This window comes from Melospiza melodia, chromosome 1 (genome assembly GCF_035770615.1).
Source record: "Melospiza melodia melodia isolate bMelMel2 chromosome 1, bMelMel2.pri, whole genome shotgun sequence".
Lineage (NCBI taxonomy): Eukaryota > Metazoa > Chordata > Aves > Passeriformes > Passerellidae > Melospiza > Melospiza melodia.
In genome coordinates, this window is record NC_086194.1 from 116,298,422 (window position 1) to 116,442,600 (window position 144,179).

The window sequence follows — 144,179 nt, forward strand, 5'->3', positions numbered from 1 at the left end:
AGTATGTCTTGGTCAAGCCAGAAACCTTTTGCATCATTCTGTACTGCTTGACATTATTATGTTTGAGTGACTGAAATGAAATATGAACTCTATTGTAGCTAAAATTAAAAATTAAAAACTAATTAATATTTGAAATAAACCTTGCTTCACAATCATAGCATTGTTCCTAACTGATAGCATGTTGTACTCTTTCAGTATAACTTTCTAGTTTATTGAAATACAAGGAATAATTATTTATTCATGGAAAAGGATACAGACTGTTAAACAAATTTAGCTAATTCTACTTAAACACATAAACCACTCATTATTCCAAATTAACACAATCCTTGAAATGTGTATAAGATTGAAAACAGTTAAAGAAAACTGAAAATATGAGTTTGCAAAAGAAGAACTGACTCTTCAGAGTGAAAGGTAACAAATTATGAAAATGAAAAGGATGTTCTGCAGAGGGAGCAACCATATGGATGAGGAATTTTTTAGATGGTCAAATCCAGAGGGAGTGGTCGATATCTCAATGTCCAGATGAAGATCAGTGCTGAGGGATATCCCACATGGGTTTGTATGGGGACCAATACTGCTCAATGTTTTCATCAATGTTCTAAACAGAGGGATGGAGCGCACCTTCGGCAAGTTTGCAGATGACGCTGAGTGAGTGCTGGTGTTGACACCCCTGGGAAATACGACATCATCCAGACAATAACTTGAAAAAGTGAACTACATGAGTTTCAACAAAGCCAAGTGCAAGTGCTGCGCCTGGGTCTGTGCAACCCCACGTATCAACATAAGCTGGAGGATGAAGGGACTGAGGGCAACCCTGCTGAAAAAGATTTGGGGGTCTGGTAGATGAGAGGCGGGGCACGAGCTGGCAGGGTGCACTTACAGCCCAGAAGGGCTGCACCAAAACAAGTATGGCAGCAGGGAGACCACTCTGCTCCTCTGCTCTGCTCTCATGGGGCTCCACTTGGAGCATTGCATACAGGTCTGTGGCTGTCCATCTATTGGAGACAGTCCAGAGAAGGGCCATAAAAATAATCAGAATAATAGAACACACCTCCTGTGAGGAAAGGCTGAGAGAGTTGAGATTGTTCAGCCTGGAGACCAAAAGGCTCCAGGGAGATCTTACTGAAATGCTGGCATACCTAAAGGGGTCTTATAAGAATGATGGGGACAAACTGTTTGGCAACACTTGTTGCAATATGAGAAGTGATAATGTTTTTAAACTGAAGGATGGCAGATTAGATAGGAATAGATTTGATTTTAAGAAGAAATTTTTTGTGATGAGGGTGGTGAAACACTGGAACAACTTGCCCAGAAGATGGTATATGTCTCATCTCTGTAAATATTGAAGGTCAGGCTTGAGGCAGCCATGAGGCAGCCTGATCCAGTTGAAGATGCTGCTGGTCATGGCAGGAAAGACTGGACTAGCTGACCTTTAAAAATCCATTCCAACCCAAGTTAGTCTAAGAATCTGATGCTATGCTTTGAAGTAAAAGAATAGGTGGAGAAACTTCTTATATTGGTAAATTCATTCACTGAAATCAGTGAAAGGGCTGAAGGACTGATAGAAAATCCCCAACAATCCAGTGAACTGAGGACCTGAAATATCATAAATGGCAAAAGTTTAGAAAGTCAATGATAATAAAGTGCTATGAGTAATACTCTTTACTGTCTGTCTGAGAGAATCTGATTTGATTTCTGCATTTGCTCCTCTTCCTTATCAGGCCACCAGGATTCCAGCCAAGATCTCCTCTTGCTAAAACAAGCCTATCTTTGGATGCTGTCCAAGCTTTGCTGAAAGCATAGTGACTGCTTTATTTTTCCATGTGGTTGTTGCCCCTTCAGTATTTAACCCACACTTGGTAAAACACATCTGAGTATCATGAGTGTGAGAAGAGCTGCTTAAGAATCAAGCTACTCCCTTTAGGTGACTTGCAGAAAAAGACACTGGAAGGAGAGGTGTAATTCCAGGGTGTGAACACTCAATCAAATTCACTCCAGGAAATCACAACCCAATTTTAATAAGAACAGGAGAAGTCAAGTCTTCTTAATGGACATTAAGATAGCAAGTTGTGAGGTTGCTATGAGAATACTGTGTACCCTGCAGCTGAGCTAGTTTGCCAAGCTTTGCTGTGAGTACAAATTAGCTAATTAACCAAGTAAGATCATACTTTCCTTAGCCCCTCATCTCACTCTGTTTCTTTGACAGTCCAACGCTGCAATCCCAGCCCAGACAAACATTCTTTGTACTTAACTCCATCCTGTGCAATGACTATCAGACATAGAACAATAATTTATGTGAGTGGAGTACAGAAAGATTTAAATATATCATTTGAGAAGTAGCTGCTCAAACTGGGCTGAAAAAGCATAGAAATACTTAAATAGGAGTATTTCAATATGTAAAACATGCTCACAGAGAGGTAGATGAGTCAGTTAAAAGAAAATCTTTGCAAGTTCTTAGAGACTTCTTGAGTAGTTTAACCTCTTTAAGGATGAGCCATCTCCTTGAAGTGAAATAAATCAGTGGCTACAAATATGCAGGAGTCTGAGTTATTTCAGTTATACTATAACAGCCTTTGTTTATGTGTACCAGACTCTTTTAATATGTTGCAATTAAGAGTTACCAAACTGAACTCTAACTTGATTAGAATATCAGTCTAGTTTTAATCTAATTTCTATTTGAAATGTGTAATTGTATTCGAATCTAATCTTGAGATTAGGTAGTGGCAGACTGAAGTCTTTCATTTGCCACTTGATTTTTTTGTCAGTACATGCCACAGAAGTGCTGGGAGAGAACAGATTGTTTAGGAGGAAATGCCATGTATGCTGATATGAAGCAGTAGCTCAGACTTGTTGCCTCCAGCCCTGCATGTAAATGTCTAGAGAACCACTGTTCTCCAATGTAGTGCTGAAGAGATGTAGTTTGCACAAGGATAAGAATTGCTTCAATTTCCACAAATTCTGAACCAGAAATATTTTTTTTTTATGACTTCAATATGTTCTCCTTGAGGAATAATTGTTTAAATCATACGATTGTTGTACTTGCTGGTTAATTTTAAGGAAAAAAAAGAACCCAGCACACTCTAAAAAGCCTAGGAGAATCTCTCATCTGATTATCTTTTCATTTGAAGAGCAACAAACCAAAGTCACTTGTACAAATATTTGGCAGTGATATCAAGTAAGATCATTAGGAGCTTTAAAATCCCAATGAATTCTTGAGGATTGGCAAGCTGCCAATGTGACTTTCTGAACTCTCAAGCCTAATGCAGGTTATGTAAGACAAGCTACAGAGAGAAGACTAGATAATTCCAACTATTTGACACAATTTACTTATACACTATTTGACTATACTGTATAAGAGCCAGTGTCTGGGATGCATTTAGTATGCTGCAGGTGCTTCAGTGCTAAACCACAACCTTCAAGTAATGACAGATATGATGCAATCTGGGATGCAGAAGCCATTTATTAGTATTAATACTGCATGGGAAAAGCAATTGTTTTTCTGGGCCCATCAGGCTGGCTTTGATTAGAGGAATACAGAAAAAATATAAAATTAAACAGTACTTTCAGAAAAATGGCCTGTGCATCTTATTATTTGAGTATTTCCAGTGTGTAACTGGACCTGTATAATTTCCTGTCAGACTTGCCAACTCCTGTTGAGTTTTAGCTTCTGCCTTGCTTTCTTTAAATATATTTCATTTCCAGGCTTTTTAACAAGCTGAATTAATGTGTCATTGCAATCATTACTGAGTGAATAGCACAGCCTCACCACAAGGACCACAGCAGAAGGTAAGGAGACTGAACCAGCAGCTACTGCAGGGATCTACATCATTTAAGTTAAATCAGTCTTGTCTATAGATTGTGTAGGTGTCTTTCAATGTTGTGTATTTTTATAAGCAGCAAATGAAATGCCTTGTTATATTTAAGAAGTAGCAATGAAGACATAAAAATGTCCTCTCATCAAACTTTCACTATAGGCCTGGATTGCATTTCCTATAAGATGGGGAGATCTTTTCTAAGGCTCTGAGACATCACTGACCTTAGGAGTCCAGACTCCTAGTCCAGACACTGCAGCTGCTTTCAGGCACAATAAGCTGTGCTTTGTCAGCCCCTGCTTGCCAGCTCACTTGGGAAGATATTTGAAAGCACAAGTCAGAGCGACCATACTTCAGCAATTTCTGTTAGAAGGGCTTGTGAGTCTGAGGAACTGATGAGGAACCTGTCATCTCAGATGTTTTTTATACATTTAACTCTCAGCTGAGTGTCCTGGCTGTAGGAAGGTTTTGGGTCAGACACAAAAAAATCCTCAAATCCTTTCTCTGTTATATTTATCACATTTCTTGCCAAATGTTAACTACAGATAAAAAAAGGGAGCTGATATTTGGGCTGTGTGATCCCTCATCATAGTTTGTCCCTCCTTTGAAAATGTCCTTATTAGGGGAAACACTTTGCAAGTGGACAAAGAACATGAATATTCTTCCTTGACTTTGGGGTGAGGCACCTCCAAGTTATAACTCCATTTATTGACAGGCTGGCACTGATCTAGTCTGCTTAACTGTGAAACCAAAGACATAAGTTTGTAGGAGTGAATGTTTTCAACAAGTTATACAAATAATTGACTGATTTCCTTCCCACCCGGAATGAGTAACTAGTGCGTGCTAGAGTTACAGGAATGAGCAGAAGTGTGCGAGTGCATCACTGTGTATTTGCAATGGATAACAACTGAATTTCTTGAAATAATTTATTTCTTTTGTCAGTCCCTCAGATTTGTTTTTTTCTTAGTATTTACCTTCTCATAGCCATCCTACTCATAACTGTGATAATACTGCAATAATCTCTGTGAAGAAGTATGTCTTTTCCAAGATAAAAGACAGCAGCTGTCAAAGTGAAAAGAGCTCCCATTTCTGACATTTAAAAAAAAAATCCCCTGCCAGTTAGAATGGGTATTCCTTCCAAAAACAGATTTTCTATAATATGTGCATATATCTAGTTTGTTTCCCAAATAATATCTTTATCAAAATCACATGAATTGTGGAAACATTCAGATAAGTTTTGTTCAGCTTTGCTAGCTTTGTTGAGTGTGACAGGGTGGAGGATGTTAATTTTAGCAGAGATCAGCTGACGTACATTGTTATTCCTGGAGAAATTTGGTCATGTGCCCAAGTCCTTTCAAAGTATAAAGTAGGATCGGAGATGGTAGAAAACCTCCTATTCTTTGAGATTTTGTGACAGTATATATATTATTTTGGTTCACTGTAGCCTGAGTATTCCAAATATTTTTTCTGATTCCTTCGCTTTCCCTTCCTCTCAGTCAGAAATAAAATTAAAAATTAACTAAGTATTTATGTGTAGTGCATAAGTGCCTCCCATATTCAACTCAAAAGGAACATTATCCTGTTCAAAGCACTGCAAAAATATACATAGCATTGTGCATATGGGATAGGCAGAACCAACTGAAGATTCTCACTTTTGCTTCTCTTTTAATTTAAAAATGCCAACTAGAACTCAGGGTTTTGGGCACCAATTTCTCATACCTTTCCTAGCAAATATTGTATAAAATTTAATAACATTTCAATTTTCAGTGGCTCAGTTACCTGTAGCAGGGCAAGGCAGTAACACAGAGTGAATCCTTTAGACAGGAGTATACCCTAAAGGGACATTGGAGATTTGATGTCTTGCTGTGAAAATTTTGGTACAAAGTCCAAATTCCTTTCTTTAACATAAAATGAAAAAAGAAAAAGAAAAGAAAAAAAAAACAACAACCAAAAAAAAAAAAAAAAAAAACAAAAAACAACAACAAAAAAAAAAAACCACAAAGAAGAAAGCTGTCCTTCCTTAAACCTTTTAAACACAGTGGTCTGTCATGAGATTCATTTGCTGCTAAAATTGGAATCACTTTGTGCCTGAACAGGTACCCAGGATGCTCTTTCCCTCAAATGGTCTCTGTAGAGTCCTTAACTGTAGATCAATGTTTCTGAATTTTTATAAAGGCTTTAAAGGGAGTACTGAAAGGAGATTCTCTGTTCCTAGATATAGTAATGTACTGTTGTATTTGGAGAGATTTTACAAAACATTTTCCTTGCTGGTTTACCTGAAGGACCTGTTGGGAAAAGCTTGATATACCTCATTCTTTCCAGCCTATTCATACTACTAGACACAGATAAAATCCTCAAAGTCTTTGTAAATATGAAAAGAACTTCCAGTGCTGGAAAGACTGCTGGAGACAGCAAGGTGAGCAGATAGAGGTCACCAAAAAATGAAGGTATTCCTAATAATGTATGAAAAGTCATACGGAATCAGTGTTCTTTTACTTAGTGCCTTGTACAGTGTGCTTTCTTGCACTCCTATTATGTATGGGATTTTTGTTTAAAATTTCATCCTAATTTTTCTTCAGGCCTGACAATTTCAAGGAAACCTGAACAAAGTGAATAGGACAAAATACTTTAGATTTTTCAAGAATTCCAAAAGTCCTTTTACTTCAAATTCCTAGTTCGTTCACAGTCTTATTAAGCTGACTGTCAGTAGGTTTGTTTTCTCTTCCAGCCCAAAGGAATAAACCCTATTTTTTTAATTTTCTTTGATGTTCTTTGAATGCTAGCATTCCAAAATATTAGTCTTGTTGCACCTTGCACCTGTTCTCAATGATACAATAAACTGGTTTTGTGAAAATATTTATGTAGGAAATCCATAGGGTTTACACTGATAACTTTGAAACCACACATATTCCTGCAGGCTTATGATAGCAACAGAAATCACTGACAAAGTTGTGCAGAACTAAAAATGAGAACCTTGGTTGATGCAGATTTTAAAGAGTATTCTGGTTCTTGAATATGCAAAAGTTAATTCAACGATTCATGCCCACTGACAGCTCAGCGTAAACTTTGTCTGTGTGCTCCCTGATTATTTGTATTAAATTTTACAACTAAATATATATGAAATCATGCTGACAACAACCTGTCTCTAATTTACTGTACCTGGGATTTTTGGTGAGCATTGGTTTTGGTTTTGGTGGGCATTTTGTGGTTTTTGAGTTGTGTTTGGTTCGGTTGTGGGTTTGGGATAGTTTTTCTGGGTTTATTTTGTTGGTTTTTATGTTTTTTAATGTCTAAAATCTATCTGAACACAGACAGAGCAGCTTTATATTTACAATGTGTTGAAGTGTAAGTCTATAATCAGATCTTTCTGAATTTCAATCTTTTACACCCTGACAGCTCTGGGTGTGGATGTAGCTACTCATGTAGATGTCTACAGTGTTGGAATTTGTGAACTAGTAGAAACATTTAACTTGTTCCAATTTTCTTCCCATTTCCTCTTTTTTCCCTCCATCTCTCACAGGGGAAATAAAAAGTGTAGAAAACTAAAACTAAAACCTTGTACCTCTTTTTGACAGAGTTTTGCACAGTTTAAACTTTAAAATAAGGAATCATCAGGATCCAGACCAGAAACCTACATCAAACAGGAATATAATGATATGTAATATAACGTATAATGAAATAATACATCCCAAACAGGATGAAATATGATAAAATCATTAATAATGTTATGAGCATGTAATCTGCTTTGTTGTATGATACTCCCTACCAATCTTCAGTGAGTTCCTTAGGAATAAAGATGTCCTACCTCTCACAAGATTCAGGATTAGCAAAGCTATACTTATATAAAGGGATAACACACTTATACTTAATAAAGGAACCATACACAGTGCTTGTTGCTAAGGGAGCAAGAGAAAACCTAATGTGTCGTGCTGTATTGTCACAACTGAAATCTTCATAAATGATTGCATTTGATCATTAAGAGAAATTATCTCTGGGACAAGATCAGAGAATTACAAAGTGTTTAACTTGTGCTTTGAACAGAAGCAGAAATCAGTCAGTTGATGTTTGCTCATGCAGGAAGCTCAGCGCTGGCAGTTTTGTTCTGTATGACAAATATAACTGCAGGCATATGACCTTGAGTGCCACAGTTCAGCTCAGGAGCTTTTGAGCAAATTAAACTGCAATTAGAGGAGAACAAAATGAGGAAGTGTCGATCACTGCTCTCTGTCCATTTTTAGTGATTGATCTAAATAACCACTACCACTGTATCATTTCCACTGATTCAGTAAGATTTCTGTAGCTGCAATACACATGTATGCACACACACAAGAGGGTGGCTCAGCTACTTGTCACATTGTTTAAGCCAGTGATTTTCAAGGGATTTGATCAAATATAATGAAGAAAGAAATCTCAAAGTTACATCAGACAAACAGATGCACTCAAAGGGATGGCTAAAATGGAAATTGTTTTGTCAGAAATTTTAGGGAGGAAAAAAGCCTCACAATTAGATTTATTTATTTTTTTAAAATGTCCATGAAAAATCTTGATGGGTATGTCCAATACAGTAATGGGCTCCTGAAATTCTGTTGTGGTTAGACTCAGACAATAAACTTATGAAGATGTTTCCTCTTAAATATCTTTAGAGAGCCAAAATCTGTACTCTGCAAATAAGAGATTCTAGTTATTCTTCTGCACCCTTGTATGCCTGAGGCTATTCTACTTCCCTCATCAAGCAATTTAATTAGGCCATTGACCATTACAATATAGCCTTAATCCAAGAAAACCTTCTCTGGCTGCTAGCATGCTAGCATGTTTCCAAAGCAACACAGAAGTATCTTGGATAAGAAAGGCCTCTACGTGTCTGAGATATTTACTTGAAAAAGTGGAAACTGTTCAGTAAACCTGACCTATTGAGAATGAGATATTAATTTATTTCAATTCAGAAATCAATTCAACTTTCAGTCAAATCAATTTTAAATCAACTTGATTTTTTTTTCAGTTTTGAGTTTCACTTAGACCTTGGCAGTCCCTCTCTAAATGAAACCAATTTTTACCATGAGCTGGTAACTGGTGAAATGAATCAAGAATAAAAATTAAAAAAAATAAAGCCAGATCAGTTCCTACATCTGGTTCAGTGTCACACAAAAGCAGAAGTGAGTTGCTAGGCTGAAGGAAAAACAAGACTTCTCATAGACAGTGATGTCTCATTCTGTCAGATGTTTCAATGAAGATTTGAATTAATTCTTGTTGCTTCCCTCTGGCAAATTTTTCCTCTTTGACTTTTTTGTTGCACTCCCAACAACCACTTCAAAATGCAGATTCCTCAAAACCAGCCACTTACTACATTAGGCACTATTTGTCTCAACATTCTCAGTGTCAAATGTATGCCTTCCCTGTCTAATCATTACCAAAGACCAGAATATTTTCTCATGGATTAAAAAGTTGAAAACTATAGCACTGCTAACAATATCTGATCAAGAAGTGAGAGCAAGTAATAAGTAAAGTATGAGAGAAAAGATGCGCTGGGAAGAAAGAAACTCGGGGGGTTTCAGGATAGTTGAAAATGTCAGAAGAAGAAATCAGACCCAGAATTGGCTTAAACCTCACCCTTAAATTAAATCACCTAAAGCTGGCATTTTCATATTAAAAGGTGTAGGATAATTAAAATTAAATTTGGGAGAAATTAAATTTTGACCCACTAGTCACAGATTATCTGAATGAAATGTCAGGGCATGTTGCCTCAGTTGTTGCATGTCACTACTAGACAAACCTAAAATATCACACATCATTAATTTAGTGTGGCTATTGGTTGATAAAAACCATGCAGGATATCCTAGATTACTATCTTTATCAAGAGAAACAATTCCAGATTTTCTTAATATCCTTTCTACACTTATGTAGTCTATGTAAACATATTTTTGATTTTTTTATAGTTGGTTAAGTTCTCCAATCATGACTATTTTATTTCAAATTATGGAATATATATACTTAATTTAAGTTGTTCTTTTGTTTTAATTTCACTGCATGATCATGAATTCAATATAATCAGAGCTAGAATAACTGCACTAAAGGCATTTGCAGAAGCAGTTTTAAAATAAAAACCCTTCTTGCCCTTCTCAGTGAGTGACTACTGCTTTGCAGGGCAGCAGTCAAAGATGGGTTGCCAATGAAAACTTCCCACATGTGAAGGAAACTTCAAGTACCATTATGCAGATCATCATTTAGGAGCCACTCATATCTGAACAGATGGTGAAATCTATTCAAATGAGTATGTAAACATATTTTCAAAGATCACAGCACCCTAAATAAGAGTGCTAGAATTTATTTATCTTGAACAGTTTTTGTTCTTAAAATAAGACAGAGATAAGATTACTGACACAAAGATTTGTCAGGGATAAATGCCATTTCAGATGTCAAAATCCAAAATTAAGATATTTAAAATTTTCTCATGGCTACAGATGTTCCAGAATTACTAAAGTACCAACTTTTAATGCCAAAAGGATCTTTACAAGCCAGTATTTCTGAAATGTGTCATATTTCTGCCTGACAAAATTTAACCATGTCTTGATGCTACTACATTTTATCTCATTAAGTGCTTTGCAGGTTCAAACTAATGAGCATAGAGAAAGCTGAAAACCTTATAACTTTGATGAAATCTACTATATATATAATGAGACATTGCATTTAGGATATTAATTTATACAGAATGAATGACAGATCTTCCTGTTTTCAGTGAGTTTGAATGGCCATTAAGTATTTAAAGGAACGGAATCATTGCTCATATTTAACTGACTATATAATGAAAAAATTTTAATCTTGTTATTTTCACTGAGATCTATTGTTACCCTTGAAGAACAAAGTAAGGGCACTTCTTGCAGATAACTATCCTGTTACATGCCTTTGTTGAATTATGACTTTTTGTTTTAACTAGTATACCAAGATGCTTGAATCAGAAATTATGCCATTTATGGTGCAAATAAATTATTTAAAGCCTCAAAGACACTAAAGATTCTATCTAACAAATAAGGAGTCCATTCTGCTTCCCTATCTTCACTGATTTATACCCTGGAACTACCAGAGTGCTCCTGAGAAGAAAGCAAGGACTAGCTTTTATACGTATTTCGCAAAAAGCATTTTGAATCATGCACAATCCTTATGTGTGACACTAACACTTGGAACAGACAATTTAGTCATTGTGAAAATCTTTTGAAGTGTAAATGACTAACATCTCTTTTTATCTTCTCCATGATTTCAGTTTTATCTGAAACATGTGGTTAACAGGAAAAAAGAGCATCCTTAAAGCCATCTTGTCATATTCTTTTCAGCTCTTGCTGAACCAAGAGTTCCCATCTCAGTTCAGAATATCTTTTTCTATTTCATGTGGTTCTTTTCCTTACTACTCTACAGTTGCAAGTACAGCAATTTAGAAGAAGTTGGCCAAGTGTTTGCATTTGGAGAGACAATATTAGACAAAGAAAGTCACTTGCATTTAAGTCAGTTAAGTAATTTTTCCTCTTGGCAGTGGTCTGTGTCCACCTGTGTTTAAAAGTAGTTTCCCTGTGCAAAAGGAAATCAGACTTATTGATGTGAAAAGCAAACTTTATTTTTGTGTGTATTTATGAACACATATTTTTATTTATATAAATAGATAGTAAAGACAAATCTTATCTTACAGTGAAGGAATAATTGCAAATTTGTCATCAACTATGAAAGACTTTTATTTATATGGTAGGTTAGAAAATTTTCTGTTAAAATATATTGTATAATAGTTAATTGGAAAGAAAGGTATACAAAAAAATATGTTTTTCTTATTACTCCAGTTTAATCAAAATTTTAATCAAAAGATGCATTTTTATAATTTCATTTATCATAATATATGTCTATTGCAGTCCTTTCAGTAGACAGTTACCAGTGTTCTGCTAATAACATAATGGTGATTGTCTGGGTTTAAGAAATCTCGTGTTCAAATTACTAAGAAATATTACTAAGACTGAATAATTTTAGTATTCTAGAAAAGTGGTAACAGCAACCTGAGGGAATAAATAAAAAGTCCCCTTAGTTTTAAATATTAGTAATATTGAAAAATATAATGACAGTATTTTGAAGCATACTTTTCTACTCACTTTTACCTAAAGTTTCCAGCTTTCTTTTGCATTGAAAAAGAAAGGCAAATCTCTCATAACTCATACATTTGCTGTAGCTTTAACAAAGTTTTATTGCAACTCATCCAGTAACAGTAAAATATGAAAGAAAACGCATGTAATAAAAAGAAGAGCACTTTGCTGCCTGATATTGTGGACAATTAACACTCTGTATCATGTGATTATTCTACCAAAAATGTTTTGTTGTCACATGAAACCATCTGATAAAAAAATTATCAAAGTATTGTCGTGAGAAAAAAAAAAAAAAAAAGAAATAATCTTTTTGCAAATAAAAGCCAGAGATATTTAAATTTCAGTTTGATTTGCCTGTAATAATCAAGGTAAAGGCCTTGATTTTACACTCCTTGTCAAGTGCTGAAGAGAATTAAGAACAACAACTGTAAGGCTGTTTTCCACAATATCTGCTTTTTAGATTTAGGTTTTATTGGTTTGATAAATCGCTTTCCTGAAATCAGATTGTGAAAAGATGTGGTGAGGTCTTTGCAACCAAAGGCTACCACTTCACACTGAAATAGGACTAATAATCTAAATTGGAGAAGATGCAGATTCCTTGAGACAGTCTCCTCACTTATTGTCAGTAAGAACTGAACCATGACATCAGTCACGGAAAGAGAAATTTTTTTAGATGGCCAAACCACCATACAGTAGCTCATGAACAGCAGATGTTAAAGGACTTATTTTGTGTTTCAGCTCACCTTGCACAATATGATGAAATAATTTTTTGCAATTACTGCAGTGCATCTGGAAATAGGATACAGAATTCTTACAGACTGAAAATCTTCTAAAACAAAATGCATTGAAATTGCAGTGAAACTAAGCAATAAATCCAATATATATTTGGGTAATTGAACTTTGAATGTTCACGGCAGATGATTTGTCTGAATATTAGAAACCTGTGCCACATAGCACTGAGACAATTTTTCTCATTTCCCTTTGCAATCAAGAAATTCCTGCCTGCCTACAATTTAAGGAATTGACTTGTCTATCTTGTCTATTTAAGTATGCTCTCTGGAAAATCTTAACAAAAGGTTTATTCTTTCTATATATTTAATGGCTTCTGAGTAATTTTTCAGGCGTTTGCATGCAGTTGTTGGGAAGATACTAGTTCTGCTTTTCTAAAACCATAATTCGGACATCCCTAACTGGAGACAGTAAGGTCACAAATGTACTTGGAATTTTGAAGAAAATGGTCGCTGTGCCTAAAACATGCAAGATGTAGAAATTAGGATAATGAGGTGAAGAAAGTCTTTTTCTTAGTGTATTTTTGTATATTTTTGTTCATGTGAGAACCTCTTTCATTCACATCTCTGAACATGTGATGTCGAGACCTGTTGATAAGTTTAGAAATCCACTTTGTCACTAAAAAATTACTGGAAATTGTCTTGGACATAATCCCTATTCATTCTTCCAGTCTGTCATGGAAGAGAGATAGTAAGACAGCTCAATAATTTCTTTTAGGGCCTTAACATGAATATTTGCACAACCTTCTATCTTTCTGAAGCTAGAAAAACTGCTATAAAATGTTAGACAACTTCTAGAGAATTATTTCTTTAGCAGGATAATCATCTGCCTTGAATTAATACTGATTTTACCTTGAGAATTCAATTATCCAGATGGTAAATACAGAATGGTCTCCTTAGTTATAACTCAGCTTAAATGTATCAAGATTCTTCCAAATGGTCTGCGATTCTTCCCAGGTCTGAGAAAACAGAAGAGCAGTTTAGGAATATCAGAGAAACGATAACTCCTAATGTATCCAACTGTTATCTCTCAAAGTGTTTCAAAATAGAACCTCATGCATGGGTAATAATTCTTATACGAGTGCAAATGGTTCACAGAGCAATGCAAGGCGGGTGTGCTGGTATTGCCTGGTCGCTTGAGCTCCTGCAGGAAATTTTGGAGTTCAGATTTGCTGCGCTATAATTTGCACATGTAAGACATTTTTCTGGTCATAAGCACATATGATCATAAATGTTTCAGAAAATGTTTTGAGAATATGAGTAAAGTAGGTTAGGTAGCTGTTTCTTGGATCATAACAAGTTTAATTTATGTACTTATGCAATTCAGTGTACTGATTGTCTAAAATTGAAATGAATGGAAATGTAACACCCTGCTGACAGTAAATATGATCAGAATTTTTTCTCTATGGAATATTAAACCATATGACAAAGAACACTTTCTTTAATGCATTTGAAAGAAAAAAGGTCTGGCTGTAACTTTTAGAGGTCTTCTGAAAGTGTTTGATAAAAATAGATCAGAGTGGAGACTGAGACAAAAATGTGCTCAGAAAGAAGTAACTGTGACCTCATCTTATGTCAGAACATTTTTGTTGTATTGCATTGTTTCCCTGTGTTGGTGAAAACATTATCACAGGCTGATTGCTCAAGGTCATGACCTGAAGTTATAAGGTATTTTGAGTGAGATTTTTTCAGTGCAGACAAAAAACAGTTTTGAATCTTACCATCCAAGTGAATATCCTAAACTTTATTCTTAAAAGCACACACTTAAAGTGAACAAAGGTTTCTATTTTATTTCCATCAAAAAATAAAATAAATTGTAATAAAAATCAGATTATTATCTTCTGCTGTTCTATTTACAGATCTTGTAGCTTAAGGCAAGGATCTATGTCAGCTTTACAGAGGATTACAGCAGTCACTTGGTAGTTCATAAGACACCAGAAATTCAAGTGGTTGCTTATTTTCAACTTTCAACAAGAAAAGGGCCAAGGACCTGCTATTAATATCACTTTATCATTCATGTCACTATTACTAGGCTGCCTTTATCAATATTCTGAGTGCCATTTACCCATGAACTGGTACTTGAACAGCTTGTGTAGTGAATCTCTCAAAAATAAATCACTATCAAAGCTTTCATGTCCCCAGACAGGTGACCATACCCTTAGGAATATCTGTTTTCCTTCATGATATTTTTCCATATTTTCAGAATTGTCTTATTATTCTCTGCCATCAGCACTTGACACCATTTGAAAACCCCCAAAATGAGTGTATGCAGGTGTAAATGCCAAATGAAATCTTGTTTGACTTTTCATTACCTTCTGAAGGAGCTATATTCCCTTTTTGCTATGACTATCCTCTGGAAATAGTAGAGTATCTGTTCAAGGGTATTTTGCAGAGAGAAAGGCATTTTTTGCACAGAGTACTTTTACATTATGGAATACCCTGCTGATTTTGAAATGTAATATTAATTTATCTGACAATGTAAGACACACTTGTGACCACATGAACACTAGTCAAAACCCTAAATATATCTGATCATCTCATTTTTTCAAGCTACTAAAGATTGCAGACATGAATTGTCACACATTGCCACAAGGACAGTCAAAGGTAGGTGCCAAAGCAGAGAAGACTAATTAGTCACCTTTCAGCACTTCAGGGCCAGAAGAACAGGTTTTTGTAGCTTGCATAAAGTGATCATCTACACTTTCTTATGTCACACTGTCCCTCTCTGTTCTCCCCACCCATTAACCTTTTTAAGGGAACCCATGGGGAAAAGACTGAGATACAGGGAACTTATTTTTGCAAAGTGCTTTGTTCATCATCACATCTTTGTGTAATACATTATTTTCTTCATGGGGTCAATTGACCTTGGCTGTATTTTGGTAAGTGTGTAGCCTGCTATTTAAGTCTGTTTATCCTCACATGTATAGACATGTATTTTGAATCTTTTTTATGCATGTCAGGATTCTGAAATTTTAAAGCTTAAAACCATCTTGTACTTTTATATGTTTAGTGTACATGTGTTGTAAATGACTGTCCGTCCTTGTTATAACTTTCTTCTTATGTTGTCTTTGAAATAGCTTAATGCTACATGAACGCAGAAGATAAATTCTTCATAGTTTCTAACACAGCAAGTTGGTTGTTCATTAATAGCTGTTCGGAATTTCACTGAGTGTAAGCCAGTCAAAATTATTTTCTATAAAGTATCCTATCACATTTTTAATCATTCATTATTTATTTAGCCATTACTATTACTCAAGTAAAAAATTCACAATTTAATAAATTTTGAAAAATCTCACTATACTCTTGTAGCTGTTAACACGCAATTGCAATGCAGAGGCATAAATTCTTTTCTAAATAAGTTTATTTTATTTTTGAAAGTAACACAATTCTTCAAGCCTGGCCATTCAAATCAGATTGTTCACATCCATATTATACTTTGAAAAGGGCATATTATATGGATATGATAGATTTTCAAGAGAGTTTTTCTTTTGTGTTGTAGGAGAATGAAAGCAAAGTTGTGACAGATGCTTCAGAAAGACTTCTGCTTATTCTAAAATATGGTCAAATCTTATTAATGCAGTTCTTAAAAATGTTGAGTTCATCAAGAAGCAAACACTCTCTTTCATCTATGACATCTATAGGGCATATAATAGAATAAGCTTATGAGCTGATGTCCTCATCATGCTTTTATTTTGATTTTCATTATAATCTCTCTTCATTTAGTCAGTCATAAAAAATCAGAACTGCAGTTTCCAAACCTAAACCTGATTATAAGATGAATCCATGAAGATGAATAGAGTTAGTCTGTAATTAAACATGGGGGAAAATATTAAAATCAGTGATGGATCCATGTTAAATTAGGAAAATAAAGGAAATTCTGAGTGTGCTTAAGGATGAGAGAGGACTTGGAAATGAAGAATTTAAACAGGTTTTTTTTTTTTCCTTACATATAGCTTAGAGTATTGGATTGTATGTTGTAGCTATAGCAAGATTTTGGGAATAGCATTCATTCAATGCATTCAAAATACATTTAAATGCAGAGTACATTGAGGACTAAGGAACAGCAAAACTTATGAATGATTTGCATTTCTTTCCTTTCACACATTGAGTCATACCAAGCAAGAGAGCTTCATTCTTTCTCCTTTAAATGTGCTATTAAATGTGACATTATGAAAAAAAGACAAAAAAAAAAAGCAAGCTCTAGTTTACTTAGAATTATGAAATGCAGAAAAGATTTTACTCAAGGCACAACTTTTATTATATCCAATCTGCTAACTTTTCTGTAAAGTTCTGTTAAGTGAATGTTGATCTGTTGGGTTCTATGGGTTCTGTTTGGTTGGCTAAGGTCTCTTTGTTCTTCACAACAGTATGTAGCGCACCTGAGTTGTTGAACTGAGTTTGATCTCTATATTGATGAAATTTAAACTGAGATTTTGTCCCTGGGAATGTAAATGAATCAGAACAAATAACAGAGTGTATATTTCAAGGACTGAAGCTGTGTATCCCACTGCAGGCTTTTACTCAAACTGTAGAACAAGCACAGGCTGTGGGATGTTACTGGTGCATTGACAGTTAGTCTGGAGGTCAGGATTTCCAGACTCTGAAGATACTCAGTGGCAAAACAGGGACTCCAGAAATCCCAGGAAGGGTGTTTGGCCAAGAAAAAGCCTTCCTGCTAACTCTGGAGGAAGAAGAACCTGAAAACTCCAGACTCTTGAGCTCACTCCAGGAAGACAAGGAGCCCTCGGGACTCAAGAAGGCGAAGAGCCCTTGAGACTCCGAAGAGTCTCAGGGAGCCTTGAACATTGTAAGGGCTCTTTGGTCACCAAGGTAGGAAATTGCTTGTCAAGACTCCCTTGGAGCTTAAGAATCTGAGGATCTTCAAGCCCTTTTGAGCTTGTTGAGGGAACAGAGAAGAAAAAAGAATCATTTGGGTCTTTTGTATGAGCTTGTTTAACTTAACAGACAGACAAACAGCTTTGAAAGAGCCAGGATCACCCAAGGGAAGCGCAGTACTTGGCCAGTGATATATAGTATGAACAGGTCCAGATAAAAATTTCCTTCTCTTTAGGTTTTTTTATAGAGATTCCAAATAATATTTTGGTGTTCTTTATTTTTTTTAAACAGCACATGAAAAGCATGCTAATAGGAAAATTTTAAACTATTATGCATTGCATCAAATCAACATCTCATTCAATGTCTTGTCCCTCACAATCATCAAGAGCACATTACTAAAAAAAAGAAATAGGAATTGTACTCTAGATTTCCCAATTCACCCACTTCATTTCACTAATAATTCTGTGGGCCTTCCATCTTCTGTCAGTAGCCTCTCTCCAAATCTATAGAAGGTATTCCATTTCTCTCAACACACTTCTTGTATTTTGATCCATATTTTTTTTAAAGTTATTTTTTTTAAATGGGATGAACAGGAATGCAGGCAGCATGGAAGAATATGCATTCTAACCAAGTTCTTATTTGTTGCTTTTTTATATTCCCGAATGGTTAACATTTATTTTACCTTTTTGACTGCTGAAAATTCTATATGATATTTTAAAGAGCTACCTGCAGCTATATTAGAAGCGCTTTCACATCATAATAAAGCAGAATCTTTTATTATGAGTATGTGACTGGTTGACTTTTAAAAAATTAATTACCTTGTATTATTTAATTTGAGTTAATTTGCCACTTTATCTTCCATTATTTTGATGCTTCATTCAAATATGATAAGGTCCTTTTGTTATACTTCACATTCAGCTTTGACCCTTCTTCCTGATTTTGTATTCTTAGAGAGCTGTATCACATCATTGCTCCAATAATTTTCAGATTTATTTGTAAACATATTTGACAACAGAGAATAACCAAAAAGGTCTCTCTGACAAGTCCCTGTAGTTGTGAAAACTGACCATTAATTCCCACGTTTTCCTTATTACCGTGGCTGAATCTTCCCTTGTATTTCTGACAGTTTATTTAGGAACTTTAGTTCAGAATGTACTGAAAAGCCAAGAACACTTTATTAACCAAATTGCCTTTTATTTTCTCATTTATTGCTGTCTTGGAGAACTCTTGTGGATGTGTCAGACATGGTTTTTCTCTACAAAAGCTGTGTTGATTCTTTGCACCAGTATTTATCCTCTTGTTTCTACCATTTGTCCACTGTGGATAATAGTGGTGATCTATAGTTGTCCAGATCATTATCCAGCTTTCTTTCACAAGCTGGAATTGCTACAGTCACAATTTATTCTCCTAAAACCAACTCCAGTTTAAGCAGTACTTTGAACTCACCCATAAAAAACAGTTCCAGAGAGAAAAAAATATTCATCTCCTTTGTAAGCAAAACCAATAAATGGGATTCGTCTTCTTTTTCTGATAAAACTTTAGTGTTCTCACGTATTCTATTTATTGTCTGTATCTGCCTTATATATCTGATTTTTCAGGTTTTCATTAAACTATGAAGCAATGAAAACTGAATTAACATATTCCCTTTTCCTCTACATCATGTATTTCAGATTTTGAAAGCAGTATGAAATCCAATATTAATCCTATTAAAATTTTCATCTTGTAACTCAGAATGTGAATGTGACTCGTGGTGGCTTATTTTGGGAAATGCAGCATTTCATTAAATGAAATGAGTGAGATTATGATTTCATTCAGACCTACTGTGGAAATTAAACCTCTTCAGTAGGACTTTTAAAATTGAAATAATTTATTTTGCAAGGGTAGAGACAAGGTAGGGATGAATTTAGGTTAATGTTTTAAAATATATTTCCAAGAGCATTTAAGAGCAGAATACAGATATAGTGTGGGAAAAAAAAAACCCAAACCACCAAAAAAAAAAAAAAAAAGCAAACAAAAAAACCCACCAGCACTCTATGACTTAGATGATTCTTAAATTAACTTCTAAATCATCTCAGAAATTGTATCACCTGTAATATCCCATCTGCAAACAGCATTAATGGTGTAACTTAGCTAAAACTAAAATATTTTTCATAGACCACTGATAAATCACTTAGAGCATCCCACACAGAAGCTTGCAGAGGCAGCAGTTTGACAAACTGTTCCTCTGCAGGTGATTTAGAGGGAACAACTCTTGAGTTTAAACCTGCAGTTGATGTTTGGGGATATCTCTGTTTTTGTACTCTGTTTTTCGTGATCTCAGAGCCAAATACTAGACTGATCATAATGTTAAAGTGCAAAATCCAGTTCCCTTAATGGAGAAGTAAGCTTCAACTGATCAGCATCACTACACCCTGAGTAATGTGAACCTGGAGTCTCTTGTTGCTTAAACATGCCCAGCTGACCTGTGTCATTTTGACAGTATATGGTGGATTTGCATCCAGAAAGATTCAGTCAAATATTAGCAAAAACAGGGTTACTGAAGCATGGAAAGAAACTTCCCATTGAGATTTTGTTGCCTCCTTCAGTGGAGATTTTAAGGGCAGGCTACATAAACATGTATCAGGAATGACAAATATATAGCTCATCGAGCCTTGTGCCAGAGAACTCAGTGACCTCTTAAAGGCTCTTTCATTTTTATTTCCCTATGATTCCATGAAGATTTGAAAATAAATACAATAAAAGCTTTGAGATGCAGTAAAGGAGCAATATAATGTTTTGAATAGATGACACCAATGCTGTCTTCCTGGGACTTTTGCCAGGTAAGTGATTTTGAACAACAGCTTTTCTGAACACTTATACTGCTGAATCCCTCAATTTATTTTCATTGAAGTCTTCATTCTTAAATCCATATAAAGAAATTAGGCACCTGAACAGAGGGGAAACACATTCTGATATTTAGGAATTGAGCAATATGCTACAAATATTAATAAAAGTAAATACCTCCATAAAGAACATTTCTGTAATAAAAATCTTTTCCTATTTGACCACTCTCAATTTGGACTGGTGGGCAGGTCATCTGATTAGTAGTATGTGCTTGCAAATCCCAGGGGGTTTTATGAGTCTTTCAAGCCTTTTAGTACTGCCAGCAGAAAAAATGGTCATTTTCTGTGGGTAAATCCTCATTTTGTATAAATGTTAAAGATAAAATCAAGTGACAGTGTTAATTGATGCAGGGTAATTTAGATATGACAATATATATGAAATTGAAAATTACCTTGTAAAATACTTGAAAACATAAATATAACATACACTTAAAAGTTAGGTATGCTATGTGTGAGATTATTTTATATCCTGATAATATCTCTCATTTGTATAACAATAATTTAGATCTTAATTAATTTATCAAAATCTATTTTCTTCTAAAAAGATTTTTTCACACAAGAGCAAAGCAATAGCACCATCTAGAAGAATCCTACTTTCAGTTATTTGTTAGTCCTTTCATATCTAACTTTTTTCCTCTTTCTTTTTTTTGGCTAGAAGAGAGCCCTTTTGTGTTTTCAATTTGGTCAAATTTGTATAGAGTTTTACTACTGTAATTATTTGCATGAAATATTAAAAATTTAAATAAATTCATATTCTTCTATGCAAAGAAAGGTCTCTAAAACATTTCAGATAAAGAATTAATTAGAAGAATTTTATTTCATTATATGATTCAACCATTCTTGACATTTTTACAAAGTATAAAGACAGAACCAGAAACTTGACAGAAAAAAAGCTTACACAGGTGGATAAAGCTTATAAAAGTATAAGAAACTGAGAATAGACCTTAAAACCAAAAATTCTAAAACATTTGAGATAAGCCTTAATACTTGATACTCCTTCCAGGATTTTTTCTCATATTGGTAATACTGGACCAATATTAATGTGCCATAGGGCCATAGTGCAAATGAAAAAAGATTGTCTCATATAACACCATGATAATTCAGATTAAATTTTCTGCCAGAAGAAAAAACACAACAACACCACCAACAAAAACAACAACAACAAAAAACAAACAAACAAACAAACAAATGAACAAAAAAATTAAACTGACATGAAATTTTGTCTGGAGGCAGCAAAGAACAGTGGCTCAAGTGTCCAGAATACCAAAAGAATTCTGATGTCCAACACTAGATTTTCCAGGAAATTTAAATATATAATACAAAACCCCATGGTTAGATTCTTGATAGTTATTTAGAATGCAGCACCTCTAATTTAAATCTGTAGTCTAAATCAGGAGAAGAAAAACCAAAAACCCTTGAATCAGAATTTCACAGGTTTCAGATCCAGCTTTTCTGTCCAAATCTTTAAAAGTTTAAGAGAAGGTAAGGTCAAAGTGCTGAACCATGTAGCTGGGAAGAAAGGGGAATATTTTTCTGTCATTTCCTTCACAGTAATGAAAAAATTTTGCATCAGTTACTTAAATTTTGCAAGATGTTCTTGCAGGTTAGACATATAATCTGTGATAAAATTTTTGTGATAATCTGTGATAAAGGTTTTGTTTTGGGTAGGTTTTTTCTGTTTTGTTTCGTGGAGATTTATTTTTGTTTGTTTTGCTTTTTTGTTTTGTTTTGTTTTGTTTTGTTTTTAACTAGATGATTAAGCTTGTTGTCTGTGTCTTCCTTACCAAAATTTGAATTGACCTTTTAGTTTCCCTGGGTTCCTGGCCATAAAGTAGCAACTGATTAAGACATTATAGAAAAAGTCAAGTATTGTGGAGAGGGAAGGACAAACATAGTCTTTGTCGGTCATCTTGCACAAGCTGGAATTTTCTCCACAAGTCATTGTGGGAACATGTATTGCATCACTGCAGTTCAGCTCTGAGGTGAGATAAGCATCACAGACAGGAGCAGTGAGGCAGAACTGTGTTGTGCAAACATCTGTACATGGACACCTGAGCTAGCCCCAGGCCGTGCAGGCACCACCATGCGGTACAGACAGCACTCATGTGGAACTCTTCCAGAAAATCAACCCTGGGTGCCTTGTAGCTCAAGCTTCTTCAGGCCATGGTGATGATGATCCTGATGCAGATTTCTGTCAGGCTGTGAAGGAATCAGCGCTAGTTTAGAACCAGACCCACCAAAGATGTGAGACTGTAAAGTTGTACTAAATACCAAACTGCCTAAAAGTCTTGTTTCACAGAATCATAGAATTATGAGGGGTGGAAGGGACCTCTGAAGGTCATCTAACCCCACTGCTAAAGCAGGTTCACCTGCAGCACATTGCAGGATCACGTCCAGGAGGGATTTGAATATCTCCAGAGGAGGAGACCTCACCACCTCTGTGCAGCCTGTTCTAGTGCTCTGAACAGCGCTTCTTCACATGTGAAGTGCCTTCCTTGTGTATAATTTAAGGTCTGCACAAGATGGAAATTGTAAATCTGCAAAGTATGGAAAGCACTTCATAGCTTCAAAAGAGAACCTCATATCTTCTGCGTTTTGGACCTCACATCTTCTGTGGGCTTATAGGTGGCAATAGTCACAGCTGCACTGCTGAGGTCTGGCATCCTACACTGTGCAATTATGGTGCAACTGTTGATATTCCTACTCAGAACAGACTGGAAGAAAATCAATAAAAGAAATGGCACAACATAACAAATAAATATGGCATATAATCTTCTACTTTTTTTTGAGTCAGCTTATAAGGAGCAGGAGCAGGAGATGTGCCTTTCATGTATTTCAGCTTGCATTTAAAATGTATTAAATGTAAGTGATTTAGACTTTTTTATTTCGTGTTCTAAGTACAAAGAATCAGGACAGTAGTATTTAGTGTTCTTTTAATTAAAATAGCAGTTTACTCTAAGCCCTGGAATTAATTACTTTTTGAACTGCTTCTCTGCTCTGCTAATAATGTTTGACAGTTTTAAAATAGAGTAGCTAAACTTGAGGCTATTCAGTTTAGTAGGCTGATGCAGAATGCAGTGAGAAAGATGAACTTTAATTTAAAAAACTGTCATGTGCAAGATCATACTAATCATTTAATGATGGAGACCTCTGTCAAAATTTGCATATGCACACTGTGAATAAAAGGCAATTCAGAAGATGGAAACTGAAAGTAATTTTAGCATTATTGACTTAATGATACTAAATTTTGTCCTAGCTATGACTTTAAAAAGAGCTATGATGTTAAAATACTGGGTTCAGCACATTTTTGTTAATTATGAAAAAGTGTTACAGGACTTAAATGACAGGACATGCATTTTAAACTAGAAACAGAAAAGTTTTCATGTGTAACAACTTGTTCATGTAAATAATAGTCAAAGAAGGACTCCATATTTTGAGTTGCCTTCTTGTAAAAAATGCAACTTTAATGCATACTAACATATTTCCCCAAAGCATAATGCAATAATTTTGTCTAATTTAGAATATTTTGATGCCAGTTCCCTAAAAACACCCCATGTACAGAGATTCTTAGGTCTGCTAGTATTTGTAATCAATCAATTTTACCTGAGAAAATTCTTCAGTGTTATCCATTAATATCCAAGTATCTCCATTAAGACTGTGCTTACTTGCCTTATATGTGTACTCTTTGCATCTTCTGCCAACCTTCCCCTTTGTCCCCCATCTCAAGATTAAGAAAAGGAAAATGCAATAAATGTCTAGATTATGTGTTAGTCCAGTCTTTTAAAATAAGACTTCACTTGGACTGACAAATGTGTATCCAGCAACTTCAGTGAAATTTTGTTGATTTACAACTGCCGATCAAGCCAGGCTTTTCCTTCTAATTCAGTGCTCCCAAATAACTCTTCCCACTCTGCCTTCATCTCAGTCTAGTTTGGAGTCCATCATTTATTTACTTGTAGCTTTGCTGCTTGCACAATGTGTATAAATCATGTGCTGGATATAGCAAAGATGCTGACTTGGAAGGTAGAAACTTGCATGCAGCTTTCAAACTCCTTTCCCACAAGAGACTATAAATAAATGCTTTTTTTGAACCAGGTCTACAGTAATTAGTAATTTCATAAGTCCAAATATATGATTTGCCACCACCTCTGCTACTCTCTTGCAAGAATGAAATGTTTGGCAAGACAGCAAGATTCATCCACTTCTTTCCATGGCAAAATATTATAAGTATTCCACTTAAATAATAAATATGACTCACCCTGCCCCCCTACTGTAAAAAAGACTATTTGTCTTAAATGGTAAATTGAGCCCTATTAACAATTCCCTGGAAAAATACATTTAATTACAGCATTCCACTGGAACATTAATGAAAGAAGAATTAGTTGAACTTTCCAATTAACCCTTCTAAGATTCCTCACTACTATGTAGGAGGAATGGTGCTGCTTTGTCTTATCAAGGAGGTAATTTCTTTTGTCAGTACTAAAGAGAATATTTCAGGAAAAAATCTAAACATCTATATAACTGAATTATACTTTCTCTTAAGTACTCTTCTTCATTCTTACAATGAAGAACAGATTCATACAGTCCACATACATGTCACATTATTTCTAAATACAGTTTTCAAGTGGGATCCCCACTGAGTATTTGTGTTTATTTACCCTAAATAGAGATATAGGAAAAAAGAGTGCAGTAAAAGCTGGAATAGAATGGCTCAGAAGAAAGTGCAGATGAATCAGCTAATTAAAACTAGTAATTTTTGGGTATTTTTTTTATTATGTAGTAATCCTAGTAGTTTTGTAAGGAACTAATTATCTATTTTTAAACTAATTTTAACTTCAGACATTTCAGGTTTTAATTTTAAATTATGCATAATTCCCATGATTTATCATCTACTGCTATCTTCAAATTCTTAACCTGTGATAGATGATTCAGAATACAATCTTGGGAAGATTTGCCATGAGTTTCATGTGCTATTACAGTTGTTTCTTTGAAAACTGATTATTTATCATTTTTTCTTGTTCTTTTTCTTATTTTCAGGGGGTTTTATTTGATGTTAGTTATTTTAGAGTAGTAATCACAAAATTCTTACTAGATGACTTGCAGAAGTGAAAATTTTTTGTGTCTTCCTGTTCAACAGTTTTCTTCCAGGTTTTGCCAATAACAGGTATGGAATTTCTTGAGCTCTTTCAGATAGGAGCATGTCTGTGTTTAATTCATAAACAAAATCAGCAACATGTGAATGAAAAAAACCAAAACAACTAACCAAACAAACCAAAACAACCCCACCTTTTGAATTGCCCTTGTTCTTGGAATGGTAGAATTAAAGGTTCTTGAAAGCTTTAATTTAAGTGACAAATTTATCTCTGTCCTAAATGTGGAATCTGAGCTAGCAGATTCCATTGTTTCAGAGGGGATAGCTGGCATTCAATGCCATTTGCTTCAGAGGGGATAGCTGGCAGAACTTTAGTGGTTTTCAAACTCTTTTGGTAGCAAACCCTTGTTAGTAAGAGATTTTAAGTATGTGGCCCAATATATGTTTATTTATTTATTTAAAAAATACATACACTCACTACTGTACTAATTCATTGTATTTATAAACCACATACAAAAAAGAGAAATTAAGAAGGATGAGCTAAGGATGAGCTAACAAACTTTTTTTAAAAAATAGTTTTGTTTTGTTTTGTTTTATTTCGTTTATTAATGGTGTAAAAAAAAAAGTTCTTTCTACACTAACAGGTTGTATTATACACTCTACTAGTCCACAATTTCCCTCCGTTTTGGAGACCACTGTTCTAAATAAAGAAAGAAAACTGAGTACAGTAAGCAACCTTGCCAATTCCTGTATGACCTCAAATAATTACTTTTAGATTCACTCCATTTCAGAGTGACACTAATCAAACAAGAAAAAAAGAATAAAAGAGAAGAAGAAATAAAAGCGTCCTGTAGAAGAGAAGTCTTTTATCCATTGAAATTGTGTGGCGTCATGTAATCCAAGTTGCACTTATTAAATACAAGACTAATTATGAAAAATTGCAGTTGAAAAGGGTCAGATTTTTCTTCATTCCTTGTTTAAACTGCTTTCTTCTCATATTTAAGGGTTATCCCCCAGACTGGTTTGAAAGAACAGAAATGCACTTTAATTTTCAAGAAAACTGTGTCAGAAGAGATGTTCTAAATATGTTGTATTCAGGAACACATTTGTTCAAAGAGTGCAGACCCAAAGTCCTCCTGCACTCACAAGAGACAGTCTGTGAATGACCAGAAAATGGATAAGAGGAAAGATGTTATTTTAAGGGACTAAAATGTTCCATTATCCGGATATCACACAGGAAGGTATATGTTATGCCTCTCTGTAAGTGTTTCATCACAAAAGAATGGAATATATTTCAGTTTTTCATGTTTCAGCTACTGGCACTGTTGAAAGCAATACTGAATAAGTCCATATTAATGTGCAATTCAGGGCAAAAGGAGCCTGTCTGGAAGGTGAAATTGTTGGTACTGAGCTCTCCATGCCTGCTCTGTCCCTGTATTTATTTAGCACTAGTTTTACTCTGCTCCTGTGGGGCTGCATGCCCTCTAGAAGTTGGAAAACAGACTGCTCTAGGAACACATCTCTCAGCTCAGTTTCATCTGTAAGGAAAACAGTTCACACACTCAGAGTCTGCTCCAATTTGCAATCCAAAATGCAGTAAGTGAGGGCAATTGGGAGATTCATTTTAGAACCACACTTTTTATCTGAACTAAACCATGAATGTAGATGTGCTGATCAGCTTGATGATTCATTTCAGTGTTTCCAAATGTCACACTGTGTATGTGTTATACTGAGCCTGTAGTTTGGATTTTCTACATTCTAGCAAAAAAAAAAAAAAATCATTCACAAAGTAATTGTGTCAAACAGTGCATCTGTGATTACACATGACAGCATAGAATCCAAAATGTTTTTAAAGAAGGCATAAAGAAGAGAAATACTACTCTTGTATGTCTTCCTTCCCACACTCAGAAGCATAGACTGTTTTCCATAAATAAGGAAGACGGTGCCTTCTCCATTTCATAACTGTGCTGTTTCTTCCAGTTCAAGGAATGTTTGGTTGAAAATGTGGGAGAAACTGGTAGCAATTTTGAATCCTTTCAGTGTTTTATCTATACAAAGAGGAATTAAATCACTGAGTTTTTATAGGCTATAGTTAGAACAGTTGTCAATGGCAGAGTTGGGATAAGACAAGACTATTCAAAGCAGCCAAGAAAGGATGGACAAATGCTGGACAGATTTTGTTTTCACAAGAAAGAATTTAATTGAGAAAGGTATGGAGTAATTTACCTAAGGTTCCTCCATGCTGGAGAATTTTAAATTGTGAGTAACTTACCATTTTAACAGAGACTGAATAATCTCCTCTGGTTCAAGGAGAAAATAATTGAGATATATTATCTTCTTACACACTAAACTGAAAGCAAGCCAAGTCTGCGCTGAATGTTAAGGAGTTTCTTTTTCTCACTGAAACCCTTCCCCCACTTTATGATCCATTGTCACCCACTGTTTACAGACTCAAAGCATCACAGAGTGTTTGAAGTGGGAAGATACTTTTGGAGATTGTCTTTTCCTGGACAGGGTCACTTACAGCCAGTTGCCCAGGACTTTTGCTTTTGACATACAAATATATAGGCTAAGCACAGAAGAGGGATACAGCAAAGCAGAATTTTTATTTTCTTTTCCTGACATTGAAACACCAGCATAATGCAATTCAGAGGCAAAAGCTTTTTCTTCTATCTATTGAAGAAAACTGTCCAGTGCTTCCTATAGATCTCAACAAGAGATTGTACACTACTGTTTTGAACAAAACTGTTAGATATTTTCATGCTTATTTATCTTTTTTCATCTTGTAATCTCAATTTGGAACTGTTTCACAGTGCTTAAACTGGTCTATAAATGAGTGATGTCCTTTCTGCCAAACCGACCATGCTCAAGCTGATCAGTGTCTTAGGTTTGCCCAAAGATGTTAGACAACAGGAAGGAAGTGCTTCATGTCTTGCTGAATAAAATATTCTGGGTTCAAACATATTGCTCTAAAAATCAATGGAAAAATTCAGCTGTGAATGTGAAAGAGAGAGGCCGACAAAATGCTCCATATAAAGAGATTGTAATGTAATGGATGGTTTAAAACTACAAAGAATAGCATTGTATGTACTGAATCAAGGAACATAATTGTGTTGGGTTTTCTTGCTTATTTTTAAAAACAAGATTCAGCTGACAACCAATATAGAACTAATAAAAGTACATTTCTAATCTAAAAGTGTAGTTGTCATTCCATATAATAAAATAAGCCAATGTTGTTACTCTAAGAAAAATCTAAAAAAACCCTTAAACTCATTTAAAAATCGATAGTCCAAGTAAATCCAAAGACTTCCTAACACTACTAAGATGCCATTTGACACAATCATTTATGGTTGTTAGGTTTTCCCATTTTTTCAAAACATTTCATGTTTTATTAAATGTCAGTCCTTTTCTTCCTTTTTAAATTTACTGCCTAGTAGAAGTTTAAGGTTCTGGCAATTGTCTAGTTAGGGGTGTAGAAATACACACTAAGTTTATAAAAATTTAGCTATAGAATTCCAGGGTAATGGAAGATGTGCCCACCTAAGAGCATGAGAGCTGCTAGTTTACTAGAAGGAGCATTTACCAAAACTCACATAAAGAGATTTTGCGACAAAATGAGACATACAGCCAAAAAAGATGGTGGTGAACATTTCAGTAGTTGCATGAAGTTCAAAATTTCAAACTCTCTACAGAAGTGATATCTACTGAGGCAGAAAGCAATTTTGAACAGTCTCTAAATTGCAAGCCCTGGGTACTTGCTTATAAACACTTGCATAAGCTTTTAGCATTCAATGGTGTAGATCCTGAGATATCTCCTTAAGGTCTCATTGCTAATGAGAACACTCAGTGGCCATTGTGGTCATGCCTCATTTATTTTGTGGATGTCTCCCTCCATAATGATGGTTACTGATTACATTTTGGCATAAACACACTTGGTATGTACTACTTTCTGTTTCTCCATACCATTGCAATGGTGTACTTAAAATTATGAGTGACAATGAAAGATCTAGGAATTTTAAAACTGGAAACATCCTATTTCAGAAAAGGCAAAATGTGAAGCTCGCTGTTGTATTATGTGACACAGCACATTTCCCAGAACAGCAAAATCAGCTGTTTTGTGCCTACTTGTTCTATTACCTTTTTTTTAAGTAACTATAACTTGAAACTTAGCCATATGGATGTCTGCATCATCCTGCAGAAGAAACATCTGACTGTCTATAAACATTTGTATGACTATTTTCAACACAACCCTTTTTCTGTTACTCTACTGTTCCCTAAGATAGACTGCACATCTGTATAGAAGTTTATCCTATGGATAAATCAGCTGTCTTTCAATTACTCTACAAATAAAGTTCTGTAACTCATTGTGGATGAGAATAAGGAAGGTCAGAGAAAGTGCTGAGAGGGTTAGAAAGCAGAGTAGGACAGTTTATTGAGATTAACAGCTGCAAACTTGATGTTGCTAATGGCAAGACGGATTACACAAAACACGTGAATGCCTTCACAAAGTCTTACATCTTCCATATTCCTTATTATAAGGAGCTTACTCACAGCCCTGTAGCAAAACCCTGCGCCCTGCTCACCCTGCAGGATTTTTAAGAGCTCAGTCAGGTTGAGTGGGTGAATCCTGCTAGCCAAGATCACCTCTGCCTTACCCTAATGTGCACGCTGTTATTGCTGACTGCCTGCAATCCTAAGCATTGATAAGAGATGCAGTCTTCATTCCAGAGTATGGGGCAGACCATCCACATGCTGAAAAAAAACCCGCTAGGGTTTTTTATTAAAACATGGCTTTTTACTGAGAAAAACAAACAAATAAATAAATAAATCATAAATAAATATCCAGGCTTCCTCATCATGCAGCTTCCAGAATAGCTGCTGTGCTGCTCAGTGCTGTCCCAAAGGCAGCAAGGGTACCCACCTCATTAAAAGGTTCCCTGAAGACAATGTGCCTCCCGCCTAGGCTAACGCAGCCCCCAGCCCGCCGGCAGAGCTCGGGATGCGGGACAGACCCGTCCAGGATGCGGGACAGACTCGCCCGGGATGAGGGACAGACTCGCCCGGGATGCGGGACAGACTCGCCCGGGATGCGGGACAGACTCGCCCGGGATGCGGGACAGACCCGTCCAGGATGCGGGACAGACTCGCCCGGGATGAGGGACAGACTCGCCCGGGATGCGGGACAGACTCGCCCGGGATGCGGGACAGACCCGTCCGGGATGCGGGACAGACCCGTCCGGCCCCGCGGGCACGCAGCCAGCGCCTCCCTCCGACCTGCGCTCGCCCCCCCGCGCTCTCCGCACCCGCGCCAAGCAGGATGCCGGGCTGCATTTCATTTTTAGTTGACTTACAGCCTCCTTCCCAGCACCCCCCTCCTCTCCCCTGCCCCGGCCGCGCTTCCAGACACACTTTTCTTGTTGCAAACGGCGTGAGCAGCAGGTGCGGGCAGGGAGGAGCGGCGCCGACCCCGCCTCCGAGATGCTGCTGCGGCGCGGGGAGCCCGGGCAAGGGCTGCGGGAATCCCGGGTATCCCGGCTCTGCTCCCATCCCGCGGGGGTCGGAGGCTTTCCCGCAGCCCGGCCGCCGCAACAGCGGTGCAGAGGAGCCGGGGGATCCCATCCTGTTCCCCCTGCACTCCTGTGACACAAATCTTCCTTTCTCCGCGTCCCTCCCCGCCGCCCCAGCCGTGCGCTTCGCTCCCTGTCCTTTCCTGGCGCCCTCCCCTCTCCCCGACCGGGAGCGCCGGGGCCGCGGCGCTGCGGGAGTCGGAGGTGTCGCGGCTCTGCAGGGCTGGGGACACAGCCCCTTCTGCTCATCCCTTCTTCCTGCCCTCTTGTTAGCCATTGAGACCATTTCAGGCCCTCTCAATACTCTTATTATCAATATGTTTTCTCTACTAGATTCATCCCCCGTCCCTCCCGCCCTGACCACTAGCCCTCCGCAATCTTGTCCAAGGGATGGGTGTTTGGGATGGGTTGTAGCTCGGGTGGAAGATAAGTCCTAGACGCGGGGGGAGGGCGGGAGAGAAAGGGAGAGATTTTGCAGTCGTCTCTGGGCTGATTGGGAGAGGTAATCATTGTATCTGCGGCCGGAGGATTAGCAGATAAACTTTTATTGCTCCCTTTAGTGCGTGTGTGTGCGTGTCTTTGTGCGTGCATGGGTGTGGGTGTGTAGAGGAAGAAGTCGTCTCTCAAGGCGGAAAATCTTTTCAATTTCCCTTTGGCAGGTGCAGGTCAAGGAGGAACTCATGAGCATTCTGTCTGATCCATGAACTGATTAGGAGAGGGGAAGCCATCCCTCTCCTCTTACCCTTCCTTTCCCAGTTTTGAAATCATTCCTTCCCCACCGCTGCCGCCCTCCGTCCTTCCCCTCCTCTTTCCCTTCCCCTTCCCCTCCACTGAATGAATGGAAGAGTCTCCACGGTTTTCTTCTGCTTCTCGCCCTGGACTGGAGAAGTGAGGGGGCATCTCTCTGTCCTCATCCATCTCTTTCTCGCTCCGTCCATTCTCAAGGGGATTTCAGACCGTGCAATGTATTTTCAGCCTCCTGCCGCTGCTACCACTTGATACTGTGTTATGCGCAGGGAGAAGGTTTTGCAAAAATGGATTTTTTCTGTTTTAAAGGATTTCTTCTCTAATAAGGTTCTCATTGCACACAAATATGACTAAATCCCCTATTTGGTAAATCTTTCTCTACCCCACCCCTCCTCTTTGGGTTCCCTCCCGCCCGCCCCCACCCCTTCAGAGGAGCAAGCACAGGGAGCTGATGACGGACCCATTAATCCCTTCTTCAATGCATCAAAAGAAGCCGAAGGGCTGGAAGTCGCTGGGCTCGGAGTCCTGCAGGAAATGCTTCGATCTGCTTTTGGTTCTGTATGAAACTGGTGACTAGGGGCTCGGCTCGCTCCGCCGCCGCCCGCCGGCACCTGGATGCGCGGGCCGCCGCCGCCGCCTTACCCGCCGCCGCCGCCGCCGCGATGCACCGCTCGTGGCGGTGCTGGTGATCGCTCGGCTGTGATGGGATTGAGCCGGCGGTGATCATTTGAAGGCGGCGAGGGAGAGCGAGGGAGAGGAAAGGCTGCTCGGCTCTGCTGTGTGTGTGTGGGCTTTTTTTTTTTTTTTTCTTTTTTTTTTTCTTCTTCTTCTTCTTTTCCTACTTCCATCCTCTCCCCGCCACTGGAAGTCCTCCCGTATCTAAATGGAATTAGTGGAGACCGAAGCCCCTTGTGTAAGGAACAGACATGACCCATGGGCGCAGCTTCTTTCACAGTGAGTATCAATCTCCCCCTTCCCACCCCCGACCGAGCTCCGCCGCCGCGCACGGGCTCCTGCCCTCCGCTGCCTCCGCACCGGCGTGGCTAACGGGACGCCCAGGCTCCCTGGGCCGGGGGGCAACTCCCCCACACCCACACCGCATCCTCTCCCGCACAGCGCTGCGGAGCTCCGGAGGGGAGCCGGTGTCTGCCAGCGCCGTGGGGCGGGCGGCGGGGCACGCTCCGGGGCTGGAGCTTTCACCTGGGCACCGCGGCAGCTCCGGCGGCTTTGGCCGCGCCGGGAGAGAGCGGAGGGAGCGAGCTGCCCCCGCTGGGGCCCGGAGCGGTGCCGAGGGTGAGGGGGCGCGGGGCGGCCGCACCGGGCACGGATCCCGGAGAGCCGCGGGGCGGGGGCGGTGCTCTCGGCTGAAATCCACCAGGATTAGCAAGGAGGCACCGAAATATATCACCCGCTCTTCCAAGACCTTAGGGGCCTCAAGGTGCGAGGTGGGACTCCCTCTCCCGCCTGCGTTTTGCGGAGGGTCCGCTGTTCTGGTTTGAGTGGCCCCAGTTCCTCCCAGCACTTCTCTGCGCGCCCACACCTGTACAATAGCGCTATGACCAGGTATTGCTTCTCCAACAACTCTTCGCCAGGCTAAGCCACGTCTGTGCCAAATCACAGCCTCCTAAAAGCCTGGCCAAGAGATAAATCACTTAATGTACAGCTTGTAATGAAAAAAGAATGCACCGATCCAAAAAAGATGGAAAGATGCGTAATCAGAGTGGCACTAGAAAGCACGATTATAATTACACCCGTGATTAGGAGGGAAAGGGGGAGGAGGCAGACAGTGAGAATGCAACAAGAAATTTTGTGGAAACTTCTTTAAAATAATTCCCAAACCGAGATAATGACAATAATGTTGCTATGCTGCCAACACCTCCCAAGTGACAGTTTTCAGCAAGTGAAGGTTGGTCCCTTTGGGCTCTTGTTTTATTCCCCCCCCTCTCTGAAAAGCACTGTTATTTTTCTGTGGCTTGAGAAAGAAAAAGGCATGAGAAATTCAAACCTCAAATTGGGTATCAGGGGTGCGTTTGTGCAGTGGGATCATAGAATAAAATGGTCTGCCTTGTCTACTTGAATAATATGTATTTGTGTTGGCTTTTCCCAAGAAGACCACAATTTTAATTACTTTCTGGCAACTTGCGTATTTTGGTGCTGTTGTTAATAACACTAAAGCAAGAGCCTTTTTTTTTTTTTTTTTTTTTTTTTTTTTTTTTTTAACATGGGAGAAGTGTTTCACTTCATCTATCCAAATGTTAGGTATTATGTGTCTAGAATAAAACCAAAACCCTCAAACACTTAGTTTCTAAGTCTCTGCTTGTCTATTAGACTTTATTATCAAGATTATTTTGACTACTTATTACTAACAAATACTGATATAATGACATTTAAGTAAAGCTCTATGCTTTATGAAAACGGCTCTGTGGTTTGGAAACCTCTTTTCTAGCAGTTACAGCTGGAACTGAAAAGACCTGTGGGGCTTTTGTCATCTTGGTAATAACATATCTGTGGCTTGGACCAACTCTCTTTACTTCTCTGAACTTCCCTTTTTTTCTGTATAGAAAATGAGGGCACACCTAATAGATAAAGATGCTTAAAATGAATCAGATATGCATTGGTTTTGTTATTAATTGCCTAAAAGAAACACTTGTCACATGGAGTTTGTTTGGTTATCGTGCGTTCTATTCTAGCTTCCACAAATTTATGGGCAGACAGAACACCAGCAGCTGATTCCACATTTGAGCACCAATCCATTTTACACTATTGAGAAATTAGGTGTAGGCTGCGGAAGATTACAGGCATAGATGCATTATGATCACTGCATGAAACGCAGCTAAAGGAAATGAGCAACTCAGTAAAGGGGTGACTCCTGCCTTGCCTTTGGATTTTGACAGAGTTGGCAGGCAGAGTCCCAGCAGCCTGTATTTCCAGAATTCATCCCTGAGGAGAGTAAAGGCATGAATGGCTAGGTAGCATTCAGATCCAAGCAGAAGGTGTAGTGTTCTCACTGAATGCCCATGACACGCAAGAGTTTTAACTATCAGTGCTGCCAACATCCATCTCTAGAGGCTGTGAGCCTGAACAAGAAATAGTGAATTTGTTGCCAAGCCTTCATTTTCCCAGAATTTCAATCTTACCCTGCTTAATAGGGCAGCCATCATCCATGCCTCAAACACTCTGTCACATGGGAAAGATCAAAGACATAGAAATAAGGATCTCAATGCCATCAGAATGCTGGAAATATGGAGAATGGCTTCCTTTGGAGTGAAAATTACACATAAATTGTGATAAAAATGGTGAAAATGTTGAAAGCACCATCTTGTAAAGGATCATAGCTACTAGCCAATGGTGACTTTTAGTGTCTCTTAGGGAAAATAAGAAGAAAGTATGTAATTTTATTAATTGATCCGTTCCTCGTCATAGTCATCAACAGAATGGTAGCTGACTGATCCAAAATGCTCTGAATAAGCATGCAGCTTCATTTCCACCTTAAGGTCAGTGCACCCTGGGCACTGTGATTGGGCCTGATGCCAGACTAGCTGGGGCAAAGCCCTAAGCACTCCAAGAACTGATGGATCTGTTCTCTTCTGCACTTGCTATTCCACTTTCTCTGAGAGCCAAAGAAGATATGAATGATGGCAAGAAAAGCAGTGTGTGATTTCTTCATCAGGTAGCTAGCTAGTGACTTTGATCTGCCAAATTAGTCTCATTATGACTCTACTAAGTGTTTGCCTCTTAGCCTTTTCTAGTCAAGCAATTACATTTGGAAATTCCCAGAAACCCAGTCATTATCTCCAGGTCAAAGTCCATTTCAGAAAGGTTGTATCTGTTTCCAAGAGGCCCAGTTGTCCTATCACAGTTGGAGTCAGCAGATACCTGTTTGCAAAGTGGGCTGCAGATTCACTGCAGCAAAGAAGCAACACCCTCTCGACAAGTCAAAATAGATTAATGAGATTGTTAAGCACACACAATAATTTACTTCACTAGAGATTTGCAAATGCTTTGATGGATGTGAAGAACCCAACCTCTCACTTCTTTCCTACTCCCAGTACTCATTTTCAAATTTTATTATGCCATAGTGAGAGACATTAGTACATACAGTGGCACTGAAATTTTGTCTCCTCTGTTAAAAGCAGTCACTTTTCTACTACTGACATGAACTATTATTATATAAATAGGTTTTGGTAAAAATGTTTTTTCTCAAAAAAAGGATGAGAACATCAGTGCCTGTGGGTTTTGTTTTAAACTCAAAAGATTTCCTCTTTATTTGCCTACATTTGCAAAGATAAGTACTTAAAAGAACAGGCCATGAAGAAACTTGCTTGTACAATATGTGCAATTAAAAGATGCAAGTAAAATGAAACTTTTTCTTTACAGCAATGCTATTTCATTTGTATACTTGTGAGATATATGAGTGCAAGTCATTTTACTGCAGAAACTATCACTCTGTGATATTTAATGAATATTTCTCTTTCAGTTGTAGCAAGTCTAATCATCCTACATTTTTCTGGGGCAACCAAAAAAGGAACAGGTATGTAAACATCAAACATTTTTGTTAGAAAATTTATTAGAGACCAAAATATGGATTTGAGTTTTTAGTTTAGTTTTTGAAATTTTTAGCAGCTCATTGACTTCCAGTGTCTACCCTTTGTCCATTTGTTTGGAGTATTCACATGACTGTATACACACAAAAAATCCAGGGGTGCTCATCAGGCTCAGCTTGACTCTAACTAAGGACTATAAAATACTCCTACTTTCAAATTGGGAAGTCCAGTTTGGGCACTCAGCTACCTACACTTAAAACCTTTTTTCTTGCTGAAGTATAATTAATTAAAAATCTGAAATTTGGTATCATGAGTGCACTTGTGCAGGGGGAGTAGTGAAAGAGATTCTTTAGAGGCTTGGATGCTCAGTGTGAGGAGAGCCTAGCAGGGAATGTGCTAAGCACAGTGTGTGTCTGAACCTGTGTCTGAGTGCACAGTCCCTGCAGGCTGGAGTTTATTGCAGGAAATTAGGCTCCATGTCATACTCTGCCTGGATATGGACCAGGGTGAAAAAGAAATGTAAAGAAAATACATAGTATATAAGGAAAAACATAGTATAAGTCAGATCTCAGATGGTTGTTACCATCCTTGGAAAGTGCTTGTTTTCATCCATTGATCCTAAGAGGGAGCCTCAAACACCTTTACTCTACACACTGGGGACTTAAGTTATATGGGACAGCTCTCTGATTGTTGAAAACCTCATTCAGAGCAACATCTGTCTAGAACCTACTATCCTTGCCTTTAATAGCAGCCCAGATATATTTCCTTCTGAAGAATCCATCTCATTTTAGCCTACTTGTCAAAGCAAGATGCTTAGGAAGGGATCCCTGATCTTCTTCAGCTTGAGCTGGCCCAAACCAGAAAGAAATGCAGGAGATTCAGGGCTAGGAAGAAAGCAGACAAGACTCTTGCTCTCTGAGGATGCACTGAGACAGAGGAGAGTTCTGGGCCGTGATTTCTGGCCTCAGAGCTATTTATTAATTTTACAGCAAACAGTGAGATAAAAATAATCTATGAACCACATTCCAGGAATCCCCCTGTCTACCTCTGTCCAGTGAATATAGACTAAATATGCTGCAGATTTAAAACAACTTCTATATATGATCATAATTCTCTGGGTTATTTCCTCAATTTTGTGGCTGATGTATTCCTGTATTATGGCATGAAGATTGCTGATAGAGCACATGCTTGAGCTTTTTGAGAGGTATGAGTGGGAAATTCATGCCTTCCAATTCTCAAGCACGTGCTTTCCTTAGACGGTTATTATTTTAAAAGCAATGCAAATTTATTTTCCCCTGGACACTCAAACCTCTCCTCTACTTTGAAAACCATATTTTGAGTAAGAATTATATGTTTGTACCCCTAAAAAACAGCCTTCTTTTCCCCTAGATCAATTATCATACTCAGTCTCAAGAGATAAAAGTTTGAGGTGACTGACAGAAAAGGGGCTGTTGTATTTATCCTGTTAGAGTTCTAAGTGTCATGTGTAAATGATAATTTTTGGGCTAATTATATAATGCTTAATGTCATCATTTCACAGAAAAGCAAAGTGTTTCCGAAGGACAGAGACCAGTGCAGTGTGGAACTTGGACAAAATATGCAGAAGGAGGCATCTTCACTTCTCCAAATTACCCCAACAAATATCCTCCAGACAGAGAGTGTGTCTACATTATAGAAGGTGACCAAAAGAAGAATATTTATATTTTACCATCAACTGTATTAAAAATAATATGTTTTATTATATGTGAAGAGTAGGTAAAGTCATGATAACAAATATTTTCCAGACAGAAAAAGATTTAGAGAAACCTCTTGATTTCTGTTTTGATATAGCTAATAAATTAGTTAAGGTGGTATGGATGTAAGACTCAGTAGTTCAGGAATTTATTCCAGGATGTTTAGAAAATGAATAGAACCTAAAATGCTATGTGACAGAAGAAAGGATATTTTAAAATGAGTAGTAAAAGTGAACATGGGAAACAAAAATGCTTTTGTCTTTCATGCAGACATTTTAAACTTATTGTAACTGAACCAGGGATGACAAGCTTAGTACAGTAAAAGAAGTCATACAGAAAATATCCATGTAGTGAGTGTTAAAATTATTTTCCATCCAGTTGTTCATAAGAAATGAAAATGTAATAAACCCAACCTACAAAATAAAACTAGAGGAGACAAAGCATCTCTAAAACTTAGTTTTTAAAGAGTATACAATTGCAAGCATGGAAGTGATGTAGGAAAGGCTAAAGGCGTATTACAAACAAACTATGGGGCTTCTTTTCATCAGTCTTAGTACAATACATGTTGGAGAGATTTTTGTGATAATGAATCTGTGGAAAGTAATAGAGGTTAGATCCTCTCAGAGCTCAGAAAAGATGAATCATGTACTGTATAGCAAATCCCTGGAATCAAAAAACTTCTTTCGTGAGTTGTGAATACATGTAGAATAAAACAGTGATAGTCTTCTATCCATGCTTCATTTAGAGAATTATTAATGAATTAATGATGGAGTGAGGAACTACAGAAATCATTATTTTACAAAAGATGCAGGTAGCACCAAGATATATTTCCAAAGATATATAGCTGATTTAAATTGAATGAACTCTTCTGGACCCACACACACTCTGTACTTTTAGAAAGTCAAAAGTCACAACAAAATGATTGAATTTCACTTTGGTGCTAGATAATTTGACTAAAGTCAGAAGAGGTGATTATAAATAATGTAGCCAAATAAACTCTTAAAGTAAAATTTAAGCTAGTCTGTATATGTCTGGAATTTAAACAGATATATGGTAAATATTTAAATTCCAGCATAGTTTAGTAATTGGTTTAAAATAATAATTTTTTTAAGAAGATAAATGCATAAGTTCGAAAAGGACAACTTAGGATTATTTTTTTTCCAATTACACTTATGTTGCTAGATCTGGGTCTTTTTGCATCTATTGACCAAATTATCTAACACTCCTGTGAGACTAGGAAGAACCAAGGCTGTTTTATCTTCAAAGATATGAAACACAGGATGTTTTGTCATTAAAGTGAAATGGTGTTGGAAATAACCCACAATTTTGTAAAATTTAGTCCCACTAAATTTAGTCCCACTATTAGTCCCATCTCATGACTTACTGTTCTTCCTCACAGTAAGAAAGTGCTTGAAAGCCTAATATAGTAAAGACTTTTATCTTTACAATAGTAATTAATTACTTACAAAAATATAATATGCTGAAAAATTGCAAAAATACACTGTTGAAATAATGTGATCTAAAATATCTAAAAATGCCAAAGAACAATTTAAGAAGGAAAGATTTAATCAACAAACTTCTATGAAAAAGATGAAATTCCACATGGACAAGTTTAGAGCAATGTATAAGGAAAAGAGTAAACTCAACAGACATCTTGTTATAATTTATCAGAAAGTTCAATCTTGTAAAATCCAGTTGAACACAATTTTTCTATGGCATGGGTATTTTCTTCTTCTCATCCAGCCTAATAACAGCTTAGATTGCAGCTGGTCATTTTAAAACCCACAATGAACCATAGGCATTGCACAACATTTTCAGCTCTGATCTCCCCATGTCTATTTCTGTCTTCTATAAAAATCAGAAATAGCCATGTCTGTCTGGAAAATGTCAACAAAATAAGCAGAGATATAGGAAGATGTCTGAACAATAATACTTTTAAATGTGTCAGATTTCAAAAAAAAAGCAAAAGAACTACTGAAGGTCAACAAAAAATTTTTTGTAATTAGAATAAATCATTTGTCCATATTTATTCCTTTTGCAACATGCAAAATAACAGAAAATGATAAAGAAGTCTAGCAAGTATCAAATTTTCCCACATCTTTTATATTCTGTGAAACTCATTGTCATAAGACACTGATATTAAAGGATTTATAAAATACTTATAGCAATGTATTTGAAATCAGATAACAATCTACAGAAATTGTGGACAGCCTTGACTAATGGAGGAAATAAATATTTTAGAGTAAGACGGAAACATCTCTTTATGCACTTCATTTCTATATTTAGAATTGAAATTTCCATATGCTTGAACAGCTTCTGAATCTTGTTGAATGGCAAGTACCAAACTAGAGGGACTGTTGATATTGTCTATAATATCATCACCCTCATCACTATCTCCCTGTTGTATGCCTTGGGGAGTTCAGCCAGGACTGTATACAACATACTGAAAGCTGTATGATGTGAGCATGAATGCATAAATTAATCACTATGTTCTTTCCTAGCTGCTTGCATTCATTCCTTCATTTATTCGCTATCAAACATAGTCTTGGGGCAAATTCAAACACAGTTCCTAGTGACTTTAATGGTCTTTATTGAGCACTCCAGCTTTGTAGTGTGTTGCAAACAGTTGAATTTCATCTCAATTTTTTTCCTCCCCATTGTAGCTCAATGGGGAGGAAAAAACTCCTTTTGTCATGTCAGAATTATTTTGGTGACATAAAGGAGCTGGCAAAAGTTGCCATGATCATAGACTGTGAATTTCTTAAAGAAAAGGAGATTCCTGACTGCAGAGGCTTTTATCCTAGCAAAGACATAAGCAAGTCTAACAGTTGGAACTTTCTTAGGTTATTCTGCTTTTTTTCCTTTTTTTTTTTTTATTCTGATTTAGTAGTAGTGATAATGAACTCTTGGAACGACGAAGAGTTGTTCTAAGAGTTCATTATCACTGGAATTTTAAAGTCCAGGTTGAATGCCTTTTTAAAGGAAATCCTTTAAGTCCTCTAGAAATGATGGCCTCTGTACAAAAATTGTCATGCTACAGAGAAGTGTCATAAGTGAGGCTTGGAGGAAGGCTGATACAACTCCCCAAGGAGCTTCTGATGAATCCCATCTGCTTTTCAAAATGCAGTGAGAATTTTTCCTTTTTGATTGTTTGTTTGGTGTTTTCTTTTTTTTCATTTTTTTTTTCTATTTTTTTTTTTTTTTGTTTCAGTCTTAGTTGGTGTATAGAAAACATAGAAAATGAGCTGAGAAAAATTGGCCAAATTTCACCCTTATTTTGCATATTCATGACTCTAACCTGACAAAATTCACAGCTGCCCAGAACAATCACAGCAGTGACAGCAATAACCTTTGCCAGACTGCAGAACATTTGGCATGTGCGCCATAAAAGGAAATTTGCACAGGAGATTTTGCAGGAGAAAAGGCTTTTATTTGTATTAAAATATTTGGGGAGTGGGATACTAATACTATTTACACTATAACTTGAGAATGGGTTTAACAATCCTATCAGAGGTAAACCTGTAAAATTGTAACCACTCTTCTTTTAATAACTGCTTGTTTATAAATACAGGGATGGACTAGAATTGATATATGGAGATGTAAAATATATCTTCCACTTTACAAGTTTGTGAACATACAGAGTTATCAATCTTGAAAATCTCATGTTCTCACAAAAGACCATTAAACTCTTTCATGATATTTCACAAGTGTTAGAAAATTGTAATGTTATCACCAAGTGAAAAACCTCTGCTCAAAGTCTTTTTGTATTTCACAGTGATTTTTGTGTTGAAAAAAATTTCATCAACACAATGAAAGAACCCTATTTTCAAATGAAGAAAAATATGGTTTCCTTATCAATAATAGCAGGATAACCAGAAGGAATGAGGATTATTGAAACTATTGGTAGGGTAACAGCTCATAGAGATGGCAGTAGGTGTTGAGCTGTTTCTCATTTCCATGCAGTGTGGCAAATTGAAACAGATTTTTGCACTTAACTTCAGCTGTCACTACACAGACTTAGAGGTTGATCAGAATTAAAACCTTAATTGTGCAGTTTTGCTGCAACTGTTCTACTGCAAGCTGGAACACAATGACTCCTTTATTTTTTCCATTGGATTTAAAATCTTAAGACAGCACTTGTATAAGATAATTAGATGAAAAATATGACAAGACATGCAAGCATTAAGTAGGCCTTTCCATGGTTCTAAACATTTTTTGAAAAAAGGAAATTGGAAATTAAATATGGAAGTTGTGGCATTTGAAATCAAGTCATTTTATGAGACATTATTCAATATATTTCATTTGGAGAGGGCAACAACTTTGCCTGACATCATAGCCACAGAAGAAGGTCTGAAGATGTGAATGGACTTTACCTGTTAATTAGGATACCAGAAATAACCACTCCATCCCTCCTTTTTGATTAGACGGCCAGATGCGAATACAGTCTGGAAGATTTGCATATTCTGGATTTTTTTTGTTTTGTTTTATTTTTCTATAGGAACACATACACTATTATTAGTGGCTATTCTGCACTTCTCCCCAGTTTATTTCTGTGACCTCATTTACACACACTTTGTTGCAAAAGGTGTGGCACAAGGTGTGTGTTTAAACAATAGCTGCTTCTTCTACCTTGTGTCGGGTAAAGAAACCCCTCATTAAAGCCAGAGCATAAGTGTGAAATTATATCATTTTTACTTAAAGGAACTTAAAGTTGAGAATTTGAATTATGTGTTTGCATCACTTATGGTCATATCAAGGAAGTTTTGATTAAATTTGTGTCTTACGTAGATTATTGTAAACAAAACATTTAACCATTAACTAAATATGAAGCACAAGAAGAAAAACAGAAGTGCTTTTAAAAGATCCCGATGAAAAGGTCATGGATGCTTGTGCTGCACCCTGGAGTTGCTGAACTGTTCCTAGTGTCATGGCCAAAATGATGCCAGAACATGACTTTACATTTAAGGATGTGAACGGGCAGTGGTCCAGGCCTCAAACTCAATCCCCAGCCTTGTTCTATCCCCAGTGGAGAAGTGCTGCTAATGAATATTCAATGCTCCATTCTTAAAGTGAAGTAGCCTCTACTCACAGGGCCTTCAGGGAAAAGTGGAAACTTGAGCTCTCCTTGAGCTGATGTGATTCTCTCTGATCCTATAGCAAGATCTGAGCTTCACTAGGAAAAGCCTCATCTTGACTTTGTCAAAAAACAAATAAAAGCAGAATAGTGTGAGCTATAGCAATATTCTGGTCATAAAACTGGTTGGCAGTGTTAGATTCAGAGAGAGACATGGAGATTAGGGTTGTGGAAATTTTGTTTTTTATCAGGTCGTTCATTCACATAGCCAATAGCTCTCATGTGTAACTCAGTAGGCCTGATTTTTATTTATCCACAATCTTTCCCTTTACTTCAGAGCCTCCTAGACCAAACCTATAGTTGGGTCTAGGGTTCCTTTTCAACACCAAAAATGATGTCAAATGACTGAATTTTAAGGGAGCCTCGTGGCCTTTTTTGACATTACATGAGTCTTGGATACAGAGAAGACTTGTTAAGGATTTAACTATGGGCCAGCCCTTGTAACCTTCTTCTTGGTATCAAACAAGGCAGCAGAAAAGAAAGATTTTAAAGGATAAATGTGTTATGATAATGGCATGAGCCGTTTTTGAAGCAATCACTTTGTGGCTATGGGAAGCACAGCAGCTATGCTGCTGTATGTCAGCGTAGCTGGCAGTCAGTAGTAGGAGAATCGATCTTCATATCTAGTTTGTGACATTAAAACATAATAATAAAGCTCTAGACAGGTTAATAGCATAACATTGGAGTCATGAATGTGTAAGATTTTCAAGCCATGGTGAGCATTCTTAAGATTACCTAAAATGTTGTCAGGATAGAGTTTCTGATACCTGACTCTGCAGTCCCTTAGGTGGATGATGAAGAGCTCTCAACAAATCTCCTTAAATGGAATAGAGAATGCAGAATATGATCCCAAATTGAAAGTCACTGATTGCTCTCTTCTGTAGTAGTATTGCTTAGTTGAGTTTGAATCAATAATTTTTATAAAAGTGTAAAGTCAAGGATTGAAACTTCTGAATAAAATAAATCTATAATGTCTTCCATGTATTTAATCTTTTACTATAATCTAAAAAGATTTACTTTGGTTTTCAAACCTCACCAAGGATAACATCATTATGATCTCCTTTACAGGCTTTATTACCTGACCTTACTTTTGTAAGTTTTTTTGTATTTTCAAAGTAGCTTCATTTCCATAGACTGTGAATTTCATGCAATTATATGTAAAACATAGACCTCTGTTTTTTCTATTGAATTTGAAAGGGCATGAAGATCAAAAATTTCCCATAAATTGGTTTAAATAATGAAAAGTCACTACTATTTTCCTGAATGTGAATGTCTTCAGATTGAGAACAGTAGAAAAAGTTTCTTTCTTATGTTAAATTAAATGTTTCAGTAAATATCAATCATCCAATTATATTACCATTGTAAGTAAATCTGTTAAAATAATTTTCCTTTTCAAATAAGATGTTTTAATAACTTACTTCTTAAATGCTTCTTATAAAATGAGGCTGTATGTATCTACATGAAATAGTTGTAAGAGGGATCTGACTATGTGCTTTTATGTAAAGATTTCAAAATTTATCTGATATCTTCTTACTCAGTTAATTTTAAATAATCTCTCTTCTTATGTGAGTAACAAGTTCATATCAAAAGCTTAAAATTTTAAAACATTTCAACACAGAATCCAAACAAGATCTTTGTTCTTGTAACACTGACAGTTTTGTTATTATTCTTGAGGAAATAAATGTAGAGATACTGACTCCTGGAGTGGCATCAGTTTCTGTGCTAAGCAGTTTCCATGCTAATAACTAAGCATGCAGTTTGATCTTGCATATTTTCATGTGAAAAGAATGGTAACTCTGGCAAAGCTCATGGTAATACAAACCTCTTTTGATATGTGTAAAGTGTAGGACATGATCCCATGAGAGGCACAGCAGGCACTGACACAACAAATCCTTGTCTTAGCAGAAGGCTTTGTCAGCAAAAGGCTCCAATGCACCATGCTCCAGACACTGAAGGCGCACAGTGTTTGCTATGGCCAGGATTGAGTGTAGAAAACAGTGCACCTATAAAAAGTTGCCTCTCATAAAATGTATCAATCAAAGCATGATTTTCCCCCTCCTTGTAAGAATATACTATATTTCTACGTGTTATTTTTTTTTTTTTTTTGCTTTATACAGGAGATCCCAGGAAATATTTGTTTTAGAAATAATTCTGAACGTCTCAAGACTTAAGACCTATCATTAAAGATAGATTTTTTAAAAATGTCTAATTAAATTGCCACTATGAACTTCCTCCAAGTTTTTCAGTATATCATTTGCTCTTCTAATATAATCCTTATCCAGGATCCTTATCCTTCTTTCTTAAGTGAAAATTCACTGCGTTTTTTCCTATGTTTCCAATGAGAAGTAATTCTGTGTATAAGCAATTACACTCCAGTTTGTCATTGACTGCAATACATGCAGGAAGATAATCTGTCCTTACGGTAGCACAGTTCTGATCAGCCTTTCCTTCATCATCTTTCTCAGTACTAGGTACAAAAAAAAGTATTCTGATTAACACCCCTCCCCAAAATATAAGAGAAAAAATAAATTCTTCTAAATATGTACATTTCTTAGAAACATTTTATATTTTATATTTGAAGAAATTGTTCCTGGCTATATTTTTCTGTTCATCATTGGTATTTCTCTCTTACTTTTACTAAGTATTGCTGTCAAAACAACTTTTATAAAAGGAGAACAGCAGACAAATAATCTGACAGTGTGAAATCTATAAAAAATATAGATGTACTAATTTTTAATAAAAAATATAGATGTTCCAATTTTTGTACAAGTTTTTAAACAAAACTTTAGAATCCATACGAAATGATAAATTTGATTTTCTTCAGTTTTGCTTTAGTTTTGAAAGGGTCTTGTGTTATAAAATAATAAGACAATTTTCTTTTTTTTCTCTAGCTGCTCCTAGACAATGCATTGAACTACACTTTGATGAAAAATATTCTATAGAGCCTTCTTGGGAGTGTAAATTTGACCACATAGAAGTAAGAGATGGACCTTTTGGCTTTTCCCCAATCCTTGGACGTTTCTGTGGACAGCAAAATCCACCTATGATAAAATCCAGTGGCAGATTCCTGTGGATTAAATTTTTTGCTGATGCTGAACTGGAATCCATTGGGTTTTCTGCTCGGTATAATTTTACACCTGGTAAGTCCAAATCATCACATTTTTAATAGAAAAAGCTTATAACTGTAACTTTTCTAATGATGTATAATCTTGCTGTTGAATATTATCTTTAGCTGGGGCTTAGTTTATTGTCAAGGAAGGTATTAATAGATAGGAAATTGATAAAAGTCATATGTATATTTTGCATAACAAGTAAGGCTTATTCAAGGGAGAGATTTTCAGATTCTACAGTTTTTAAGAGTATTATTTTCAAGTGAATGCTATTACAGAAGGTCATTCAAAATGTTTCATGAGAAGTTTAGTGTTTTATGCTTGGCTGTTACACTGTACAGCTTTTCTTTCAAAAAGATCATTGATAAAGTATTCTAATAAAAAATGTAATCATCTCAGAAAATTCCATCATTGCTTTTCCACTTCACCAATCATTTCTCCAGCTGAAAAGTGAAATAGTTCTCCTTCCTCAATAAAGCAAACTATTACAAGTATTACCAGAGGATGTGTGAGGTTCAAATAGTAACATGTATTAAATATTTTTCTTAAAAGGCTGTAAATCTTAATTGCAGTTGTTCAAATATTCCTTGCCACTGTTTAATTCATTACAGTAAAACAAAAATCATAGTCATACTTTCCATTAAATCCCCTGTTCCCCCACTTGTTAACAGAAGATTGAGGATTTTAAATTTCTTCTTTGGCTGCAGCTCCACTGTACTGCACTGCAACTGCACTGCTGGATGTGACGTAGTTCTGTGGCTTCTTATGTATTGAGTGATGAGTCATGCTTTAGTATAGCTGACTCTAAAGCACTGTAATTATTGTGCAATTTTGTCAATTATGTCACTGTTTTTTCAGCTAAATTGTTGTATTAGGTTGAACAATGTTCTCTAGAATGCTGCCTAAAATTAGCAGACCCAAAATTCTTCCTTAATTATTCCAGTAGCATCATAGAAGATGGCAGGTCTATAGGCTCTGTGTTGTTCTTCTTTCTGGTTTTCTTTCATTAATTAAGGAAAATACTTATAAAACTAACCAGCACAGTAAAATTTTCTTTCAAGTCCATGATACTGTTTTTCACTGGCTAAAAATATATAGAAGGTTCAAACAGGAACAGTATGGAGAATTTCTGTAGCAAATAATATGATAGCCAGGTATATATATCTGCTGTAATTTCAAAGACAATAGACAAAATTTTGTTATAACCATGCATATCCACTCCGAAAAGAGAGTTAAATTTTTATCTCTCATTTAACATGGGCCTGTGGGCTTTTGCCATTTCCTCCCCCTGTGCTATAAGTCCTTTTCTTTAGATTTTTTTACTTTTCTTTTTCAAAGGTTTGTGCATCCTGGTTGAAAAGATATTAATAGCAAAATCTGCAAGTTAGTCTGTCTAAAAACTCTGATGAAAAATACAATTTCATGGACCATGTTTTATCCTCATTCCTTTTCTACTGATGTAAGGAGAATTTCTACACAAAGATCAATGCTGGTAAACTAGTACAGCAGCATAAATTATTCTAGACTTCAGATGGAATAGTTATATCTTTTTTCTTCCTTGATTCTTTCCTTTACCCCCCTCCATACATTTCAATAGCAGCTCTGCAAGTAGTCAAGAGTTTCTAGGAATATTGGCCAAAATGAGAATATGATTAATCTGACAAGTGCAAAACAGCGCTGCTGCCTCCTTGATCACCAATAAGAAAGAGGAAGAACTTCACATTCCACATTATTACTTGGACAGTCTTTTATTATGCAGGCATGGATAAGGCATGACATTTTGAGATCTATTGTCCATAGGTGTGCACTGGGAGGGGCTCCTGCCAACTCATAAAACAGAATTATGGCTTTTGAGATTGTATAAGAGAGTAACAGAGAGAGGATTCCACTCCAGAGTATAACAGAGTAGCATAGACAGGACTCCAACACAGAAATTATCACCTGAACCACCTGGAATCAGCTTAGGTAGTGACAGCTTAAAACATTTATTTATGACAAGCGGAGGGATCAGAAGAAAATTTTTGGCTAACCTCTCTTTAAAGAACTTGAAGAAAATGATCCATAGCAAAGACTCATTTGGAAGCTGTTGCTGTGTCAAGCAGCTGAACGCTCAGGGGAGATGTGGTTTTTGTTGCCACTCATCCCACTTGTCGAGAGCAGGACATTCTTCCTAACTGCAAACCTGCAGAGGAGGCTTTTTCCATCCAGAGACAACGCAGTTATTTCTTGAGTATCAGCAATCTTTGAGAGCCCCCACCTGCCCCCGACGTGTCTCTCATCTGCCTCTTTTGCATTTGAGATCTTAATGGAGAATAAAGAGACATGATGTTAATCGTGTGGGTGTGTGCCAAGATTTAAAAAATAAAAAGTAAATTTGGCTAAATTGAAGCTGCAACTGTTTATTGTTATTTGAATGGTACCTGGAGAAACAGGGAAAGGAATTATTTACTATGTCTCCAGGGTGTATAAAAACAGATAACTGGATGAATTTGAAAAAAAGATCAGTTAGGATATAATGAAAAAGTCTGAAATGAATATCTATTAGTTTGTGCAAATGGAAAGAGTCCTGCACCTAAGGCATTTAAAATCTAGTTTGGACTAAGTCCTATAAAAAGAAATTATATCTAAAAATCCTAAGGGATAGACTAATAATTTGCAATTATGACAGCTTTTCAGTTCAATAATTTCTTTGACTCCTTGGTACTGCAATGATTGGAAATCCATCCCCCAAGACAAAAGTCTGGTGGGAACTGTGGTTTCAGAAACAAACGTAACTCTTTTGCCATACATTCTTTTCCTTTTAAATAAACCTTTTTTCAGAGGTCTTTTTAGTACTCTAAAAAGAGAGATCTTGCAGAAGAAAAGCTTTAGCAACAAAACCAGAACTACACACATAGCCAACACAAACACACCCAGAAACTGGTAAAACTACTAAAGGTTTTGCAAAAAGTTCCTTATTAAGAGAATAATTTAGGCTTTTGTTTTTGTCATTCCTAAATTATAATGTTAAGTGACACTATAATGAAGTGGATGAATGAAGTTGTACGTATGGTATAATAGACTATTTTTAATGTCAAAACTCTGTGCTAAGGGAAAAAGTAATAATCTTTTGCATAATTACAGCTAATATCAGTAATGAGATGCATTTTAATGTAAATTTTTAGCCATTTTGCATACATGGGAGTTTATAAACAAATGAAAACTTATTTAATTTTGATATACTATTATAATTTATTTTTTATGTTAAAATTCTGATTAATCATGTTCATTTCAAAATGGATCTATCTGAACCTATTGAACCTTCATAAATGTATACAAACTTTTTTGTTGGGTTACTTTTTTTTAAGGAAATCTAGTGTATGAGAGAAACACATATCAGGCTGCAATATTTTCAGGTCCTGCTGGTTCATTTTGAATACCATATTGATTGGCTAGAGCAAAAAACATGACACAAGGATATTTCATCCTTGCTCTTGTTTTGTCATTCTTTGGGCCACTGAAAGGCCTACACCTGAAATTTCATTTCACAGCTCTGGGTTCTTCGAATCAATCTAATGCACTCTTTTTTCCTAAAAAGTTTCATCTCAAGACTGTCTTCCAAAGTGGTGTTGAATCACTGTTTTGTGTAGAAAAATTTGAGTACTACTTCAAACTATTGACGGTTCTTCTTTAAAAAGAATCTTTTTATTTTTCTTTTTTTTAGTACAGACAAGAATTCAGGCAGAGAGAGGCTGTGTTTATCTGGGCTTTCTTGCTCAGCTAGAATAATCAGATTTCTGTTTATCCTGGTCCCTGATTTTGCAGGACAGTGGCTTAAGATAGCACATCATTACTTTCAGTTCCTTCACTTAGTAGAAGCCATCTGTGTTTTTTATTTAGCCTCATTAATATAAACGTCAGTCAGTTTTCTATTCAACCGCCTGATGATGGAAAATGAAAAAAGATTTATACTCTTGTGTCCCAAAAAGTGGAATATGAAACACTTTCTAACTGGAGTAAAAGTAATTTTACATTCCCATAGCAGTGAATGTCAGAGTAATAGAATAATTATGTCAGCTATCTTGAGGGAAAAAAATAAAAAACAACCCAAATTCCTCCTAGTTGGGGAATTTGTATATTTTAGAACTCATGAAAAATTTAATGAGAATTTATTAAATTCAATCACTATTCTAAAAAAAACTTAGCTAAAATATTATCAAATTATTTTGTCATCTAACATCCATCTTCTACCTTGAATTGCAAGGGATATTTCCCAGACATCTGGAATAGCTGAATATCCATGTGAACTAGGTCATTTATGCTTTTTTGTTTACACTTCTGAACCTGGTCTGATTACTTCTAATTTTGTACCAGCAATGACGATCACTTTTTAGCAACTTGAAATCCAGTTAAACTTTTTGAGAATGAACAAACAATGCCAGAGCCATGTAACTTTAAAACAGACAATGTTCTTCTTTTGGATTCAGAGTTGGTTTGGAAGATGAGAAATGACTCATTACAACTTCATTTAAATTTTTGAGACAGAACCACATGATGTCAAAAGAGCCTGGAAAGTATGAATCTGTTTTATTTATTGAGATATAACTTCCCAGCACTTCAAATTGCAATATGCAGCTTCCTGGTGTTATGAACTTTTATTGTGTTTCTACAAGTGCACTTTGTAAGAGTCAGGCACTTCATTGCTGTTTACAAGGCATTAGGGCATCTGGTCTTGGGAAAGGGAATTTCTCTCAAGTAGGATGATGCATTACATGGAAAATCATGATCACAGGTTTCTATTAAATTTTGAGTGGAAAATAATTCCTTTTGTGGAGCAAATGAGTATCCAAAATGTCTCATGGTGTTCTTAGATCCCGTAATATTTCTTGCCATCACGATACCCAAAAGACAAATACAGAACTTCCTAGTTTAGAAATCTCTGCATGCTGCGAGTTTCATATTACCAACAGAAGGAAGTTGAACACTTAAATCCCTACACTGTTGAACTTTGATGTTAAAACAAAAGCAAGAGAAATATAAGAAACAGTTTCAAGCATTTCTAGCACTAGAGTAAAGAAAAATGCCAACTTAACTAGGGACACTTACTGCTTCCCCTGCCATCAGTGCACTCTGTTCTCTACAAAAATGCCTTCCCTGTATTCATTCCATAGTAAACTGGACATGGACTTCTAGAGAAGGTTTACAATATCACTAGGATATTCTACAGCAGTACAGGTACAAATAAATCCATTCCACCTCCACAGGAAACACCTTTCTTCATTTGTAGGTGACCTCCCCAATAATGGTGATTATGATGTTGCAATGATAAATATTCTTTTCAGAGAAGCCTCATTTCTCTGACAAGACATCAGTGTGTTTGGAGTACCTGTGAGGGATCTTTAGGAAGCTCAGATGTACATTAAAAATTAGTCATAGAAAACTAACATTTTTAGAGTAAGCTGCATTTTTATAATACCGTTGTCATTCAATAAATAGTTTATATTATTACTTGTTACAAAACAATTAAATCTAGATCTTAGAAGCAGCAGAGGATTTTCCTTAAATGTGGTCTTTTTCTTATCCTCTTTTCCCTAAAGGATAAACTTGTGACTTTATGTAAATACTATGCTGAGTTAGCTTAACCTTAGGTCTGATATAAAGTGACTACCCTTTGCTTTAAACACTTATAAAAAGAGGAAATAACCAGTGGGCCCTGGAAATTTGTTTTCCCTATTAATTCTTGATTTCTCTGTAACGTTTGTGAAGCACTTGGAAATGGCAGATCAGAGAGGATAATATGGAATTTGTGTTGAACAGAAAGCCTGGGTAGTCACCTTCCACAAGTGTTTAAAACCAACTTATTTACAATGAAAATTTTCACTACCCACACTCAGCACCTCCAAAGCCTGTTGTTGTGTTACGTGGTAGTTCTCTTTCAAACATTATAGCACTCACTTCTTCGGGGGAAAAATTGGAAACTTCTTGTCTCATATGTAATGAATAAGGAGTTTTTGATTACTCTTCAAGGTTTTCCAGGTCATCTGATTTTCTCATCTGGCAGATTTTCTAATAGCTCATGTTGGGATGCACTCTAGGGTGGTTGTATTGTGGTGTCCTCCTGGCAACTCTGTTGTCTGTAATAGTTTCTCTTAGGGACCTTGGAAATGTGGATATCTGGACACATTCTGCTGACATTGAAGCAATTCACTAATACTTTTCCTAATTTGTTCAAATTTCATCTTTATGCATTATATCTACAGGTTTATGAGATATTACTGCTATAGCAAATAAATCTTAGCAATTGCCCCAGTATTTTTGTCTAATCAGTCTGAATGCACCTCATCTGTTGGGGCAGAAAAAATATTTTTTAGTATGGCCATTCCATTGTGACAGGTTTGATTCTTTAGCTGTCAGTATTTATTAGGTAAAACCCATGTTTATATAATTTCTTTTCAGTCATTTTTTTGCATAGGTTCGAGCAGCTGTGATTATAGATCGTTCTATCTATTGTCTAATTTATTTAATGGAGCATTTTTCAATTCTAGCAGCAATAAGTAATGATCTTTATTGAGATATTTACCTTTTCTTAACAGATTTTTTTACTGTTTGTATAGTGCTTCTAGCTAATTCTCCTTAAAGAAATATACACAAACTGCTGTTAGAAGTCACTCAGTTCCCTGTAGCTAATAAACAGGCTTCTTGCCCCATATTTAGTAGCTTTGCAAACTTAAGTCTTTGCAAAACTGAGTCGTGTTTCTGTTTCTAGAACTGAATGTTTTGGCGGGATGCAATGTTTAGTAAACGACGAAATGTGTCAGATAAGCAAATCCTCTGTCACCATTTGTTAAGTGCACTCATCTATTGTCTAGTATTGGTTCATTTTCCAAGGGTAGTACTCATATTTTTGTAAAGAGGACAATCCAGAGAATCTCTTTTGCCTACTAGTACTGAGGTGAATGCCATTGAATATTATTTGCATATTTGTAGTTCTAGTAGGTGTTTGTTGTCATCTTAATATATCTTTTTCCATATTGATGGCTGAGACCTTGATTTGTTTACTGTCATTGAGTAATGCAGGCTGTGTAATATATTTATTTCAGATATCACATTTGAGCTTCTTTGATGGTCAGATCTGAAAATAAGATCATGCTTCATTCAACTTTGACACAAATTTTGTTTCTAAGATTTTGCAAATAAAGTTACCTTGCCCATTAGAGCATCTATGCCTCTGATCCATCTTCTCTTTTTCCCCTATTGTGTGCTAAGATATTGAAGAGCCTCTAATTTTTAGTATCATACTGCTGTCATGGGAAATACTATCATGTAAAGTCTTTTGCATGTGTGAAACAGATCATACAATGATTCTGTGAGAAGTAGGTGTCATCTCTTTGATTAAATCTGGTCAATATATCTACTCCTAGACACAAAACTCCTGGAAAATCCAGACTGTGAATCAAGCTTATGAACATCCTGACTTAGTCTGATTTGTTTTTTCCTCCTTTTTTTTTAACTTTTCCTCTCTTTCTGTACAATTATAGTCTATCTGAATCTTCTGACAAACTTCCTTTCACCATATATACTTTTATCCTATACATACACTGAGGAGATACAAACAAACCTCCTATCAATAACATCTGTACAACAAGGTGTGCTGTCCTAAAAATGATCATGACAAGTTGAGGTAGTGAGGAGGTGATTTTTTTAAAGTCTTATTTTAAAAGGATTCAAAAAGGATTCAATTTTCCCTATAGTTGGGTTCATGCAAGAGTCACCTGCTCATTGTGTACGTTGTTTAATATACGTGAATACTGAATAGAATAAGAAAGGTTTTTTTCCTTATACTATTAATTCACATTGGATAGAGATATACTTAGTCTTTTGTTTGAGAAAGTCAACAAATAATTCTTTTGTTCAATTGATGTTTAATGTGTACATATTTTCAATTTGCACTTTTTTGTTTTGGTTTTTGTTTTGGTTTTTGTTGTTGCTGCTGTTGTTGTTGTTGTTGTTGTGACAAATCCAAATGCTAGGTGTCCTGATTTTTTTCTCTGCAAAACCTGTGCATGTCATAAAGGTCCTCAGGCCAAATAAAAATAACAGCTACCATAATTTAACACTGTAATCCATCAAAAATCTCTGAAATTACTTTCTGATATGCCCAAGGATAATTCCAAAGAACAGTTGCTTAAGCTTACTATACTCAAATGCTGCACTGACAAGCCACTAAATCTAGTCTCAATTTAGCAAAGAATTTCAGGGAGCCTACATATAAGTATGTGCCTAAATCCAGGCAATCTCTAGGCTTGGGTTCTTACTTAAAAGTAAGCATGTTTAAAGACTGTCCTCTACCTTTCTGTCTAGGGAACTAAGTAAAAATTAATATCTGTTAGTTTTGGAGAGCAAAACTACCAGTTTTTTAACTCTTTTAATGAATTAAAACTAGTTATCTACCTTCACACAAATTATGTGGTAGATCTATTTCAATTCAGCATTTCTCCATTTGATCAGTATCAAACTAATATAGCCTTAAATAGGTTCAACTTACTCATTCAGTTGTTTGATTTTTTTTTGTTTTTATTTTTAAATATTATGTTACAGTAAGCTGAGCTTTTGTTGGAATTGGAAAATCATGATTAATGATTTTTCTGTCTTCCTGTACTATTCTTCCTCTAGATATCCTTGTCCCTAAAAAAGCTACCCTGGAATTGTCTGAAATGAAATTATTTTCTTCAGTCATCTTCTGCTTAGAACATAATTCACATAAGCTTTTTTGGTTAAACTCAGTTGGTCAGTCAGATTTATAAGTTGTAAAATGAAGTTATACAAGTTCTGCAATCATTTGCAGTGAGTACTGGTTCCATTCCTTGGATTTAAAATTTGAAACATAAAATAAATATCCAGTGCATTTTTTACCACATTCCCACTACAACTTTTGTTCATGCACCCACTGTCAGAGAGTCTTTTTAAAATAAAAATGGAGCAGTACTTCTGGATAGTTTTATGAAAGAGAAAATTATATTATTATATAATAATAACGCTATTATTCTTTCTCTGAAAAACCTTCTTGATTATTTCAAATGCATTTTTAAAATATTTTTAAAGTGCTTACATGATCACAGCATAGTCTGCAATTCACTTGGGAGATGAATGCCCAACATTGTGGTTTCCTCAAAGAGGTTTGTAGAAGAGGTTTTAACTTCAATGACAAAAAAAAAAATATGTTTTGGAATATGCATTGTACAATGCATTTTCAATTAATTTTTGTCTTTTAATATATAGGGTGATGAGATTTGCCAAACAATTGATGATGCCATTGAAAGGAATAAATTAATTGTAAAATTGTGAAAATAAGTAAGCAAATACTTTTGATCAACACTTCCAAAGTATTGCTACAGAGGTCACTACAAATTAAGAGATGCAAAAAGTTTATTTGAATACTTGGATGTCAAAAGTCTATGTAATATCCAGCAATTTCTGTTAAGAAAGTTTGCTTGAGTCATGAATAAGATGATAAAAAGGGAATTGCAAAATATTTTTTGAGAATTCATAAATAAATAAGCTCATTTTTGTGACACATCCATTGTTAAAATTTTGTGCTAGCATGATAGAAGCAGGCAGTGTGAAATGTGTTATTCCAGTCACACATCAGTCCCCTGGATGACACTGAGAAGCCAGAAGATGTTGTGTAACAGGACTTACATGCATCATTTGCCAGATGTTATCTGATAGTTGAAGCTCAAGAGACAATGTTATCAAATCTGCTGGTTGCAGTATGTGGGTTAACAAAAGATTGCATTATACTCCTCTTGTCTCCTTTTGGGTGTTTTTTTCCCTTTCTTTCCTTTTCCTGTAGCTCATTTCTCAAGTCTATGTGGAACTAATATTAAAAGAGAATGCAGAAAAATACTTCCTAAAAATATTTTATTCCTAAATGTTGATTTCATTATGAGGTTTAGACAATATGTTCTTAACTGCTACTAACTATGAATTCCATACTGAAATTCTACAAAATGATTTTATATATATATTTTTTTTTTAACAATACTGGCCTACAGCTTTAAAAATCAGATGTAGTAGTTTGGATCTCTGTAATTTTATGTGCATCCTCTACACAAATCATTTTTAGCAATAAAACAGTTATTTGCATTCTAGAATATTGAATATTAGTGATATTTCAATACAAATATAGATCAACGATTTACCAAGTACTTTTAAATGAAAGGTTTAATTTATATTTTACTTTTTTTTTTTTATCTCTAGAACTTTAAATGAGTCTTTTAAATCGAGCTAGGAAAAATCCTGCTGTTTGGCAGTCAAAAACTTGATCTGGTCAAATGAAATTTAATTATTGTCTACTTGTTGGGTAAGCGGCTGACCCCTGCTTAACAATCCTGAGAGCTGTGACTGGCCATCATGCTTTGACCTGTTCTGCTGCAAGTCAGAACTCCCCTGAGACCTCATTCCTTCTAAACATTACCACATCAATGGTAGAACTAGACAATCTCTAATCAGCACCACTTTGCTGTTCTTTTCCCTGTCTCTTCAGCCACTTACGTAGCAATACTGGGTATTGTGTAAAGCAGGCATAAGGACTTATGAGCGCTGCCTTTCGAAATTGTGATTCAATGAATCACAAAGCCTTTTTCATTAATGTGATGCAGAAGATCACTATTTATTCTATGTATTAGGCTGAACCAGTCAGTTAGTGTAGGACTCAATCAGCTAAATTCAGCTCAGATTGTGGGCCTAAATTGGCTTCTTTTAGAATCAATATTAAAATTATGAATCAATCCAGTGAAAAGAAAATTACTTTTTCAGACCAGTAGATATTGATCAGAGAAGGAAAAAATGTAAATCAGTTAAATTCCATGTAAACAATAATTTTTAAGCCTTAAATCTAAATTTATGATAATAGAATTTAAAATTTACTAATCTATACTTAATATAGTCACTGTATAGGGATAGCAGAATCTGGAGTTTCTGGGGTAAGGAAAAGTCAGAGGCAAAAGAGTTTTAAAGACATGCATGTAACTCTGCTCAAATTCTAGGTTCCAAATCTCTACTTACCCACAGACTTGCTTGTTTTTGATGTTCTTGACAAACCACTTTGAGGTCATTTTGTGAACACAGACCATGTGGCATAAATGCTACTTAGAGAGGACTGAGGATCCACTAGAAGAATGTTGTTAAAAGAAAAAGTAAAAAAGATTGAAGACAATATCCCCTGGTTTAGAATTTATTTTCCTGTTTAATTTTTCCTACAGGCATGCAGTCAAAGATATGTTAGTGTTGTTTATGCCAAACAGACTTTAGTTATTAATTTCAATGAAAAAGTTTGGGACTAGAGTTGGTCTGAATTGTGTTTGGTTTACATGGTAAAGCATACAGTAGGACTTTTCTCATCAAAATAATAGAAGTCACAGATTACCTCTGTCTTGTTCCTAACAGTTTATGTCAACTCTAGATCAGTATAAGGAATTAAGTGTGGTTTGAACTTTCTCTGGCACTTTTAATTGCACGAAATTGGAGAAAAACTATCAATTTGAATAAAATTGAATGTCACTCTCATGAAGTTATAACCAACAGGAACCAAATTAACTGTAAGACAAAAAAACCTGGCTGTAAAGTCTAGATTAACCAAAAATTATCTAAACTTTTTCCTCCCATAATCTCGGGGAAGCTGAATTGCACAATAATGGAAAAAAGGGAATGATTATTAAATATTAATACTTAAATCCAATGTATTATTTATATCCTTTTAATATCTGAATGCTACCTTGTATAATAAAATGTAAAATTCATGTTTGTGGGTAACGTAAGTGGGTAATTATGTAGGGAATTCACAGTTAACACAGAGCTATGTTCTTTCTGAAACATTTCCTCAGAGAGAGCTGATGCCCTATGCAGTTAAAAAGATGAAGCAAAAGTGTTAGAATGTCTCCAAAGATCCTCCCCAATATATTCTGCAGCTAAAGTTCTTAAAAACACATCTTCTCATTCTGTACATTTGGGGAAACTGCTGAGGTCAACAGCTCAGTGTTCCCTAAAAGGGCAGTTTCTAGCCAGAAAATCTCCTAAGAGTAGCAGACGAAGAAGGAAAGGTCTGGTGTCACTGAAATTTATACTGCTATGAATCCTAAAATGACAGGACAGAAAACTTACTCTTTGCACAGTTGTTTTTGGGACTTGGTGTGAATATGCCTTTCTCAGCAACTCACTGAGCTGTGTGGCTTTTACAATTCCCCTTCTTGTTCACTCAAAGTGTCTGTGATGGGCATATATAATTACAATTGGAGGTGACAATTGGGTTTAAAAAATGAATTTCACTTTTCCTTTGATATATGCTACTTTTTCATTCTAATTTTTTCCTTTAGAAAGAGAACATTCAGGTTCCAGTGGGGATGAAAACCTAGATTTTTTCCCTTTGATCCTAAAGATTTCTACCCTGGATACAGAATACATTTTAAAAGCATCCTGTGACATTGACTTTTTGAATCATACAATGACTTTGTTACAGGAGAGTAGTAGAATATAATTCATTCAACAACTTGCAAAATCTAGCAGTTGCACAGTCAATTAATGAATGGGGTTTTTTCAGTCTATGGCTATTTCACTTTTTTCTACTTTAAGAATCCTATTTTCTGTATAATTGTGCCTGTTTCATCTCCTTCTGATATATGGTGAGTCAATTAAGCAAGCAGTTGTTTTTACAAACCCAATTCAGCTCTCTTTGGGACTCACTGACACATTTCTTTGCTTTAGCAAAAGATCACCTTTGGTGCTTTGCTTGTCTGTAAGAGAAAAAGAAATGGAGGCAGTGGAAGAATTTTGTTGTTAAAGTGGAAAGTGAGTTATTACACATGGAAACTATAGGAGATATTTGAGTTTCTCATGTGAGAGGCAGTTATCTTCAAAAAGATGCCATCACTGGCATGGCCAGCTACAGCAGGAGAATATTAGTAGGTGTAAATACTGTGTTGTATTTCTTTTTTAATTGGAAATGTGCCACAATGTGCAGTGAACAACAGGTTATAGAGTGCTACTTGAAGCAGCACAAGTAGTATATTCTGTTAACTGTAAGAGGTCTAAAAGATGTAACTATTCAAAAGAACACTACAGTGAATGCATTCATTCTGTTAAATGTACTGAGATAAAACTAGGAGAAAACATTTCTCCTATGAAAACAACAAAGGCTATTTTAAATCACAAAGTTATTCTCATAAGATCCTTTTGTCCTGAGAAATCCACCCAGCAGACTGGTACAGCATAAATATCCTGAAAAGGATGTGCAGATTCTGCACTCAGTGGTAGCAAGAAATAACCAGGTGTAAATAGGTTCAGTCTGTAGAAGTAATGCCTGGTACTCAGTTGTGGCTAAACATTTGGGCTCATTTTTTCCTCTAAAGTGTTATTTCCTTGGACTGGGCCGGGAGTCATCTATTAAAAAAATGATGAGACAAATCCTGAGCCTTTGGTATTATCCTGCTGAAATTGCATGACTAGGAATACTCAGAATTTAACATTATTCAGGAAAACCACTATAGCCTTGCACATCTCTCTTCCTAGTCCAGTTAAGAGGCCATTAGTCAATTACAGGAAGCCTCCAGGATATTATCTTGGGGAGACACAGACAAGGTGCTGCCCTTGACTGATAGTCAGTCCTGGCGGTCAAGTCAGCTGCACTGTCACAGCAAGGCTGCATTACTCAGATAAAGTGCACTCCTGAGCTCGTTCAGTCTTGTTTCAATATTTTTGGGCAACCAGCAGGTGAAGGTATATGCAGCCCTTGAAATATTCATCATGGCAACATTTTTTCCCTGCATTTCCACACAGAGTGTGCTGCATAAAGGGAATATAATGCCTAAAAGGAGTGCTCAGCTGCTTGTGTAAATATTGAACATAATAAAAATGGTCTCACACATAGCAAGGCTCCAGGATTTCCTCTTTCCACTCATCAGCCTGAGTATGATGTTGCCAATTCTTGCTCTCCTTTTTTCACTAGGACAGTTCCAAAAAAGCACTTCTCACTTCTGAGATTTAGGAGCACATATCAAAGGGTTGAAACACCCTTTGAGGATGAGACCTGGAATGTCATGGACCTTTTGCTTTCCGACATGGCTCCCATTTATAACAAAATTTACATGGGAGAAAGGCCCTACTTTTTAAAGGGTTTGCGGAATAGGCAACAGAGACAAGCTGGCTAAAATCTCAAAACCTGCCATTGTGTGCATTAAAACAGAAATAACTGAATAACTGCAACTTCTGTTATCGTGTGCTCTGTTCCAGTGGAATTTATTCAGGTGCTTCTTGTCTGCTCAGTTTGACTAATCTTAGCAATAAGTTACTCAAGGACATGGATTTTGTTTTCCCTTTTTTTTTTGGTTTCTTTTTCTTTTTTGTTTTTCTTTTTTTTCTGATTTTTTTTTTTATTTCTAAATAAATTGCAGCAAAACAAAGAAACACCTAATTTTGGCATACAAACGTCCAACTACTGCTAATGCTTGCAGTATATCTCATTTTACTGAGGTCACCATAGCAATACAGTTAGTTTACAAATCACTATATATATATTAATTACACTAAAAAAATACTTTGTAGGTATGAGCTGAGAGTAGTAAAGTGGCAAACGGAAAAAATAAAGTATTGTATAAATCAAACTTTTGGATAATAATTTGTGTTATGTTAACAATTTTTGCCTTCATATAACTTTTTGCTGATTTAATGACAGGTAGATGCTCAAGGTGAAGTAGCGGGAGTTATATTCATTGCTACATTTGCACTTATCAGCTTTCTGCTCTTTCATGACTATGTTAATAAGGGAAAAAAATTTGAGAAGCATTATTTTAAGTTCCAAATATGTATTTTTCAAAAGAGCTGCAATTGATCACAATATTGTCCTCAAAAAGAAAACATAGAAAACAGAAAGCAAATACAGCACATAATATTGCCAGCTATAATTACTACAGAATTTTTCACAGTGTCTAGCAAACTAGAGGCTTTCTTTGAACACCTTGTGGTATCATTAGTACAAATCTAGAAATATATATGGAAGTTTCAAGAAGACTACAGATATGAAAGGAGCCATCAGAATAAATTTCATTTTAGGCTAATAAGAAATAGTGTGTGAGGGTTTGCATAGCAATTTAACTTCTTTTCTTTTTCTTGCCACTTTTTCTTTACTCTCCCCAGCAGAATAGCTGTTTCCTTTGAACATCGCACAAAAAAAAATTTGCGTACAGAAATGATTTTCTATTTTACAATTATATTTGTAATTCTTTGAGAAGATTTTTATGCTTTTAAAATCTTTTGTCCATCTTCTTCCATTAATTTTACTCTATCATCAAATAGTATAAGGCAATGACATAAAATAACTTAGAATAATCATGCTTTACTGTACTGACCTGTGCAAGCTCTGCTTTTATAGAGAACTATGCCTCAAGCCCCCAGAGTACAAGGCTGGTTTAGGCTCCCAGAAATCATTGTAAAGGAACTTGACTTAGTAAACTTACAGATAAATAACTAGCGGCTTGCTGTACAGTGCAATTCTCTTTACTTTTCTATGAGTATTTACATGCCAAATCAGGTCTCTAATAAGTTATCTGAAAAAAAAGCATGTGCAAGTGTTAAAATTACTTAAATATTGATGGATAGGAGTTGAATGCCTATTTCTAGTCAGAGACAGAGAAGTGAAAAGATACATCTACAGCTGTCTGATCATTGAATAAAAGTGGATACTTTCCCTACTTCTGATGAGGAAATATGGCTTCAAACTATTGTGATTACTTTCTGTATGTATCCATTTAAAAGGAGGTTTTTGTATTCACAAATGGTAAAAACCCCCTTAGGTTTCAAACACCAACTTTATAGTGTATGGTTTATTCAAATCGTTCAAATAATTCCTCCACATCTCATTTATGGAAGAAAAAAGAAAAATACTTCAAAAGTTATTCAGCACCAGAATTTTGTATTACACACTTCATTCCTGTTGACTTTTAAGTTTACAGCAATTGCTCATGTTCTTTACTGTATGTATTTCACTTCAGATATTAAAAAATAAAATTATGTAATTAAGTGTACTGTAGCCCAGATATGATCAGGAACACATGAACTCAATCTTCCATATTTTAAAAGAGATATTAAAATTTTGACTTGTATCTTTTGACTTCCAGAGTGAGATATCTATTATTTTTTACCAGTGAAAGCAGCAGGTTTGAAGTTTGCTGGGTATGAAGTGCCCAGATGAATTTTACATGAAAAGCTAAGGAAAGATAAAATGTGAGAGATGTACTTGGAAATTTTGTCTTTTTAACAGTAAAAATACTTTTATTTTTCTGTATTACAACATTACTTTTAAAAGCATTGTGCCATCTCTCTTTGAAGACAAGTTGAATGATCTTTATGTAAGTGTGGGATTTTTAATTTGACATATGATCTTTTAAAATTGATTTGCAATAATACTTACCAGCAGAACATCATGTTGCTAGTAATTAGTTTGAACTTTATGCATTTCTCCTATGTCTTACAGAATTTATTCAAGTAATATTATTTTAAACAATTTCACTTTCTGTGTAAGTGACATGGAATGAGGCATGCATGGGTAGGTAAATGTATTTCTGTGTGGATATGCCTCAGCTGGGCAATCCCATAAGATGCTGCAGTGTACTTGTAAACATTTACATACTTTTTGAAGACTTAATCCAGTTGATGTGCAATGCCTTTCTACTTTACAATTTTCTTCATTTCATAAGATTTTTGAGCAACCAGGTACCCTAATTCCTTACAATTGGCCTCCTGTTTTTCTGTTTAAAGTCTATGTTTGCCAGATGCTTAGAAGAGCCAGACTTCCTGCATAGAAACAGTGAAATGACAAATAAAGATATGTAGAATGGTTTACATGGAAAGTATAGATTCCAAAGCTAGCATCCGAAGTCTTGTTATCCTCCCAGGCAGACCTAGTGGAGCTTTTTGAAACCAGGCCTGTATATGTTCCTGCAATTCAGAGCAAATTCCACAAAACCAAGTCTGCATTGTGATGGAGATTTGACTAACTTCTGCTGCTACCTCAGAGAACAGGTCTAGACTTTTGATTGGCTATTTCACTGTTATCCAAGTCTATTGTTTAGTTATTACAAAATCAGAGGATCAGAAAATGGTTGGTCTCAGAAGGTATCTCTGGAGGTTGGCTTGTCCAACCCCCTTTTCGAGCAGGGTCACCTCAAGATGTTTGCCTAGGATTGTGTCTAGACAGCAATGAATATCCTTTAATATCCTTGAATACCTCCAAGCATAGAGACTCTACAACCTCTTGGCTACGTTGGTAGTCCTGAGTCACCTCATACTGGAGAAGTGTTTCCTGATACTCAGATGGAACCTTCTGTGATTCAATGTGTGCTCATTGCATCTTGTTCTGTCACTGCAAACCACTGAAAAGAGCCGGACTTCATTCTCTTTGCGCCCCTCCGTTAGGTTTTTGTACATGTTGGTGGGATCACCTCTGATCCTTCCCTCCTCCAGACTGAACTATCCCAACTCTATCAGCCTCTCCTTATATATCCCTTAAAAAAATTCATGACCCTCTGTTGGATTGTCTCTAGCAGCTCCATATTGCTTCTTATTTTGCCTCAGTTTTTTTTTTTTTTTTTTTTTCCCTACTTATAGGTGATACATCTTATTTTTCACAGAAAAGTTTTCCAGTCTTGGGTGTTTTCCTCACAGGAACATGATTTTGATCTATTGGAAAATCTGGCCAGTCAGTGTTTATATAACATTAATGTTTTGACCCAGCAAGACTGAGAATAACAATTTGATTGAATTACATACAGATGAGCTTCTAAAATCTAATCCATTTAATGGGACACTATTTAAAAAGCAAATATTTGCTAGTTAAATATGCTCAAATATGGGTGAATTTTAAGCATGTGTGATAATACCTTATTTACAGATTTTTTTTTTTATTATAGTAGTATTGGTATAATAGCAATATTTAATGAAGGGTTATCACCTCAGATTTCATACATTTTATTTCCCTTTCAGTCTTGAAACTCTTGAAAGTTGAGAACTTGCAAAAATTTATTTTTTAAAACTGAGCAGGTCTATCATATTTCTAGAATGTTAACAGATTGTGCATTTCTGTTTGTGTTGTTCCAATGTTACTGAATTGTTAAAGGACAACATACTTTCAGAGCTGTTTTGTGGGTCAAATTATATGGTCTAGATTGTACTTCAGCCTGGATTCTTGCTACTAACATTGTTTTATATGAAAACTCTCATATGGGGAAAATTGTGGCAAGACAGTTTTTGCTTTCTTTCCTCATATGTACTTTACTAATGTGGTGGAGTGTTCTCAGTAAATCAGAGTAATCCTTGCAAACTCAGTAAAAGGAAGAAATGCAATAGTTACATGAGATATCAGGATGGTAATTCAAACCATAAGTAAAAGTAGATTTCCTTTCAGTATCTCACTTTCAGAGCTAGATATCAGCATCCTCAGTACAGGAGCTGAATTATTTGATTACCTTTAGTGTTGCTGATAATCATATCTATCTACTGATCTCTAAAAATATGCAACAATTAATAATAATTGCCTACTCAGCTAGATTTGGAGTCCTGTAAGCTCACTAGTATTTACTCATGATTTATGTTGTGCAACTGTAAAAGAAATTTGGGAAGAACAGCAGCCTAGTTATAGAGGGGCAATATAAAAAGTGATCTTACAACTCCAGATTTTGAAGTCAACACATTTTGACTGTTCAGGTTAAAATGGCTGATCTTGCTTATATAGTACTGAACTACTTTGTTTTATTATCTGGTTATGATTCTTACTGTTCCTAATTGACTAAGGCTAGAGGGAAAGAGCGGTTTTTGTGTCTTGATTGTGAGTTTAATTTTTTTCATTTGACACATCTCCTTCTTCCAAAGCTTCTCTTCATTTTTTGCATTTATAATTCTTTCTACACTGACCCAGTTCTGAAACAACATCAGTTTCATGTGTAAATGAGAAAAACAGTGCACAGCATTAATTTTAGGTAGAAAAGCAGTGCAAGTGATAAAAATTTCTGAGATAAGACCAGTCTATTTTAAGACATCACTTTTTGAGTTGCTTTAGCCTCCCATATTTCTGGTTTTGGGCAGTATCTTCAAACTGAGCCAAATTTTGTGAAATGATGATTTCTATGTGGATGGTTGTCTATTGAAGCTCATTTCATCTCTGTATTACACCCGACTCTAAAGGCATGATACAAGCCCTCTCAGATAGTAAATATAATCATGTTTATCTGATGGAAAATAGCACACATATTAGACTTATTAACTTGTCCCTGCAATGACTTCTAATGGTAATTCTTATGGTATTTTTTTCCAAAAAGACCGAAAGGATGCTTCTGACAAAAAAAAAGTGTCTCCGTTTGGTCAGTAGGGATGGCAAAGTACTCATAAACACAGAATTAAGTTTGGATTTCTCCAATTAAGTTGAGTGTTATTTTTCAAAATGCAAAATAGGCAAAAAGATTCTGAATGGATCTGTAAATATATCTTCTTTCACTACGCTGATGTATTAAAATGTCATGTGGTTAGCTATGTGATGTTCTCACTTGCTAATGTATGCAGAAATATTTTTGTACCCTTCTGAAAGAGAGAGACAGAAAAAAGCAGGATTTCATAACAGAAAAAAATGACTTGGTATGATGGTATCAATAATTTCTGCACTAATAATTATTGTGTTGCCATAGTTTTGAAACAGTTCCCATTTCCAAGAAGTATATGTATAATTATATAACTAAAGCGCATTATAAAATTTGAACATATTAGCATAACATCCTAGATATTGAACAAAACTAATTTTGTCTTTCTCTATTTTTAAGATCCAGATTTTAAGGACCTTGGCGTTTTGAAGCCCTTGCCAGGTTGGTATGTTGTTTTGGGGGTTTTTTCTAACTTGGAGGCCTTTATACTCTGCTGTAGAAAACATTTTTGTTTGCTGTTCAGGTTTCATTTTTTCTGGTGTTTTGTTATTCAGTTTGTGAGTTTGAGATGGGAGGACCTGAAGGAATTGTGGAATCTGTACAAATTGTTAAAGAAGGAAAAGCTTCTGAAACTGAGGCAGTAGACTGTAAATGGTACATCCGAGCACCACCCCGATCCAAGGTCAGTCCTTCATCCACTTGCTGATTTGCCATTTAATTTAAGAAATTGCCTTTTCTAATATATTGTGCGTTTCTTAGTACAGTCAGATCTTGTTTAATAACTTTACAGCTTGAACTGTAAACTATTTTTTTCCTTCTCCTGTGGAAGGGTAATTTGTCATCTCAGCCAAAATAACCACCTTTCTTCATAAATGATGATTTAGGCAGTACTAATGTGTTTTTTGTGCCATAAGTAATTTTCTTAAATTCATCTTTAATTTTGCTCATATTTTTAAAGAATCAATATGTGTTTTAAAGTCAGATGTAATCTTATAATTTTAATTTTCATTATATTTCAAACACCTAACATAGAGACAACTAAGGGGGCACTGCTGGCTCCCTGAGGTCATCATTGTTTCTCATCTGGGAACTGTGAAAATGGACCTAAAGTAAATTACTGTTCCTCCGTATGAAGCCTTTATTTCCTTTGGTTTAGAGACACAGACAAAAAGAGTATTCTCATTTCTTTTCCTCCACTCAGCAAGCCAGGGCTTTGTAAGAAACATGAGAGGGCTGCAATGAATTCAAAAATACTTTCCTTGGATTCCCCTTGATTTTCTCTCTTATCCATAACTTATCAGTTAGGATATGCATTAATTATTGCTCGCTACACTACCATTTCTCCCCTCTTTGCAACAGGAACAGCTTTATGCCTCCCACCTACTTGCATTCACTGCGTAAAAGACACCCCACAGTATACTTTTTCTAGATGTATTTTATTGGACAGGAAAGGTTTTAGAAAGTAGGATTGATATATGCACTACTCTCTGCTGCCTTTAAACTGATAAGGGCTTTTTTTGTATAACCTCATTGAGGAGACTGTACTGAATATGTAATTGTTTCATCATCAGAATGTCACATGGATGAATGTTGAAGGGTTCTCTTCAGGAAAGATTTTCAGAAGAGAAAAAATCATTAGTATCAGCACTTTTGTATTGGGAAAGTGTAGGAAAAGAGTTGGCTCATAAAGACTACAGATAAATGATTTCCAGAATATACTTTCATCTTATAACACTTTTTTTTTTTACTTTTGGATAAAATTAATATTGATAGATGTTTTCAATTAAGTAGATGAGCTTCCCATTTTGCTGCACTAAGTAGTGATATGGAATTATTGGACTGATGAATGATTATTCCATGTGTTATAGGCAGTTTATATTCATTCAGCGCAAATCCCAGTATCGATACAAACTTCAGGAAGAACAGATGGAGGGCAGCTCTGCCGATAAGGTTTTGGGGATTCTGGTGGATAAGAGGCTGAACATGCCCCAGAAATGTGCACATCCAGCCCAGAAAGCCAATTGTGTCCTGGGCTGCATCAAAAGCAATGTCAGCAGCAGGGTGAGGGAGGAGATTCTGCTGCTCCGCCCTGGTGAGACCCCGCCTGCAGTGCTGCATCCAGCTCTGGGGTCCTCAGCACAAAAATTGACCTCTTGGCCAATGTCTCCAGAGGAGAACCACAAAAATAGTCAGAGGAATGGAGAATCTCTCCAGTGAGGAAAAGCTAAGAGATGAAAGTTTGTTCTGTCCAGAGAAGAGAAGACTGGGAAGACCTTATAGCAGCCTTCCAGTACTAAGGGGGAGCCTTTAAGGAAAAAGGGGACAAGTATTTTAACAGCAGTGGTATGACAAGGTGCTTTAACCTAGAAAAGGGGACATTTGGATTAGATATGAGGATGATATTTTTACACTGAAGGTTCTGAAATGCTGGATCATATTGTTCTGAGAGTTGGTCGATGACCATCCCTGGAAACATTCAAGGCCAGGTTGGATGGGGTTCTGAGCAACTGGATTTAGTTGAAAACATCCTTGCTTATGACAGGGAAGTTGGACCATTTGACTTTTATACATCCCTTCAAATTTAAACTATTCTATGATGCATTTAGGTATTAGTAGAAGGAAAGCAGACAAACAGAGAATTATTGTTAGAATCAGCACAGTTAATTAAGCCAATAGCATTTCCATTTCCCTATGGTTATGGTTGATCATATAATGTAATTGTGATATTCTTACTTGGTCTTACTCTGAAGTTCTATATGATTCATAGCCCTGCTAAAAATCACAATTTTACTTACCTGTAGTATTTATCCATATTTCAATTCTAAAATAAAACTCCAAACAAGGTATTTATGTAACTGAAAATACATTGTGTATCAGAAGAATACGAAACTACTACTCTTAGTAGAGGGCTAAAAATAAAGTTCATTAATTCTTCATAAACTTCCATATCTACATTTAGTTTTGTTGCATTCCAAAGAGCATATCCTAGCTGAAGGGCACCTGGAATGGAGAGCAACAAGGAAGTTTTAGAAAAATGAAGTAATACTGAATGTTATTTAATGTCATCTAGAAAATTATGTGAATGAGAGTAATATAATACAATAACAGGCTCTTACAAGGAAAAGGAAATGCTGTGATGCCCATGTCTGTAGGATAACTCAGGGCCCCACACTCTGGAAGAAAGTTTCAGGTTAAATACGAAAGAAGAAAATTCAAACATCAGGGAGGGCTGATTGGTTCACTGGCATTGTTAGTGGTCTGAAAGTGCAGGTTGGATAACAACCTGTGAAAATGAGAGAAACATTAATAATCCTCCCTTTAGGCAGAGGGCTGGACTGGGTCATCTCTTGATGGATCCTGCTGTTCCCATCTTACAGAATTACCTGCTTGGAGAGATTGAGCAATATAAAAGTATATAAATCAGTATTTCCTAACGTGGAGTTGAAATGTTTCACAGCAAGCTAGGGAAAAAAAAAAAAAAGATTTTTCAAGGCTAGATCCATCTTTGGGGGGTAAGTCCAGTGGTTTTTCAAACAGATATATTTATGTACACACAGAAAAGTATATACATGTATACATGCACACCCAGTTATGGTTTCATCACAATGGGACAAGTTGAAAAATATGCAGATATTAAGGAAGGAGGGACAGGTGGATAAATTTTTAAGAACTTTGTATGAAGTCAGGTTTATGATAAGATTATTTATGGGTCTGATTCAATTGAATTGGAATCTGCTGTCCATTCTTTACAGTCAGCTTCCTTTGTCCCTACCTAACCTTGAATCAATGACATATTCAGTACAGTGACTTAATGACATCATTTTAATTTATGTCAGTTTGCACCTATGAAAACAAGCTCTCCTGCTAAGAACAGTGAGAACTACGCAGACGTCTTTAAACCCACATGTTCCTGTACCCTGGGCTGCACAGTTTGTTACTGGGAATTATGCCTAAAAGGCAAGAGTTTCTCGGAGAGAATTTGTGTTGGATTTTTTCATCTTCAGTTTCTTAATTAAACTGTGCCAGAATGTGAGTTGCTTGCAATTTCATTTGGCGTAAGCTCATCCAGTCTAAACTGTCTGCAGAAGCAAGATGCAAGTGCTTCCCTTGGTTTCCAATTCCAGATTCCAGCCAAGTCTGAGCTCAATATATGAGCAATGAGATCAGCCAGGAAGTGTGTACTTGAGGTCTCTAAGCTTGAGCTTCAAACTGGCAGTCTGGGTCAAATGCTTCTATCCTCAGTGGTCTGGAATGGGACAGAGAGCAAAAAATTTGTTGCACACACTTAAAATAGAGACACCATTAATTACCTTATATCACACACACACACACACACACACACACACACACACAGAGAAAAATAAATCTGAAATGCATGAAGAAACCAAACATTCTCTTAAGTGCAGAAGGCAGTCTGAACACAACTTATATGCAGAGCTAGAGTCTTATATAGTGAAAGTGACTAGTTGTAAATTCTGTGTTTCTTGTAATCATTCAAAGTCAGTTCCTCCTGAGTAAGATAGCTGTGAGTTTTGAGTGGAATAACACTACAGTTCTGCACTTCATGTTGAATGTGACGGCAATTAATATTCAGAGCAAGAATGGAAAATTAAGAAGAGAGGTGCTGACTGAAAGTGCTAACCCGTCCAGAACAACAAAGTTCTGGAGGGATTTCCTGATCTGAAAATTTGTTAGTGTAGAACAAAGCCCAAAGAAGGAAGTCTATAAGGTTATTGCGCAGTGATTTGAAAAATTTTTGGGACATCATTCTCTGCAAGACGTGGATACACAAAGATTTTGTATTTAGGACTAGAAAATAAGAAATTCTTGCTTTCTGTTAAGGGTGAAGTATTGGAGGATAGTGTTTTTCAACACTGTGTTTTTCAACAAGTGTTTTTCTATGTTGGATGGATCAGCATAGTTTGACAAAGCCCCCAGGAAGACAGAACCATGTTTGTGCTTTCTTTGGTGGACAACTTTCCCAGCAAGGTACCTTTGTGTTATGCCTGTTTTTTGAGAGGCTCTGTAGAAAAAGTAACACAGCAGAACGTGATAGTAAGAGTAATAAAATATTTACAAATATGATATTCTTATGTTGGGAAAAAAACCAAACCAGTAAGCAGTGCTATAAGAAACACCATTTATTATCAGACGCTCTGGGCACCTCAGGAAACAGCACCAAAACAGGAATTAATTTGAATCTAGTCCAGTGGAAATAATCTGCTCTGGAGGAATAAGTTAGAAGTACATTTAGACTGAATAAATAGTGGGAGTAGCCTCTTTATTTGCACCATGAGAAATAAAATGAAGTTATAAGGTAGTTAGACAAAATGGTGTCTGATTCTCTTGCCCAACCTAAACTGGGCTATACTGGACAAAGGTTATAGCACACAAGATTTAACACAAGAGACTAAGGAAACCCAAAGCATCAATTAATGAGTGTCTAGATTTGGCACATCATGGCAGCATTCTTAACCCTGAGCTGCCAGGGAGTGGTGGCATCTGTTTCAAGCAAATTCAATTGCTTGAGCCACGGGGCTGCAGTGGGAAGGGGATGCACAGCACATGGGAGGGGGCCAGGATGAGAGAGGCCACAGTGCCAGGACACGACAAATGAGACTGGGACAGGCCTGGCCATGGTGGCTGGGCTTGCCCAGGCAGTGGGGCCGGCCCAAACACAAGGGGGCCAATAGCTTGGCAGGGCTGGGGTGGTGGGGAATGAGGCTGGGAGCAGGGCAGTGGGACCCAGTGTGATCAAGACACTTGTATATTTACTAAGGGTTTGCACTGCTACCTGGCATGCTCCTGACCCAATGGAGGGATGACTCTTTGCATCCAGGTGCCTGCCTTCATAGGGAGGGCAGTCTGGAGAGAGACTGGGCTGTTATATGTGCATTTCCTAGGCAGTCAGGAGGAAACGTCAGGTGAAGGAAATTGCAGAGCTGTGAGTGAGTCTGTTTGAACTGATCTGACTAACCCAAAACATTTGCTGCTCTCCCATGTGAAGTGGAAATTTGTACTCTTAGATGAGAGGCCTGTAAGACAAGCAGTTTAAGCTGTTGGCACTGGAAGACTAAGATGCACTAATTTTTGGAGGCTTCTTAATCAGTTGTAGAAGAGAAGCTTTAAGTAGTGCACTAAAACTTAATAAGAGCCATCTGAGTGGTGATTCTTGAAATGTTAGAGAAAAATAAAATTTAAAGGCTGAATAACCTAACAGCCAGAGATACTTTTGCAAACTTTAGATGATCTACTTCTTTGAAGAAACTCTGAAGCTTACTAACCTACAGATAATGCAAAAACCATTATTATTTTAATTTTTTAAAGTACAGCATTATACTTTTAAATTATATATAAAAGTATTATAATATATATTTATATATAATAATAAAAATTATTATTATAATTTTTAAAAGTATGTGTATATGGTGAGTACAAGGTGAAAAAATTATGTTTAAACAAGTAGAAAATATTGTTTACCTACATTAAACTAATAAAATCTCTTATGTGAAATAGTTTTCTGAGATGAAGGGGCAAGACAAGAACATGTTTGGAATCATGTATATAGAATCTCTGCTATGAAGGCATGTCAATGCACATGCCAGAGTAACACTGTCAAAACCCCCACTTTTAAATCACCATTGATCTATTCCATTCAGGTATAGAAATATAATGAAACTCAGCATCCTCAAACCAAACAGCTATTAAGAAATGTAATTTTGAAAAGGTATTAAAGAAAGTAATAAAATGTCTGTCAAAGAGAACAGCAGAATCAGGATTTGATTTCCAGTTTTCAGTGTTAAAAAGCAGAATAGTTCCAAGGAGTTGTAAATATTGCTCACTTGTGAGCATTTTTGGACTGTAAAAGAAAAAAATGAGGATGACTTGACAGAGTAAGTGTCAACTATTGGACAGTCACAGAAGTTTGAAGAAACAAATAGGACAAAGCAAAGAAATCCAGGGTTTTGCCTGTCTAGAAAAACTGGTGTTCTGATATGTGAGCCTTGGCTGTGAATCCCAGTATCTTAGAAGGACCATATAAAATTGTCATCTTTGACAGACAGTATTCTCCAAGCTCCAGAACAGAAGAAAATATGAGGTATGGAGCTCTCTGTTTGCACAACATGGTCCCAGACTAGTAACAGAAAGACCAAAAATGTAGAATAATCCCCCAAAATAATGAACAAAAATGCAACAGATCGTGTGTTATTAACACTTTTGCACTGAAGTAAGGCTGATTTAAAAAAAAAAAAATAGCATCCAAGCCATAGGACAGACCATTTTAGGTGACAAATTCAAGCCTCATTCGTAACATGCTTTTTTAGGCTGGTGTCCTTGGTGTCTGGTTGCCTTGAAGGAGTTCAATTAATGTTGCACAATCTGCTTTAAAAAAACTGGGTTTCCCAGGCCTAAATACTGGAGGAATCATCTTGAAAGTACTTTGTTAATCACACAGAGCTGAAAAAGATGCAGAATAAAGTAGGTGTCGTGACTTATCATTGAACAACGGGACAATTTAACCCAGTCCTGTGCTTACAAGTGAATTGATTGAACCCAAAAGGAGAGTGTGTGAAATCTGGACATTACACTAGGATGAAGAGGAAGTTCTTCTCTTATGTTTAAATTACTTTTGGCAGCTGAATGATGGCTTTTTGTTTGGTTTGGTTTAAGGCGACTGAGTGTCTCTGCAGATATATTGAGTCTGATATGCTGGGATATGGTTTGAAGCTTTTCCTGACTGGCCTGATCAATCATGTTGTCATCCCTAACCTTCAGTGATTGATTAAAAAGCAGAACTCATCAGAAGTGATTCACTATGAGGAGATTATAATCTGACTATTTTACTGAAGTGATATATTATTCATAGTTTACAATAATCTTGCGGGTTTTTTCCGAGTATGTTCAGTCAGAGATTTTTGTTGTTTTCAAATTTAAATGAAAATAAATAGTAAAACTTTCCCACTGTTTCCTTTTTTGATTATTATTTATGGTGACCAAACAAAACTTACAGGCGACAAGAGAATTATTTAAAATATTATGTGACTGAGTGTAATATGCCACAGTTGCAGTGAGGCTTTATCAGTTTTGTTGCTAATGACATTGGCATTTGCAGTGACATCTCAAAACTCAGTTAATCTAATACTTGAGCGGCCCCCTCTCCTAAGTAATGTGGAGCTGATGACTTGACAAAAATGTCTTATTAAACTTTGCAGCAAAAATGTGAAAGAAGAAGATATGGCAGTTATGCTTCTTTCAAATAAGATGTTCTCTTCAGCAAGAATGCCTCGACTATGCTAATATAATGTGTCAGTATCTATGGAAATGCTCATCCCAAAAGCTTCTATTGGCATCAATGAAAAAATGCTTAATGAAGGCAGATGGTGGTGTTTGAGTCTGTAACCTTTGGTTTAGTTCATTTTCTTTCAGGGAAACAAAGTTTCTTATCCACTGATGGTAGAAATAATGGCTAAGAACTCTGTAAATGAAATAACCAGTAATATTGATAATTTTTCTCTCACTTTCTGATCCATTTGTTTTAGTGACATCCACATATCAGCAAAAGCAATGAGAATATTTCCCTGATTTCAAAAAAGCTATGTACAGGGAACATTTTGCATTAAATAAGAGTTTGTCATATAATCAGTTTTATTCTTTCCCTGGGGAACTCAATTTATTATTAGTCATTTTCTTCTGCCAGTGTGGGTCTTACAGCCAGTGACAGGAACAATGGCAAATATATAGCAATGAAACCATACAAGTTGGCAGAGGCGTGCAGATGCAATTAAATTAAAATAAAATCTGATCCAATATCAGGTTGTCAGTTTGTGTAATCAGTTTCCAGCTTTTAAAAATACACTGCAGTCTTGAGCTAAAGGTCTGATTCAAAAAAATAGATTGAAATATACCCCCTGATTTCAGGGTGTGCTGTACAAAGTCCTCAATATTTTATATAAAGTACTAGGAGTGGTCATCTCCAAAGACAATGAAAATGAAGCTCCAACTCACCTCAGAATATCAGTAGCTTATTTTCTCTAATTTATGAAACTTCATGGCACTGGAGAAAGTGGCATCTTTCTTCTACAGGCTAGACATATATTTCTAAGTCAAATATTTCTTTCTAGTGGTTCCATTTCCTATCAGGTCTATATACGTTACAGTGTTGGCTGAATTTCCCACACAGAGGAATGAACAGGTATGACTGACAGCAGAATTCAGGCTTGGGAAAAATTGAAGGTTTTGGCTTCTTCCCCTGGAAGACTCAAAACAAAATGCTGAGTTATTATTCTCTTGATTCCTTTTCAGTATTTATGACTGCTACTCTAAGAAATACTTTACTATTTTATAAGGCTGGTATGCCTCCAGAAACTAAAGAATGTCAAATGATAAGCCCATAGAAATAAGATTTTATCTGTGCTGCTATATGAACAGTGTTTTTGAACAGATCAGGAATAATTGATGAATGCTGGAAATTGCTGGGAGAGGTGATATTTTGTAACCGCAGTGAGGATTAGCGCACATTTCTTGTAAGAATGAAAACTCATAAAAATTATATCTCCATGCTGAAATGGGATACCCTTTAAAAGAAATACATGTGCTTATATATATGCACATGCAATTGTACATATAAATGCATATATAAAAGGCAGCAGGATAGAAATAGAGAACATGTGAACAAGTGTGCAAGGCCTTTCACCCAGTAGGTATAGTTTTATCATTTTTCTGCTGTCAGATTAATGTAATCTTTTTTGCTGGAGTAAATATGAGCTTCCCTGAAGAGGGGAATAGACAAAAATGTGATGTGGTACATTGCAGTATAACTTTGTGGTCTATCATATACATATATATATATGGCATATAAGTATAAATGGTGTACATATGATAGCCATATGCAGACAGTAAAGTAATGATTCATGACAAAGCATGTTGCAAGCCCTCTGTTCTTTGAGAATAATCTATCTGACTCATTTCTCTTCCTGGGAAACAATCATATGTATGCAATACTGCCTATAATCACTGCAGGAAAATTTCATTGCATTACCTGTGACAAGGCTGGCAGGCACTGGGACACCTGTCTGAAGCAGAGTGCTTCACTTAAGTGAGAAAAGAAAAGCAAGGGGCACACTTATTTCCCTGAGTAATGCAGAGATGTACTCTGGGCTGTCTCAGCAGCTTCCCACGAGAGGCTGGGTGCCAGGGCTGCACAGTACCTGTTGCGCCCCTCCTTGAGAAGGAGGATCTGGTGTCTGGGACACAGAAGCAGCTCTCTGGTGTTCCCAAATTTGGTCAGTTGCTGGGTGTTGGTATCATGACCTTGTCTATTCCCATACCTCCCTCTCCCTTGTGAGATTCCCCCACGTGGGATCTTTCTCTCTCAGCACAGTAGTGTGTATCATTTCACTGTTTTACTGAACAAACAGTAAATGAAGTGAAAAACACTGTAAAGACTATACCTTGATATAAGATATTTCCATCTCACTACGTCTTTGTGCATCTCTGTTAGTTGCTCCATTTTGTGGAGACTAGCACAAGCAGATTCCTTAATTTATGGTATGTAAACTCCCGGATACATGGTGAAAGTAAAGTAGACTTATCTGAACTTTAATTGAAATATATTCCTCTGAACTCTTCTGGAAGATGGAAATGATGGAATATGAGTAAGAATCACTGTAAGAGTAACAGATTAAGGAAAAAAAAGTGCCATTGGTATGCCTAATTTCATTGGCTAGTTAAAATTTGTCACAGCTATTCTTTTCAGAGGGACATTTATGCAAAGCATAACAAGGAATGAAAATATACAATAATAAAATACCTGAAAAGGCCCATTAAAAAATCTGGGCTATTATTAAACTGTAACAACTGCTTGAGAGCATATAATTCTTAAGCCATAAGAGTTTTAATATATTAATGAGGTGAAATTATGAGGCTTGCTGCTACTAGGATATGCACTGCTTGTGAACTTTCTGCAAAAGCAGAGGAGCTTATAAAACATTTGTTTTTTGCATATGAAAAACAACTAAAGTCAAAAAATTGTTTGGAAATAAGTATATTCGATGTCTAATACAGGGGGGCTTCTTTTTTTAGTAATTTTTTCAAGTGAAGATGCATACAGCTCTATGCTGTGTATGCTTATTGCCTTTTTATACAATTTCTGCCCTAATTCACCTTTCTGTATCATTCTCTTGAGATCAGAGGAATACCCTTGGCAGTTTGATTATGTATCATGTATCTATTGAAAATAATACTTCTCTGTGAATTGAATATTTGATGTTGCTTTTATAATCAATCGCTTTTAAAAGTGGTAGTTTACCCTAAAGTCCTTATACACTTGAATATGAAATAATCGTCTTTTATCCTCACCCCTCCCTCTTTTTAAGTAGTTTTAAAGAGTTCTTTGCAAAGGGCAGTGTATCTTTTACATTGTGAGACAATTAACTTGTATGCAAGAGACATAGGTTTCTAGGAGTTTACACAAAATATGCTTGATTTCAATCCACTTGAATTATAAAATGTATACCATAATGCTTTGTTTAGAAGAGCTGAGATGGTGGCCAGATCCTTGAGGAAACATAAAAAGGGTAACGATGGAGTTCTGCCTGGCTCTTAGATTCTCACTTCCTGAATCAGTGTAGCAGAAACTTATAAGATGACACATTGACTCTGGGGAGGGAGCAGCAATGATTTGCCTTATTATTTCACATGTCAGTCATGTAATAGAGCAATATTGTGCCAAGGAGTAAAAGAAGAAATTTCTAGCTTATCTGTCCTTCAGCTTGAAGAACCATTCCACACACTTCTGAAAAAAAAAGTATGTATTTGCAAATTAGGACCTTATTGTAGGTAAGAACAAAGAAATATCTAGATCTTCTCAGACATTCTACTTGGAAGCAAGACAAAATACCAGGAAGTAGAAACAGTGCTCAGTTTGCATATTAATGGCCTTCTGAAGAAGTGCCCTATGGATCACCAGCTCCAGAAAAATTATTTTGAGTGAATTGCTATGTACTCTTTCTCCTTCAAATGTAGAGCAAAGTTGCTTAATGTTTTTTCAGTCATTCTCAAATGTCTGTACATGTTCCCTTTGTTGTTTGATTGATTTATAGATCTATTTGCGATTTTTGGACTACGAGATGCAGAATTCCAACGAATGCAAAAGGAATTTTGTAGCAGTGTATGACGGAAGCAGCTCGGTGGAGGATTTGAAGGCAAAGTTTTGCAGCACAGTTGCTAATGATGTGATGCTGAGGACAGGCCTGGGTGTAATCCGCATGTGGGCAGATGAAGGCAGTCGAAACAGCCGATTCCAGATGCTCTTCACATCTTTCCAAGAACGTAAGACCCTAATCAATGCATCTTCCTTTCAGTTTGTTCAATGATACAAGTCCCAAAATCTGTTAATATTTTCTTCATGCAGAGCAGACACTGAAGTATGTTGCCAAACAAGCTATATAAATATTTAACCAGTTCTTATTCCAAACATTTGTACTGAGTAATATTTTTTAATGCAGCAGACGGACCACAAGATTCAAAACCAAGAAAGAAGGTACAAGTGGTCATGACCTGTCCAGTCATATAACTGTGACTTTTGTCTGATCCTCAAGCTACATGAAAGTTTTTCCTTACACAAGATGGAAAATAATACAACTCTGAAAGTTTTTATCAAGTCAGATCATTTTCTCTGAATTTGGTTTTTTAGATCTCATTATGATATGCATTTGAAGAATAACTTATGATTATTTTAGCACAAGTAGTGGGTGTGTGCGTATAGCAGTGAACATATGTGTCAGATATTGTTAAGCAAAGAGTTTAGGGTTTTTTTGTAGCAACAAAAGCTTTCTAAAATCCCTTCATATTTTGGTTAATATTCTCTTTATGTGCCTTACTTGTGTTTATATTTTATATGACATCTGGACTCAGATAATAAGCAATATAACCTGTAAAAGAAACAAAATGGAGTTCTAGCCAGTTTAAGAAAAGAAACAATCAAATCACAAAAATCCCTCAACAAAACCCAATAGCTCCAATCACTGAAAACTATTGACCCAGATAATCCTGTGAAAGCCCTGTGAGAGATATCTATTTGTTTCCTTTGATAGGAATAATACATATTTGGCCTCTTTAGAAAGGTGCATTTATTTTCACGTACTGGTTCGTGTTAATTTTTATGTGTTTTTGGTTTGTGTATCGTGTGTCTGACAGAAAGAAAGATTTCTTTGTGACTGTCAGTGGTTGGAATGAAGGCTCAACCCACCAAACACATTCTTCATCTGTATTCTGTGTGGGTACCCTGCAATGAGGCAACGAGTCTCTGTTGAGAACAGCCTCCATAATTCCTTAATTATGGCTCTGATTAAAAAATTTCTGACATTTTACATGCCTGAAACTGCAGGCACCACTGTACTCTCACACTCACAGCCTTAGGATGGATTATATTGTTCTTGCCTGCAAACCAGGCTGGGGTCTAAAAGACATTGAGAACCCTTGGTTGAGATATATTGCCCTTTTCTCATTTCTGCAACTGGAGATGTCTTGAATATTCAAGATCTGATTAATTTTTTTCACAAGGCATCTTGATCTGTTACCTTAGAAACAACTGCATTGACACTGGAGGTTCACAGCATATAAAAAGCTGGAGAGTGAAGCACTATGATGACTAACTTGAACTGAAGGTTTGAATAAGTTTATGTTTGCAAAGCTCTCATGTTTTAAAGGATAATAAGGAAAAATGTGGCGGTTTTTTTTCTCTTACAATATTCCTAATATATTTACCTGACATACTACATCTTATAAGCCACTCTTTTCTTGTAAGCAGGTGATAGTTTATAGTGAAAAATATTCTGACTAAGAAATTCAAAATACTAACATAATGCGCTTTCTGTAAATTTGCTCTGAAGAGTCATTGCTCACTAAAAGCAGAAAATTTATTAAAGGCTAAATAATATTTTGAAATATGTCTACATAGCCTGCTCATAAATAGTAGAGGATACTGCATCTGTGATTTTAATGCTGGAAATTACCTTTAAAGATTTAAAGGTGATGCAGATGGTATTTTCTGTGTCTTGTCAGTTGTCCCTAGGTGCTGCCCTATGCCACACACTGGTGCTGGCTGTCAGGAGCTGGCTAGAACAGATGTCAGTGAGACACACTGAGACACAGCTCATGGCATGTAAACTGCAGCGCCTTTCAGCAGCGTGTGGGAATAATTAGATCATCTGCATGGAAGAGAAGGAATGCCAGACCTCATTCTGGGAGATGTGCATCAGGGAACAGACACCTGTGTGTCTCTTCAGGGACAAAGAAAGAGGAAAAAAAATCTATTTTGTTTATATAGAGCTGAGAAAAGAATAAAATAGAAGATTACATTTATGTTGCAGTAACACGCATGGTAAAGAGTGACGAAGTATTTTCTGTTCCCGTGGGAATGACCTGGAGGTGTTATGATCTGTTTCTCCTATAGTTCTCATTGTGGAGTTAGGCTGTTGAGACTCTGAGTTTTCTCTTACACAAGGCTCTGTGTACTGGAAGTGGTATCTTGCGGAAACAAGCTACTAAGCCTGAGCATTGTTTTCTTTCAGTGTAAGTCTATTCAGTGTTTATTCCAGTTACAGACCCATTTCCTGGGGACTTGACATTTGTGCAGAACAGAGAGATCTTAAAGAGATTTCTTCTATGATTTTTTTTATATGTTTCAATCAGGGTGTTCCAAATCCATTTAAAATATGTATGCATTTTTTGTTGGCATCTAAAAAGTGCTCTTATAAGTTTCCAACCTTCTCACAGTGATGCTTTCAGAGCAGCAGTGCTGTAAATATGTCTGAAGGAAAGGCATACAATGCATGAGGTTGTTAAATTTCCTGCACCAGAAAATCAGGAATGATTCTCATCATTGTCAAAATAGTAGTTGAGCTCTAAGTAACTCTTAATAACTGATTAATTCTTAATAGATGATAATTTATAGTGATGCTCTGATGTTTCATGGTCAGCATTATTAACTATTCCAACTGTCATTTTGACTCTTTGTGTCCTTACTTTTTTATTTTTTAAGATATCTTCTAACCATGATCATATTTTTGTGCATGGGATTCAGTATTACACTAGTTTTTAAATATCCAGCAAGTTAATATAAGAATCAGTAAAAGGTAAACAAAAATCTGGTATAATCAGTAGGTGTCTGTTCATCTGATAAGAAGACTTGAAAAATGAGTCTTTGTTTTCTCACCCACTGACTAAATGTTCATTTCATTTTCCATGATTGAAGAGTGATCTCCAGCCTGATTAATGACAGACATGCTACACCTACAGCTTCTTCAAAGAGCTGCTCCTCAGCAGACACACCTACGCTTTAGCCTAAAAGCAGATTTGTAGAACCAGGGCATATGGCATAAGAGAAGAACCCTCTGTATGCACAGCAGACAAGATATTCACTTTCTCGCCTCTGACTGCCCTTTGGTAGCACGACTTTTGTGCCCAAAACCCTGCACCAGAAACCCCCGACCAGAAAGACTTCATTCACTCCTTATGGTCCCTTTGAGTTTAAAGTCTTTCTTTAGAGCCCTGTCATATGCAACCTTCCTAATGAAGCACAAGTTCTGTCATTCTTATTTTATTGTTATGAACAAAACTCATATTTGGACAGAAGTCCAAGGCCATGCTTAGAAGAGTAGTGTCCAGTTTGATCAAGGAACAGCACTTAAGTTCTTGTTTACAGACTTGAAGAGGAACACCCAGCATGGGCAGTTCTTTAACGGGGAAGAGGGACTGCAGGTATGCAGCGCTAGGGACTGTGTTTTTGTGACAAAGCTAAGTACTGAAAAAGGGATCAGCAAGTTGTTTAGTGCAACCTGTGGAGAAGCAGTTTCTTTTTGCAAGGACTTAGGCATGTAAACAGATTGCAGCTTTGCTGGTTTTGCTCTCTGCTTCCATACTAATATTTTAAAAGGAAACCATTGGGATAGCCTTGTTACTGGTGAGCACTCATCTGTGATTTTCTTCCCTTCTGTGCTATTTGCAGCTATCTCTAGTGAAAAACCTTCACTGGCTAAGCATCCCAGTGACTCTCTGACCCTGAACAAAATAATTCTTTGTGGTGCCCAGAGTGTATTAACAGAACACAGGTTGGAGCTCTGAGCACAGGCTCCTGACCTGCCATTCTCTGGTGAGTTTGTATATCAAAAACAAAATCCTGAACAAAAACCCATGAAACCACATACAGGTGTTTTTGAAAGACTAGATTATTGATCTGTATAGGATAATAACTACCCATAAAAGTTACATTTATCTTTCACAGAGCTCTCTGAAAGTGACTGAGAAAGCATCAGTATTAAGCCCAACTCATTTTCAAGTTTCTAATAGCTGTATTTTAACAAGCCCTTTTTTTTATTAGTGGCAAATAATATTATTGTATTGCACAATCCTATAACAATCTTAATAATTTTATTATTTTAATAAAGCAAGTGAAACTGTCTCTCAATAAATATTTTTCCTTGAAGAGACTGAAAGGCAACTTCTGTTTCAAAGATGATTCAAGGAACATCTGAAGAATTTAAATTTTCCTTCTCTTATGGAGGAAAGTCTTATTTTTCGTTAAAGAACAATGGGAAAATCCAAATGATCTGTACTTAAAGAATTCGTGTGTGCAGAGCATGAGGCAATGAGCTATCTTGAGGAGAGGAGGAGTAAGTGTGAAATTTCCAACAACTTCAGTGTAAAATGTTTCTCACATCTAACCATTGTTAAGATTTCAGAGTTTTCCCATTCACCCTTAGGAGGAAGCAAGACCTTTCAAAAATGTTATGACAAGAAAGGAAAGGGAGAAAGGAGGGAGAGAGATAGGCCTAAAAATAACAAGTAGGGTAGGACATTTGTCTAAGATTATCCCATCCTGGCGTGAAATCCCTGCCTTGAAACAGGCTCAAAGGGTAAATCCACAGAGTTCAGTGAAGTACAGCATAGACACCCAAGCTGGCTGGCTCAGCTGGTTCTCACCCTGGAAGCAAAGGAGCTGCACTAACTGTGGATGGCGCTGAGAAATAGTGAGAAATGCACTCGAGAAAGCGCTGCACTGAAGAGGAGCAGCCAGGCTGCACACCAGTTCCATAACATAACAGATCTGCTTTTAGCTCCATCTTGTAAGAATATTTTGGCCTGTCCATGATTGCAGTTGATATCCAGAGTATCCTGCAATGCCCAACAAAATGATTCTTAATGCACAGAGATAGTGTGTTTTGTTACTTATGTAATAATATCTCAATGATATAATTATTAATAACATGGAATATTTAATTTCTATACTGAAATGAAGAACTGTATGGAAGAACTATTAATACACTTTACATTTCTCTCTCTTAGGGCTATTCGGGATTACAATATTAAGGTTTTTTAATAAATTAAAAAGTGTAGATTATGGGCACCTGTATTTCTAAAACCTTCCTACAGTAAGAAAATATAGGCTACTACATTGGTTTAATTTTTAAGAATTTTGAAAGCAGTAACCTTCAAATACCAAAGAGAAGCTTTTTTGAATACTGTGGTGGAAACCTTCTGGAAATACAAATAATATAACTATCTCCTAATTTGTACTAGAAACAGAACTTTTTTACATATGTTCAGATGTACTAGAAACAGAACACATTTACATTCTCAGTAACAGAGAGAGGATTGTTATCGTTACAGTTGGAGTTTTTAAACATTTCCTATACCTGAAAAAGACTGGGATAGCATATCTATTCCTATTAACATGCTCATATATCTTCTAGGATGAGAGCACCATCTTGTGTTCAGTGTAAATAGCTGTTGCAAAGCAGGAAATGTTGCATATACAATGAATTCAAGAACTACAAAATGTGTTTGAATATTAAGATACAAGGTACTCTTACATATAGCGCACACAGCCATAAAAAGAAAATATTTTCATTAAAAATAATGCGGAATTAAAATGTTTAGTATTTTTAATATTGTATATATGATTTTTAAAAACATTTTATATAAGAGTAATTATTGTTTAAATTATAAACTAGAAAGAGAGCTTTTAATAAAATTTTCTTTAATTATTGATTTAATTTAGAATATAGTATTTTAGTCCTGTAAAAATCAAAGAATTTATTAGAGACGTTATCAAAATATATCAAGTTGAATTATATGTGTAGTTCTAATTTTCTCAGTTGTGTTATAATTATTATTAATTATTCATTGTGCTGAGTATGTTATCTCACTTCTAGGCCAGTACCTTGGTAGAGCTTGACTCAAGGCAGCTTTGAGGCACAGGAGAAATAATACAATTGTGTGTTCTCAGCTGTTACTTTTGATCTAAATATAATCAGGGGTTTTTTAAGAGCCATGGAAGGGATGGAAGGGACTCCAGGATATGGTCTAGTCCAATCCTTTTGCTCTAAGCAGGGTCAGCTACAGCAGGTGACTCAGGGCTGTGCCCAGCTGGGTTTTGAATATCTTCGGTGATGGAAACACCACGACCTCACTTGACAAACCAGCTATTGCACAGTGTTTGACCAGCCTCAAAGTAAAAGTTAGTTCTTGCATTTAAAGGGAATTTTCTATATTTCCTTTAGTGCTCACTGCTTTCTGTCTTGTCACTGGGCATTGCTGAGAAGAGCCTGGCTCTGTGTTCTTCACTCCCTCCCAGCGGGTGTTTGGATGTATTGACAAGAGCCTGCTCGAAACAGTCCCAGCTTTCTCAGCCTCTCCTCTCACCTCCAATATCTCAAGCCTTTAAAGGCCTTCATGGCCTCTTGCTGGGATCACTGCAGGCATCTCTCTCCCTTGTGTGCAGAGGAGCCCAGAACCTGACACAGCACTGCAGATGTTGTCTCTCCAGTGCTAAATAGAAGGGAAGCATCAAACCTCTTGGCCTGCTGACAATTCTGCTTTTAATGTAGCCCAGGACGGTGGTGGCCTTCTGGGCCACAAGGGCACATTGCTGGCTCAAGGTGATTTTCAAGGTGACCTTATTGCATACCAGAACATTTTCTGCAAGCTTGCTTTCTAGTTGGTCAGTCCCCAGCACATACTGGTGCATGAATTCATTCCTCCCAAAGCACAGGACATTTCCCTTTGTTAATCTGCTTGAAGATCCAGTTTACCCAGCCCCTTGAGGTTTCAGTCAGCAGGACTTTTCAGAGATAGCCAAGAGTGGCTTCTCAGTGCTGTGAGCCACTGCAGTATGGTTCCCTACTGGGGGAACCATATTAGGACCCAGGAGTTCATGTCTGTCCAGTTGATTGAACCTTCCTTAACCTTAGCTCCTTCCACTCAGAGAAGTCATATTTCTGCTGGGATCATGCTGCCCTACTGCCACCACTTATATGTATCCTTTCTAACTTTGAGCTTAGTCAAAGTTAGATGGACTTGATCATAGTCCATCCATGCAGGATAACTGCAACCTTCACCTGATTTTTGGGCACTCCAGATATTCAACTGCTGAGCTTGGAGGAGGTGATCTTACAGAATCAACCAACTCTCCTTGAACTTGTGTCTTTCCAGGACCACCTCCCATGGCATTTGTCCCCCCATACCCCTCAACAGTGAACTTTTGCTCTTCTGAGGCCCAGAATTATGACTGTGCTTTTTGATTTGTTCCGTCTTTGAAACATCCCAAACTCCATCATCTCATGCTCCTGACATTCACCTTCCCAAATGATTCTTGTTTAGTTAAAGTAAGAGGAACAGCAGATCTGCTCTCATCAACTCTTTGATTAGCTGTGTCAGGAAGTCATCAATTCACTCTGGAAACTTCCTGGCTTGCTTGTACCCGGCTGTGTTGCCCTCTACAGATTTTACGTGGTTCAAATCCCCATTAGGACCAGGGCCTGTGATTGTGAGGCTTCTTCCAGCTGCCTGAAGGTTTCATTGACTGCTTGTTCCTCATCAAGTAGTCCAGACACAAAGTATAAAGTTGGTAGCTTTCCACTGGGCTTTCCACTGATCATGACCAAAAAGTCACTTGGCTCCTCACCTGGGTGAGCTCTCTGCATTCCTGCTCTCCTCTCATAAAGGGCATTTATATAGTGATGGGTGAGACCATGGAGTGATAGAGGACGGCTTCTGGTGTGTGGAGAGGTTTGTGCTGCTTTATCTAGTTGAAGTTAATGATAGCAGTAGTTTCCTTTTGTGAAAACATCTACAAGCTTGCTGTCACATACTGCTTGATTCCACTGTCATGCTGGATTCTGTAACAGCTTTAAGACTGCATCAGGACCAGATACATCTTGTTGTGAAAGAATCTAGTTTTCCATCAGTTCATTTATCTTTTTTGTATTACTAGAATGTCCTTGATGTAGCATCCCAAGACTCCTTTGCTGAGCCTTTTTTTGTGGGCAAGAAAGCTAATTTTTCCAATGTATAACAGGACTGACAAGTTTTCAGCTACCCTTTATGCTTTCATTCATTTCAACAAAATACTTTAATTAGAATAAGGAAAACATATTGACTTCTTGTCCAGTTAAATCACTCTGCGTTCATGGGACCATAGAGAGAACCTGGCTATTTTTATTTTACAAACATGAACAAGGGGGGGCTGTTTGTCATTAGTTTTCTGAATCTTACATTTGAGTTTCTCTCACGCTAAGTTTTCTGTAATGTTCTGAAATTGCTTTGCTTCACTATTCATCTTGTTTTGACATTTATTCACATACTATTTTTTTCTCCATCATTCAATAGCACAATTTCAGAAAACTTAAATTTCCATTCTTTTTTCCTCCTTTCTCTTGCTTTTCATTTCCAGATGTCCTTGTCACCTATTTGCAGAATTATTCCTTCCTAAATCTGAAAAAAGGTCTTTTTTATTACTCTTTATTTTTCTCTCATCTGTGAAAAATTTTCTATTTTTTTTTCATTTGATAGAAAATCTCACTATTTCTTTTAGTGCAGAATAAAATAACCATTTGACACTTTTTTTTTCCCCGTAGATGCCTCTCTTTCTTTGTCTTATTTTCACTTCCTTGCTGCCTTCTTTTAGTTCTTTTTTTCTAGTTATCACCACTATGCCTCTGAATTCAGACAGCGCTCTGTCCTTCTGACTTCACTTCTAAGATCCTTCATTCCACTTGGAATGTTTTTTGGCATTTTGGTTGGGGTTTTTTGTGTTTGTTTTCTTGTTGGTTGTTTGGGTTTTTTTGTGGGCTTCATCGTATAACCTATATTAATCCTGCAAATGATTGTTTGTTTGCTTTTGGTTTTTAATATTTCCCCATTTTTCCTGTGTCACTTTGTGAAGTTTCTCTGTTTGATATTTGAGTCTTTTTTTGGATACACTTTGTATTTTGAATGGATGCCTCTTTAGATCTTCTTAGGTTTCTCACTTCTTTTTACTCAGAGTAGGCAGTGAGACTGTTCCTGCATGTGGGAAACATCCTAAAAGATCCTCACCTTGCCTGGTAACAGGGATTGCAGCCAGAGCGTGAAAGGACGATTATGCCTTTGATGTGCTATCTACGTGATGTGTCACATCAGGATGTGGCACAGCATCCTCCAGGCTCAGCCTTCATTGTCCCCAAATGACAGCAACAGATAGATAAGGACTGTACCTAAATATCCTCCCTTTCTAATATTCACATGTGCTCTTCTGATCTGCCCAGCATAAAGTAGAATCCTTTCTGTAACAAACTTAAAATGTGACCAGACTCCCTGCACTTCAAGAGATGGTATCCCAGATTTAAAAACAAAAATTGAACAGTGGACAGGCTGCTTGATGTCTTCTGGCTAAGAGATAGATTGTATATATAGTGTTTTATCTGAGTGAGTGGTTACATGTTTGGGGTGTGCTTTTTGATTTTTATGGCATTTATTCTTTGCTTAACACACCATAACTGCTCCAAATATGCCAGTTATGGATATCTTAACTTAAACACTTATTGGTAAGTAGATTTATTGACAAGATCTATTGAGTCATACAAATCCTTTGTGTTGTCCTTCATTAGCAAGGCACTAAATCATTCTCTCTGCTATGCATTTATGTTGTCATAGGAACTGCTTCTAAAGTTGCAGAGGAGAACAATTTCTGTGAAGTATCAAACTCGAAGTTTCAGTAATATTGTGATAGGAGCATCATAGCTGCTTTCTGATTAGCTAGGGGTCTTAGTTTATTATTTATCTCTCCCTTAAAAATAATTATAATAACACTTTTGGGTTGCTTGAAATAAAAAAATAAATACATAAGGAGTTAATTTTTGACAATTTAACACTGACAACGTTTGTAGCTCTTCTAAGTTACGGAAGTCTTTCTCTTTTAAAGAAGAGATATGAGGAGTAATTTATCTCTACTATATTATGCACTTTTGGAGCAATAGCTTCTCAGTCCCAACATCTAATGATCTCCCAATACTTCCATAAACACCACAGTTTAGCAGCATCTTCAGTACCTTCCAAAGGTTTTCAGGCAATTTCTTCATAGTAATAAAACAGAGCCATCAGTAAAACCATTTTCCTGCAACTTTAATCTGCATGATTCTTCCAGGCCATGGGCTTCAGGGACACTGAAGACTGTTGTGCTTCTTTATCTTCATACTTGTGATCAAAAGGGTGCTTCTTGACTGTAGCTTTTTTTATGACTAAAAGGTTTTTAAAATAATTTTACTTTCTCTGTGTATAGCTGGTCAGACACCATTGATATGTGCCATCAAGTACATATCTTGTTTGAGTCACAAAAGTTTTCTTATAAAATTGAGGTTTCAGCAAAAACTTTAGAAGATATTATCTGTCACTCATTGGATCAGTCTGGGATACAGTTAACTCTCTTCATAGCAGCCCATAGGGTGATATGTTTTGGATCTATGGTTAAACTGTTGATAACACATTGGTGACTTCCCAACAATGTTTAGAATCCAACCTGCTACATCCAAGAGAGTCATACTAGGGGAAGGTTCAGTCATTTTAGGCAAAACTGCGAGCTTCCTGCCACAGAATAATAAAAGAGTTTATGGCTTGACTGCTCTCCATGTTGCATGTCAAATATTTAGTATGCACAAGGAATATATGCTGTATAGCTTTGTCCTATTATAGAATACATGTCCACTCCTAGATGTGTTTGTAGAGGAGAGCTGAATGGTTTGCTAATTTAATATCCATTGTCATTTTTCTCATTTTTAGCCCCTTGTGAAGCCAACGCATTCTTTTGCCACAGTAATATGTGTATAAATAATACACTGGTCTGCAATGGACTCCAGAACTGTGTGTATCCCTGGGATGAAAACCACTGCAAAGGTAACATGTAGAATTGAAAAAGTTGTCATTTGCACTGCATGAGATACAGCATATAATCTTCAGTTTCTTGTTAAGTATGTGCCAAATGGGTGAAAGCTCAGAAGAGTGATTCAGAGAGACCATACATTAAGCAATAGAGAAAATGAAGGAAGGTAAAAAAATGCCAGTGGATTTTACTTTCAGTGTTTTCATATTTTTTTTTTCTCTGATGTTGCATTGGTTATGTCCTGCTGTCTGTTTATGCACTTCTAGGAGGCTTTCTGATCACTTGGTCTCTGCTTTCCATACAACCTAAAGTATAATTAAATGTCATATTTTGGTTCTTTTGCCATATTTGCCTTTGTAGTGGAGTAATATATGAATAGCAGGTGTCTTTTAGCTGCATGCTATGCCCATAATAGTACTCTTATAAAGGAAGGTGGAATTAACACTGTAAGAAAGCAACCAAATCTATCTATAATCTTGTGAAATTGAAGTGCAAGGAACAAGCTTGTAAATACTACATCTGGGAATCAGATATAATTTTTATTTCATAGGCAGGGAGTGATGTTCCTATCCATGATTTCTAAATATTTCTGTGGTTCTGTTACAAAAACCACACAAGCTCCAAAACAGCATCTGTGTTGTCTTCAGGGAAAAGAGCTTAGCAAACTTACATTGCAGGCTAGGGAGAGAGTTCACTTCTGTCTTGTATCCCCCTGTCTCCCCCCTGCTGCAGATTTGTTCCTGAAAGCATGGGATATGCCAAATTTAGGAACCAATCAAGAAAAAAATTCAGAATGAAGTGGATTAGCAGTCAGCCCATAAATCTACTGAAGTCTGTAGAATCCTGACAAGCAGTGAAATAGGGTAAAACACAAATGAAAACATACACTTCAAAAGAACACAGCTAAACTGTGTCATAGCTAAATATTCTTCAAAGAAACTAAACAGACAATTGGGAAATTATTTTTCATTCTCTAGTTCTTCACAATAGAGGAAAACAGAAAACCTTCATCACTCTTCAATTTCCAGAATGATTTTTATCTTTCCTTCGTCAAGTATCTTTTATCAGGTCTTGTGCATTTATCCTCTCTTGTTTTTCTGACTACAGAAAGGAGATTTGCTGATTCCAGCAAAAATGTTGCTTGCTGCAGTGTTGCTTTTCCTAACTCTGCTTTTTCTCCAGAGTCTGTGTCAGTCAATTAGAGAAACACTGAGTGAATCTGCAAGCTTAGACAATGATCTACTGAAGAGTTAAGTTTTGGTAACTAGGAGATTTTGAAGAGATGAATGCTACTCTTTTGGTGCCAATAATCTCCATTTCAAAAGCTTTTTCTTAATTCCTTTTATATGTCTTGGGTTGCCAGGAAAAATTACACTAAACTGGGTGTTGAAACTTAACCACAGTTGTCTTGCTATGCCTGAGAGAGACTGATGCAAACACTTTCAACTTGAATTTCTACAAGGCTCAGTCACCATCTTGTGCCTGCAACCTTGTGAAAGCCAATCACAGAGAAAGATGCACAGGAGGAGGGGAAACTGGTTTTATTTTATTATTTTACTGTGTTTTTCTGCCTTATTCACAATGCAGAATTTGCTGACTAACATATTAGAGGCTTCTGAGCAAAGGGTAGTAGGTATGATCAGCTTTTGGATTTTTATGCCTGTTTAGAAAGGTTCTGGTAATTAATGGGGGAGGGGGGAACAGAAATAACTTGCACAAATTTGGCTTTTTTTTCTTTCTGAAATCTAAATTTGAATAACTTCTCTATTTTCTCCTGATTTAGCTTTTTCATTGAATGCTGCCAAAATTCCTACTCCGCTCACAAATATTAGACTTAAATCCTGTAAAATCTTGTTCTTTCATAGGACCTAATGTCTTAGCTGCATATATTTACTGGGAGAGAGAGAAAATAATGAAGAGAACATCTGTAAAAGTCTTGAGGGTTTTAGCAGCCAAATGGAGTTCAGAGGTGACACTGAAGCCATCTGCTTGTTATGGTGGTTGTTTTATACAAAAAATTAAAATAATTATGTTGTTTAATTAAACTTGCAAGATACCCTGAATAAATAAGTTTCTAAGAGAATAGACACATAAAGGATTTGTGTGCTGCTTATTTGGCTTTCACAAATATCTGATTTCTTCCCCTTTTCTTTTTGTTGGTGAGATTGATTAAATGAACTCAGAAATAGACTAGGCTCAGCCTTGCAGTAATCTGTGAACCCATCATAGTTGTTTGTATTCTTGAACTGCAATTAATGCTGTGCTTTTTTTGTTTTGTTTTTTTTTTTATTCCCTGTTGCACAGAAAAAAGAAAAGCAAACCTATTGGACCAACTTACCAATACCAGTGGGACTATAATTGGGGTGACATCTTGCATTGTGATCATCCTCATTGTTATCTCTATTATAGTACAGATCAAGCAGCCTCGTAAAAAATTTGTCCAAAGGAAAGCAGACTTTGATCAAACAGTGTTCCAGGAGGTGTTTGAGCCTCCTCATTATGAGTTATGCACCCTTAGAGGGACAGGGACTACAGCTGACCTTGCTGATGTTGCAGATGACTTTGAAAATTATCATAAACTGCGGAGATCCTCTTCAAAATGCATTCATGACCATCACTGTGGATCACAAGTGTCTAGTCTTAAGGGCAGCCGTAGTAACCTCAGCACAAGAGATCCTTCTGTCTTGACAGAAATACAACCCCAGCCTGTAAAACCACTTGTTCAGCCCATGAACAGGAGAAACATCCTTGTCATGAAGCATAGCTACTCACAAGATGCTGCTGATGCGTGCGAGATAGACGAAATTGAAGAGGTGCCAACCACAAGTCACAGGCTGTCCAGACATGATAAAGCTGTTCAGCGGTCAGTATCAATAGATTTTTGATGAAGACTAACTATTGTGTAAGGACTTGATTGCCCAAACATATTCACTCTTTGATCATTAAAGACATATTTTTTTTCCTTCTTTATTTATTGTTTAAATTTCTGTTTCCTGATAGCACATGCCATTATATTATCTATTTCTGTCTCTCTTTCTCATCTCTGCTCCTCGTTCCTGAAGGATCCTGTATCTCTGTTTTACATTTCTACTTTCTTTCTTTCTTTTTCTTTTACTGTTTTACATATACCCCTGTGCATACACACACAGGTCAACAGAGAACAGGTACAATTTTTAAAAACCAAAGAAGACTGTGTGAATTTAGATTTTTGGAACAGCCACATTACATTTCCTTGTAACTGACGTGGCCTTGAATATCACCCACTGTTGGTCTAACCATCTCTAAACAAATTCATCAATAAATAAAAGATACATGTATCCATTTTGAGGCATGGCACAAGAATGAGGAACACAGTCCTGGGGCAAGGAAACCCCTTTCCTCATGGCACATTACCTTTTCTGTAATGAATGACAGTATTTCCAAAACTTAACTGTATCTGTTCCATTATTGATCACAGCATTTTGGTTTGTCAAATAAACATGGATAGATAGATTAGAACATGAGACCACATAATGAACACATATATATTTACATATAAAAATTAATTAAAGGGAATATTTCTAATCAATAAAAAAGAAAAATCAAGCATAATATTTTTAATAAAAGAACTATTTCTTCTGTATATTGCACTTTGAATCACTGTAAATATGAATAACAGTTTACAAGTAAAAGAAAAAGAAAACAAAAAAAATTATGAACAATTTATTTGAAAAAAAATACATAACCTTTTATTAATAGATTTGTGTTTTCTCTTGCATGCATTATTTATGCATTTCTTCTTATAATTTACATGCCCTCCATATTTTCTTTGCACATTAAGGCATTTCTTTATCTTAAAAATAGACAGGTTTTTGGTTATTTTAATCCAATTGCATGTCTGTGTAAATTACTTCATGAGTAACTATCAGACTATCAAAGTGTACTGTTTATAAAGTATCTATATGCATATATTTATTTTCTTCTATGCAAACACTATTATTTTGAATGAAATAGCCGTAACATTCCAGGTTCTGCCTCATTGGGTCTCTAAGCAAACATGAGTCTGAGTACAACACAACTAGGGTCTAAGAGAAAAGCCTGAGGTAAGTAAACATATCTATACAGCAATTGAACCATCTGTTGCTTTCCATTTTATTTGTTACATTGCTAAAATGCATATTAGGTCTCAAATTGTATGTCATCTTATACGGAAACAGGTTAGAATGTTAAAAAAACTGAAAGCCAGATGACCACTTCAGCATTGCAAACTAAACAAAATCTGTTAGTTCCTTGTTCTTGACAGAATTGCAGTCAGCCCTTAGTAAGAACTATCTTAATTCCAGCTGCATAATAGTCATGTGCTTTGCATGGCTTTTGCATTTCATTTATTTCTTTCTTAATTAATATTTATGGAAATAATTGTTAGAGCCTCAGCATGTGAAATAGAATGTAAAACTTGGCCATTTAATTCAAGTCAGTAAGATGTGGAACTATTTGTTTTCAGTTAATTTTTTTTCTAATCCAATCTTGTGAAGTGTTGGGGGAAGAGTGTGTGTTAGTACTGATAAATTTAGAGGTTCTGTAGCACTAAGGTTAATGTTTCAAATTAAACTTACTTTCTCGAGTATTTTCTTAGACTTTGCATTTTGCATAATTTTTATCAGCACTTAATAAACATAATTTCAGATGTTTATAATGGAGCTATGGATAACTGCTAGTCTGTCAGTTTATATATGTGTATATATAAACATAGATATGTGTATATACATTTTTATGTGTATATATGTATAAAGCAATTTTATAGTGAAATAATCCGTTAATGGTTTTATTGCCTGTAGATGGTTTAAGTAAATATTTTTCTGCATTTTTTTTCCTCAGAGACAGCATATTTTAACTTAGTTTTGATTTCAGAAAACTATTCATGCAGTAATGCAAACTCTGAATGGAGAAATCTATAATGAACTATCTCAGCTCTCTGAAAGAGAGAGTGGACAATCTTCCAATTTAATTTAATTGCCTTTATGCAAACCTAAGAGGTATAGACATATATATACCTCCTTAGCAAGATATTCCCATTGCACAAAAATACATTTCTTTTTTAATCTGGTTTCTGGCCACAAAGTGCTCCTTAGTTATTAAATACATATGCAGATTCGCTGGAAACTTTAGGAAGAAATTAGTTCCTGAGATTGTCCTTTTATTTATTTATTTATTTATTTATTTATTTATTTATTTATTTATTTTAAGTCATAGTTTTCTTTAAGTTAATCTATGTCTGTTATTTACTTCTGTGTTGTGTGATATGTGGAAGAAGATTTACATTGAACTTTTGTTGTATGTACGTTGTTTTCATTATATAGACTGCTTGAGAATAGTGCGCTCCTGGGTGATTTTGAACATGCTACAGTGAAATGTGAAACTATCGTCCTTGGAAACACCAGCTAGAGGTTTTATGGACTCTGACCAGCTATTCTCTTATCATGAAAAAATTCAGCAGTGTTGAGTAAAATTACTAGAAGGCAATAAGACTTTGGTTATTATGCTTATCAGTCATTTATCTTTTTGTTTTTCTCTCTTCTTTTTGTTGCAAGTAAAATTCCCAATTTCAGGAACAATTTACAATTTATTGAAATCAGGTATTTAGCCATTCATAATCACTTCAATAGAAACGTTTGTTGGATAAGCATCTAGCAATATGACTGAATTTGACATTGAGAAATTAATCTGCATGTATGTTACTGAATATTTGAGTTGGCAAAAATCCCTTTATTAGATACATTGTAAAAAGCATGCATTCACAGTTATTGCTGTTACTGTTCCATTTCTGTGTCATATGCTTGCTACTTGTAACTTTTTATATAAAAATACATAAAATAATGTATAATAATTTCGTACCTTGAGTTTAATGCAATGTTTTCTTTTACCTAATTTATCAATCCTCAGGAGATTAAGCTCAAAATGTAGTTTCCAGGAAGTTGAAACACAGATAGAGCAGAGAAACAACTGTCTCTCATCCCTCAATTAGTGAACAGAATACATTAATTTTTAGAGATTTGAATGAATTCATAATAGGTTGATCACCTAATTTCAGTTAAAAGGTGTGTGATAATCTATGTATTCCATTCTGTACTCTTAACTAATTTATTTCCACGGCATTTATTAGGAAGTTTGCTTCAGTACAGTAGAGTAGCAGATTTTTGTCAGTTACACAAATCTTATGGTTGGGTTCCAACTTTAGAAATACAGACACAAACCATTTCCTTATGCAAGATGAAATTATGTCTGTAATTCCAGCTGTAAGTATTAGTAACCAACACCAAAATCAAAATTGAGAGGTTACGCTTTTATAGAATTACTATAGTTTGAAGAGCCACTAGTAGGTAAAGTTGAAAGCCTCCTCAGCTAAGAACTCAATAGCCATGCATAAAATCATAGTATCATTATCAATTTAAAGTCTATCTTTCACCTTCCCTTCCAAAACAAAGCTCAGCTCCTTCTGAATTATCTTGCGTCACTCATGGATCTTAGGTTTTTCTGCTTAAAAATGTTGCTAGATTTACTAGAAAAATTGTAAAGAATTCCAAATATGTTCTTAAACTATAAGTACATGGGGAAAAAAGAAAACCTAAAAGACTGATGTAAAAAAATAAGGTGATCTATATGAGCTATTTAAATATATATTTGCATAATTAAAATACAGAAAATCTGATTTCTAAAACTGTGACATAATAGTGACATGAGAAGAAGGGTTTCAGGTATTTGACTACTTTTCTATTTACAAGGTATTTTAAACTTTTTTTTTTACCTTGAATAATTTGTTTTCACATATTAGCTGAAAAACAGCCCTCTCTCTTCTGCAGTCATTGAGAGTCATTGAGTCATCCCTCAGTTACATGGGTTTGCAGCATGCACTGATAGTTCATTTCCAGATCAGTATCTCTTCACAAGTTCATATGATTTATCCCTGTTTTTTTCCTTAACCTTTCCAAGTCCTAGATCATCATCCCTTTTTTAAGTATATGTTAAAATATTTGCCACGTCCATGCTTAAAATGGATGCACCCATGCTTCCTTTATAAAATAAAAGTAGAATTAAAGGCTTGCTAATAGAAATGCATATACATGCAGACACTTGTGTGTATATTTATAGATATTTAATATTGGAGATAGTGTATAAAATAAGGAAAAATCTAAATATGAGTTTAGTTTTGAATGAATTACATTGTTCACACATTAAAATGCTGAACTTGTTTTTTAAAGTTGCTGAATAATTATATCTAAGTGCCTCAATCCCACTGTTACATGGTGTTTGTCTAGTCCCTCCTAGACAAGTACACAATAAAATTAAGATTTTTCCAGTGAAGTGTTAACTGAAAGAACTGAACCGGAGAAGACATGGATATTAATAATTATATTGCATGGGCATCCTTCTTTTCTTTTAAAAATATCAAATTCTACCACAGAAAAAGGAGGGAGAAACATAAAATGCTGTGTAAACAGAACAAGTCAAGCAAAGTGAGAATGTTAATGCTTGATCCTGGAAAGTCCTTTAGAAACATAGTGCCTAATAGCTACATATACCCTAAACCAAAAAAAACTACTGTAAGTAAAAAATACATGTATACTGGAGTAACAGGGTCAAATTATATCTATTCAAATATAAACAAAAATGAATTCAAACACAGATAAAATACTATAATTAAAATATTTAATTTCCAGTAATTGAATTCTTTCTGTAGTCAGTGTGAATAATAGGCTAGTCCACTATACTGCAAACAGTAAAGATAATATTTGCTTCTTATCACAAAATAGTAGAATATTTTAATGTGATCTATGAAAGTCAAAATATTTTAAAAAAGGGGTTGCTGCTAGGAGTAAATAGTTTTCCTTTCTGATCAGTATTTTTCATTATTAGAAATCCACTTGTTTAAAACCAGAAGGAAGTTCAAACAAGCTTTAAATTTTATGGAAAGGACGTTTGGGTTAAATTTACAGTTGCATGTGTTAATATTGTATAACACAGTAAATTACTGAGGATTATCTGAGCTACCAATCCTAGCTTCATGCAATTTACCTAAAGTTTGCCTTAAACTAAAACTAAGAATTATATTTTCTCGATAATTTTGCTTTGACTGGTGCAATGAGTGTGATCTACAGCTATGTTTACAGTACGGTTATTTCTTACATACTTTTTTAAAATGAGGTTTTCTTATCATAGTGCATTGAAATATTATTTACAGATTTGTGGTCTGGTTTTTTTTTTCCTCTCCATGGATACAGTATTATGGATATACTTTTCTTTTTGCATGATAGTTCAACAGCCACACCAAACCTTTTTTCTCTGCTCCAGGAAATATGGTCTTTGCAATTTGTCAAGAACTCTCTGCAGCATCACTTAAAAAACTCAGGAAGTTCATACTGTAAATCATCCTCATTTAAACTTTTTCTATCTTCACAATTCTAAAAACAGCTTGGAAAAAAAAAAAAGACTCTGATAAATGTTTGCACCTCATCCTTCAATTTTTCTCAATTTTTATGCTGGAGATATTCTCTTGAACCTATCAACAATGTAGCCAGTAAAAGGGAATAAGAGAAAGTAGGAAGATTTCTTGTTAAAGAGAAATTGTTAGCCCCCACACCCCTCCCACACCCCTCAGAAAAATCAGACAAAGAAAAGAAACACAGAAAGGTAGTATAATTAGAAGAAGAATATAAAGGACTTTTGCTCATACCTATTCCCAAATTTGCAAACATTTTTAGGACAGATAAATTCTTTAACCACCAAATAAAAGCATTCTGTTTATGTCCAGCTCCAAAGGACATAATTAATACTTCAGAGAACACTGTCCTACAGACAAAATTTGGGGTTTTTGGTGTGTCTTTTACTTTATGTGTTAATCTCCCTGATACCACAAAGATATTTCAGCTGAGAGAGCACAGCTGAAGTATACAGGCCTATACAAAGGATAAAAGCTGCACCATTCAAAACTCTTTTGAACATAGAAGTCTATATCTGATCTGAAAATATCTCCTCATTTGTAGCTCAGCGCTTGATGTGAAGTCTTACATTCACAACTCCACTGCCCTTCATCATTACCTCAGGATCATCTCTCTTTACTCTTTGATGATCACTTTACATCTTTATCACTTGCTGCCTTTCATTTCTGTCCACAGTGAGTTTAGTTCCAGTTTAGTTCTGTTCCCACCTCACCTCAAAATTCACTGAAAATGCTGGAGTCCTACCAGCTCCCTGCCTTTGTGTTGCCCTTGAATCCATTGCTTCTTTTCCCATCTGTCACTTCAGAGCCATCTTAATCACACCTTGCCTATAAACAGCAAAACAAAAACATGAGATCTCTGCATATCCTAATCACCCTCAATTTATGTAAAACAAAAGCTATGAAGGTACACTGGAATGGACAGGAGGGTGGGCTCATTGGGGTGTACTGGGTCTGTATTGTAATGACTGTGCATCTGTGTTGTCTGGGCTGTCTACCCCCATGTGTTGGCGTGACTGCTCCTGTGATAGCCATACCTCAGTGTTCACCCACCATTTTTCTTCTCCCAGTTAACACCATTGTCAGACCATGTCCAACACTTCTAATTCTTTTCTGTGCTGTATTTATATTAGTATGTATCTCCACACAACAAAAATCCATGCCGTTGCTTCCTTCACATACCTATTAAAACAGTGCACAGCCTGGCAAACACCTGCCAATGGTGCAGCAGAGGTAAGGTAAGAGCAGCAAGGTAAGAACATCGGCTGCCAGAAAAAGCAGGAGTTGCTGCTTCCATCCATTTTCTTTCCCAGGAAAAGGAATTGTGCTGATCTACAATCTCCAAACAAGGTCACTATGGGGGAAAAAAAGGAAAATTGCTATCCCCTTCAAGCAATGAATCCTAGCTGGGAGAACAGAGATAAATTAAGAAGCCCATGATGAAAAAAACGGAAAGAATGAGACTGCTTAGATTTCTTTTCCAAAGTAAAAGGCCTGATCAACTCTGTGCAGCATCATTTCATCCCTTCATTCTCAGATAAAGGAAAACTGTGGTTCAAGTCTTCTGTATCCCAAGGAGAAGGATGCTACAACTGTGAGTACCAATCCTATTCAGACCTCTGGAAGGACTTAAAAGCTTCTTGCATAAATGTGGGCAGACAAGGACTGGGCCTATCAGGGTAGTCTTGTGCTGCTACATGCAGCATCTGCAACATTGAGTTATTTAGATCTTTTAAGTTTTCCATTCTTGAGTCAGTCCTCCAGGAAGGTACATAATAAACAGACTAAGCTACTTTAAAAATGGTGGCTTTACAGGAAAGCAATTACTTGGTATTTAGTTTAGTTGGATGTAAAAATACTTGTGTGGAAAACATCAACAGCTATTGTGAAAAAAATAGGTGCTTTTCTTTTTCGAAGATGCTAGATTAATTTATCTCGTTAAATGAACCATTCAGTTGGATCAACTGCATCACTAAATGAAAACACTTTTCATCTGAGATTTTACTTGTGAAACTGCAGTGTCTGATTCATACTTTAGTCATATCCTTCTTCTAGATCCTGTTTTTTTTTCTGAGTTCAGTGAAAGTTTCAGTTAGGAAAAATCAGTTTATTGAAAATGAATGATTTCCACTATCTTTAGTGAAGCCAAAAATTTGATTTATACTGGGTAAGGAGAGCTTCATTCTCATTTCTCTGTGCTAGAGGAGCTTTTAACACAAGTCATCTACTCTTTCTCTTTGTTTTAAAAATCAGTAATTTAAAGAAAATTTAATGTTCCATACTTAGGCTACCCATATAAGTTTGAAAAGAGAAGTAAACAATGGAAGAGAAGATTAGAAATCTAAAGTAAGCCTATTTTCCCAATGATCAAAGCAAAAATAATATTTTCAGAAGTTACAGTTGAACCCTTGGTTACTATACAAGCCCAATCCTAGCCTTCATTTTTAAAATTAATTTCATATTATCATAAGATAAAATTCAGCTCAGTAATATGAGTGATTTTTATTTTTATATCAATTTAAAATTAAAAATTTACATTTAAAAATATTTAAAGTGCTAATATCCTTTATTTTAAGCACAACTTATTTTGCTGGTCAGAAAGAATTACTGTCTTTCTTTTTTTTCAGAGACAAGTCTCTGCATTTTGAGTTTTCCTTGCCAAATGGAAGACATTTTTAATTTCTTTCCAACATTTTCACTCCCACATTCTACTGACTAGTTTTGGTGCAGAAAACACCCATGGGGTGATTTTGTTTGATATTCTGAGCATATCTGGCACCACTTTAGTAATGAAACAGTACATTACATCTCTGCCTGCAGGAAGAATTTCTTCAACTCTTATCTAAGTTGCATGGCCAAGATCCAGGCCCAGAGACTTGTGCCGTCATTTGAGAATAACTTCAGTGACATAAAGTATCTTGTTAGCTTTTAGTATCTTGGTAGAAAGTCTACACTAATCTTGGCAAATATTATTTCACTGGAAATAATTTAAATCTTACATTTTTAAAATGTCAACAAGAAATCTCCATTTGTTCATATCACCAGCTCTTTGATGATTGAAAAAGAGAGTGATGTTAACATGGAAAACTTTTAGTTCATAGCAGAAGGCAGAAAGGATTTTGTGACATTTTTATTAAATATGCAACAGTTTTCAGATCTGGGATTTTTTTCCTATAATTCAGCTAGGATTCTTAGTTTTACTCCTCCCTTTTGTGATGCAAACTTCATAGCCTTTATGTGTCTATCAGATTAGCATCTCTTTTGCAATTCAGTAGCTTAGAGGGATCAAAAAGAAAAAAATTCCTGTGCTGGCATATAGTATACAGATTTATAAAATGTCTATCAAATGTCATTAGAGTTTATCTGGATCACAATGTGCTGCTAGAAAATTATCAGATTAGAGATGCATAAAAATAAAAATAGGAAATTACTCTAGAAGTTCTGCATAATTTTAGTTTTGTAAGATTTTATTATTCAACTGGATTTGGTCAAAAGAGAAATCTCAACAGGCATAAACTTTTATGGAAATCTCAACAAGGACATAAACTTTATATAGTATGAAATTTTAAACACACATCTGTTTGGAGTATATGGAGTAAAAAGTAAGGGAACATTTAGAAACTTTTTTAATGCTTTGAGAAAATGAGTGCTTCTTCTGTCTCAGAATTAATCAAACAGATTTTCCACAAGGTCCTTTCTATACAATCTTTGCATGGTGGTGAACAATTCATTTAAATGGGAGGTATAAAATGCAATATTTTAGAAGGAACAGAAATAGATCATGGTAGTGAAAACGTTTGGAAGTATGGTGTGTGATTCTGAACCTAGTAAATACACCTTGAAATACTGCAAAATTTTAGTGCCTTTGATTTCCTTACTATAAGGCATATGATTTAAAGCTGTGACATAGCAAGGGCATAATAGCCAATTAAGTAAATGGGAAGGTTCTCTCTTAGAGTTCCTGGATCAGAATCTTGTCATTCAGGCTCTGAGCTCAGCACCCTCTGCTGCTGGTGGCACTAAATGAGCTGATGATAATTGAGAAGGCTCCTTCTGAAGGCTCCTCCTTGTCATTTTTGTTAGCACTACACAACCCACCTCCAGCTATGATGGTAATAACAGAAGTTAGTGCGTGATGAAAACTTGTTCAGTTAACCTTTAACATAGCTGTATTGCATTTTATTTGTCTTTGCATTTTACCAAATTAAAGTAGAAATTAGAGGGTAGCTAATTTAATTTGAAATACATTCTGTCACTCTGTCTGGATTTTCTTTTAGTGTTCTTGAAACCTGTTCACTGATAAACTTATATCAAATGTTTCTTATTTTATGCCACGGCTCAAATGACATTTAGCTTGAGAATGAAGTTCTGAAGATTTAAATTTTGTTGTTTTACCTCACCACTTGACATTTATTAACATTTCAAAGCTCTCCAGCCTCTCAGGATCTGCTATCCAGTTTGAAGCTGATTTTTGTCAGCGCTGAATACCAGCCATGCCAGAAGAAAGGAGAAAAACTTTTCATCAGAAGATTACTAATCCATTTTCTCAATGAAAAGAACAATCCAAGTACTAGAGCCAGTGGGGCCTTCTACTGCTAGGTGGAAAAACCCCTAACATTTCAATTCACCAGGCTGTATTTTTGCTATGTGAAAACAGTCCTTGTCTTCAATTTCAAAGCTTATTGAGGAGAGAGTGGAAGTCAAAGAGGATGATAAGGGCAAAAAAAAAGCAAAACCCCAGCAGTGGTAAGTAAATAAATGATTGTACACTTGTGCTTAAAATTAATGTACAACATAATATGGGGTGGAACCACTTCTGTTCCTTTTGGATAATTTGCAAATCTTCTAATGAGTTTTTGGAGAGTGTTTTCAGACCTGGATCGGGCATTGTGTGCTAACACTTTAGTTAAGTTGTCTTCATCTACTTCTAAGACTTATGGACTCTCTACATTCCTAAATGCTGTTTAAAGGTGTTAGAAGGATAGTTCTGACAATTTCCACTTCTTCACTAATTTTATAAATCATATCTAGATCATATATAGATCACAGGAACTACAATATGGAACTCCTGTTGAGCCTAGTCAAACATTGCATAGCTATGGCATCTAGTCAGTATTGTAATCATAGAGCATTGTTTCAACAATGGGGCAAAATACAATGCTGTTTTATAATGTCTCATTCAAGGATGCAATCCACAAAAAAACACTAGAAAAGGACCTTTTAGAGAAAAGGCATTACAGAGTCACCTAGAAGGAGCTTTTCATTGTCCTTTTTCATATGCTGATTACTACAGTAATAGCAAATGTGAAGCGAGAACAAAAGCATAAAAGAGATTTTTTCTTTTATGATAATAGTAATGCTTATCTCTGCATCTACTGCTTGGGTAATGTATTGTCTGGGGAGAATTCTATGCTGATAGAGACTTTCAATCATAACATGCAAGGATGATACTTATGCAAGCCTTCCCCAAGATCATTATTGAAGTTTCGTAAAATTCATAAATGCAATAAACATGAACTGACAATATTGCAGCATTTTGACTTTGTTGATTTCAGCAGGAAATTCATTCTAGATTAGAAAATCTGCAGAAAGCTCAAGTTTGAACAAAAGTCATGAATCTCTCCCCTCTCCAAGTCATGCATATTGTGGAGTTTAATACTGCCTAATTTGTTAAAATGTGGTGCTTATGCTGACATATGCAATCAATTTTCTATTGTGGCATGCTTTCCATTACTTATTATGCACATCTCCCAGATACATGGGTATTCCATTATGAGCACAGGAGTTTGTATGTCCCCAGACAGCAATAAGCAGTCATCAGCTTGCTGAAAACTGCAAATGTGCCCAAGCTAATGCTGCTGCAAGTATTTGGACTGATATTACACAAAGAAGTTGCACAGAGAAATACAAAGGAAGTCTTTCATCTGTTTCTGGAATATTTTATCCTTGGCATTACAAAACGTATTTCAATTTATATGATGATGAACATACATTAAAAAGACTTATGTGTTCACTTTCTGAAGGTGCTGGTACTGTTTTATTCTGGGGCTAAAATATCATGATGTTTAGGAAATATCTGTTCAACCAGCTCATGATTAAGGAAACTCCACCCTAACTTTACTTGTATTTTGTTATTGATTTCTGTGTCTTAAATGCCTCTTCATGAATGCTAGTTACAAGTATTTAATATCTCAAAGCTGAATCTTAGTTGAAATCTTGGAGAGTTGAACCTTTTCTGGCTTAAGCACAACAGAAGCCAAAGGAAAGATGGGTCCTTGTCATTTCCCCAAGTCTGTGCCACTGCAGGGAGACTCAGGAAGGAAACAGCCTCATCTGAGAAACTTCAGGAGATTTTTAGACTCTTCAGCCTATCAGAAACCAAAGTACTGTAAATAAAGTCCTGCATCTGTAAAATGCTTTTTTTACTGTCATCAAAAAAAAACCCCAAAAAACATGAGAGGAATGTTAAGGCTGTCTGACATTCTTCTAATGTATTGGAGGTGACATTTTTCTAATTTATTAGTAGGTGATTGATCATCTGCATTCATTTTTATGAAACTCTGAAACTGCTGTGGGAAGTTTCAAGCTTAGCCTGCCACATGAAATAAAATGGTCTCTAACCAGTGGGCCAAGGAATGGGACGCCTCTTTGCTCCTTTAATTTTCCCTTTTAATGTAATGAATGTTTGTCTTTAAAAAGAAAAGGAATAATTCTCACATGAGTTATTTAACAGAGAATTATGCAAGAACAACTACAGTGTTGTGCTTCAGGCAATTAGTTTTATAATTTTTTTTCCATTAAGCTGAATTCACAGCTTCAGGTAACAGTATCTGAAACCTCACAGTTGAAGGCAGTCTCTGATATTGCTTTTGTCTTTCCATGTTTAAATTCTGCTATTTCAATAGAATTTGGGAGCTCCTACTTCTGAGGGCTGTAAGAAAATCCCAAGAGAAGAAGAGATGCTTCACAACACATGCCTTACACAGCAGCCACCCCCGCTCCATGCAGTCCCTCTCACAGATGACCAAGGTCACAGGGTAGTAGTAACCAGCAGCAGTCGGAGGAAAAAGACCGTGAGGGGGCGTTGAAAAAGGGAAACTGAGGTCTTTTCCTACTGTACTATTGCTGCTGCTTTACCAGTAACAACTGATAGGTCATCTTGCAAACAGTAAAAGGGAGAGAAGTTTTCCTTTGTCAGCCCCTCCTTCTGTGAATTTACACCTAATCTGAGTTTACAGCAAATGCTGACTGGCAGAGGGGATTATAAACACAGTAGTGATCTTTTCCTATCAACTAATCTTGTATTTTCACTTATTTTTTAGAGGACAGTTCTGTATTTTTTGTGTTTAAATAGACCTACCCTGTCTCCAAGGTTTTCAGACAACTTAGGTTTTAGTGCAGGACAGGTTTTAAACACTTCAGTCGAGTAGTCAGTTTCTACTGAAAAGCTCAGTGTCCAGTATTGTTATTTAAATGAATTTATAGTCAAAACTACTCTCCTCATGAATACTTATTTCTTTTGATCCAGGTCAAAACAAACTCAAGTGACTGCCTCTGTGACGAATTTCAATAAATCTTTCTTATTTCTTTTTGCTAAAATGAGAAGATGAAGGAAAGAAGGTAACATATTTTATCTGAAGTCAGCTTCTAATTCAATTAGAGCTTCATCTTGGCCCCATTGAACTCAGTGGGCTTTTTGCCACTGAATTTAATAAGGTTAGAATCAGACTCAAAACATGCAGTTTCTTATTTCTTCCAGATAACAAATTAAAATATTAAATATCTCAGGGTGAACATTTCCTTCTCGTCCACATGTTCTTTGATATTGTGTTATTGCTTTTTCATCTGTCCTTCTGTAACTTTTAATTAAGAGTTCCTTTGTGTGTAGGTAAAGGGAGGCTGCTTTATTTCAAAACTTTTCAGGATATGCTTTAGTTTTGATGGTTTCTAAAGAGAGAAAAAGCAGGAACAATTTTTTTTTCCTAGTGGAGGTTTAATCTACCAGATGTGCTTGCTTGAGGATGAATTGGGAAATGAGATGATGAATAAAAGGTATGAGAGCAAACATACACTTTCTCTCCTATTTTAATTTAAAAAAGAAAAAAAGGGAAAAATGTATTTGATTATTAAGGATCCTTGTTCATCAGACTCTCCAGAAAAAATAAACCTCCATTATATTTAACAAAATGTTCATTGTGAAAACTAGATTATTATTACTGATAGTTGGATTAATTTCTGAAGCCTTATTACATTTATCCATTCATTCTTTTTAAATCTATCAGATTGGTGCTTACACTAGGGATAATTGAAAATAAGCCTTTTGATCCAATTTTTTGTCATTAGTTGCTATCCCTGACAATACAGGTAAACGGAATGTGATATCAGGGGCTGAAGATTCAGATAAGAGCTTGAAGGAGGACATGTGGGCAAAGCAACACCTCTAAAACATTCCTGAAGTTTGGTCTATTTTTACACAAAGAAGGAAGCTATTTCAGTGGTGGAGAGAAGAAGGGAAAGGGAATGTGGAGGCTGAGGGGGGACCGCACTGCTCTCTAAAACTACCTGAAAGGAGGTTGTGGTAATGTGGGAGTCAGTCACTTCTGTCATTTTTTAGTTAAAAGAATGTGAAGAAATGGCCTTATGTTGTGCAAGAGAAAGTTCCAATTAGATATTATAAAAACGTTTATCACTGGGAATGATGGTTAATCATTGAAATAAGTTGCCCAGGGAGGTTGTGGGGTCACCCTCTCTGGAAGTGTTCAAGAGCAGTCCAGGTTTCTCACTTGGGGATATGGTTTAGGAGTGATTATGGTGGTGTGAGGCTGATGGCTGGACTAGATGATCTTGGAAGTCTCTGACAATATTTACGATTCTGTACGACTCTGGCTTGATTTTCCTTCAGATTTGTTCTGGTGACCATGTACTTGTTGGATGGCAGAGCATGTACCAGTAGCACTGCCTGGCTAATACTAGAACAAAGATACCCTCCATTCAGGCAAATATTTTAAAATCCTAACTTTGCTCTAAGCAAAAGTTTTGCACTACAGTTATTGGTTTGGGCTTAGGTGCAAGGCCAAAAAAATGCTAGTTATCACTTTTCTGTGCACATTCACACAGCATATTGGTATATGTGAGATGGTAACTGAAGGCCTTCCTAGAGCATTTGAAATTAAGGAAAATTTAAATTTTTACTTGGATTTAATAATATAGCAGGGGAATAGAAGGGGAGAAAGTAAAATTCCACCCAAACTATTGATGTGCCAAGTAAGTAAAACATAATTTTTAATTGGGTGATTAAGTCTATGTTATATTTTAAAACCTTAATGAAAGAGTCTAGGGTGATAGATGCATGAGGGCAATTCCCATTCCTTGTAAGAAATAAACTATTGGCTACTTACAAGGTTTTCTAATGACAAAACTGTCTTGTAAATTCATTATAGCCTTGTTTATTGATTTATCTAGGTCTCTAAGGAATATTACAGACTGATCTGAAGTACCTGTCTCATATATATCGAAAAGACTTAAAACTGCTGAAAAACAACCTATTTGATGTCTGCATAAGTTTGTCTAATTGTTGACTTTAACACTAGCTTAAAGAATATATTGGATGCTACCATGTCATTAACTTTTCCCTCTGATGAGGGTTCTTGAGTGTTTTCCTGCACATTCTAAGTTCCTTGCTCTAAATGTAGTAAGGGTAAGAAAGAATTTTTTTCAATTCAGCCTTTTGCTGTGAAGATCTCTCCAGTAAAGCATTTCCTCTTGACTGATATTTTTTCTTTTGTCTGAAAATCAATGTACAGTCTTTTCTACTCACTGTACATCCTGGACAGCTTCCGGTTTTGAAATCTTGCCAATGTCACTGTAAGACAGGAATGTAATATTTATTTAGTTAAATCAAATGGGAACCACAGATCAAGATATTATTTATAACCCAATGGCACGGGCTAATTTTAGTAGCCGAGCTATATATGTGTTAAGGAAGCAGTTGCTAAACCTTGCTTAGAGAGCTTTGGTGTCTATTGATCTTGCCGATTGTAGCCACACCTTTCATCTGAAAGTGATAAATGGATAAATTGAAAACCACATGAAAACAAATTAATGACTTTTATTTAAACAAGTAGAGGGGAAATTATTTTGTCTATATTAGCTCCAGAAAACAGCATTTAAGCTGTACTAATTTTCTCTTTTTTTTTTCACCTGATCCAGGTGGTGGGATCCTTTCATTTTCTTTTTCAGACTATGGCTTGGATGAAGAAATGTTGAATAAAATTAATTTCAACAAGAATGAAGGGATGGAAAAAAGACACTGAGTTAAACTGAAAAGAGTCCTTGGATTTGTTCAACAGAGTTGCAATTGGGGTAGTTTCTGTGCTACTAAATACTATATTCTAAGCTAAAGTAGTGTATCTGGCCAAAATTTTTAGATGGAGGAGAAAAAGGACTTAGAAGGACATGTTAGACTCAACTCAGGCGTTCCTTGACATTGGTCAATGACTATGTGAGTTTCAGATGTCATTAAATTTACCTTGTATTACAAGCAAATTTTCCTTTGGCAAAATCTAGCAAGATTTGAAAAATTGCATGTTTATTTTACAGCAAAGGAATAAGATTACCTTTATTTTCAATTCATCTAGGCAAAGAAAGAGGTAAAAATGACATCATTTTATTATTCAGATATTTTGGAGAGAAATATACGAGTCCATGATGATTCATACCATGGATCCAAACATGAGTTTTTGGGAGAGTCCTTGGCTGAGCAACATTTATTTATATATATATGGAAAATAAACTTATTCCTCTGGAAAACTGATGCATTTTGATGTGAAGATTTAAGATCTCCTTCCTTTATCTCTAAAATTATTAAGTATAAGAGTTGCCAGCAGGCTTTTAAATTGCTTAAAACTAAATGTGAGTGGTCAAAGAGTATTGAAAAAATGTCACTAAAAAATGAAGTAAAACTGAAAGCACAAAACCTTAACATTTCACTGGCTTATTGGGAGGATGGTGACATGTTTGCAAGAATTTATAGGTCAATAAATATATTTTAATAGCAAATACTATTGAAATTATGGCAAATTTCCATTGATTTCTTAAGTCCTAGAATAAAACTTTAAAAATATCCTTATAAGGTACATGGCAACTCTGCTACTGTTTAGCAGAACAATCAGTAATTGGGTTAAAAAACATGCTTCAACTTTTGATCCATTTTTGTCAGTATGAATAATCAATGTAAAATAATAAATAGTGCTAATGGCAATTTAATGAAATGTGAATAGTGAATAGCACTAGAGATCTTTGGAAATGGTTGATCTATCCATCACTTTATCAGAAATGCAATTTTTAAATAGTAATATAATAAACTGTGTTTCAGATTTTTATTTTTGAATAAAATGAATCCTATTACAGATATATTTTATATCTGATTTAATAACACTATTCTTGTTCTATCCAGTTACTGTCTGTCAAAGTTTGTACTAGTATTACATTCACAATTCACGTCTGCAAGTTCAAAAAACTTAGTGGTACTATTGCTATTTGTAATGTCTTTTTATCACTTTCATTATTTATGAACTGATGGTGCTTTGTTGTGCAAACTGAGAAAACACTTTGAAAAATGTCATGTCTCTCCTTATCTGTTAATTTTAAAAAGCAGAGCAAAAACATTATATATTTAAGTATGTTATAATTTTTTAATTTGCTCTCTGTAATCAGGCCTCTTGCTGATCTCTCCAAAAGCATCAACATTCATTGGTCAAACCAGAGTCTACACTGTATTTCTAAAGTGTGCCCTGAAAAACACAAATTTCTTTGGCTCTATTTGCTCTTCCTGTTTTCTCATTAGGATGCCCAAGGATTTTCACTGAACTGGGTGGATTGACTATAACCAGGAACTGAAAATTTAAAGTTTTCTTCTCACTGAAAAAGATCGACTTCATATTTCAAATTCCAAATGGAATGACAATCTACAGTGAACTTGTTCAGCTGAAATTTCCGGGATCTTAGGCACTCCAAGCTACTGGAAAAACATCCTGTTATTAATCCTGGATTAATGAAGAGAATGGACTTAGGGCATGATCCAGAGCCCATTGTAGTCAATGGGAGACTTTTTCCATTGACTTCATCGGGGTTTGGATCAGGCCTTTACTACCTAAAATGAATAAACTCCCAGCAAAATCTGCTATAAGCAAGTGGCATCCTTTCCTGAGATCTTAGAAGACATTGAAGACAATAATAGCCATGCCTCTCCCATGACTATGGCTGTGTGTGTGGCTCACTGCTCATGGGGAGCACCTAGTGCAGTTTAAAAGCACAGAAAACCCTTAAAAGTCTAAGGATTGCTGGTCACATTCAGAATATTTGGTCTAGGAAGTAGGGATTTATGTTCCTAAAATAAATTGTTAAATTACGAGAAACAAAGCTGATACATTTCTGAATATTTCTTAGTTTCCAAGGGAAAGGGGATTATTTAAGTTTAAAACTCTCAGAACTTTAGTATGTGAATTCTTGATGTTCAGAAGTAAAAACATTAATGTCAACAGAGACTTTAATTTCTGTCACCAACCTGTAATGATAGTACTAACACAAATTCATCAATTAGTCTATGAAGAGTGATGATTTTCAAGTTTCTCTAAAGAATGTCAATATGGTACAAAATTGAAGGCAAATAAAGGAGTTGTTTAAAACTAAAAAATAGATGGGATTTGCAAAGTCTTGTTTAGTACTGGTTGTGGGTTTCATAGGAAAAAAAAACTTCCCCTAACTCTTGAACCTGTGTACTTTCCAAATAAAAAGTGATAATTAAGTCATGTAAATGTCTGAAATTCTGAATTCCTGATAATACAGGCAAAGCAATGGCTTCAGGGCTTTTGGCTTCATAGTCTTGATTAGTTACATGATATCTGACTTGGGTATCTGCAGGACTGTCTCTATCTGAGATGCCTCTAAAGATAACACTTTTGTAGCAGAAAACTTGTCATGCTACTGCAGTTGTTTAATATTGATCTGATTAATTGTGTCCCAAAATTACCTCTATCTCTATATCTGGTTATGAAAGAAACAAATATGGCAACTAAAAAATACTTTATATATTTGAGCACGTAATTTGCTTTCTACTCCATCCTCATGACACAAACTGAGAACCTTATAACACTTCAATCAGCACCAACCAAAATCCAGAGGTTGAACAGTGAAGTGATTGATACAGCCTTTGGAATTCCAGAAATCCTTCTTGTAGCAATAGAGAGAAGTTAGACACTGCCAATTGTAATTTTTCACAACTTCAAAGCAAGTGATTTACAAAGGGAAGAAGAAAGAGCTTGAAAGATTTTTGAAAGATGTCCTTAAATCCAGAAACCCTTGTTACATTCTTCTCCTTTTCCTCCTATGTGAAGGTACTCATATTTTCCATTTCTTGCCAACACTCTGAAGTAATTGCTGCCTTGTACTTGTAGAAAGTTCTGTCAAAATGTGACATTTTTTAACAGACCACTTTTTTCCTCATTTCCATGGCATAATGACATGCATAGAGAGGAAGAAAATTTTTTATATGGCACTTTTGAAAGAGTTATTTGTAATGCTTTATTTTTTCTTTTTTTCTTTTTTTTTTTTTAATCAAAACTAATAAATAAATAATATGGGGCAGATTGTTGGTCCTTCTGAGGTAATTAAATCTTTTACAGTAATTCCATAAGGACTGAGTTTCTTGGTTGACTAAAAGAGAACTTAAGTGGAAATGGACCTGCTTGAAAAATCTCTTTGGGAGATATAATGATACAGTGAAACTCCTCAAGAACTCTTGCTTTTATATTTAATCTAAATTTTTTTTCCCATTAGAAGTTAAATGCATTGATCTTGCTGGTTTACACACATTTTGGGGAAACATTATAATCAAAGCATGTATTGTAATTGGGATCATTATTTCACCCTATAATTTGTTTTCTTATAAGAAGTTCAATGCCTTGCTAGGTGACTCTTGTCATGGTTTGTATCTCCCTTGATTGATGTGATCCTATTTGACCCCATTTTTGCAGCTTAAAATGCTGTATAGGACAAAAATTCTATTTGAACACTGGAAAGATTCACCATTATATTTTCCATTTTCCACTTATATTCTATAAGTCTGATTGATATGACTGTAGATGATAATGCAATTATACTGTAAATCTCTTTATGTGAATTATAGATACAGTTTTGAGGTTGACTTTGGGCCACTGGTTTTTGAAATTTGCTATTATATTGGCTAATTTTTAAATAAATGTTAAGATTCTTCTTTTATATAATCTCTTCCTTTCATTGTATTATTTTCTTATTGCTAGTTCTTAGATTTCAGTAATAACACTTAAATGACACAGATTAAAACTATTTATATATTTCCCTCTGTAATTAATCTGTTTTCCTAACTTGCACAAGAATGTTTATAATATGCATCTTTATATTCTTGAAAAAATTCTATGATAATACTGTCAAAATATTTTGGAATTGTTTTCCTTTAAGCTCTGTAAATTATTTCTGTCATTTATGTTAATATATTTTAATTCAGTAAAAATAAGCTAACAAACTGTGAAGGGCACAAACTATAAACCTCTCAACAACTTTGGCAAGCAAGAAAAGGCATGAGAAAATATGAATGGGGATTTGGAGGATCTGTTCTCTGAGTGAGTGATGTTATAAAATAAGGACTTTATGGATGACGAGTTGCATCTACAGCTTGAAAAAGAATCTGCATGTGTTTTACAGCACATAAATTCAAAGTGACCAAATTACAGGGCTGTCGCTAAACTTCCTTTTCAGTTGTCTACCTTAGACAAATCCCCTTTTTTCCTTTACATTTGCTTTGGTTTTGAGGTTTTTTTAAGCATACAGAAACATGAAATGTAAGAATTCATTCAAGCATGTCACTGTGGTGGGGCAAATTGCATATTATCCTGGTTCACACAGTGCTCTGCAGAAAATTTATGTGTTATATCTAGAAATTTGTATTATCTACACACCACCTAAGACTTGCACTCTTAAGAATCTTTGAAGTGATGTTAGCTCTGAATTTATCTATGAAATTATCACTGTTTCAAATATATCTGGAATACCTTATTGCTAGTTTCTCTTTTCAAAATAATGTGTATGCATTAGCTCAGAAGAGAGGTGAAATGGCTGAACATCAGAAAATCATGCTGATGGACAAGATGGAATAGAAAATGAACTTAAAATTATAGGGAAGTGAATATTTATGTAGGTTTGTCTCATTGGTTAAGGTTTATTTGCTACTGAAAGTCACAAGCACGCAGGAAAATAATTCTCCTCATGTACAAAAAGAGAGCAAATGGATTCTGATATGAAAATTAGTTACTTAAGCAGCTATTACATACAGGGATATTGAATGAAGCATTGTCGTTGAAAGTGGTTTTGATTTTTTTGTACATCATGTAATGGTTGAAGTAAGGGTATAAAACAATCCATTAATGTGTTGTGGCATTTTTTATAAATACCAGAGAGAGAGAATTTTGATTTTGTATAGGAGCAGTGCATGTATCAAGACCTCTTAATCTGACAATTTATACCCAGAAACTGAAAAATTATTTTGATTCACAGTTGAGATTCTCAAATTGATTTGTCCTAGGAAATCAGTTTCATTGCTCAGAGCTTATATATTTGAAAGTACAAGTAGCACATAGGAAATCCTGTGTCCTGAGAACTTGAAAGAAAGTCTCAATTGCCATACTTACCTGCACAAGGGAAAAACACTCTTCCTGAACTGAGATGTGAAAATTTGCCACACACACACAAAGACATACAGACACCTTAACACCCTCTTCACACACAGTCAATACATTTGCTATTCACTATTTTGATGGCTCAGTTTCAGTACTTCTGGCATATCTTATTTCTGAGAGAAGTTTTTGAGAGAAAATATTCCATTAATTATAAGAACAGCAAATACAGATATGACATTGTCACATGTAAGAATAAGGTTTAGGAACAAACTCGGTCTAGTCTGAGAAACACAGGTGTGTTTCTAAGATGGTCTGCAAATGTTAATTTTTCTGCCTTGAAACCTGCATTATTCAGATCAGAACTAAAGTGGATAAACCAACGCCTCTTTACTTTGATAGCCACACACTGGGGTGTTTCAACAGTTTCATTGTGTACAAAAAATGCAATTTTTGGGCTTACAGTGGGCCTCTCCTGTTATTTCTCTAGCTATTGAAATTCTCAAAATGCCATATCTTAATTTTTGCTTTCTTCCATATCCTTAATAACTGGTTATCACTAATAAACTTTGAAGCTGAATTTCTGTATTGTTTTCAACTCATGAAAGCTACCAAGTGAAGTTGGCAATTGTAAATGTCATGTCAATATGGTGTTGAAGAAGACAATTACTGCAATTACCAATTTAAATTTAAAATTCTCTTTTTTCAGTATTCACTTAATCTCTCAGATGAAGACTGAGAGTGTGATGTTATTGAATTATTTTTAATAGAGAATAACCTGCCCATGCATTCTTTATGGTATATTAGCCTGAAAACAAAGATGATGAAGGCAGTTTAGGTTTTGAGGGACAGACTGGAACCTTTTCATTTTGGTCTCTACAGCATGAAAATTCCAAGCCCCCAAACGTCTAAGGGCCAGAAAAGACAAACTGTTTGCATTAATTAATTTATTTTGAATCTACTTCTACATACCAAACACTGAAAATACAGAACATAATTTTTTAAGGAGATCTGACAGCTGAGTTATCAACTTTCCTTTATAATCTTATCAGGTAAAAAGGAGGCAAAGTTTTCAACAAACCTCCTTCATCTTTTCAGGTATTCATCTCTGTCTGTGTGTTCTCTTTAAATTTCCTTTGTTAAGTTTATGGCACTCTCTTTTCCAGACTTCTCGTTTATTTATTTTCCAGATCTGGCCCAGAGGACAAAACATCGAGATGGATCTGATTTTGCATATTAATTGTCAGAGCACGAACATATAGCATAGGTGTTTCTGTTTTAGTAGGAGATAAATTGCATCCTTTTGGCCTGTGGAAATACTGAAAGTACTGTAAGCTTTCATGGTACCAGATGGTTTCTAATTATTAATGCCTTTGCCTGGAAGATTGTTTTTAGTCAATGGCAAACTCACATTATATTTGCATTTAAATGGCTCTCAGATGTACCCAATAACTCCTCAATACACTGTCAGTAGGGACACAACTCCAATTCTGTACAACACCTTCACCAAAGCAGCTCCTGGCCAGATGTCTGCGCATAAATTGAATGAACTGTGGCTCTAGTGATGTCTGGTTATCTTTTACTTCTTTCACCAAAACAGGGCTTTGCCCCCTCCCATGATAAACAAACCTCTGTTTTTAACATGACAACCTATTACGTCTCTTTCATTATAATTTTCCCTGGGCTAATACATCCTTCCCTAATGAAGTTAATTACTTCCAAGTACTAGAGGTGCTGTGCCTAAATATCTATGTGAAACAGAAAAAAATCCATTTTTTTCACTAAAGCTTTCATCACAGTACTGCCAAAGCAGAGTCATTATTGCATTTCATCTAAAGTTGACTGAAATAGGGTTTAAAAATAAATTCTAATCAATGCAGATTGACATCATAGAATAGTGCACAAAACTGCACTTTACTTTAAAGGTGTTTGTGTTGCTGTGCTGTGTTGCTGTGAAACCTTTACAGGCAAAAATTTGTTTGGAGGATATGTTTAATGTAGAAGAAAAAGATATATTAAGCATTAGATAACTGTGTTCCCCTCAAACTTGTACACTGCTGACCAGTGACATAGGAAAACTTTATTTGAATTTCAATATTCTAAGTTTTTTTTCCTGATTTCTATGATTTATTGAACATGATAGTTGTTTACACGACTTTATGATATTCATACAAAAACAATCCTTAAAATTTTCCAAATATAGCAGTTTAATTTGTCGACAAATTTACCGCAAGGGTTTTTTTAAGTATATAATTTTATCATTAGAATTCATAAAGACAAGAAAAATATTGTCTTTTCAGTTCCATTATCCCAGATAATGGCATGTCCTATCAATTTCTGAAACCTCTTTCTTTCAATTTCTGTTTCAGTCACTGGCCATGTACTTGTCTATCTTGTTATAGTTGGCTTACATATTGTTGCTGTTAAATAACCATGGTCAGCAAACAGCAATGTCGTATTACCACCACCTCAAATGCAATGGCAAGACCTACTGTGAACAGTTTTCATGAACTGTAGAGGAGGTGAGCATGCTCTGATGTAAAAGGAATTGTAACATGGGTAATTAATTATTTGCATATATTTTATTGTTATATTGTATGCTTTTAGTTTAGGCTTTTAGCCCACAGAATGGGGAGCTTCTCTGGGACACACTCACAGTCTTGCTGAATTCAGTGTTAAAAGTCTCACAAAGCTCAGATTTCATCCCAGGTACCTTCATTCACTGCAGGTGAAAAGGTAAAAGTTAGTGACAGGTCTTCTCTATTGCTCTGCTTGTTTTGAGGGCAGGGGTTTGAAAATAGCCAAATATGAATGCAGACAGCTGTGACAGGACTGTTTTTATGAGTGTATGAGAATGAATCATATTCTGGATCAGGAAAACCAGCTACCAGAACTTCCAGCACCTGCACCTTTGAAAGAAATGCATACTTTACACAGGCACATTATTGTTGCAGGGCTGGTGGCAGTGGTCCTACAGCTGTCAGTTCGCATGACAAAGGATGGAGGCCCTCTAGCAGCTGACAGTGATGGAAATTTTTCCCTAACTTCAATGTGATTCTGGAATTAAATATGGTCCTACATACAAGTTATCTATTTTGGATTTTGCTCAGTTCCCCTTGCAGCTTTCAAGAAGGTACAGGTTTCTCTGGAGAGTGACTCATTCCATCCAAAGACAAGGGTGAAGATGTGGAGGGTGATTCACCTAACTATTTCCTTCCATTCACTTGGAGAAGAATGCAAAACCTGACTAATATAGACAAGTCAAATAACCAGATCTTTAATAAATTGCTTAAACAGGATCTTCAAAATATCATGTTAAAAAAAATCTTGACACATCTAAATATAACAGAAAAAAATAAGTCTAAATTTAGTTTTAGGGTCAAGCTTCAAATTCTCCTCAAATTTTCTAGATGAACAGGAGAGAATGATGAAAATAGTTTTCCTTGTTAAGTCTTGGCTCCTATGTAAGGTGCTTCCTACAGTGCAGGATGTTTTCTCTTCCAATAACGTTTTTAAAACCATCTGTATAAACAGGAGCTGTCAAGGGCAAAACTCCACTGGTGTCTACCAGACAAGCTGGGCAAGCATATGCTCTTTAATGCTGGGGGGATATAAATGCAAGCATTATCCCTCCTGCTGTCTGTGCAGCCAACAGGCCTCAGAATATACATAAAATCATGGTTTACTTAACATGTCGGTATGACTTGTCTGGTTCTAATAAAAAGTAATTTTCTTGTCAGTACTGTGATGGTTGCCTTTAGGGACATACATTTCTATAGCAGTGCTGTAGTAGAAAATACTTGTAATTGACCCTGACTAAAGGCTACACAAAATTTTCACTGCTGTTGCAAAGACCCTTCCTCAGGAAAGGAGAGGACTTTTTTGTAACTACGTAATGATGAGTAAATAGAGAAAAGCTGCTGTAGACACCAGATCCAGGTCCTGCATGAAGAAATGTCCAGCATCTTAAATTCAACTCTGTCCAGCAACTTAAATTCAACATACACCTTTCAACTGGAAGGGCTTGATGCAGGGCTCAGAAGCATTCAGAGGAGTTGAGCAGGTCTTCACTTTGGAACTCACAACAAAGAAGAGCATTTACTGGGGTTGTGCTGCTGAAAGAGAACCAAAATTAAACAAACTTTTGCATGCATTGGGCTTGTGTCCTGCTGAGGAGCAATTTCATTATTTCATTTACATTCTGTCCAATGTCAAGTGTGAAGAAGTGTGTAGAAGGTGATGTGCTTAAACTATTTCATTCCATCAACATGAAGGGGAATGAAAAACATGACTAATACATACAAGTCAAACAATTAGATCTCTAATGAATCTTCTAATTGGGATATTCTGTAAATTTTTAGAGGGATATTTGCATCTGTACTTTTTGACCATATAAAATCTGTTTCCTCTAGACTATTACTACTGGTCACATCAGGCCAGTTCAAGTAGAAGTTGCATGAATTCATCAGTCATAAGACAACATGCCAATTAGGCATTAATGTTTCAGATTTTGAGAACTGTAAAGCATATCTGGGGAAAAAAAACCCCAAATTTCTGAAAAGTGTTTACCAAAACTAAGTCCTGAATTACTTACCCTGAGTTGCACGGACAAGAACAGAAATTTCCCATTTTGTAGGAGTTTGGTTGCTTCCCTGTGTTTCTGTTATTTCCTGCTTATTTGATTTGTGCTGGTCCATTCCACAGTCTCTGAGCCACAACTTTATAAATTTTTCAGTTTTGACATTCAGCCTGTCAAGAACAGCAACACACTGAATGCTAACAGAACCTTCAGAGAATTTTTATCTTAATCATAATTATCTTAGGCCTAGAAATAGAAAAGTAATTTGTATTTAAAACTAAAAGAAATAAAAAATAATGGAGAAGAATGGCTGCTATCTCAGCTTTAAGCACAACCTTTATTAATGACAGAAAAAATGAGCACTAATGTTCATGTCTTCCTCACTGCAAAAGTCTACAAACATCTGCTTTTGATACCTTTATATATATTTCTTTCTCATACAGAAAAATATGACATAAATATACAGAATATATTTCTAGATTTTTATTAAATGGACCAATATGTGTCAAATATTTTAGAAGTGTCATATATTTCTGAAATAACATGACTCTGGCTGCACAGATTTATAGAACCCTAATGTAGTTTGTGGTAATTTTTTGCCTGTGATCCAAATCAGAATATGTAAAGATCTGTAAGTTTCGAGAAACTAACTGAGTAGAGAGCTGTTTGAATTGAAGCTTAAAAACAGTGAAAAGACAATCCTTGGCACTACTTGGAGTTGATATAAATTAGATCTAGGAAATGCAGTATGCTCAGTACTCCTGAATATGAGAGCAGTATCAAAATCGCTATGTACAAAATAGCTACAAGAACTGTTTTGCTATTTTACATCAAACTAAGCAATGTTATCAGAGGAATCTATTAATTTCAATTTTATTATGTCAGCCTACCTGAACTTCCCTTTGTTGTTGTCTATTTTTTCTTTTTATTTACTTATTGATCAAGTCTTTCTAATTTTGGAAATTTCTGTTAACCAGTGGAGCAATATCACATTCTTTCTTTAATGAAGAACTATGTCTCTATACAAAGTGTAAAAGGGTATGACTGGTATGTAAATTAACCAACAAGCAGACCACAGTCTAATCCATTTATTCATTCAAGTACCATTGACTTGTGGACTTGTTTTGCATCAGAAACAATTGCTACTGTCTTATATAATTAAAATAATAAATCTTTTTGCTTTATAGCATTGTTCAGTAAATCCAAAGCCTCTTTCAAATCTGAAGGATGATTTCATTTACTGTAAGGAATCTCTTCCCAGCAGAATTTAATATGCATATGTGTGCATATTTAAGCTAGTTTGTTACTGAATTTCTCTGTTGCCTCTGTTGTAACTACTGACATGCTTGGGTACACCACTGCGGCCAGAAGGGAAGATAAGAAAACCTTGTGCATATCTGATAACTGTGAATTTATGGAAAGCTCTCTCAGTATGATTTTTAAAAGCTTATTAAAAAAAATGAACACTCCCCTGCGCTCAGTAAATTGCATTTGTGTAACAGTTAAATTTGAAATTTTCCACATTTACCAGGTAAAGAAATGAGTTTGGATCTGAAAAACTAGGAGCAAAAGTTTTGTCATATAAAGCAACAGTTCCTGGAAGAAATCTAAATAACTGAATTTAAACACAGAATCAGAGTAATGTTATCATTTTGAGCAGGTTGGTTTCCTTTAGTTATTCATTTTCCTTTTGATACAGTGTGATCATCTCCAGTAATAAAATCCTGAAAAGAGCTAATAGAGTATAGTCACTGTCATTAATGATAACAGGACTTAAGATGGGACAGTTAAGCATCAATATATCTCCCTGCTGTTAATTATTTAAAGCTATTGTCTGTGTGATGGCCTGGATAAGGATGGAAAGGTATAACATGCAATACTGAACTTCGTTATTGAAAACCATTTTATTGCTTGTCTCTTTATGCCTCCTACTGAGGATATAAAGTTAGTCCTTGCCATCTGTAAAGAAGCAATTTTATTAGTGGTGGAACTGCCAAGAACATTATAGGGCTCCCTGGAATTCTGTCAAAGAAATGTCAATTTGATCAATACTCTGAAAGTTGAAGGCTCTATGAAAGTAAGGCAAATCAGGACAAAGCACATCTGGCACATGAAAAAATACCCTGAAGATTCAAGAACAGTTCTTTTGCGATAAACATCTTCAAATGTGCAAGTTTACAGTTAGATTCAACAGTTTAAATGCAGAGTATGTGTAAGTTAGATGAAATTAGATAAATTTGTATGCACTAGACTTTCACAAACTTCCTAACACCTTTCTCTCAGAGGAGTACATCCACATGCCACATGTCAATCTACCAGCACCACCATTGTCCTAATTTATCAATTTGCACCCATACTTTCAAACACGTTTAAATAAACAAAACAAGCAAATATTATAAAGGGAATCAGAGGAGCCAGATCAGACTACCCAGATTATGAATTCTATGAGACTATCTTGCCACTTGTTTCGGATAATTTTGATAGTAATTTTCTGCTAAATTAACCCAAACTAAATGGCTTACACCTATTATTGACCAATATTAAGCATAGGTACAGAAAAGTAATTGGGCCCGAAGTTAGATTAGCTCTATTTAAGTAGAATATAATTCATCATGGGTGAGTAATACACAGGGATGCTGAATTAAAAACTGTGATGATTTATAAATTGTATGTTTTCAATGAGATCTGAAAACTCTTAAAAAATAAGTGGCAATAATTATGTGCCCTTTTTATGTTCTATTATTTCAGATTAGTGAAGATAAAAAGAATCTATTTGGTGTTCTAGATGATTAACAAAACTAGCAAAAGTTCCTCACCAAAAGGCCAAATATTAATAGACAATATTTAAAAGATTTCAGAGACTCCTTCTCTGTCAAGAAATATATTTGTCTGTTTTCTTGAACCATTCAGGATGAGAAAATATTTTGCAGATATTAAAAGCAATGAGATACCATCTAGTAGGAGAGAAATGAAACATGGCTGCTATTAATGATAATAGTATAAATAAAATTCCTGAATAATAAACATGATCATCCAAAGAGTTGAAAACGCATATTATAGAGAGGATGTATAATGTTCAGTATTAAAATGAGGAAGCTGTTATAAGGATTCACTCCTTTGTGGGTCAATATTGAACTTCTCAAAGGCAGCTGTCATGTTCATTTGTTGGGCTGTTATTCATGTGCCATTGCTCAGGACAGAAGCATTTACAGAGCCAAGACCTGTGCTGTAACTCACGTCATTGTAGCATCATATGGAGAGTAAAAAATGAAGCGTTATTTGGATTTTTCTGGAAACTTTTGTAAAAAATCTTTGTCACAGGATCTCTTCTAAGGAGATACAGACATAGAGATAGATAGATAGATAGATAGATAGATAGATAGATAGATAGATAGATAGATAGATAGATAGATAGATAGATATAGATAAATACACATATGCCTGATGATATTTTCATACCACTTCCCTCATTGCTCTGTACAAAATAAAATTAGTTCTCCCAAGATGGAAGGGGTTAAGTGAAACTGTGACTCTATGTGTGCCTTAGATGGAAAATGCTTCCCCCACCATCATGTGGGCCAGAGAAATGAGCTTGCATTTGCCTGGCATGGGGTTCATTAAAAATCTTTTATTGCCTTATCTTTTGAGAACAGCTGGCTTGTAAAAGTTGCATATTGAATTTATTGAGCTCATTCATATTTCAAAACATGTTTATATCTGTCAGTGAGCAGTTTTGATAATATCCCTCTTATATTTTACATCAACAGTATTAACTACAATTCATGTTGTTCAATTGCTATTAAAAGCAACAGATGGTACACTAAACTGTTTTTTCTACAACATAAAGCATCTACTTAGTTGACACTGAAATGTAGTTTTGCTCTGAAAAGTGACTTTCATAAAATGCACTTTGTGGAATTCACATTTATCACTTCTTGGTGAGTCTTGGATGAAATAAATTCTTTTTTATAACTTACACGTTGGATTTTGCGACTGCTTGCAAGTTTGGGTGGTTTGTAAGAATAAACCTGGTTTTAATAGTACCAGAATCCTTAAAGGAAAAAGGATTTGCAAAGAGGATGTATGTATCAATTTTGATCATATTATACAGTCAGGCACAGATTCTAGCCCAGTCCCCAGACCTATATTAGCTTTACCAAATAAAGGCACAAAAAAATAAAAATATGCAAACCAGAATATGACTAAATTTCCTCTTAGATCAGTCACATAAACTCTAGAAGTATTTTTGACAGCTTAATCAATCATGTCTACACCAGCCCACAGCTGGAATTGCTGTCACACTGTCTGTCACTCCTCAGAAAGCCCCGTGGGCTGCTGGCCTTTGCTTTGGAGGTATGTAATACTTAGGCAGAGCATGTGTCTTTGATGAATCTGGCAGATGTGGTGTCCTTGTGCCAAGATGATACAGATTTTTATGAAAAAACTCTTGTTTGTGATTTCTACCTATGTCAGGATTATTTTCTAAGATTTCTGTTTTGATTGGGCAGCTTTGATTAATCTCTTATTGCAAAGTAACAGGAGTTGCTGAGAGATGCTATGCTACAGCTCTTTTTGTTTTCCTAACTCCTTTGCTCAAATACCATGCTGGTATGGATGCATCTTGCACAAACTTAGCTGGATGGTTTACATTAAAGAAAACATTGATATTATGGATAGCTTTTATATAGAAAAATAAAATTTGGTATATTTTTATTAGAAAATCAGTCAATAATTACATGATAGTAGAGAAATCGTGGGGACATAGAGATTCAATAGACAATGGATACCTTATCTTTGTAAGACCTTATGTCTCAGTTTTCCTCGACTTGAGCAGGAAGTATACTAGGGAAGACTTTTTATTGATTTTTAAATTTTATTTTAATTCTGACAAAGCAGCATGAAGAAATTCCTTACATTTCTGTGTTAAGATGCAACATTGTAGAATTTTTTCCTAGTTGTTTTCTTTAAAAATCCCAAATAAAAGCATTAGAGAGAGGGTTAGAAAGAATCCTGACTTGTACTTAGGAAACACCGAAAAAGTCCTGCGACATATAGTGCTTTACAAAGGATTAGAGAGACACCTTCTGGCAAAGAAAAGGAACTTGTTTAAACACAATCATGGACGAAACATTCCTTTCTGAGAAATTCAGGGTAACGTGAACAATGTGCCAAATCAAATTTTCTTTTTGATATTCTGGTCTGGATGTAATATAAATGAATGCAGAAGGGAAAGAATTTATGCACTGGAAAATAGCTGGTGATAGCTGTTCCCTAATTGTTCATTTCATTCAAAGTTCTCACCTCCAAGCAATCAATTCTAATTTTAAGATCCTTTTCTTGTCTTCTGTTCAAACATCATAGCAATAATGATTAGTTAATGGTGAGAGAAATATGTTTTTGATTTATTCAAAAAGATAACACAACCAAAATATAGTGCTTTACCAGAAATTCAGTGAATAGGATTGATACAAGACAGACAAAAGATGTGAAGAAACATGCTCTGACAGTTTTCTTGAAAAGAAAAGCAGAAGGTTTAAAAGGAATCAACCCTTTACTCTGTCTCCTTTGTAAAACTGCCATGCACATGTAAATCAATTGGCAACTGAAAATCAGGTTTCTCATGTCCATTAGGAGACAAAGATCAAATTCAAACAAGCACATCAGGTTCACACATAAAGCAGATATAGACACTACCTGAAACTTGACACAGTTGGAATACCTGCCTTGCTAAGGAACTGCTACTTAACTGGTATCAAGCACACAAAAATCACAGTGATACAATTGAGGGGAAATGTTGAAATTATGTGATTTCTGGGTACAGTGAAGAGAATGGAAATAAGCAAAGACTCACAGTCTACAATCTCTATAAAAATCCCATGGAGTTAAAAACTTGCGTAAAACATGCTGGACTTTTGTGTTGTAAAAGAAAGGAGTGCATGGATGGTCTCCAATGTGTTTAAGTTATTGGGTTGCACAAGAGAAGAAAAGCAGATGGTTGGCTGCTGCTGCTTCTTCAGCAGCCTTACAATGCCTCCTCCTTGCAACGAACTTCAAGTCTCCAGTTAGCCAAGATAAATCTCCTATCCAATTTATAAAATGGCATCGAGTCCTATGGGGTTTATTACATGGAAACATATGAGTCAAGAGGCATTGAGTGCTTCAAATAAAAACTTGAACAGGAAATCTTACATGGACAGATCCTAAAACTAGTTTGGTTTCAGGCACAGTAACCTGTATGAAGTAAACACACCTAAACCCAGAGATGCCTATTAGACTCAATCCTAACCTCATCCCTAACTTTAATCACACCCATGCAGCCCCTGCTAGACCAACACAAATCTGGCTGCCCCTGCAGATTCTTGCCTTAAATATGTTTTAATGTCCATCCTACAAAATAGCTATAAATTATCAGATGCCTAGAACAAAGAGATCAAAAACCAAAACCTCTTACTCATATGATGGAAAGAGATTGAACTAGGCTGGGCTCATTATATTCTTGCCATGGAACTTTACAAGAGGTTAGATAGGCTTTGAGGAGAAGGCAAAATAGTTGGATTGACCTGGTGGATCTTCCAGAAAATGACTTTTACCTCTCTACTCCTTAGAAGAACATTCCTACAAAAATATAAACATAACAAAGGATTCCCATGTCCAAAGACTCACAGGGGAGAGAGACGGAGCAAGAGTCATACAATGTGTTATGCTCAAATATTTATATAAACTTTATTTTTTTCATAGATCTGTCAGCTGAATTAAAAGTTACTTTAATTACTGGTGCGCAAAAAAGAATTACGGGTTTCACCTAAAAAAGGTTTCATGTTTTCTTTTGTATGTGTGGATTGGTTTATTTTTGATCTCTGTCTTCTCTATACTCAAAATTATATTCGGTAGATAATTGCTGACATGATGGAAAAGAATAATTTCTAAATGACTGTTGCAACTACAGCGGAGATCTGCATTCAGTATAAATAGCATGCACAGCCCTGAAGAAAATGCAGAATAGAAACTAAAATCAAAACTTACAAACAGCACACTAAATTTTCCTTACCTGATGAAGCAAAATAGACATATATATTCATGGGAGAGAATGAGGGAGGAAAGACCTGAGGACAACTAACAGATATTAGTAAGGAATATTACCAACCTTGAAAAGTCTTAGCTGGCAGTTCCAGAATTCTCCCTCTCAACTTAATTGACTCTAAAGACCACATACTGTATGAAGAGACTTTAAAATTCATGTTCTGAGGCAATTTCAAACCACTGCTGTGGTAAGCTGCAGTGCAGAACATGTGAAAACTTCCCAGAATAATATATATTGATGTAAATACAAAATTAATATTGCATAGTATTTAATGCTGCCAAAGATTAAATTATATTGTAAATATTTAAATGAAGAGCAATTAAGTTTTTAGATTTAGTTTTAATTAGAATTGGGGAATTTTTAGAAATATGATCATCCTTAAACTGATCAATCAGTAGCTAAATTATTACCTTGCTAAATAAATAGGGTGTTTTCCAATTCCCCTTTGTACTGAGGAGAATGGCAACAAAATTTAAATCTTGATCTTAAATTCTGTACTTTTAACCACCATGAAGGCTAGCACAATCTTTGCAAATAAAATTTGGAGAGCTTATCTGGTGTCAGAGAGGGCTTAGGGTAAATGAGGACATTCTCTCATCAGTTTAAGAGGATGTTGTTTCTTTTCCACCAGTAGAAATAAAGTATTTTTCAGGTGTACCTGATCCATACAGTAGTGCTGGCTATATAAATCCAGTAGTGCTGGCTTTTCCAGGACGTGTTCCGAGCAACCTTGTTGGTGTTCCCTTACTAGGTGTCGCTACTGGAAGAGGGAATGAAGACAAAACTGAGGAATAACCCCAGCCCTCAAAAGTGATAAATAATGAGGAGTGAAGTCAAAACCCCAAACTTTGCAAGACCAGTCTTTCAGCTGTTTAAGGAGTTGGGAAACTGTCCTTAAGGACAAAAGGCTGGCTGCTCTTTAAGGCCGCTTTTCTTAGAGCACAAGAGCTCTGTGTCCTGATGTGTAGGAAATGGAGCGAGGCAGGCCTGAAGCTGTCATGGCTGGGCAAGGATCTGCTCCTCAAACTGACCAGTAAGAAATGCACAGACAGTAGAAGCAAAGGAGGTGGCCTGGATAGAGTACAGGGATATGTTTTGAATATGTAGGGATGTGGTTAGGAAAGCCAAAGCAAAGCTTGAGCAGGACTAGACAAGTGACATGAAGAATTTTAAAAAGGGATTCTAAAAGTACACAAATCAGAAAAGAAAGGCCAAAGACAATGTACCCCTCTGAGAAACAAGAAGGGTAAACTGGTGGCAACTAATAGGAATGCTGAAGCAGTCAATGAGTTTTTTTCTCAGTCTTCACTGGTGTCAGGCTTTCTACTTTTCTCAGCTTCCTGATCCTCTGCATGGGTGTGAGGGGAGTGAAGTCCCTATCACTATAAGCAAGTAGAAACTTCAGGATCACTTGATGGTGTTAAACAGCCACAAGCTATGGGACCTGATGATATTACTGTGGGATCAAGTGCACACCCAGAAAGTTTGCAAATAACATGAAGCTGAGTGAGCAGCGCAGGCAACAACATTTGACACAACAGAAGGGTGGGATGCCATCTGGGAACCTGGAAAAGCTTAAAGAGTAGGCCCATGAGACTTCCATGAAATTCAACAAGTTCAAGGTGCAGCACTTGGGTCATGGAAATCTTATTGAAAGAATTCCTGCAGAGAAGGATTGGGGGTTCTTGTGGATAAACAACTGGACATGTGCCAACTGTGTGCTCACCATCCAGCAGACAAAGTACATCTGAGACTGCGTAAGACAAGATGTGGCCACTAGGTCAGGAAGGATGATTCTGCCCCTTTATTTAGCTGTTGTGAGACTCAACCTGGAGCACTCAGTCCGGCTCTGGGATCCCCAAAACATGAAAGATAGGAACCTGTTAAAGAGGGTCCAGAGGAGGCCATGAAAAAGATCATATGGGGCACCTCTGCTATGAAAACAAGCTGAGACAGCAAGGGTGGTTAAGCCTGGAGAAGAAAAGGCCTGGCTCCTCCAGTGGTAGGTCCTTTCTCCATGGACCTCCCATGGGTTCACAGCCTCCTCTCGGGCCTCCACCTGCTCTGGTGTGGGACTTCTCCATGGGCTTCAGGTGGATCTCTGCTTCCCCATGGACTTCCATGGGCTGCATAGACACAGCTACTTCATCATGGCCTTCACCACAGGCTGCAGAGGAATTCTAGATCCAGTGCCAGGAGCTCCTCCTCCTCCTCCTTTTCCACTGACCTTGGTCAGTGGTCTCACTCTGCTCTTCTCTGACTCCAATTACAACTGTGCAATAACTTTATTTTCTTTCTTAAATATATTATCAACGGAGACATCAGCATCACTTCTAATTGTCCCAGTCTTTACCAGCAGCAAGTCCACCTTTGCAGCAGCCAGAGATTGTCTCTGCTGGATGTGAAGGAAGCTTCTAGCAGCTCCTCCCAGAAGCCATCCATGTAACCTTGCCACTACCAAAGTTTGGCTGTGCAAACCCAATAAAACAAATTGTCTTTCAGATCCTAATTTTAGTTTCACTATATATGAAGTAGAGAGAGTCAATAATCTCCTCTTCATAATGGTGATCATCAAGGATGATGACAGAAAAACTCAAGAGTATTGCCCTCTCTACCAGCCTACTTCTGACATAAGCAAACTGGGTCCAAAACATGGTGGACCCTCTGCTACTGGATCTCCTTTCTTAAGAGAAAGTGCTCCCTTTCTTAAGAGAAAAGGCATGATCTGAATTTCCATGAAAACAGCTACAAGGCTCTGTTGCCATTATGGAAAAAAACATATTTTTTCATTAGGAAAAGATGATGAAGATAATTGTTTCCATTGAACATTTCCAATTATTAGTTGGCAGCCAAAATGGCTGTTGGAGCAGCTTTGAACAAACTGCAGCTCCCACCTGTACTTCACAAATGTGAACGTGTGTCTGCAAAAGATATGAATTTGAAAAATTGGTCATCTCTTCCCCACTGGTTCAGAGTGCTGTCAGAGTAATGGCCATGACATTCTCAATATTGTCAGCAGTAATGCTCCATTGACAAAAAGAAAAAAAGAAAGAGGGCACACACAGCCCCAGGTCTGATAATATTTGCCTTATTGCCCTTCATAACATGACATGTGATGCTTACATTTCTGTGTGTTGCCCTTTCCATCCTTTCCATGAACAAGTGCTTTGAGGGAGCTTACATAATCTTCTGCATGACCAGGTAGGCATCAGTAAAGCAGCTTCCTTGTTCCTACCTGTCAGTCAAACCAATCTGAAATTTGATTTAGATTAGCTCTGTCACTGAAATTTTACTTTGTTATTGTAAAAAGTGAAAAAAAACCAAACGAACAACCACAAAAAAAAAACCAAAAAAAAAACAAAAAAACAAAAAAACCCACAAAACCAACAAACAAAGCTAAAAAAAAAAGTTGAATTTAATACTATAATGTTTCCTGTAGGAAGACACACACACACACACACACATAAGAAAGTAACTGCAAGTTTCATAGTCCTGGTATCTTCCTATTTGACTTCATTTTAATTGTCTGTGGTGTTTTTGTAAACTTTCAGTATCTTAAACCAAAGAAAATATAAAGTGTAGGCTGGTTTCAGGTTGTCTGGTTTTTCAAATGTGTAGGTAGGGACTGAGAAAAGTAATGGCTTCTTCTTAGTTGTTTTTTACTTTTTACAGTACAGTGGGTTGAAATCTGAACAGCTGAATGTAGTTGAGTCTGCTTTCACAACTGAGCAGGGTTTTTTCCCAGGGCTTGTAGGTGATTTTGTCATCACTGCAGAAATCGGTACCACACATTTGGTGCTGCTTATGGCATCTGGGGAGAGCTGTGAGCAGCAGGAGCCACGCACCACCAGAGGGTGCCAATTACTTCCATAAGCAGGAAAATAAACTTGTCAGGTATGCTCTGGAATAAATGTCAGGGGAATGCTACATTATTTACTGAGTGGATGTGTTCAGGAGGTTGTGTTGGGCATTACACTGACCATCAAAAGCCTCTGTGTGACCCCTGTCATTAGCATTAGGCCATGTGAGCCAAAGCATGCAGCACACAGCTCTGGGATCAGGGGCAGTGTGGCAAATGCCTCTGGGTGCAATTACAGAGACAAGATGAGGTGCGTGATTTGAATGACTGCCTACCAGAGCTATTTTAAAACGTATTTTGCTCTACAGCCAGGAAATCTGCAGGCAAACAGGTGAGAAACAAGGTGTGAGGACTCAAGGATGAGTTAGGAGTGGTTTACTTGCAGAGCAGGCAGCAAACACATACAGGTAGAATTTTAACTGTGATATGTGGAATATTTGGTCATCTTTGTATGCACTGACCTCTGCATGGATGAAATTTAAGACTGTGGTGGCACAGGAGGTCTCTGTGTTAAACAGCAATGAACTTGATAAGGATCTTCCCTAACGCTTTCCTCTCCGCCACTGTTAGTTTTTTCTCCCTTCTGCAAATGCTCCCATTATAAACAGTTTAGTGCTTCTCTGAGTCCCCAAGGAATCCACTAGTAAGAAATGGAGAGAAAGTCAGACAGGATTATGGGTAATCATATTAAGGAGCAATTAAGAGTTATGAGCATTTTAACATGCTAGCAATCAGAGTTGTACAATATTAAACCAGCCTGTGTTCCAACAATTTGGATTTTTGTTTTGTTTACACAAGATGTACTCTGGGCTGAACAAATATGCAGAGCTCGAGCAGAGTGAAAAACAGAGTGGTGGTCCTATTTTGTTTCTTTTTCCCTTTTTTTGTTTTTTGGGTGGTGGGGCAGGATGTGGTGGGTTGGCCATAGCTGGCTGCCAGATGCCCACCTAGCTTCTCTCTCCCTCTCCTGCACAACAAGACAAGTAGAAAATAGGGTGGAAAAGCTCAAGGGCTGATATAAATAACAGGTAAACTGCTTATTGATTAATATTACTGGTAAAACTGACTCACCTTGGGAAAGATTAATTTTTTTCCAATTAAGAATAGAATAGGATAATGAGAAATGAAGACAAAACCAAAACACCTTCCTTTCATCCCTCCTCCCTGCCAGCATCAACTTCACTCCTTCACTCCTTACTCCAAACTTCCTCCCCCACAGTGGTGCAGGGTGATGGGAAATGGGGTTATAGTTAATCCATAACAGCTCCTCTTTTCTGCTCCTTTCTCCTCATGCTGTTCCCCTGCTTCAACAGGGGTCTTTCCACTGGCTGCATTTTCCTTCAGGGCATGTACATCTGCCTCAGTGTGGTACCCTCCCCAGTGAGAATATCTGCTTCATCATGGTCCTTTCTGGGGGCTGCAGAGAAATCTCTGCTCCAGTGCCTGGAGCACCCTCTCTCCCTCCTTCTTCTCTCACCTTGGTATTTGCAGGACTGTTTCTCACACATTTTTCTCACTTCTCTCTCTCAACTGCTTGCAGCATTATTTACCCTTTCTTAAACACACGTTCTCAGAGGCACCACACCTATGATTGAGGTGTTCAGCTGTGTCCTGGAAGTGGGTGGGTTGGAACAGACTGTGTTCCTCGTGGGAGGCCCCCTTGGCAGCCCTCCCCAGCCAGGCCTGGGCACCTGTACACAATGCAAGGGCTTAGGGATAAACTACAGCATTTAAAAGGCTGAAGGAGGAGGGGGCAGCTATGGAGTTAACCAAGAGGTTGAGGTTTCATGGCTGAAAGAGGGAGCTGCAAGGCAATATCGCAGGGCACTTGGGTCCAGCAGGGCACCAGACAGGTTGTGCTGTAGCCAGAGCTCTGGAAGAGTTTGTGAAAGGAGAGAGGGCTGACCAACAAATGAAAACACTTTTTAGGCAGAATAATGAAAAACAAACATTATTTCATTTACTCTGAGGCATTCTTCTCTCAAAAGAAATATCAGAACCAGCTTAGGAGGAAGATAAAGCAAGAACAAGTAGAAATGAATTTACATCAAAACTTCACAATGTCCAGTGGCATCCTATTCTTGCAGAAATTTGCTAGTTAGTTCCACAGTTTCACTATGAGATACTTCAGTGTTTTACCTGAAAGCACATACATTAATTTATGTGCCCACTCACATCCCATGCCAAGCCACTGTCTGACCCAAGATAATGTTATTGGTATCTTGACTTTCCAGCAATTTAGTTTCTTCCTAGACAACAATGATAAATCAATTAATTGTCTAGTGATTTAGTTTTAGAAAGGTTAAGAGCTGCAGGAAGCCAAATGTGTCTGTGATAAGTAGGTAAAGTGATTCTTGGGATGAAAAATCTACTGGGATTGCTAGTGAGTAGTTTTGACAGTAACCAAAATACAGCAGGGAATGTTCACTACAGTGAACCATCCAAGATATCACTGTTTTAGCTGTGAAATTTGCCCTATTTTAAATGTGATAGGACATTTTACTGGATTAAAGTTAAGACACAGTCCTCTGCTAAATCTAGGTCAAAATGAGGATGGGAAGGCACTTGCCATAACTAATGTGTTTGTGCCACGTTCCTCTCTGCCTCCAGCTCCTCAGGAGGTGTCAGGTGTCCCCATGCAGCTGCCTCTGCTCAGAGCTGAGCAAGCAGACAGAGGAAACACATTAGAAAACAATTGTCTATATGTGAGGAAATGTTAACTCTTCTGTCTTTCCAAAGTGTTCTAAGTGCCCATTAGTGAGGAAGTCAAGGAGTCAGTTTTTCACTGCAGTTGTTGTGTAGCAGACTTTGTAATGTGACCTGTCCCTCATTTCCTCCTAAGTCCATATCAGATCTAGAGTTCATGTGCTTGGGAATGTTATCAGGAAAGATATAGGAGACAACATCTGCAAAAACAGTGACTCATTTGGCTGTCCTGGACCTTCATATTCTGTAGGTCCAGAATTCCAGAATCTGCACATTTTATAACTATAATAGTGGCTGTTTTTACAGGAGTTTCATTCTGTTTCTATTATACATTAAAATATTAATTTTCAGCTGTTCTTTATTGTCTTTGGTATGATGTAAATTTGTTTAGGCTACTAGGAATGTGACAGAATGAATCAGACAGATTTTGGCAGAAAATTGCCTGTCTGGCTTTGCATGGCACTCCCAAGGCACTGAGTGTAGGTTCATTCACATCACACAAAACCTTGCCTTTGAGGCAAGGAGGCCACATGAGAGACCTGAGGGAAATTCCAAAATTATCTTTGATGTCAGTGGGGTATGTAAGGGTTCATGAAGATCTTTTGGGGGATGGAAAGTGATTTTAAGTGTATCACCCTTGACTTCTGACCTGACAAGACTGTTCGAAATGTTGTATGGAGGAGTTCTGACTGATTTCAAGAGATTGTCAGATCAGTCGTGGGTGGGATTACACATAGAAAAGCATGCCATCCTCCAGTGTTAATGAAATTCCTCTGGTGTTTGTGGAAAATATGGATATTGGTGAATGGCAGTATCTGATCATTATTTGTTGTCTTGTTTTCTATTTCTGATACAATTTTAATATAAATAGTTCAACTTAGTAGGCCATCAGGAGAGGTAATATGTGTCTTTTTCCTCCTTATACATATTCAGATTATGTTCATTCCTTAAATACTGTGTCAGGCAGAGCCACTTGAAAGTAAGATTGATCCTTACCATCTGTGACTACTGATCCTGGTCAAATACAGAAGAGAAAAGAAACTGCAAGGAATATTGGGAAGAGCTGGAGGAAAGGCAGTATGAACAGCATGATTGCTAGGCTGCTGAGAGGAGTAGGGAGATGTCAATTTTGATGAAGAAGGAAGGGCTTCTATAAACTCACTTTCTTAGCTGTGCAGAGTTTGCTGCAGCACAGAAGGTTACTGAGGGACTCAAACCAAGCCTGGAAGCAAGATACACTTGCAAAGACATATGAGGCAATGGGTGAGTTGGGTATAACCCCTTTTATCCACATTGTGATTGCCCATGTCACTTTGATTTTTTTTTTTCTGTTAAAATTTGCTATCTTGATTTATAGTCTAATAAATTGGTGCTTTCAAAACTTGTTCCTTGTAGGGGACCCTCTATATAGGATGATCTGGACACAAGAACTTCTGAGGCCTCACCAGCTCAGAGGTCCACCACAGGCTCTTAGGACAATTATTGTTTATGATATTATCTTTTATGATCTTTCCCTGTGTGTACCTGAACTTTGACTGTGTTTTGTCTGTGTAGCTTTCATATCCACTTCCTTCTTTTCATTAAAATTGCCATCGAATTGTCCCTAATGATGTCACATATCAACTGTCAATTACTTTGTCAGCATACATCCAGTTGATATCATGGACTACAATGAGATGCTTTCATCTACTTTTTCTAATGTAGCACTTGAAACTCAATGACTCATATTTATGTCAAGTAGCAAAAAATATCCTAGTGCACTAGTATTTGTGTGTTGGTCTGTTGACTTGTCTGAAAACTCAAGACAGTGTTCTGCATACAACTATATTTACTTCCTTGTGATTAAGATATCCCTTTATAAATAAATAAATAAATAAATAAATAAATATAAAATGTCAGCTTTGAAGATCTGCAGTATTGTGCCAACCAGGCATAATTTCCCAAAAACCTGAAGCTATGTGAGCTCAGCCACAAGTGACAAGTAGATAGAGACTATCATATTTAATTATTATTCCTCTCCATGTATTTAGATAATTCTGAAACCAAAATATTTAGTTTCATTTACAGAATTAAACCTATCTGAAGGTACTTAATCAAAAATTTTAATGAAGGAAAAATAGGCATAAAGACTAAATGTTAAATGGCCTTTTTGCCACTTTTTTACTATTTATTTCAAAGCAAAGCAATAAAATACAACCACAAAAATTGCAATTTCCTCTAGAAATAAGTTAGAAAGATTGCAGAGTTTTTGCTTCATATAAAAGTAACTGTAATTATCTGAAGGCCTTGATTTCAAAAAAGATAATATAAAGTTTCAAACTCCAGAGATGCATTTTAGGCCAAATGCAAAAAATGTGGCACAGAATGTAAATATATTTATGTAATGTGCTCATAAATGATTCAGTGTTTAGACACCAATCTAATTTTGTTTAAACTGTACCACTTTATTGTAGGCTACAAAATTTTGAAGTTTGAATTAAATTAATGGGCAATATAGATATAGCTTCTGGGTGAGTTTTGTTTTCTTAGTTTTGGTTTCTGTTATTTTTCATTTGAGGGGAAAAGCTTATTTTTTGGGGGAGGAAAAAGTAAAAAGGAAGAGAGAAAGATCTTCCTGAATAAATCTCTGTTCCTGAATTTCTCTCTATATGACAATCTATAATTATGATGATAATTCCCCATGTAAAGCAGATGTTCTAGCATATCTCTTTGGTCTTTTTCACATACTTAGCATTTTTTGGGGCAGGGAATGTTATCCTTTAGCGAGTTATTCTTGAGATCTTGACAGACTGGATCGATGTGCTGAGGACAACCACATGAGGTTCAATAAGGTGAAGGTTTCTGTCCTGCACTTGGGTCACAAACACGCCCTGCATCACTACAGGCTGGGGCAGGAATGACTGGCAAACTGCCCAGTGAAAAGGGACCTGAAGGTGCTGGTTGACAGCCTGCTGAACGTGATCCAGCAGTGTGCCCAGCAGGCCAGCAAGGCCAAAGGCATCCTGGTCTGTATTGGGACAGTGTGGCCAGCAGGAGCAGGGCAGTGATGGTGCCCCAGTACTCCGCACCAGTGATGCCACACCTCAGGTACTGTGACACATTCAGGACCCCTCACTTCAGAAAGAACATTGAGGTGCTGGAGCGAGTCCAGAGAAGGGCAACAAAGCTGGTAAAGGGTCCAGAAAGCATGAATTAGGAGCTGCTGAGGGAGCTGTGAGTCTGAGAAACTAAACTTCTCAAAGTACTATCCAAACAGACGTGACAGTAATGAAAATAAATGATGAATGTATTTCTATTGATGCAGTGGTTCTCTGTAGGTAAGTATGATCTGCCACTTGTTTGCCTGTATACCAGTCTCAGGGCTGCCCAAGATTTTGGAGGGACACATTTTGCAAATCTCCTCCAAACAGAGGAAGCTAAATGCCTGGATGCATGTTTCCTTGCGTAATAGAAATCTTCCACTTTTGGAAAGAGAAGTTTTCTCATTTTTTAATAGAAAAAATAGGCTTCAATGGAAAGTTATGGAAAGGCTTCCCATCCCTATTAAAAATGGACCATAATAAAAAGCAACAACTTCCAGCGACTGAACTCTTAAATTAACAAGAAATAAACTCAGTAAAAAACCCCAATCAGTTCTAAAATAGGTGTTGGTTTTTGTTTGGTTTGTGTTACAGGGGACGATTTTAGGTTCTGGTATTGGGTTTGGGGTCTATTCTTGCCATAAAGTAAAAGCCTCTAGATTCTTAAAATGGATTAAGATGTGAGCAAAATTAAGTGACCAACATATGATCAAAAGAAAAATCCCAGTGAGATGCAGCATGAGTTACTAGATGACACTGATTTTTTTATGCTTAGAAGGGGAAAGAGAAACACAAAAAAAATAATCTGATATAATGTTTGAGACAGAACAAACAGCCAGAGGAGTAGCCAACAGAAAGATCATAACACATGGCAGATCATAAATGGCAGATTGTGGATGACACAATCATCTCCATATGTGAGCCACCCTTAATGGCCATCTGGGTTAAAAGTTCCTGTACAGAACTTTTTTTTGACCTTCAGCATGGTAGCAAAAATGCTTGAAATTTTACAGCCTTCAAGGAAGAGCCAATTATAGAGGGTTCTCTGCAGCTGGGCTGTCAGAATATGGGCAATAAATTTTGAAATGGGTAAGAACTTGGAAGCGAGGAGCCCTGTGTGTCTACTTCTCCAGTCATGCACAACAGGAGAGTGAAGGTCAGGATTACTGGGAGATTATTCTATTAGCTAATCATATTGAGTTTTTCTGGTTGATGTGGTCATATTCCCTTTATCTCTTTTCACAAATCTTGTCTGATTGAACATACTTGTCATTGGGAAAGAAGAACTGATAATTTCCGAGCAAACAAATTAAGAGATACAGATGTTTCTTTACTGAGTCACAACTGTGCATGATTTTCCAGCTACTTATTGAATCTAATAGAGGTCAGCCGTAATTACTTTCATGCCTTAAAGAATGTACCAACATAAATATCTGGAGAGGATATGCATGTTCTGAAAAAAAATTATGGTAGATAGGGGAGGAACACGTTTGAAAGTCTTTTTTTGTGCAAAGGAATACTGCTGGAATGAGAACAAACGGGTATAATAGACCTCAGGAACCACTAGAGTATGGAGGTTATAACGCCCAGTAAAAGTTCTGCAAAATATAGTGAATTCTAAGTAAATTTTAGATGAAAGAATACATTTGTAAAAGTATAGCAACAGTGCCATTAGCTCCCTGTTATGATTAGAAAACACCTGAAGTGTCCCTTAGTCTTACATGTTGAAACTTGGTTTATTTATATTTTGTCTTTTCTATTCGATTTCTATTTGGTATCATTTAGTTGTTGGCAGATTACTTCTGTTGAAACGTCTTGACTCTTTTTTAGTTTTATTAGCTAATTAATTTATTTTTCAAGTGAATCACTATCTTTTTCTTCTAAAATACATGGCATTGTATACTATAAAAAAGGGTAATTTAATGTTTGGTGATCCATTGGATATTCTTCTTGCTTTTTTTTTCGACATAAAGAAATGCCTGTTCCCATAATCCTGCTAATTTTCAGTTTTTGACTCCAAAGAGTCGATATTTTCCATGTTTTGGAATATGACTTTTTTCCCTCAATAGAAGGAGATCATTTTGGAATTTGTAAGAAAATATTTCATTGCACTGCAGAATAACAGTCCTGCCTTCCTTTTCTCTGTAAAGCTGTCTCATGCCTCAGAAGTGGTTCTCCAATATTTCTGAAAACTATAGGGTCAGCTGTGACATGAACTCTGGAAGTTACAGAAAAGCTTCTTATGTTTTCAAAAGCACTTATGTTTTCACTTAGTTTTTTTTTTTTATGTGCAAAGTGTAGTTTTTTTAATTCAATATATAATCTTGGTTTAATTCATTTTAGGGGCCTGCTTGTTTCTTGAAATCATCTCAAGAAAAGGCTATGCTGCTCAATAGTATTTATTTTGCTTAATGTTGGAGAGAGACTTTAGAACATATTTAATGGTCAAGCATCTACCATCATGTGAAGGTTTCAATCTATTCAATATTCTTAATATCTTGATGTACAACTGCAAAACAGGGGTTGAAGAGAATGTTCTGCTACAGCATTCACTACAGTCATGTTTTCTGTGTAATTAAGTTCCCATCATGGCACAGGAATTTACATATGATATTTTAGGTAAAATATAAGAAGTATCATGCAGAAAATATTTTATTATTAACAAATTAGCTGTCCAAGGGTTTGTTATTTCAAGCTGTCAACATTTTACATTTGTATTGCTGTAAATCTTTCTGTATGAAAATACTGTAAATCTTTCTGAATGAAAAGAGAAAATCTCAGCAAGTATTATGATTTCATCTGCACGTTCTATCCATCTAGCTAGAGAGGTTTCATCATGTAAATTAGGTTGCCTGAAGTGCCTCCCTACTCCTGTCCCAGCTTGAGCTCCCTGTGTACTCAGAGCTGTATGGAGTATTTCACTGGTCATTCCACCAAGCTTCGTGCATGGCTGTGCTTCTTCCCTATTCCTACTCTGAATATTGGTTTTGTTTTCTTTCTTTTTTTTTCTCCCTCTGAGCTGACCAAAGGGAAGGTTCTTTGTGATTTCAGTCGTTCTGAACCAAACGACAATAGCTTTGTAGCTCTCTTCTGTAGATCTGTTTTCCTGAATTCAGTCTTGAAGGCTTTTAAGACCACCTCTGACAGTATGAAACTTTTCATAATGGAAAGTTTTTGTTCTTTTATGTTACTGTTGCTCTTTTTACTCCCAGCATTTTAATTAGTTGGATTATTACTTTTTCTGGTTTTCCCCAAAATGAAATCTATGGGAGCAAAAATAATTGGAAGAATGATAAGTCTAAAAGGAACTGAAACTGAGATGCAGATCTTTTGCTTCTTTTTCTCTGTATACTCTTAAATCTGATAGCACCTTCAGACATTAGCATCTGACTAGACTGAATACTCCTGACATTTAAAGACATCATAAATATCCATTTAACATTATAGGCCATAAAGATTTGAACAATTCCTAAGTAAATTCTCTGTGTGACAAAACTTAGTGTGGTGGCTTCACTCAGTTGCTCAGGCTTATTCTAAAACATAATTTCCATTTCAGCTTCAGACTTATAGACACATATGACTTACCATGAGAAAATATTGAAAACAATTTCTTGGAAAAGGAAGGACATCTACCATTGAAGTGACTGGGAAATGAGTTGAACATTATGTCCTTGCATAAGGCCTAATACTTTAGAAGTAGTTGGGATAGCCGGAAAGCTTGTGGTCTGGCAGCCTTTAGCACTTGTGTTAGACTGTAATTTCTTTAACTTCTTGCAGCATGCAGTTAGCTTTTTCTTTTTTGAATGAGCAGTGTGTAAACATTTGCATGTCGCTGTTAATGAACCTTGTCATATAATTGTCGAAAGTCCCATTGCACTTCTGCCATTTAAAAAAAAAATCTCCTCTCATGATCAAAACAGGAGTTTCTGAAAGAGCTATAAAAAGAAGAAAAATTGCAGATTAGCAATGTCAGTTTGGGAAAGATATGCTTTATTACCATAAATACCAAAAGAAATAAACATTTTGCACAGTCTTTAATTAACACAATTGCTTTTAAATGTTGGTAGTTAGAATTAATTATGGTGGCTATAAAGTGCCATTTTTTTCTGCCACAGATAAAGTATGAAGTTTAGATACTGAGCATTGGTGTGCTGACCTTAGTTTTCCCCAGGGCAAAATAAAACATTATTCCGACTCAGGCTCCTTCCATCTTCATGCCAGAATGACATAGATATTAATGCTTTAGTTTTGCCTTTGTTTGTTTATTTTCTTCTTGGCCTAATTTAGTGTGCAAATTTCCATTATTTAAGTTTGTGCTACTTTCAGCTACAATATCTTAACATTAAGTTTACAATCATTGTTGAATTTTAGTGCATTGGATAAGACAATAAAAAATTAGAGAAGACACAGAGGAAAAGAAATTGTCCGTATAACTCATGATAATTAGGAGTCTTATTAGACTGCGTTCCAGTGACCACTTAGTACTTTCTGAAGACAGAAGAGTAAAGCATAAGGAAGAGATTTCTTCAAACCACTCTAAACTATAAGGCCCTTAATGTGTTTCTTATGTTCATTCTCCATAGTATTCAGCCTATAAACTCTTATTGAAAATGGAGGGAGAGGTAAAGGTTATGGTTTTCCACATCTTTTAAAATGGTACACAAGAAGATAATAAGAGCAAAACCACTTCAGCCTTTTCCAGTGCATGGCTTCTTCTTTTATTATGTCTATTTTTTGAATACTGCATTGAAGGGTTCAGGCAAAGATGCAAGATGCCACTTACTTCATAATATTTCTTCTGAAGATATCAAATACATTCTTATCTGCAAAGTGTAAAGATTAACCCAACAAAATGTGACAACTTTACAAGAATGTGTTAGAGGTATTCATTGATGTCAGTGTCTTGGGTTTTCTCAGTATCGTAGTCTTGAAGTTAGGGACACTTATGTTGTCCACTCTATATTGTTCATGTAAGCTCTACGGAGGTAGATACATAATTCATAAGTTAAAAAGTATAAACTCTCTGCCCTGGTTATTTATAGAATTAACTCTCCATTTTTGACAAGCATTTTAAATTAATAATGTAAAAATCTATTGATTTTATTTATGTGTTTCATTTAATATACAGGAATATTTGTTGGGGCATTTATGGAATAGTAAAAATAACTCAAAGAGAGGGATGATAAATTTAAAATTTGCACTGAAGAGTAGTTTGGATGGTTGTGATTTTAAATTATTATTGCATCTTTTGAACTTCAAAGCAGGGTTACATACACATACTTGGGAGTGCTTTAAAGTCTTGTACCAAGTTAACCCATTCATTTTTTTCTGCTAGTGAGTTAGCATACCACAGACAAATTGGACCTTACGTTATGAGATACAACAGAACACAACAGATGGTGTTGTCAGGCTTTTTGAGATTTGTAAGTCCTGTGGCTGTTTTCTTTAAATATTGATTATAGGAATCATCTTTCTGAAGAAAACCAGAACCAGTTTTATTCTAAGTCAAAGAGCAGCTACACATTACTCCATATTCCAAAAAAACCAACAACTCATTATTAGATTATTATAAACAGGAATGTTGCTCTTGGTCTTTGTTCATGTGGTCTACAAGAACATCTATGAGCCAAAATGATCTGTCAGCTTTTTTGGCTTGTGTGATACATACTCATCTAGTGACCCATTTTCCATTGAACCTCAGGGCTGATATATTGTTAGTGCAGCGTTCTGTGGCCTGCAAATGGAGCAAATTCTAAGCTGCGTTGCTGTTTTAATTATGCTTTTGAAAATATGCAAGCATTGCGATGAGTCTTTATTTTGCAAGAATTACTGAGCAAATAAATTAGCTCCACAGTGAGTGAGTTCAAGATAATAATTAATATGGTCCATTTCTGCTATTGCTGAATGATTTTTATTGCCTTATGACCTCCCGTTACTCCTTTGCAAGACATTCAGCTTGAGTCCTAAGAAGTTTCAAATGCAATTGCTAGCACTTTTTATGGACTAATCTCAAACTAAGGGTAAAACTCATGTATTAAACTAATAACTCTGTAGAGAAAAAAAATAGAAAAGGTAGCTCAAGAGATCATTTATAATAATTTATTTGCATCAGTACATACTTAATATGTACTGTGAAATTAATTTGCAGACAGTAATAATGACTACTAGTGGCCCATAATGGTGTTCTGTCCAAATTCTACAACAAACTAAATCTAGTTACACCTTTTTGTTTTCTGAACTCTTTAGAAGTTTTTTTTGCTTTTATCCCTTTAATCAATGTAAATTCAACCAATAAAGTACAGAAGAAGGCATTAAAAATGTTTTAGTTTAAGATGGTAGTGAGATACACATGGCTTCACTGGGCTCCTTTCCCCTTTCTTTCCTCACAATGGACCTCATGTTACTTTTCCTGCGCATGAGGTGAGATGCTTCCATTTTTAACTGTGAATCTAGGGAGACTTTAGTAAAAGTAAAATTAAAGGTAAATTTATTTTAACATTTGAAATATCCAAATACCTCTTTTTAGTCAAGCTTTTATCTGGGGTTTGTGTACATGGAGGGAAAAGTTGTTTATTTTTATGTTATGCCTTCTCAAGCAAATTTTATAATATGCTTAGATGTGCCAGAAAATGCACTTCAATCATTACTAGCCTGATTCTTAGAATGGTATAGCCAAAGACTCTCAGGTAATCAATAAGGTTATTCTAGAAGGATTCACATAAAGTATCTTGCTGATTTCTTTAGATTCGTAATGTAAAAATCTATTTCTAATTTCCTTTGCTGTTGCTAAATTAGATGCTTTGAAAGGCATTTTAATCTTGCAGCGACTAAATACATTATACATCAATGTATGTGGAATGACTACCAAGGGGAAGACTTTCAGTATCTTATTTTTAAGCAGTATAAATTTTGATCCTTCTGATACTTATGAAGGAATCAAATGAAATATTTGTATTTCCAAGTGCACTGATTCTACATGTTTGGGTCTATCTGGGCTCTGTTGATGTTACAGGTTAGACAACATTATCCCATCCTAAGCATTGGAAATAGCAAGACTAATTTCACTCTTTCTTATTAATATTGAAGTAATAATACTGGATGTTTTGTTTCATTTATGTTACATTGTCTAAAGACAATTTCACTCCAGCAGGAGATTCTTGAGTCAGTTCTAGGGCAGAGAGAGGTTAAGGCAGCCTCTCTGAGCTATAGGTATTTGTTATGTGTCCTAACACTCGCTGTAATGTGAACTGTGTACTTTTTTAGAAATCAGGTCTATCAATGTGCTGGTTTTGGCTGGGATATAATTAATTTTCTTCACAGTGGCTTGTATGGGGCTGTGTTTTGTTTATGATTTTGCTGAACATAGTGATAATATTTTGTTATTGCTGAGCAGAGCTTACACAAAGCCAAAGCATTTTCTGCTTTTTATACTGCCATGTTGGTGAGGAAGTTAAGGATGTATTGGAATTTGAGATGACACAGAGCCAGGACAGGTGTCCCCAACTGACCAAAGGGATAATCCTTACCCTGTGGCATCACACTCAGTATATAAAGTGGAGAAAGAAGGAGGAATCAGGGCACATTTGAAGGGATGGTGTTTGTCTTCCCAAGTCACCATTACATGAGATGGGCCCCTGTTCTGCCTTAGATGGCTGAACAGCTTCTGTCCTATGGGAAGAAGTGAGTTAATTCCTTGTTTTTCCTTGCTTGTGTGCACAACTTTTGGCTTTTTCTTTCCCTTTTAAACAGTCTTTATCTCAACACATGAGTTTCCCAGCTTTTGCCCTTCTGATTCTCTCCCCAGACTCACTGATGGAGAGTGAGCAAGTGGGGTGGGGTTTGGCTGCTGGCTGGGATTAAAATGGGACAATTGACAGTGCTAAATAGCAGGCCTTTTTTTTTTCTTTTTTGTATTTTCCCCCTACAGCCTGTGATCGATATTCCAAATGTTGAACTATCCACAAAGAAAATTATGTGTTAATTACTTTTGTCAATTCTGCCTGCTATGATTCTTGGACTTTGTTTGCTACCTTGTATGTGCTCTGTCTTTTCAGGACATCTACAAATCTTGATTTATTTTGGTTGCACAGTCTCCCATAACCAATATATTTTTAAAAAGGAATCAGGCTCTCATCTTGATCTTTCTTATTTTATCTATCCTACTTTGTTCTTTTGCTTGTTTGCTTGTTTGCTTGTTTAATCAGTTTTGTTCTTTTTTTATCTCTGCTAAGGTGATCAGTTCAATATAGAAACCCATGATATTGAGCTAAAGGCTATACAGTATATAATGTCATTCTTAATGTTATGTTTCAGCTTATCTGGTCTTTTCCTGACCTTTCTCCAAGGTAATAAACAAATCTAACTGCAAAACACTTGATCAAGCCTTCCATAAAAATATTTTCCCTCTCCCACTGTAGCTTTCAGGCCATTCATAGTTTTCAGAATGAATTTTATCTAGCAATTAAATAAATTTTCTTCATAATTATTGATCTGCCTCTGAGAAAATACTGAAAGTCTCATGTAGGTTTAGAAAAAAACGAAGAGCTTTAATTGTCAATAATCATGCAGGAGAGTGAAGTGCTGAGATAGTTATTTGTCAATTTCCACCTTTTTCAGACAGACGTGGAAATGTTTCTAATATGCCTTTCATCTAGGGAAAGTACTGACAGACTATCTTTCTCTAGTAGCTGCAATAGTTATTGGCAGCCTAATTAATTATATTGCAGAGTAGCTACAAAAGTCCATTACAAACAGAAGAAATAAAAATTCCAGCCTGGGATTTCCCTGTGATCTTCTCAAAAAAAACTAATGCACTATTGTCAGATTGACAGGAAACGTACTAATTTAATTGGAAGGAAAAGGAAAAACCTGAGTTGCACTTTTCAGGACCTTTCAGGCTCAATGTATGTTCATAATAATATGCCCTACCTTGCTTTTTGATTTAGAGTGCAAGCTGGTAGGGTTTGCCAGATACACCTTCTTTTTGCTGGAGACAGAAAATGCTAAATGGGTCTCAGAAATAATGACTTTCATAGAAAAAGAATCATTCCTAGGACAGCAATGCTAAGAGCAGTTGAGGACAGAGAAAAGTTGAGCTGAACTTTTTCACATTATGATCATTATTGGTAACACAAAGCTCTAACAAGATAGTGAGCTTTTCACTCCATTAATGTTCAGAGTCTTTTTAATGGCAAAAAAAAAAAAAAAAAAAAAAAAAAAAAGCAGCTCCATACACTGTTTTGGTCAAAGGAAACATTTTAGAACTAGTTCTTGGTCATGTGTAGTTTCCAGTTACTGAAGCCATGGCTAGGCACAAAACAGCAAGGATAAGTGGGAAAATGCAGAACAAATTTCCCAAGGACAAATGTTCTTGGCCAACATGATTGCCTTCTGCTGAAGGGGTTATTGGCACTCTACAAGAGCCGGGCTCTGAATGCTGACTGATTTCTTCAAGGCTTTTGACATGTTCTTCCATAGTCTACTTATGGGCAAACTGAGGAGACGTGGATGAAATACATAAAAAGAAGCCTGAATGAAAATTGTGGGAACCCAGGAAATTCCTCTGGCTGCCCTGGAAGACTTGAGACCCTGTCAGGGGGCTCAGAGACCTTGGCACAGAGCACAAGACCCCTGTGCCTTTAATTTAGACCTTGGAATAAACAATTACCAACCTTATATAAGGAATTAAAAGCCACA

At 36.1% G+C, this 144,179-nt stretch overlaps 1 protein-coding gene across 5 annotated transcripts; it reads left to right on the forward strand.

The window, feature by feature from the left end:
• Positions 1-32,578: 32,578 nt before the first annotated feature.
• NETO1 (neuropilin and tolloid like 1) lies at positions 32,579-111,729 on the forward strand. 5 transcript variants are annotated; one of them, XR_010028951.1, is made up of 13 exons: positions 32,579-32,792; positions 36,316-36,369; positions 37,923-38,060; positions 46,141-46,389; positions 66,198-66,239; positions 66,353-66,480; positions 77,900-78,128; positions 88,896-89,009; positions 91,300-91,858; positions 93,003-93,077; positions 94,335-102,217; positions 105,000-105,091; positions 107,681-111,729. XR_010028951.1 is itself a non-coding variant. In XM_063165288.1 (11 exons), exons 1-10 carry the CDS (start codon positions 32,765-32,767, stop codon positions 93,061-93,063), a joined length of 1,602 nt encoding a protein of 533 aa, XP_063021358.1. In that variant the 5' UTR covers positions 32,579-32,764; the 3' UTR covers positions 93,064-93,077; positions 94,335-111,729. The 5 variants fall into 5 exon arrangements, 2 of the variants coding, with proteins under 2 accessions (XP_063021358.1, XP_063021372.1); XR_010028952.1 differs by having other exon boundaries at positions 94,335-99,065; positions 101,899-105,091; XR_010028950.1 differs by having other exon boundaries at positions 94,335-105,091.
• The last annotated feature ends 32,450 nt before the right edge of the window (positions 111,730-144,179 follow it).

What these genes read in the sequence shown, in the direction of transcription:
- NETO1 (XM_063165288.1), top strand. Translation starts at nt 32,765, where the DNA reads ATGACCCATGGGCGCAGCTTCTTTCACA. An exon ending in TGGGCGCAGCTTCTTTCACA is followed by an intron (nt 32,793 to 36,315) that starts GTGAGTATCAAT and finishes TTTCTCTTTCAG; the next exon opens with TTGTAGCAAGTCTAATCATC. An exon ending in CATGATAAAGCTGTTCAGCG is followed by an intron (nt 91,859 to 93,002) that starts GTCAGTATCAAT and finishes GTAACATTCCAG; the next exon opens with GTTCTGCCTCATTGGGTCTC.